The 144,179-nt window shown below is 53.5% G+C and overlaps 3 protein-coding genes across 3 annotated transcripts in view; 1 reads left to right on the top strand and 2 right to left on the bottom strand.

Moving 5' to 3' along the window:
- LOC138784251 (solute carrier family 52, riboflavin transporter, member 3-B-like) overlaps window positions 1-12,799 on the bottom strand; it is a 17,546-nt gene extending 4,747 nt beyond the window's left edge. Inside the window, exons 1-2 of the mRNA XM_069959764.1 lie at window positions 11,817-12,799; window positions 9,882-10,005 (exon numbers count right to left, since the gene is read on the bottom strand). Of these exons, the coding sequence (XP_069815865.1) occupies window positions 9,882-10,005; window positions 11,817-12,799 (1,107 nt within the window). The remainder of the gene's footprint in view (window positions 1-9,881; window positions 10,006-11,816) is intronic.
- Window positions 12,800-23,676: 10,877 nt separating this feature from the next.
- On the bottom strand, window positions 23,677-115,866 carry SLC52A2 (solute carrier family 52 member 2). The gene is given in 8 exon segments (XM_069956860.1): window positions 23,677-24,133; window positions 26,552-26,675; window positions 49,020-49,489; window positions 49,491-49,882; window positions 60,198-60,331; window positions 64,121-64,184; window positions 65,662-65,754; window positions 115,661-115,866. Coding segments are annotated over 5 exon segments (1,323 nt in total). The 5' UTR covers window positions 60,322-60,331; window positions 64,121-64,184; window positions 65,662-65,754; window positions 115,661-115,866; the 3' UTR covers window positions 23,677-23,920.
- On the top strand, window positions 115,735-126,505 carry FBXL6 (F-box and leucine rich repeat protein 6). Its single transcript, XM_069956861.1, has 10 exons — window positions 115,735-116,057; window positions 116,913-117,220; window positions 117,580-117,738; window positions 119,856-119,919; window positions 120,231-120,362; window positions 121,556-121,663; window positions 122,607-122,720; window positions 122,799-123,030; window positions 125,924-126,170; window positions 126,245-126,505. The coding sequence occupies exons 2-10, from the start codon at window positions 116,913-116,915 to the stop codon at window positions 126,399-126,401; spliced, it is 1,521 nt and encodes a 506-aa protein (XP_069812962.1). The 5' UTR covers window positions 115,735-116,057; the 3' UTR covers window positions 126,402-126,505.
- Window positions 126,506-144,179: the final 17,674 nt, after the last annotated feature.

The following is a 144,179-nucleotide window of genomic DNA, read 5'->3' as shown; positions in this document are numbered from 1 at the left end:
AAGGGTGGTCGGGAATATATCAGTAATAGGACACTGGCCCTATTACTGATATATTCCCCGACCACCCTTATCTAATAGGGCCAGTGTCCTATTACTGATATATTCCCCGACCACCCTTATGTAATAGGGCCAGTGTCCTATTACTGATATATTCCCCGACCACCCTTATGTAATAGGACACTGGCCCTATTACATAAGGGTGGTCGGGGAATATATCAGTAATAGGACACTGGCCCTATTACATAAGGGTGGTCGGGGAATATATCAGTAATAGGACACTGGCCCTATTACATAAGGGTGGTCGGGAATACATCAGTAATAGGACACTGGCCCTATTACATAAGGGTGGTCGGGGAATATATCAGTAATAGGACACTGGCCCTATTACATAAGGGTGGTTGGGGAATATAGCAGTAATAGGACACTGGCCCTATTACATAAGGGTGGTCGGGGAATATATCAGTAATATGTAATAGGGCCAGTGTCCTATAACTGATATATTCCCCGACCACCCTTATGTAATAGGGCCAGTGTCCTAAGGGTGGTCGGGGAATATATCAGTAATAGGACACTGGTCCTATTAGATAAGGGTGGTCGGGGAATATATCAGTAAAAGGACACTGGCCCTATTACATAAGGGTGGTCGGGAATATATCAGTAATAGGACACTGGTCCTATTAGATAAGGGTGGTCGGGGAATATATCAGTAAAAGGACACTGGCCCTATTAGACAAGGGTGGTCGGGGAATAGATCAGTAATAGGACACTGGCCCTAATATGGAGATATCATGTGTAATATAGAGGAGGAGGAGGAGACATAAGTAGTGTAGCTGTAACCTCTGTCCTCAGTGCCGGGTTTTCTCTCTGGAAGAAGATTGTGCGTTTCTTCAGTGTGCTATGGCTGCAGCTGTGTGTGTGTGTGTGTGTGTGTGTGTGTGCACGCTATGGCTTCAGCAGGCTGTGTGTGTGCTATAGTTGCAGCAGGCTGTGTGTATGTGTGTGGTATGGAGGCAGCAGGCTGTGTGTGTGTGTGCGCTATAGCTTCAGCAGGCTGTGTGTGTGTGCGCTATAGCTTCAGCAGGCTGTGTGTGTGTGTGTGCTATGGCTGCAGCAGGCTGTGTGTGTGAGCTATAGCTGCAGCATGCTGTGTGTGTGTGTGTAGTGTGTGTGCGCGCGCTATGGCTGCAGCAGGCTGTGTGTGCGCGCGCGCTATGGCTGTAGCAGGCTCTGTGTGTGCGCACTATGGCTGTAGCAGGCTCTGTGTGTGCGCACTATGGCTGCAGCAGGCTGTGTGTGTGCGCGCGCTATGGCTGCAGAAGGCTGTGTGTGTGTGTGCTATAGATGCAGCAAGCTGTGTGTGCTATCGCTGCAGCAGGCTGTGTGTGTGTGTGTGTACTATGGCTGCAGGAGACTTTGTGTGTGCGTGCTACGGCTGCAGCAGGCTGTGTGTGTGTGTGTGCGCTAAGGCTGCAGCAGGCTGTGTGTATGTGTGCTATGGCTGCAGCAGGCTGTGTATGTGTGCTATGGCTGCAGCAGGCTGTGTGTATGTGTGCTATGGCTGCAGCAGGCTGTGTGTATGTGTGCTATGGCTGCAGCAGGCTGTGTGCTATGGCTGCAGCAGGCTGTGTGTATGTGTGCTATGGCTGCAGCAGGCTGTGTGTATGTGTGCTATGGCTGCAGCAGGCTGTGTGTATGTGTGCTATGGCTGCAGCAGGCTGTGTGTGTGTGCGCTATGGCTGCAGCAGGCTGTGTGTATGTGCGCTATGGCTGCAGCAGGCTGTGTGTATGTGTGCTATGGCTGCAGCAGGCTGTGTGTATGTGTGCTATGGCTGCAGCAGGCTGTGTGTATGTGTGCTATGGCTGCATCAGGCTGTGTGTATGTGCGCTATAGCTGCAGCAGGCTGTGTGTATGTGTGTGTGCGCTATAGCTGCAGCAGGCTGTGTGTGTGCGCGCTATAGTTGCAGCAGGCTGTGTGTGTATGTGCTATGGCTGCAGCAGGCTGTGTGTGTATGTGCTATGACTGCAGCAGGCTGTGTGTGTGTGTGTGTGTGCTATGGCTGCAGCAGGCTGTGTGTATGTATGCTATGGCTGCAGCAGGCTGTGTGTGTGCTATGGCTGCAGCAGGCTGTGTGTGTGCTATGGCTGCAGCAGGCTGTGTGTGTGCTATGGCTGCAGCAGGCTGTGTGTGTGCTATGGCTGCAGCAGGCTGTGTGTATGTATGCTATGGCTGCAGCAGGCTGTGTGTGTGGTATGGCTGCAGCAGGCTGTGTGTGTGTACTATGGCTGCAGCAGGCTGTGTGTGTGCTATGGTTGCAGCAGGCTGTGTGTGTGTTCTATGGCTGCAGCAGGCTGTGTGTGTGCTATGGTTGCAGCAGGGTGTGTGTGTGTGCGCGCTAAGGCTGCTGCAGGCTGTGTGTATGTGCTATAGCTGCAGAAGGCTGTATGTATGTGTGTGCTAAGGCTGCAGCAGGCTGTGTATGTGTGTGCTATGGCTGCAGCAGGCTGTGTGTGTGTGCGCGTGCGCGCTATAGCTGCAGCAGGCTGTGTGTGTGCTATGGTGGCAACAGGCTGTATGTGTGTGTGTGTGTGTCAAGGCTGCAGCAGGCTGTGTGTAAGAGTGTGCTAAGGCTGCAGCAGGCTGTATGTGTGCTATGGTTGCAGCAGGCTGTGTGTATATGTGTGTGCTATGGCTGCAGCAGGCTGTGTGTTCTATGGCTGCAGCAAGCTGTGTGTGTGTGTTCTATGGCTGCAGCAGGCTGTGTGTGTGTGTGCTATGGCTGCAGCAGGCTGTGTGTGCGTATGTGCTATGGCTGCAGCAGGCTGTGTGTATATGTGTGCTATGGCTGCAGCAGGCTGTGTGAGAGTGTGTGTGTTCTATGGCTGCAGCAGGCTGTGTGTGTATGTGCTATGGCTGCAGCAGGCTGTGTGTGTATGTGCTATGGCTGCAGCAGGCTGTGTGTGTGCTATGGCTGCAGCAGGCTGTGTGTGTGCTCAATAGCTGCAGCAGGCTGTGTGTGTGCTATGGCTGCAACAGGCTGTGTGTATATGTGTGTGCTATGGCTGCAGCAGGCTGTGTGTGCGTGCTATGGCTGCAGCAGGCTGTGCGTGTGTGTGCGTGCTATGGCTGCAGCAGGCTGTGTGTGCATGCTATGGCTGCAGCAGGCTGTGTGTGCGTGCTATGGCTGCAGCAGGCTGTGTGTGCGTGCTATGGCTGCAGCAGGCTGTGTGTGCGTGCTATGGCTGCAGCAGGCTGTGCGTGTGTGTGCGTGCTATGGCTGCAGCAGGCTGTGTGTGCGTGCTATGGCTGCAGCAGGCTGTGTGTGCGTGCTATGGCTGCAGCAGGCTGTGTGTGCGTGCTATGGCTGCAGCAGGCTGTGCGTGTGTGTGCGTGCTATGGCTGCAGCAGGCTGTGTGTGTGTGCTATGGCTGCAGCAGGCTGTGTGTGCATGCTATGGCTGCAGCAGGCTGTGTGTGCGTGCTATGGCTGCAGCAGGCTGTGTGTGTGTGCTATGGCTGCAGCAGGCTGTGTGTGCATGCTATGGCTGCAGCAGGCTGTGTGTGCGTGCTATGGCTGCAGCAGGCTGTGTGTGTGTGCTATAGCTGCAGCAGGCTGTGTGTGTGTGTGTGTGTGTGCGTGCTATGGCTGCAGCAGGCTGTGTGTGTCTTAGGCAGAAATTAAAGGGGTATTTTGGGCATCAGAGAAAAATCCAGGGGGGACAGGGTATAGTATCATTTGATTGATAATGTGATTTCCCTTATTCCAACAGTGTCACAATTGGGGTTTATTGCCCCTGTGAGCTTTAGGCAGGACAAAAAGAAGAAAGTTGAACCTTAAAGGGGTTAACCAATGCTACAAAAACTTGGCCGCTTACTTTCAGAGACAACACTTGTCTCCATTTCAGATTCGGTTTGCAATTAAGCTCCATTCACTTCAATGGAACTGAGCAGCAAAACCCTGCCCAATCTGGAGAAAAGAGTGGTGCTGTCTATGGAAGAAAGTGGCCATGTTTTTGTAGCACTGGATAACCCATTTAAGCGTGCTGGGTGATAGGCCCTTATTAAAACCATCTTGTAAAAACTCCAAGATCTGGGGAACAGATGGATTAATGGGGTCTACTTTATGGAAGTCTGGAAGATCCTTCTAATTCTGGCGTAAGATCTATTAGTTGCCTCACTTCTCGAATGAGAAAGTGTACCCATGACCCTGGTAGAAAAGCCTTTGGCCTTCAATAGGGACTGGTTAGGTTCCAGGCCGTCAGATGAAGAGACCCCAGGTTCTGGCAGTGCTGTGTGCCCTGAGACACCAGGTTCTGTCAAGGTGGCAACCTCCAATATTTCCCTCGACTCATGGTCATGAGCGGAATAAGATTATTGGGATGACCGGGACTCTGTCCTGTCTGATCTTGATTAGGACCTTCGGAATCATGGCTACCGGCGGGAATATGTAGGCTAGGCTGTAATTCCAAGTGATGGACATGGCATTCACTATCTCCGGATTGTCGTCCTGGTAAAGCAAGCAAAACCGCGGTAGCTTCGCGTTTTGGCGTGTCGCCATGAGATCTGTCTCTGGTTGGCCCCATTTGGCAACAATCTGACTGAATATCACTGGGTTCAGAGACCATTCGCTCGGAGTTGTCAGATCTCGACTCAGTCGGTCTACCAGGACATTTAAAGTGCCCCAGATATGGAAGGCTGTAAGGTTGGAAAGATTGTAGGATCTTCCCTACTTCCTGGAGGAGGGGTCTGGACCAATGTTGTCTGTTCTTACCTTTACCGCCTGACCCTAAAAAAGTGTCAAGAAATGTTTGAGCGCATTGAATATGGCTCTTAACTCCAGCTCGTTGGAAGAGAGGATTGTTTCTGATGAGGACCACTTTCCCTGTACTATCCTTTGAGTTAGATGGGCTCCCCAGCCAAGGCCGGATGCGTCGGTGGTAAGAACTACCCAGTCTGGTTTCTCTATGTCTACTCCATCTCTTACGTTTGACCACCATCGCAGAGACTGCCTTATAGGCAGAGGGAGTCTGATCTTCCTGTCTAGGGCCATAGTTGATCTGTTCCAGCGCTGAAGTACTTCTGTCTGGAGAGCACTCATGTGAAACAATGCCCAAGGTACCGCTTCTGCTGTAGATGTTAGAAGTCCTATGACTTCCTCAGGGTCCTCAGAGAGACCTGGCGAGGAACTCTCAGAAAAGCGGTATCCTTCCAGAATTCTTGTTTTCCTTTCTGGAGTGAGGAACAATTTCATGTCCTGGGTGTTTATGACAAACCCCAGGTAAGTTTTCTTGATAGAGGGAGTCAAGTCTGACCAGCCAGCCTAGGTCGGAGAGAAGGTCAAAAGTCTGGGAGACGTTCTGGCTGAGAAGGTCTTGATTGGCCATCAACAGCCAGTGTTCCAGATAAGGGACCTTAATGCCCTGCAGTCTGAGAACCGTTACCACCGAAGCTATCACTTTGGCGAAGACGAATGGTGCTGATGAAATTCAGAATGGGAGGACTTTGAATTGGAGATGTAATATCCTTTTCCCTACATGGACTGCTATGCGAAGAACCTTCCTCTGATTGTGCAAGATTGGTATATGGAAGTAAGCGTCCTTTAGATCCAAGGATGCAAGAAAGTCTCCCCTGTTCAGGACGGATTTGACAGATTTTATCATGTTCTTCAGCATGTAACAGTTGAGAAACCTATATTATTATTCTTAGGGCTTCGGGACAAGGAATACAGGTGAGTATACTCCCTGCCCTATTTCTTCCACAGGAACCGGTTTTAGCACAGAAATCTTTGAGGTCCAGTATGGAGTTCGACATTATACTTTGCTTCTCTGGGGAAAGCCGCGATATAATCACGAACCTTTCTGGTGGCAGTGGCTCTAAGGATATGGCATATCCTCTCCTTATTATATTTAGGACCCAGGAGTCCCTGATCCACCTTTCCCAGGCAAATAATTTCCTAGGAAATGGGAGAGGCGACCTCCGACCGGAAGACTGGCGTGGCGTCAGAAGTCTTTCTTCTTTGGGGAAGATCTATTCCCCTTAGAAGCACCTCCACGTCTGGAGTATCCAGATCCGCTCCCTCTGACTCTATATTGGTATTGTCTGTCTCTCTGAGGAGACCTGTCCCGATATTTACGAAAGGAGGACTTCTTAGTGCAAGGCAAAGACTTGCTGTTGCGATCCGAGAGCTCCTCCATCATTATCCTGAGAACAGACAGCCCGGTATTCACAGGGAGGGAGGAGGGGCCACATTCTATTATGTCAATTGTGCCGCTGTGGACGTAAGGCAAGTCCTATTTAGCAGTACCCCCACAGTGCTCCCAATCCTGTGATGTTACAGCCCCACTCTGAAATGCCCGCTCAGCCAATCAGTGAGTGAGGCGGGGTACAGCTGTAGTCACTGACTGGCTGAGCAGGTAGTCTGTGTGTGGCTGTGATGATTTAGGAGCGTGGATGCTGACAGAGAGCTCATACATCTGGGACTATATGTGACCCTTCTATATCACTAGTTGTGAGTAGTTCAGGACATGGGGGTTGGAGACTGGCTGCATCCACTGCACACACAGGAGTAGCTGCTTTTTATCTTCTTCCCTCAGAAGTCGCCCCAGGATCATGCCGGACATTACACAGAAGCTGCCGAGCCCGATCTCCTGTACCCCAGTGTGATAATCCCCCGTATGTGACCGGCCAGTTATGGAGGAGCTGGGGTGTGGTAATAACTTCCCGGGGTGTGAGCGGCCAGTAATGGAGGAGCCGGAGTGTGATAACTCCCCCGGGGTGTGAGTGAGCGGCCAGTTATGGAGGAGCCGGAGTGTGATAATAACCCCCCGGGGTGTGAGCGGCCAGTTATGGAGGAGCCGGAGTGTGATAATAACCCCCCGGGGTGTGACCGGCCAGTTATGGAGGAGCCAGGGTGTGATAATAACCTCCCGAGGTGCGAGCGGCCAGTTATGGAGGAGCCGGAGTGTGATAATAACCCCCCGGGGTGTGAGCGGCCAGTTATGGAGGAGCCGGAGTGTGATAATAACTCCCCGGGGTGTGAGCGGCCAGTTATGGAGGAGCCGGAGTGTGATAATAACCCCCCGGGGTGTGAGCGGCCAGTTATGGAGGAGCCGGAGTGTGATAATAACTCCCTGGGGTGTGACCGGCCAGTTATGGAGGAGCCGGAGTGTGATAATAACCCCCCGGGGTGTGAGCGGCCAGTTATGGAGGAGCCGGAGTGTGATAATAACCCCCCGGGGTGTGAGCGACCAGTTATGGAGGAGCCGGACTGTGATAATAACCCCCCCCCCCCCCCCCCCGGGGTGTGACCGGCCAGTTATGGAGGAGCCGGAGTGTGATAATAACCCCCCGGGGTGTGACCGGCCAGTTATGGAGGAGCCGGAGTGTGATAATAACTCCCCGGGGTGTGAGCGGCCAGTTATGGAGGAGCCGGAGTGTGATAATAACTCCCCGGGGTGTGAGCGGCCAGTTATGGAGGAGCCGGAGTGTGATAATAACCCCCCGGGGTGTGACCGGCCAGTTATGGAGGAGCCGGAGTGTGATAATAACTCCCCGGGGTGTGAGCGGCCAGTTATGGAGGAGCCGGAGTGTGATAATAACACCCTGGGGTGTGAGCGTCCAGTTATGGAGGAGCCGGAGTGTGATAATAACTCCTCGGGGTGTGACCGGCCAGTTATGGAGGAGCCGGAGTGTGATAATAACTCCTCGGGGTGTGACTGGACAGTTATGGAGGAGCCGGAGTGTGAGCGGCCAGTTATGGAGGAGCTGGAATGTGATAATAACTCCCCGGGGTGTGACCGGCCAGTTATGGAGGAGCCGGAGTGTGATAATAACTCCCCGGGGTGTGACCGGGCAGTTATGGAGGAGCCGGAGTGTGATAATAACTCCCCAGGTGTGAGCGGCCACTTATGGAGGAGCCGGAGTGTGATAATAACTCCCCGGGGTGTGAGCGGCCAGTTATGGAGGAGCCAGAGTGTGATAATAACTCCCCGGGGTGTGAGCGGCCACTTATGGAGGAGCCGGAGTGTGATAATAACTCCCTGGGGTGAGCGGCCAGTTATGGAGGAGCCGGAGTGTGATAATAACCCCCCGGGGTGTGAGCGGCCACTTATGGAGGAGCCGGAGTGTGATAATAACTCCCCGGGTGTGAGCGGCCACTTATGGAGGAGCCGGAGTGTGATAATAACTCCCCGGGGTGTGAGCGGCCGGTTATGGAGGAGCCGGAGTGTAATAATAACTCCCCAGGGGGTTGGAGTCTCAGCTGCGGCTTACTGACTCCACAGCCCTGGTTATTTGCCCTTATTTATACGTTGTGGGAAGATAGCCATTGGGTATGTCTTTTACCTTCATTCTTGCTCCCGTTCCCAGCTTTCTCCTTGCAGCACCGATAATCCATAGATTATTAGAAGGGGCGGATTAGCGCACTGGGGGTGGGGCGGTGCTTACTGGAGACACCATTGCATCACCATACTTTCCTCTCAGCGCCTCGTGCACAGGTGGGAGCTATGAGCAGGTTGGAGTTGTCTGACCTCCTGACAGTTCACTTTGATTTCCAGCATGGTTTGTGGTTGTCACGGCCGCGGCGGCATCCCGTGTTCCGGGCCACCGCCGCGACCTCCTCCTGCCCCATGCAGCCGCCGGCGTCCCTGTGCAGGGACCCGGCGCTGCTGCTAGTTCGGCCCCTGGGGGGCGCCTCACCTCTCCTCCGCTCCTGTCTCCGTCTGTGCCGGCCGGCGCGCGCGTCCCCCCCGCCGAGGGCGCGCGCGCCGGCTGTCTCAGATTTAAAGGGCCAGTCCGCCCTTAATTGGTTAATTGCACCTATCTCTCCCTATAAATCCCAGCATGCCCTGTCCCTTGGGTTGGAGCCTCTACATGCTTCCCATAGCGTTTGGCCCAGCTCCCTAGTCCTTGTTCCTGATTCCTGTCCGCTACCTGGTCCCTAGTCCTTGTTCCTGATTCCTGTCCGCTACCTGGTCCCTAGTCCTTGTTCCTGATCCCTGTCCGCTACCTGGTCCCTACTCCTTGTTCCTGGTTCCTGCTTTCCCGTTATACTTTAGTTCCTGTGTTCATCCTGTCACCTGCGGTCACGCCTACAGACCTCTGCCAGCACCATCTCCTGCCTACTGCTCCTGCCACGCCTCGCCTGCCATCACTAGCAACCAAGCCAGGGGTAGCGACCTGGGGGTCGCCTGCCGCAGCAAGTCCATCCCGCGGGCTCTGGTGAAAACCATCGACCCCTTAGACTCCGCTCCCTGGTGAGGTTAGTGCCATCGCTGGTGACGGTCCAGTGGATCCACTAGTCCAGGCGTTACAGTGGTACTGTACTCAAAACCTACAGTGGTGTGTATAGCTGAGGCCGTTATTGGGGATGTGCGGGAGGTGAGAGATCAAGTGGCTGTGACACAGAACAATTATCATGCGAACATCATTGTTGGTCTTTTGCTGATAATCGGCCAATCTGTCCGTGTAATAAGAAATCTTTCAGTTACTTGGAGAAAAAACAACCACACTCTCTAGTGTGAATGATTAGTGACCGTATAACATTAAAAAGGACCATAACAGCACGTGCTGAATGTAACAACGTCAGAGTATAGTTTGCCACTATATCGCTAGTGATCAATCGGTTTGGCAGGTTCTTGCAGGATAATCATTCCGTGTAATAGGGCTTCTCTTGGGTAAGTAGTCATTTATGACGAATATCAGAAACGGGAGGTGTGAAATGACAATGAAGAGACGAGAGACAAGTCCATTACAGGCTGATATTCTGGCCAGTGAGTCAATGAGGTTACACAATACAGCGCGCGGGGATGGGGGCATCATGTTCTACTCAACAGAGAGGTCAATAAAAGGGAGGATGCTGACAACTAAGGGTTAAAATACTCACAATGAGGATACCTCCAGTGTTATTTCGAAGGAGAGGAGGACATGGACTGAACACTGCTATAACCATGATGTATGAGCCGATGCCGGAACCGATCACCATCAGACCCCCGACAGTCCGGAGACACCTACCGGATATCCAGAAATATTTACAGAAAAATGCTCTCCATTCAGGAAGTGTGCAGGAAAACCTGTGATGTGAGCAAAGCCGTATCTCCTGAACAATCATACATAACGTGTGCGAGAACCCTGGGATAGTACAGGCCGAACAATCCTAATGTGTGTGAGAACCCTGCGATGGTACAGGCCGTATCTCCTGAACAATCATACATAATGTGTGTGAGAACCCTGCGATGGTACAGGCCGTATCTCCTGAACAATCATACATAACGTGTGCGAGAACCCTGCGATGGTACAGGCCGTATCTCCTGAACAATCATACCTAATGTGTGTGAGAACCCTGCGATGGTACAGGCCGTATCTCCTGAACAATCATACATAATGTGTGCGAGAACCCTGGGATAGTACAGGCCGAACAATCCTAATGTGTGTGAGAACCCTGCGATGGTACAGGCCGTATCTCCTGAACAATCATACATAACGTGTGCGAGAACCCTAAGAAGGTACAGGCCGTATCTCCTGAACAATCATACATAACGTGTGCGAGAACCTTGCGATGGTACAGGCCGTATCTCCTGAACAATCATACCTAATGTGTGCGAGAACCTTGCGATGGTACAGGCCGTATCTCCTGAACAATCATACATAACGTGTGCGAGAACCCTGGGATAGTACAGGCCGAACAATCCTAATGTGTGTGAGAACCCTGCGATGGTACAGGCCGTATCTCCTGAACAATCATACATAATGTGTGCAAGAACCCTGCGATGGTACAGGCCGTATCTCCTGAACAATCATACCTAATGTGTGCGAGAACCTTGCGATGGTACAGGCAGTATCTCCTGAACAATCATACATAATGTGTGTGAGAACCCTGCGATGGTACAGGCCGTATCTCCTGAACAATCATACCTAGTGTGTGTGAGAACCCTGCGATGGTACAGGCCGTATCTCCTGAACAATCATACCTAATGTGTGTGAGAACCCTGCGATGGTACAGGCCGTATCTCCTGAACAATCATACATAACGTGTGCGAGAACATTGCGATGGTACAGGCCGTATCTCCTGGACAATAGTAATGTGTGTGAGAACCCTGCGATGGTACAGGCCGTATCTCCTGAACAATCATACCTAATGTGTGCGAGAACCCTGCGATGGTACAGGCCGTATCTCCTGGACAATCATACATAATGTGTGCGAGAACCCTGTGATAGTACAGGCCGAACAATCCTAATGTGTGCGAGAACCTTGCGATGGTACAGGCCGTATCACATGTGTACAGAGCCTATCACACAACTCAGTAATCTTGCGGCCATGGAAGCATGGATATGCATACATCTGTGCTGACGGTTTCCAGACCACACATGCAGTGCATACTTACCATCAGCACCTGGCTGCTGCTGTCACTACAGGCCCCACCCTCCTCCTTTAAAATGATTGACCAAATGAGGTGGTAGGGCAGCGGCCTGAAGACACATCGGCATCCAGAAGCCAACAGTGTGGATGGCAAGTATGCCCTTGTGTGATCTGGAAACTGTCAGCATGGATGTATGACCGCTATCAGCTGCACCTTTTCCCACTCTTTGGCTGATCGCTGTTACTTTTATATGGGTCAATTATAGGCCGAGCATTTCTAGCAACGCTCTTGGCCGATAATCAACTGGTGTAAGAGGCCCTTTAGCTGGCCTAGATACCTTTATCTTCAGCTTAGAAAAAGTATGTGAATGCAGGTCTGCAATTCCTGGATGGTGGATGCCTGGAGGCCACTTCCAGAAGATGTGGTTAATAATGTGAATCCCATCCATTATGTGCTCTTACCTGTCGGGTAGATACATAGCAATGCCACATGCTAATGGGTTTGCGATGGAAGCTAGTGTAGCAGCCAGGTGATAGACGCTTCCTCCATAGGGCATACAGGAGTACGTCTGGATGGACGGCAGCACTGCATTGGTCAGAGCATTCACCCAGGCTAGGGTGAGGTAGATAAAGACCTTCTCCCATGTTGAGTACTTTCCTATTTCTTTCTTTGCCTCTGCTATAGCTTCATCCTTGACCATCATTGGCTTCTGCTCAACTCCCTTCCCCGAAGATTCCTTCTTCATTCTCCTCTTCTGTGCTTCTGTCTCCTGGTGACTGTGTTCTTTAGGCATCTTGTGAAGGATGGTGAAGGCAACCAAACAGAGGCCCATCATACCTGCCAAAAACAGGAAGAATCCCCACGCAGGGAACCTGGCAGGCTGGTAAACCGATGTTAAGTTTCCAATGGTGTAGGATCCGTTTGGTTCAGTTGTGTTCATCGGTGCGCAGCTCACCACCCCCACACCTTGGGCCAAGGCTAGTAAAGCTGGCATCAGCCCACTAAGGCCCTCTCCAATGAAGTATGAGATCAGGTAATCTGGCCTGAAATGAGTCATATAAGGAAGAAAAGTGACTGAGGAGGTGCAGTCCACCAATGATAGGAAGAAAATGAGACACAGCAGAGCGGTACTTCTCTGTGATGAACCCACCCAGCTCGTCTCCTGCCAGAGGAAAGCCAGCAAGACGCAGGACACCACACCGACTGCCACAATAACAAATATCACAGGTCCCTCCCGGAGACGTCCGGGACAAAACCTATGAGTAAGTGTGACGGCAAGTGGCCCAACATTAGCAAACTGGATGAGCAGGGAAAGGTAGGAGGGAAGCTCCCAGCCTTCTGGAGTATAAGGCACCAACACAGGCAGCTCCACCCACACACCATTAATGGCAACCCAGGAGCCTAAGCCCAGCAAGGTGGAGAGAATATGCACGATGACCGCCATGATCCTGTAGGTTTAATCTCTAGCCATCAGATTGGAGATGGTTATACGGTTACTGTTGCTGTGATAGATCTGGGTATCATGGCATTGTTTCTGGGATACAGTCATTTGGAAGCAAAAGAAGTTTTTCCTTCTGTTATTTTTCTCCAAGATTTAGAGATTTGGTTTCCAAGCCCAGTCTACGAGAGATCTAATGTCCATGTCAAAGCTTCAGAGCTCAAGAGTCTAAAATGAAGAAAAAGCAGACAAAAGTCACAATCATAGAGGGCAACATGAATAACAGAGCAAAGTGAACATGACGAAAAACAAGAGACTGGGCACCTAACTCTTACAAGGAAAGACAACAGCACCGAGCAGCCACTATGGCAGAGCAAGAGACTGGGAGACAATGGATGAGCCGGCACCATGGCAGAGACAGAGACTGGGCACCTAACTCTTACAAGGAAAGACAACAGCACCAAGCAGCCACTATGGCAGAGCAAGAGACTGGGAGACAATGGATGAGCCGGCACCATCGCAGAGACAGAGACTGGGCACCTATCTCTTACAAGGAAAGACAACAGCACCGAGCAGGCACTATGGCAGAGCAAGAGACTGGGAGACAATGGATGAGCCGGCACCATGGCAGAAACAGAGACTGGGCACCTATCTCTTACAAGGAAAGACAACAGCACCGAGCAGCCACTATGGCAGAGCAAGAGACTGGGAGACAATGGATGAGCCGGCACCATGGCAGAGACAGAGACTGCGCACCTAACTCTTACAAGGAAAGACTACGGATAAGCCAGCATATTGACTGAGCTCTGAACTGACCAATATTTTTCTATTAAAGTGAATCTGTCATCCCCCGACAGTCTGCTGCCAGCTCGTTGGGTTGTCAGAGGGTGACAAATTAATTTTAAATTTAAAGCAATTCAGTAAAGGAAATGCACTTTTTAGACATTTTAGTATATTTTTATATCACACAGCGGTGTGCTGCACCCATCATTTCCTGATGCCTGCTATAAACTTAACCAAACCCAGGTCCAAATGACTCAACAATGAGGGAACATCACTCACCAACAAATCACCACAGCTGACATACTGGACGTTCCTCGTCACAGCTTTCTGGTGCCAGGAGCTCAGCGCTACAGGAGAACACGCCAGGAGCTCAGCGCTACAGGAGAACACGCCAGGAGCTCAGTGCTACAGGAGAACATGCCAGGAGCTCAGCGCTACAGGAGAACATGCCAGGAGCTCACCGCTACAGGAGAACATGCCAGGAGCTCACCACTACAGGAGAACACGCCAGGAGCTCACCGCTACAGGAGAACACACCAGGAGCTCAGCACTAGAGGAGAACACGCCAGGAGCTCAGCACTACAGGAGAACATGCCAGGAGCTCACCACTACAGGAGAGCATGCCAGGAGCTCAGCACTACAGGAGAACACGCCAGGAGCTCACCACTACAGGAGAACACGCCAGGAGCTCACCGCTACAGGAGAGCATGCCAGGAGCTCAGCACTACAGGAGAACATGCCAGGAGCTCAGCACTACAGGAGAACACGCCAGGAGCTCACCGCTACAGGAGAACACGCCAGGAGCTCACCGCTACAGGAGAACATGCCAGGAGCTCACCGCTACAGGAGAACACGCCAGGAGCTCAGCACTACAGGAGAACACGCCAGGAGCTCACCGCTACAGGAGAGCACGCCAGGAGCTTACCACTACAGGAGAACATGGAAGGAGCTCAGCACTACAGGAGAACATGCCAGGAGCTCAGCACTACAGGAGAACACGCCAGGAGCTCAGCACTACAGGAGAACATGCCAGGAGCTCAGCACTACAGGAGAACACGCCAGGAGCTCAGCACTACAGGAGAACACGCCAGGAGCTCACCACTACAGGAGAACATACCAGGAGCTCACCACTACAGGAGAACACACCAGGAGCTCAGCACTACAGGAGAACACGCCAGGAGCTCAGCACTACAGGAGAACACGCCAGGAGCTCACCACTACAGGAGAACACGCCAGGAGCTCACCACTACAGGAGAACACGCCAGGAGCTCACCGCTACAGGAGAACACGCCAGGAGCTCACCGCTACAGGAGAACACGCCAGGAGCTCACCGCTACAGGAGAACATGCCAGGAGCTCAGCGCTACAGGAGAACATGCCAGGAGCTCAGCGCTACAGGAGAACATGCCAGGAGCTCACCACTACAGGAGAACATGCCAGGAGCTCACCACTACAGGAGAACATGCCAGGAGCTCAGCACTACAGGAGAACATGCCAGGAGCTCAGCGCTACAGGAGAACATGCCAGGAGCTCAGCGCTACAGGAGAACACGCCAGGAGCTCACCACTACAGGAGAACACGCCAGGAGCTCAGCACTACAGGAGAACACGCCAGGAGCTCACCACTACAGGAGAACACGCCAGGAGCTCAGCGCTACAGGAGAACATGCCAGGAGCTCAGCACTACAGGAGAACACGCCAGGAGCTCACCACTACAGGAGAACACGCCAGGAGCTCAGCACTACAGGAGAACATGCCAGGAGCTCAGCACTACAGGAGAACATGCCAGGAGCTCAGCACTACAGGAGAACATGCCAGGAGCTCAGCGCTACAGGAGAACACGCCAGGAGCTCACCGCTACAGGAGAACACGCCAGGAGCTCACCGCTACAGGAGAACACGCCAGGAGCTCACCGCTACAGGAGAACACGCCAGGAGCTCAGCACTACAGGAGAACACGCCAGGAGCTCAGCACTACAGGAGAACATGCCAGGAGCTTACCACTACAGGAGAACACGCCAGGAGCTCAGCACTACAGGAGAACACGCCAGGAGCTCAGCACTACAGGAGAACACGCCAGGAGCTCAGCACTACAGGAGAACACGCCAGGAGCTCAGCACTACAGGAGAACACGCCAGGAGCTCACCACTACAGGAGAACACTCCAGGAGCTCACCACTACAGGAGAACACGCCAGGAGCTCAGCACTACAGGAGAACACGCCAGGAGCTCAGCGCTACAGGAGAACACGCCAGGAGCTCAGCACTACAGGAGAACACGCCAGGAGCTCAGCACTACAGGAGAACACGCCAGGAGCTCAGCACTACAGGAGAACATGCCAGGAGCTCAGCACTACAGGAGAACACGCCAGGAGCTCAGCACTACAGGAGAACACGCCAGGAGCTCAGCACTACAGGAGAACACGCCAGGAGCTCAGCACTACAGGAGAACACGCCAGGAGCTCAGCACTACAGGAGAACATGCCAGGAGCTCAGCGCTACAGGAGAACACGCCAGGAGCTCAGCACTACAGGAGAGTATGGAAGGAGATTAACCTGATTAATTGACATTCCTAGCCAGATTACACCTCAGTCAACGACTTCACCCTGTGGTGTTGCTAGTAACCCTGTAACTTCCACAAATACAATTATTGGACAGGAACGTGGTAAGACAGTAAGGGGCATGCTCTGTGATTGTACACCTACTGTGTATAATCTGATCCCATGTTATCTATATACTGGTGTCACCTACTGTGTATAATCTGATCCCATGTTATCTATATACTGGTGTCACCTACTGTGTATAATCTGATCCCATGTTATCTATATACTGGTGTCACCTACTGTGTATAATCTGATCCCATGTTATCTATATACTGGTGTCACCTGCTGTGTATAATCTGATCCCATGTTATCTATATACTGGTGTCACCTACTGTGTATAATCTGATCCCATGTTATCTATATACTGGTGTCACCTGCTGTGTATAATCTGATCCCATGTTATCTATATACTGGTGTCACCTGCTGTGTATAATCTGATCCCATGTTATCTATATACTGGTGTCACCTGCTGTATATAATCTGATCCCATGTTATCTATATACTGGTGTCACCTGCTGTGTATAATCTGATCCCATGTTATCTATATACTGGTGTCACCTACTGTGTATAATCTGATCCCATGTTATCTATATACTGGTGTCACCTACTGTGTATAATCTGATCCCATGTTATCTATATACTGGTGTCACCTACTGTGTATAATCTGATCCCATGTTATCTATATACTGGTGTCACCTGCTGTGTATAATCTGATCCCATGTTATCTATATACTGGTGTCACCTGCTGTGTATAATCTGATCCCATGTTATCTATATACTGGTGTCACCTGCTGTGTATAATCTGATCCCATTTTATCTATATACTGGTGTCACCTACTGTGTATAATCTGATCCCATGTTATCTATATACTGGTGTCACCTACTGTGTATAATCTGATCCCATGTTATCTATATACTGGTGTCACCTACTGTGTATAATCTGATCCCATGTTATCTATATACTGGTGTCACCTACTGTGTATAATCTGATCCCATGTTATCTATATACTGGGGTCACCTACTGTGTATAATCTGATCCCATGTTATCTATATACTGGTGTCACCTACTGTGTATAATCTGATCCCATGTTATTTATATACTGGGGTCACCTACTGTGTATAATCTGATCCCATGTTATCTATATACTGGGGTCACCTACTGTGTATAATCTGATAATACATAGGAAGTGACATCACCGCTCTCCAGATATCAGCTATATTATACAGCAGTGACATCACCGCTCTCCAGATATATTATACAGCAGTGACATCACCGCTCTCCAGATATCAGATATATTATACAGGAGGTGACATCACCGCTCTCCAGATATCAGCTATATTATACAGCAGTGACATCACCGCTCTCCAGATATCAGCTATATTATACAGCAGTGACATCACCGCTCTCCAGATATCAGATATATTATACAGCAGTGACATCACCGCTCTCCAGATATCAGATATATTATACAGCAGTGACATCACCGCTCTCCAGATATATTATACAGCAGTGACATCACCGCTCTCCAGATATCAGCTATATTATACAGCAGTGACATCACCGCTCTCCAGATATATTATACAGCAGTGACATCACCGCTCTCCAGATATCAGATATATTATACAGCAGTGACATCACTGCTCTCCAGATATCAGCTATATTATACAGGAGGTGACATCACCGCTCTCCAAATATCAGATATATTATACAGGAGGTGACATCACCGCTCTCCAGATATCAGATATATTATACAGGAGGTGACATCACCGCTCTCCAGATATCAGATATATTATACAGCAGTGACATCACCGCTCTCCAGATATCAGATATATTATACAGCAGTGACATCACCGCTCTCCAGATATATTATACAGCAGTGACATCACCGCTCTCCAGATATCAGATATATTATACAGCAGTGACATCACCGCTCTCCAGATATATTATACAGCAGTGACATCACCGCTCTCCAGATATCAGATATATTATACAGCAGTGACATCACTGCTCTCCAGATATATTATACAGCAGTGACATCACCGCTCTCCAGATATCAGATATATTATACAGCAGTGACATCACTGCTCTCCAGATATCAGCTATATTATACAGGAGGTGACATCACCGCTCTCCAAATATCAGATATATTATACAGGAGGTGACATCACCGCTCTCCAGATATCAGATATATTATACAGGAGGTGACATCACCGCTCTCCAGATATATTATACAGCAGTGACATCACCGCTCTCCAGATATATTATACAGCAGTGACATCACCGCTCTCCAGATATCAGCTATATTATACAGCAGTGACATCACCGCTCTCCAGATATATTATACAGTAGTGACATCACCGCTCTCCAGATATCAGATATATTATACAGCAGTGACATCACCGCTCTCCAGATATCAGCTATATTATACAGCAGTGACATCACCGCTCTCCAGATATATTATACAGCAGTGACATCACCGCTCTCCAGATATCAGCTATATTATACAGCAGTGACATCACCGCTCTCCAGATATCAGATATATTATACAGGAGGTGACATCACCGCTCTCCAGATATCAGCTATATTATACAGCAGTGACATCACCGCTCTCCAGATATCAGATATATTATACAGGAGGTGACATCACCGCTCTCCAGATATCAGATATATTATACAGCAGTGACATCACCGCTCTCCAGATATCAGATATATTATACAGGAGGTGACATCACCGCTCTCCAGATATCAGCTATATTATACAGCAGTGACATCACCGCTCTCCAGATATCAGATATATTATACAGGAGGTGACATCACCACTCTCCAGATATCAGCTATATTATACAGCAGTGACATCACCGCTCTCCAGATATCAGCTATATTATACAGCAGTGACATCACCGCTCTCCAGATATATTATACAGCAGTGACATCACCGCTCTCCAGATATCAGCTATATTATACAGCAGTGACATCACCGCTCTCCAGATATCAGCTATATTATACAGCAGTGACATCACCGCTCTCCAGATATCAGATATATTATACAGCAGTGACATCACCGCTCTCCAGATATCAGATATATTATACAGCAGTGACATCACCGCTCTCCAGATATATTATACAGCAGTGACATCACTGCTCTCCAGATATCAGCTATATTATACAGCAGTGACATCACCGCTCTCCAGATATCAGATATATTATACAGCAGTGACATCACCGCTCTCCAGATATCAGATATATTATACAGGAGGTGACATCACCGCTCTCCAAATATCAGATATATTATACAGGAGGTGACATCACCGCTCTCCAGATATCAGATATATTATACAGGAGGTGACATCACCGCTCTCCAGATATCAGATATATTATACAGGAGGTGACATCACCGCTCTCCAGATATCAGCTATATTATACAGCAGTGACATCACCGCTCTCCAGATATATTATACAGCAGTGACATCACCGCTCTCCAGATATATTATACAGCAGTGACATCACCGCTCTCCAGATATGAGATATATTATACAGCAGTGACATCACCGCTCTCCAGATATCAGCTATATTATACAGCAGTGACATCACCGCTCTCCAGATATCAGATATATTATACAGCAGTGACATCACCGCTCTCCAGATATCAGCTATATTATACAGCAGTGACATCACCGCTCTCCAGATATCAGCTATATTATACAGCAGTGACATCACCGCTCTCCAGATATATTATACAGCAGTGACATCACCGCTCTCCAGATATATTGTACAGCAGTGACATCACGGCTCTCTAGTTAGGACATCACATATAATTACAGGTTCTCTCTCCCTCCCACCATGGCACAGTCTCCACAGCAATAGTCCTCACTATGTGAGGGAGCACACAGCATGCCGTTCTGTGATCGGCTCCGCTACGCCAGTTCTACACACTCCTGGCTCCAGCTAGCGGGGTAGAGGGAGTAATATGGCACAGCAGTCCGTGCAGCCCTATACGGTCCTCCTGTATAATACATTGTGAGGTTACTCAGATGCTGCCTATAGCCCCTGATGAAGTCACTGGAACAGGTGAGTTGCTGAAACACGTAGGATCAGGTGACAGCATAGACTGGCCCAGTGAATTGGATAAGCATTGCTGGTGGTTGTTCTGTCACACATAGCCATGCAACATGGACGGACAAGGCTTTTCCCTCGGCTATAGGAGGGGTGTGTGGTTACGTTGTACCGACATTATGACTGTCCCCCTACTCGGATTTACTTAGGAGACCGCTCTCCTCTGTCAGCGGAATAATTCTCTGTGAAGAGGAGTCTGCTTATAATTGATGCCCTGAGCTTGTCATCCCTCCCACCACCCAGCCCTTATGTTACCTGTGGCCGCAGCAGCAGCGGTAGTCCCGGCTCTCAGCAGCAGTCCCGGCTTTATTGTACCCGCAGCAGTCCCAGCTCTCGGCAGCAGTCCCGGCTCTCGGCAGCAGTCCCGGCTTTATTGTACCCGCAGCAGTCCCGGCTTTATTGTACCCGCAGCAGTCCCGGCTCTCAGCAGCAGTCCCGGCTCTCAGCAGCAGTCCCGGCTTTATTGTACCCGCAGCAGTCCCGGCTTTATTGTACCCGCAGCAGTCCCGGCTCTCAGCAGCAGTCCCGGCTTTATTGTACCCGCAGCAGTCCCGGCTTTATTGTACCCGCAGCAGTCCCGGCTCTCGGCAGCAGTCCCGGCTTTTGGCAGCAGTCCCGGCTCTCGGCAGCAGTCCCGGCTCTCGGCAGCAGTCCCGGCTCTCGGCAGCAGTCCCGGCTCTCGGCAGCAGTCCCGGCTCTCGGCAGCAGTCCCGGCTCTCAGCAGCAGTCCCGGCTCTCAGCAGCAGTCCCGGCTCTCAGCAGCAGTCCCGGCTCTCAGCAGCAGTCCCGGCTCTCGGCAGCAGTCCCGGCTTTATTGTACCCGCAGCAGTCCCGGCTCTCAGCAGCAGTCCCGGCTCTCGGCAGCAGTCCCGGCTTTATTGTACCCGCAGCAGTCCCGGCTCTCGGCAGCAGTCCCGGCTTTATTGTACCCGCAGCAGTCCCGGCTCTCGGCAGCAGTCCCGGCTTTATTGTACCCGCAGCAGTCCCGGCTCTCGGCAGCAGTCCCGGCTCTCGGCAGCAGTCCCGGCTTTATTGTACCCGCAGCAGTCCCGGCTCTCGGCAGCAGTCCCGGCTCTCGGCAGCAGTCCCGGCTTTATTGTACCCGCAGCAGTCCCGGCTCCCAGCAGCAGTCCCGGCTCTCAGCAGCAGTCCCGGCTTTATTGTACCCGCAGCAGTCCCGGCTCTCGGCAGCAGTCCCGGCTCTCGGCAGCAGTCCCGGCTCTCGGCAGCAGTCCCGGCTCTCGGCAGCAGTCTCGGCTCTCGGCAGCAGTCCCGGCTCTCGGCAGCAGTCCCGGCTCTCAGCAGCAGTCCCGGCTCTCGGCAGCAGTCCCAGCTCTCGGCAGCAGTCCTTTTATCACTCAGCAGAGAGGTGGGACCTGGGGAGTGAGACGCCTTAGGAGACCGCCCCACTCATGAGACACTCCCTTCAGGAGAGACCTCTCCCTCCTCACACCTGCAGCGATGACTCAGCACTTCAGTTACACACACGGCCCCGGTCATTCAGGGTGAAGCCCTTAGGTCACTGTGACCGGGAGGAAGTCACCTAAAGGCTAACCGCTTCATTATAGATTGACAGCTGAGGAGGAGACGCCCCCTGACCCAAATACATGACAGAATAACAGCCACAACCACAGCACACCGGGGCATCACCTGCAACAACCACAGCACACCGGGGCATCACCAGCAACAACCACAGCACACCGGGGCATCACCAGCACCAACCACAGCACACCGGGGCATCACCAGCACCAACCACAGCACACCGGGGCATCACCAGCACCAACCACAGCACACCGGGGCATCACCAGCAACAACCACAGCACACCGGGGCATCACCAGCACCAACCACAGCACACCGGGGCATCACCTGCAACAACCACAGCACACCGGGGCATCACCAGCTACAACCACAACACACCGGGGCATCACCAGCAACAAGCTTAGCACACCGGGGCATCACCAGCTACAACTACAGCACACCGGGGCATCACCAGCCACAACCACAGCACACCGGGGCATCACCTGCAACAACCACAGCACACCGGGGCATCACCAGCCACAACCACAGCACACCGGGGCATCACCAGCAACAACCACAGCACACCGGGGCATCACCAGCTACAACCACAGCACACCGGGGCATCACCTGCAACAACCACAGCACACCGGGGCATCACCAGCTACAACCACAACACACCGGGGCATCACCAGCCACAACCACAGCACACCGGGGCATCACCTGCAACAAGCACAGCACACCGGGGCATCACCAGCAACAAGCACAGCACACCGGGGCATCACCAGCCACAACCACAGCACACCGGGACATCACCAGCAACAAGCACAGCACACCGGGACATCACCAGCTACAACCACAGCACACCGGGGCATCACCAGCTACAACCACAGCACACCGGGGCATCACCAGCTACAACCACAGCACACCGGGGCATCACCAGCAACAACCACAGCACACCGGGACATCACCAGCACCAACCACAGCACACCGGGGCATCACCAGCCACAACCACAGCACACCGGGACATCACCAGCTACAACCACAACACACCGGGACATCACCAGCTACAAGCACAGCACACCGGGGCATCACCAGCAACAAGCACAGCACACCGGGACATCACCAGCACCAACCACAGCACACCGGGGCATCACCAGCACCAACCACAACACACCGGGGCATCACCAGCTACAAGCACAGCACACCGGGGCATCACCAGCAACAACCACAGCACACCGGGACATCACCAGCTACAACCACAGCACACCGGGGCATCACCAGCCACAACCACAGCACACCGGGGCATCACCAGCCACAACCACAGCACACCGGGGCATCACCAGCAACAACCACAGCACACCGGGGCATCACCAGCCACAACCACAGCACACCGGGACATCACCAGCTACAACCACAGCACACCGGGGCATCACCAGCTACAAGCACAGCACACCGGGACATCACCAGCAACAAGCACAGCACACCGGGACATCACCAGCTACAAGCACAGCACACCGGGGCATCACCAGCAACAACCACAGCACACCGGGGCATCACCAGCTACAACCACAACACACCGGGACATCACCAGCACCAACCACAGCACACCGGGACATCACCAGCACCAACCACAGCACATCGGGGCATCACCAGCAACAACCACAGCACACCGGGGCATCACCAGCTACAACCACAACACACCGGGACACCACCAGCAACAAGCACAGCACACCGGGGCATCACCAGCCACAACCCACAGCACACCGGGGCATCACCAGCAACAACCACAGCACACCGGGACATCACACGCTGACTACACCTACGATGCTGCAGTCACATCCTCATCACAATGAACAACACCGACAACACTTTGTGGAAAAGTTGTATTTTGCTTCTATAAAAAGATCCTGAGAAAGAAGACACAAAACATGGAGTGCACAGTACAACCTCCTGACAGGGCAGGCACAGTACAACCTCCTGACGGGGCAGGCACAGTACAACCTCCTGACGGGGCAGGCACAGTACAACCTCCTGACGGGGCAGGCACAGTACAACCTCCTGACGGGGCAGGCACAGTACAACCTCCTGACGGGGCAGGTACAGTACAACCTCATCACAGGGCGCAGCTGTTTTCGCAGTCTCTGCCGCTCTGGAACAGGTGATAGACGCTGACCATGGGAAACATCACCAGCGCCCCCACCAAAGAACCGGCCTGGATGACAGCACCACACCACAGGAGGGCGCTATGCCCAGCTTCATGGAGCAGGCTGCCAATCACAACCTTCAGGTACGACAGGAGACCCAGGAAGAGCGACCAAGACATGACCTGCAAAGACACACCCCATGTTACACCAGAAAAACACCATATGGGTGGGTGGTTGGATGGATGGGGGGGATAGGCTGTATACAGGGTGGGTGGATAGGCTGTATACATGGTTGGTGGATATACTGTGTACAGGGTGGGCGGGTGGGGGGTAGGCTGGCTGTGTACAGGGTGGGCGGGTGGGGGGTAGGCTGGCTGTGTACAGGGTGGGCGGGTGGGGGGTAGGCTGGCTGTGTACAGGGTCGGCGGGTGGGGGGTAGGCTGGCTGTGTACAGGGTGGGCGGGTGGGGGGTAGGCTGGCTGTGTACAGGGTGGGGGGTAGGCTGGCTGTGTACAGGGTAGGCGGGTGGGGGGTAGGCTGGCTGTGTACAGGGTGGGCGGGTGGGGGGTAGGCTGGCTGTGTACAGGGTGGGCAGTAGGGTGGCTGTGTACAGGGTGGGTGGGCGGTAGGCTGGCTGTGTACAGGGTGGGCGGGTGGGCGGTAGGCTGGCTGTGTACAGGGTGGGCGGTAGGCTGGCTGTGTACAGGATGGGCGGGTGGGCGGTAGGCTGGCTGTGTACAGGATGGGCGGGTGGCGGGTAGGCTGGCTGTGTACAGGGTGGGCGGGTGGCGGTAGGCTGGCTGTGTACAGGGTGGGCGGGTGGCGGGTAGGCTGGCTGTGTACAGGATGGGCGGGTGGGCGGTAGGCTGGCTGTGTACAGGGTGGGCGGGTGGCGGTAGGCTGGCTGTGTACAGGGTGGGGGCTGTGTACAGGGTGGGCGGGTGGCGGGTAGGCTGGCTGTGTACAGGGTGGGCGGGTGGCGGGTAGGCTGGCTGTGTACAGGGTGGGCGGGTGGGCGGGTGGGGGAGTAGGCTGTGTACAGGGTGGGGGAGTAGGCTGTGTACAGGGTGGGGGAGTAGGCTGTGTACAGGGTGGGGGAGTAGGCTGTGTACAGGGTGGGGGAGTAGGCTGTGTACAGGGTGGGGGAGTAGGCTGTGTACAGGGTGGGGGAGTAGGCTGTGTACAGGGTGGGGGAGTAGGCTGTGTACAGGGGGGGTAGGCTGTGTACAGGGGGGGTAGGCTGTGTACAGGGTGGGCGGGTGGGGGAGTAGGCTGTGTACAGGGTGGGCGGGTAGGGGGAGTAGGCTGTGTACAGGGTGGGCGGGTGGGGGAGTAGGCTGTGTACAGGGTGGGCGGGTGGGGGAGTAGGCTGTGTACGGGGGGGTAGGCTGTGTACAGGGTGGGGGGGGGGGTAGGCTGTGTACAGGGTGGGGGGGGGAAGGCTGTGTACAGGGGGGGGGGGTGGATAGGCTGTGTACAGGGTGGGTGGATAGGCTGTGTACAGGGTGGGTGGATAGGCTGTCTATCCCCCACCCCTGTCTACAACCTATCCCCCACCCACCCTGTCTACAACCTATCCCCCACCCACCCTGTCTACAGCCTATCCCCCACCCTGTCTACAGCCTATCGTCCACCCACCCACCCTGTCTACAGCCTATCCCCCAACCCTGTATCCCCCACCCACCCTGTCTACAGCCTATCACCCACCCACCCACCCTGTCTACAGCCTATCACCCACCCACCCACCCTGTCTACAGCCTATCCCCCACCCACCCACCCTGTCTACAGCCTATCCCCCACCCACCCTCTCTACAGCCTATCCCCCCCCACCCACCCTGTCTACAGCCTATCCCCCCCACCCACCCTGTATACAGCCTACCCACCCTGTATAAAGCCTACCCACCCTTTACACAGCCTATCCACCCACCCACCCTTTACACAGCCTACCTAAACACCCACCCACCCTCCCACCCTTTACACAGCGTGCATAGGCTGTGTAAATTGTGGGTGGGTGGGTAGGCTTTATACAGGGTGGATAGGCTTTATACAGGGTGGGTGGGGGGGGAGGCTGTAGACAGGATTGGGGTGGGTGGGGGATAGGCTGTAGACAGGATTGGGGTGGGTGGGGGATAGGCTGTAGACAGGATTGGGGTGGGTGGGGGATAGGCTGTAGACAGGATTGGGGTGGGTGGGGGATAGGCTGTAGACAGGATTGGGGTGGGTGGGGGATAGGCTGTAGACAGGATTGGGGTGGGTGGGGGATAGGCTGTATACAGGATTGGGGTGGGTGGGGGATAGGCTGTAGACAGGATTGGGGTGGGGGGGGGGAGGCTGTAGACAGGATTGGGGTGGGTGGGGGATAGGCTGTAGACAGGATTGGGGTGGGTGGGGGATAGGCTGTAGACAGGATTGGGGTGGGGGGGGAGGCTGTAGACAGGATTGGGGTGGGTGGGGGATAGGCTGTAGACAGGATTGGGGTGGGTGGGGGATAGGCTGTAGACAGGATTGGGGTGGGTGGGGGATAGGCTGTAGACAGGATTGGGGTGGGTGTTTGGGTTCTCCATACAGACGGCAATGAGGGGGGTGGCAGCCATACTTACCACCAGCACTACACCCGCTGTGTTCTCCAACAAGGGCGGACAGGGGCTGAGAACGGCAAGGGCCATCAGGTACCCCCCAAACACAACGCCCACCGCCATGATCACCCCCAGGCCCAAACACGACCTGAAAGGGAAGAAGAGACATTACAGTGAGACATCCGAGACCACAAGGAGGGCACGAGACCACCCAACCTCAATGATATTACCAGCCGCCACTACCTCTCATCTATGGGGGGCCACCACCTCTCATCTATAGGGGGGCCACCACCTATCATCTATGGGAAGGGGGGCACCACCTCTCATCTATGGGAAGGGGGGGGCACCACCTCTCATCTAAGGGGGGGGCACCACCTCTCATCTATGGGGGGCCACCACCTCTCATCTATGGGGGGCCACCACCTCTCATCTATGGGAAGGGGGCCACAACCTCTCATCTAAGGGGGTTACCACCTCTCATCTAAGGGGGGCCACCACCTCTCATCTATGGGGGGCCACCACCTCATCTATGGGGGGGCCACCACCTCTCATCTATGGGGGGCACCACCTCTCATCTATGGGGGGGCCACCACCTCTCATCTATGGGGGGCACCACCTCTCATCTATGGGGGGGCCACCACCTCTCATCTATGGGGGGCACCACCTCTCATCTATGGGGGGGCACCACCTCTCATCTATGGGGGGCCACCACCTCTCATCTATGGGGGGGCACCACCTCTCATCTATGGGGGGGCACCACCTCTCATCTATGGGGGGCCACCACCTCTCATCTAAGGGAAGGGGGGCACCACCTTTCATCTATGGGGGGGCCACCACCTTTCATCTATGGGGGGGCCACCACCTCTCATCTGTGGGGGGGCACCACCTCATCTGTGGGGGGGGGCACCACCTCATCTGTGGGGGGGCACCACCTCTCATCTGTGGGGGGGCACCACCTCTCATCTGTGGGGGGGGCACCACCTCTCATCTGTGGGGGGGCACCACCTCTCATCTGTGGGGGGGCACCACCTCTCATCTGTGGGGGGGCACCACCTCTCATCTGTGGGGGGGCACCACCTCTCATCTGTGGGGGGGGGCACCACCTCTCATCTGTGGGGGGGCACCACCTCTCATCTGTGGGGGGGCACCACCTCTCATCTATGGGGGGCCACCACCTCTCATCTATGGGAAGGGGGGCACCACCTCTCATCTATGGGGGGCCACCACCTCTCATCTAAGGGAAGGGGGGCACCACCTCTCATCTATGGGGGGCCACCACCTCTCATCTAAGGGAAGGGGGGCACCACCTCTCATCTATGGGGGGCCACCACCTCTCATCTAAGGGAAGGGGGGCACCACCTTTCATCTATGGGGGGGCACCACCTCTCATCTGTGGGGGGGCACCACCTCTCATCTATGGGGGGCCACCACCTCTCATCTATGGGGGGCCACCACCTCTCATCTATGGGGGGCCATCACCTCTCATCTGTGGGGGGGCACCACCTCTCATCTGTGGGGGGGCACCACCTCTCATCTATGGGGGGCACCACCTTTCATCTATGGGGGGGCCACCACCTCTCATCTGTGGGGGGGCACCACCTCTCATCTGTGGGGGAGCACCACCTCTCATCTATGGGAAGCGGGGCACCACCTCTCATCTATGGGGGGCCACCACCTCTCATCTAAGGGAAGGGGGGCACCACCTCTCATCTATGGGGGCCACCACCTCATCTAAGGGAAGGGGGGCACCACCTCTCATCTATGGGGGGCCACCACCTCTCATCTAAGGGAAGGGGGGCACCACCTTTCATCTATGGGGGGGCACCACCTCTCATCTGTGGGGGGGCACCACCTCTCATCTATGGGGGGCCACCACCTCATCTATGGGGGGCCACCACCTCTCATCTAAGGGAAGAAGGCACCACCTCATCTATGGGGGGCCACCACCTCTCATCTATGGGAAGGGGGGCACCAGTGTGCACTGTGTACTGCGGAGTGACCATGACATGAGGTGGGGGTTGGGGCGAGACCACCGTGACCATCACAAGATTTTCCCTAAGCAAAGTATGTGCGGAATGTACAACAACAGAGTCACACGGGGAGCGGCGGATGGTCAGGAGCCCGGGGGGGTGGGGGGTGGGGGGGAATTATACCAGAGGGGAGGGGGGCCGCAGATACCCCGCTCCTCTCCTGACATCCTCTGTGCTGCTGGGACCCCGCTCCTCTCCTGACATCCTCTGTGCTGCTGGGACCCCGCTCCTCTCCTGACATCCTCTGTGCTGCTGGGACCCCGCTCCTCTCCTGACACCCTCTGTGCTGCTGGGACCCCGCTCCTCTCCTGACACCCTCTGTGCTGCTGGGACCCTGCTCCTCTCCTGACACCCTCTGTGCTGCTGGGACCCCGCTCCTCTCCTGACATCCTCTGTGCTGCTGGGGCCCGGCTCCTCTCCTGACATCCTCTGTGCTGCTGGGACCTCGCTCCTCTCCTGACATCCTCTGTGCTGCTGGGGCCCCGCTCCTCTCCTGACATCCTCTGTGCTGCTCCTCTCCTGACACTCTCTGTGCTGCTGGGACCCCGCTCCTCTCCTGTCATCCTCTGTGCTGCTCCTCTCCTGACACTCTCTGTGCTGCTGGGACCCCGCTCCTCTCCTGACATCCTCTGTGCTGCTCCTCTCCTGACACTCTCTGTGCTGCTGGGACCCCGCTCCTCTCCTGTCATCCTCTGTGCTGCTCCTCTCCTGACACTCTCTGTGCTGCTGGGACCCCGCTCCTCTCCTGACATCCTCTGTGCTGCTGGGACCCCACTCCTCTCCTGACATCCTCTGTGCTGCTGGGGCCCGGCTCCTCTCCTGACATCCTCTGTGCTGCTGGGGCCCGGCTCCTCTCCTGACATCCTCTGTGCTGCTCCTCTCCTGACATCATCTGTGCTGCTGGGACCCCGCTCCTCTCCTGACATCCTCTGTGCTGCTGGGGCCCGGCTCCTCTCCTGACATCCTCTGTGCTGCTGGGACCTCGCTCCTCTCCTGACATCCTCTGTGCTGCTGGGGCCCCGCTCCTCTCCTGACATCCTCTGTGCTGCTCCTCTCCTGACACTCTCTGTGCTGCTGGGACCCCGCTCCTCTCCTGTCATCCTCTGTGCTGCTCCTCTCCTGACACTCTCTGTGCTGCTGGGTCCCCGCTCCTCTCCTGTCATCCTCTGTGCTGCTCCTCTCCTGACACTCTCTGTGCTGCTGGGACCCCGCTCCTCTCCTGACATCCTCTGTGCTGCTGGGGCCCCGCTCCTCTCCTGACATCATCTGTGCTGCTCCTCTCCTGACACTCTCTGTGCTGCTGGGACCCCGCTCCTCTCCTGTCATCCTCTGTGCTGCTCCTCTCCTGACATCCTCTGTGCTGCTGGGGCCCGGCTCCTCTCCTGACATCCTCTGTGCTGCTGGGACCCCGCTCCTCTCCTGACATCCTCTGTGCTGCTGGGGCCCGGCTTCTCTCCTGACATCCTCTGTGCTGCTGGGACCCCGCTCCTCTCCTGTCATCCTCTGTGCTGCTCCTCTCCTGACATCCTCTGTGCTGCTCCTCTCCTGACACTCTCTGTGCTGCGTGGACCCCGCTCCTCTCCTGACACTCTCTGTGCTGCTGGGGCCCGGCTCCTCTCCTGACATCCTCTGTGCTGCTGGGGCCCGGCTCCTCTCCTGACATCCTCTGTGCTGCTCCTCTCCTGACATCATCTGTGCTGCTGGGACCCCGCTCCTCTCCTGTCATCCTCTGTGCTGCTCCTCTCCTGACATCCTCTGTGCTGCTGGGACCTCGCTCCTCTCCTGACATCCTCTGTGCTGCTGGGGCCCCGCTCCTCTCCTGACATCCTCTGTGCTGCTCCTCTCCTGACAGTCTCTGTGCTGCTGGGACCCCGCTCCTCTCCTGACATCCTCTGTGCTGCTCCTCTCCTGACACTCTCTGTGCTGCGTGGACCCCGCTCCTCTCCTGACATCCTCTGTGCTGCTGGGGCCCGGCTCCTCTCCTGACATCCTCTGTGCTGCTGGGACCCTCCATACAGGGTCTCCCAGTGTCCTCCCAGGGGCTTGTACTCTCTTCTATGAAGGACCTTGTAGGAGTCGGCACTTTGCTGGTAAAATAATTTCCGTTTATTGATAATTTTGATAAAAATTCATCACAAAAGTCCATAAAGTGGATGGAAATGTGAAGTGGAGACGGGGGGGGGGGGGGGGGGATGAGGGGGGAGTGGGGGAGGGGGGGGGCTTCTTGGCCTCATACACACTATCTAGGATTAACCCCTTAAGGACAGAGACAAATTTTATGAATATGACCAGTGTCACTTTATTCATTAATAACTCGGGATGCTTTTACCTATCCGGCTGATTCTGAGATTGTTTTCTCGTGACATATTGTACTTCACATTTCTGGTAAAATGGAGTCGATACTCATAACGAATCTTTATGAAAAACACCAAAATAACGTGAAAAATTGTGAAAAAATGCATTTTTCCAACTTTGAAACCTTTTCTGCTTATACAGAAAGTGGTTATACCACATAAATTATATATTAAATAGCATTAGCAACATGTCTACTTTATGTTGGCGGCATTTATTAAACGATCTTTAATTTTTTTTAGACAATAGGAAGCTTAAAACATTAGCAGCAATTTTCCAAATTTTCAGTAAAATTTCAAAATCAGATATTTTTAGGGACCTGTTCAGGTTTTAAGTGTATTTGAGGGGCCTGTATGTTAGAAAGCCCCACAAAGCACCCCATTTCAGAAACTGCACCCCCACACTCTGCAAAAGCATATCCAGAAAGTTTTTTAACCCTTTAGGGGAGTCACAGAAATAAAAGCGAAGTGTGTAAGAAATTTGAAAATTTTTATTTTCTGTGCAGAGATTTTATTGTAATCCAATATTTTTCATAATTATAAACTTATTACCAGAGAAATGCACCCCAATATTGATTGCCCCGTTTCTGCAGTTTATAGAAATACCCCATATGTGGCCCTATTGCGCTATTTGACGCAACCACAAGCCTCAGATATAAGGGAGCGCCTAGTGAATTTCAACGCCTCCGTTATATTTGGTCATTTCTGACTGTACCACTTCAGGTTGGCAGAGGCTCTGGGGTGCCAAAACCTAAAAAACACCCCTAAAGGGACACCATTTAGAAAACTACACCCCTCAAGGAATGTAACAAGGGGTGCGGTGAGGATCTGGACCCCACAGGTGCTTCACAGATTTTCCCAACAATATGGCATGAAAAAGGAAAATTCTATTTTTTTACACTAAAATGTTGTTCTAGCCTTCAATTTTTCATTTTCACAAGGGGATAAAAGAAAAAAAAGACACAAAATGTGTAGCGCAGTTTCTCCCGAGTACGGAAATACCCCACATGTGGCGATAAAGTGCCAAGCGGGCGCAGGACGAGCCTCCAAAGGGAAGGAGCGCCAATTGGCTTTTGGAAGCTGAATTTCACTGGAATGGATTTCAAGGGCCACGTCGCATTTACAGAGCCCTCGTGCTGCCAAGACACTGGAAACCCCCCACAAGTGACCCCATTCTGGAAACTACACCCCTCAAGGAATCTAACAAGGGGTGCAGTGAGCATATGGACCCCACTGGTGACGGGCACAAATGTGGAACAATGTGACGTGAAAGGGAAAATTTTCATTTTTTTCACTTTCACGGCACAAATGTGGCCGTCACCAGTGGGGTCCATATCCTCACTGCACCCCTTGTTAGATTCCCTGAGGGGTGCAGTTTCCAGAATGGGGTCACTTGTGGGGGGTTTACAGTGTTTTGGCAGCACAAGGGCTCTGTAAATGCGACATGGCGTTCATCATCCATTCTGGCCAAATCCAACCTCCAAAATCCAAATGGCGCTCCTTCCCTTCGGAGGCTTGCCCTGCGCCCACACGGCGCTTTATGTCCCCATGTGGGGTATTTACGGACTCGGGGTAAATTGCTCTACACATTTTGTGTTTTTTTTTCTCTTTTAACCCCTTGTGAAAATGAAAAATTTAAGGCTAAACCAACATTACAGTGTAAAAAATGTAATATTTCATTTTCACGCCACATTGTTCCACATTTGTGCCCGTCACCAGTGGGGTCCATATGCTCACTGCACCCCTTGTTACATTCCCTGAGGGGTGTAGTTTCCATAATGGGGTCACTTGTGGGGGGTTCAACTGTCTTGGCAACACAGGGGCCTTTTACATGAAACATGTCCCCTCGAAATCCATTCCAGCCAAATCCAGCCTCAAAAAACCAAATGGCGCTCCTTCCCTTCGGAGGCTTACCCTGCACCCGCCTGGCGCTTTATGTCCACATGTGGGGTATTTACGGACTCGGGGGAAATTGCTCTACACATTTAGTGTTTTTTTTTTATCTTTTAACCCCTTGTGAAAATGAAAAAATCAAGACAAGATCAATGATTTAGTGTAAAAATTAAACATTTTTTACACTAAATGTTGGTCTAGCTTTGATTTTTTTCCATTTCCACAAGGGGTTAAAAAAGAAAATAAACACAAAACGTGTAGGGTAATTTCCCCTGAGTACGAAAATACCCCACATGTGGATATAATGTGCCATATGGGCACAGGGCAAGCCACCAAAGGGACAGAGCGCCATTTAGAGGCTGGAATGGAGGATGGAGGCCATGTCGCAATTACAAAGCTCCTGTGCTGCCAGGACAGTAGAAACCCCCCACAAGTGACCCCATTCTGGAAACTACACCCCATAAGGAATCTAACGAGGGGTGCAGTGAGCATCTGGACCGCACTGGTGACGAGCACATAAGTGGAACATGTGCCATGAAAATAAAAAATAATTTTTTTTTATTTTTATGGCACAAATGTGCCCATCACCAGGGGGCCATATCCCCGCTGCCCCCCTTGTTAGATTCCTTATGGGGTGTAGTTTCCAGAATGGGGTCACTTGTAAGGGGTTTCTACTGTCCTGGCAGCACAGAGGCTTTGTAATTGCATCATGGCATCCTCTAATGGGAATGGCGGCCATACCTACTTAGCTGGGGAAAAGGGACAATTCTAATTTATTTGGGGGTATTAGGCCAATTATTAGTTTATAGGGTTGGAAATGACAGGTGTCCATCAAATTCAACCTGTGTTGATCCAGAGGAAGGCAAAAACCCCTCGTGAGGCAGACTACAGTAGCCTCATCACAGGGGAAAATTCCTTCCCGACTCCATATTGGCGATCAGAACAATCCCTGGATCAACGTGACCCCTGAAATAGGAATAAGGGACAGAATTTAGATAATGTAGAACCCCAGTGACGTGTGGTGCGCCTTGGAGCGATCCAGTATGCAGAGGCCGGGGGGATCAGGACAGGTGTCACACTGGTAAATGGTGTCCTTCCTGATCCCCCTGTTACCCCACACTCTGCACTTCTTCTGGGGTCTCCCGTTCTCCAGTGTGGGGGACGTCACCTGGAAAATGTTGTCCTGGTGCGATACGGGGTCCTTCATATCCAGAAGCGCTGGGTCCGCTCCATGGCTGCTAAATATTAGGGCTCTATTACTACTTCTGATATGTTCGGATCGTGCCGCAAGCTACAGGGCAGCGAGGGACCAGAAGAGGGGGTGCTGGTATAAAAGTTATCCCCGTACAGGTGGTGACCTTTATCCAGCAGTGGGAAGATCAGTTCCTGGACGATCTCCCCACTAACTCCGAGGATGGGGGGGGGGCATCTGGGGGCTGGATTCGGGTGTCCCTTCCTTCATACACTCTAAGGGTACGTGCACACTGCAGAATGGAGAAGGATAACCCTTTGTGCATTCCGCAGCTGGCACCCGCCGGTGGACTGATGGAGGTGCGCGTCTCCGATCGTGCCACACTCCATTCTATACACGGGCGGATTCCGCTCTCCGTCCAACGTGTTCATTCTTTGGACGGACGACGGAATACGCCCGTGCATAACATGGAGTCTATGACACGGGTGGAGACGCACGCCTGCATCAGTCCGCCGGCGGGTGCCAGCTGCGGAATGCACAAAGGGTTATCCTTCGCCATTCCGCAGTGTGCACCTACCCTAAATCTGTAAGTGTACCCTGAGGTACTCACAGAGTTTGTAGAATTTCACGCCATACCGTGATCTCTTATTGGGACGGTACTGGCGGAAAAGACGTGTCTGGGGGGCAGCGTGCACTACGCGTAAGCCACCAGAGATGTGACAGCAGTGAAGAGAGTACAAGCCTCCGGGATGACACTGGGGCCATCTTTATACGGGGATTAGTATATGGGGTATGTAAATGTGTAGTGTAAAACTTTATTCCATGTAATGTGGTGTGGTGTAGTGTTTTTTACGTGTTTTTTTGACAGTAAGAAAGAAGCTGCTGATAAATGCCGCACTTATGTGCGACACTTACCAGCAGACAGTGGCGGTAGGATATAGGGGGGAAAAAACGCCCCTACGCCAAAAAGGAGGAGTTGCTGATCAGTGGCGCACTTACATGCGATGCTGATCAGCACTCAGCGGCGTTAGGGCGCAAAAAAAGAAGAAAAACAAATTGGAAAAAAAAATAAAATAAAAAATCTTTTTAACCCAAAGCAACTGATCAGTGAATGATATTCACTGATCAGCCGCTAGGGGGCAGTAGAGCGACGCTGCCGGAGATTGCCGAGACCCGCCGAAGCCGAGGACCCGAGCGTTTCCGAAGATTTCAGACGCTGGACGACCGAATCCGGAAGTGAAGCGAAGAAGACGCGAGTACGGCGCGGACCGCAGATCTTCGCTCCGGACGCCCAGATCAGTTGAGTATGGTACACCTGCACCACACACACCTGTTCTGCACCCCTCAGCTACCTAGCTGAGGGGTGCAGAATCCGACATAACAGTTTTTTTTACAGTTTGATTGCCATGATGGGCCGGCCGGTACTGGCCGGCCTATCACGGCGATCGTGGGGGTGGCATCGGCGCCATCTTTCCCCAGTACACTAATGGCGATTGGTGCTATCTCGGACAGCACCAATCGCCATTGCTTTCCGGGTCACCGATGACCCGGAAAGCTGCTTTTAGCTGCTATATGCTGATCTGTATTGATCAGCATATAGCAGCGATCGTCGGCACGGGTGGGGTTAATCACCCCCCGAGCCGACGAGCACAGATGGCCTGCTATACATTATAGCAGGCCATCTTCCCCGACCGCTGTGTGTGAACACACAGCGATCGGGGAAACATCGGGCGTAAGTATACGCCCGTTTGCATCAAAGCCCACCCTGCGGGGGCGTATACTTACGCCCGATGTCGTTAAGGGGTTAAGGGCCAGAAGGCCAGAAACCCGTCGGCCTGTGTCCTCTATACATTTCCATCCACTTTATGGACTTTTGTGATTAATTTTTATCAAGATTATCAATAAACGGAAATTATTTTACCAGCAAAGTGCCGACTCCTACAAGGTCCTTCATTATCGTTTATTCTGGATACAAAGGTCCATTGGTCGTGCACTACCCAGGTGAGCCGATAACCTCTATCTGATTCTCTCTTCACTGCTGTCACATCTCTGGTGGCTTCCATACAGGGTCTTCCAGTGTCATCCCGGAGGCTTGTACTCTCTTCACTGCTGTCACATCTCTGGTGGCTTCCATACAGGGTCTTCCAGTGTCATCCCCGAGGCTTGTACTCTCTTCACTACTGTCACATCTCTGGTGGCTTCCATACAGGGTCTTCCAGTGTCATCCCGGAGGCTTGTACTCTCTTCACTGCTGTCACATCTCTGGTGGCTTCCATACAGGGTCTTCCAGTGTCATCCCGGAGGCTTCTACTCTCTTCACTGCTGTCACATCTCTGGTGGCTTCCATACAGGGTCTTCCAGTGTCATCCCGGAGGCTTGTACTCTCTTCACTGCTGTCACATCTCTGGTGGCTTCCATACAGGGTCTTCCAGTGTCATCCCGAAGGCTTGTAGTCTCTTCAATGCTGTCACATCTCTGATTGCTTCCATACAGGGTCTTCCAGTGTCATCCCGGAGGCTTCTACTCTCTTCACTGCTGTCACATCTCTGGTGGCTTCCATACATGGTCTTCCAGTGTCATCCCGGAGGCTTGTACTCTCTTCACTGCTGTCACATCTCTGGTGGCTTCCATACAGGGTCTTCCAGTGTCATCCCGAAGGCTTGTAGTCTCTTCAATGCTGTCACATCTCTGATTGCTTCCATACAGGGTCTTCCAGTGTCATCCCGGAGGCTTGTACTCTCTTCACTGCTGTCACATCTCTGGTGGTTTCCATGCAGGGTCTTCCAGTGTCATCCCGGAGGCTTGTACTCTCTTCACTGCTGTCACATCTCTGGTGGCTTCCATACAGGGTCTTCCAGTGTCATCCCGGAGGCTTGTACTCTCTTCACTGCTGTCACATCTCTGGTGGTTTCCATGCAGGGTCTTCCAGTGTCATCCCGGAGGCTTGTACTCTCTTCACTGCTGTCACATCTCTGGTGGCTTCCATACAGGGTCTTCCAGTGTCATCCCGGAGGCTTGTACTCTCTTCACTTCTGTCACATCTCTGGTGGTTTCCATACAGGGTCTTCCAGTGTCATCCCGGAGGCTTGTACTCTCTTCACTGCTGTCACATCTCTGGTGGCTTCCATACAGGGTCTTCCAGTGTCATCCCGGAGGCTTGTACTCTCTTCACTGCTGTCACATCTCTGGTGGCTTCCATACAGGGTCTTCCAGTGTCATCCCGGAGGCTTGTACTCTCTTCACTGCTGTCACATCTCTGGTGGCTTCCATACAGGGTCTTCCAGTGTCATCCTGGAGGCTTGTACTCTCTTCACTGCTGTCACATCTCTGGTGGCTTCCATACAGGGTCTTCCAGTGTCATCCTGGAGGCTTGTACTCTCTTCACTGCTGTCACATCTCTGGTGGCTTCCATACAGGGTCTTCCAGTGTTATCCCGGAGGCTTGTACTCTCTTCACTGCTGTCACATCTCTGGTGGCTTCCATACAGGGTCTTCCAGTGTCATCCCGGAGGCTTGTACTCTCTTCACTGCTGTCACATCTCTGTTGGCTTCCATACAGGGTCTTCCAGTGTCATCCCGGAGGCTTGTACTCTCTTCACTGCTGTCACATCTCTGGTGGCTTCCATACAGGGTCTTCCAGTGTCATCCCGGAGGCTTGTACTCTCTTCACTGCTGTCACATCTCTGGTGGTTTCCATGCAGGGTCTTCCAGTGTCATCCCGGAGACTTCTACTCTCTTCACTGCTGTCACATCTCTGGTGGTTTCCATACAGGGTCTTCCAGTGTCATCCCGGAGGCTTGTACTCTCTTCACTGCTGTCACATCTCTGGTGGCTTCCATACAGGGTCTGCCAGTGTCATCCCGGAGGCTTGTACTCTCTTCACTGCTGTCACATCTCTGGTGGCTTCCATACAGGGTCTTCCAGTGTCATCCTGGAGGCTTGTAGTCTCTTCAATGCTGTCACATCTCTAATTGCTTCCATACAGGGTCTTCCAGTGTCATCCCGGAGGCTTGTACTCTCTTCACTGCTGTCACATCTCTGGTGGCTTCCATACAGGGTCTTCCAGTGTCATCCTGGAGGCTTGTACTCTCTTCACTGCTGTCACATCTCTGGTGGCTTCCATACAGGGTCTTCCAGTGTCATCCCCGAGGCTTGTACTCTCTTCACTGCTGTCACATCTCTGGTGGCTTCCATACAGGGTCTTCCAGTGTCATCCTGGAGGCTTGTACTCTCTTCACTGCTGTCACATCTCTGGTGGCTTCCATACAGGGTCTTCCAGTGTCATCCTGGAGGCTTGTACTCTCTTCACTGCTGTCACATCTCTGGTGGCTTCCATACAGGGTCTTCCAGTGTCATCCTGGAGGCTTGTACTCTCTTCACTGCTGTCACATCTCTGGTGGCTTCCATACAGGGTCTTCCAGTGTCATCCCGGAGGCTTGTACTCTTTTCACTGCTGTCACATCTCTGGTGGCTTCCATACATGGGCCATCTTTATACGGGGATTAGTATATGGGGTATGTAAATGTGTAGTGTAAAACTTTATTCCATGTAATGTGGTGTAGTGTAGTGTTTTTTACGTGTTTTTTACGTACTCTCTTCACTGCTGTCACATTCCATACAGGGTCTTCCAGTGTCATCCTGGAGGCTTGTACTCTCTTCACTGCTGTCACATCTCTGGTGGCTTCCATACAGGGTCTTCCAGTGTCATCCTGGAGGCTTGTACTCTCTTCACTGCTGTCACATCTCTGGTGGCTTCCATACAGGGTCTTCCAGTGTCATCCCGGAGGCTTGTACTCTTTTCACTGCTGTCACATCTCTGGTGGCTTCCATACATGGGCCATCTTTATACGGGGATTAGTATATGGGGTATGTAAATGTGTAGTGTAAAACTTTATTCCATGTAATGTGGTGTAGTGTAGTGTTTTTTACGTGTTTTTTACGTACTCTCTTCACTGCTGTCACATTCCATACAGGGTCTTCCAGTGTCATCCTGGAGGCTTGTACTCTCTTCCCCTTACATGCAGGGTCTCTGAGGATGGGAGACATTTCACCCCTCAGTAGTTGTACCAGTCAGTGACCACTACTCTCTATACCCTCCATTGTTCAGATTAGGTCTCCTCCTCCTCGTCACCTCATTCTCCTACATTACCTTCTGATGGGGACGGCACCAGTGCTCACCAGAACAAGCTGTTTATACAGAGATTGTTCTCCTGGAGCCTCGCTGAACGTACAGGAGTCTGATCAGCTCCGAAAGCCACGGAGGCCACTCAGGATCCCAGCGCCTTCTCCCGAGATACCCGTACTGGATCCATCTGTGTTACATGGATTTAACATATAGGACAAGACACACACGTTTGTGTTCAGTCCATGATATACGGACCACAAGCTGGCTCTATATCATGGACTAAACTCTGACGGGATTCCCTGCACCATTGTTCTTTATGATGCTGTTAAAGCTTTCCGCTACTGTACTGACATGGCTGTGTAACACATTACACACCTCCTATCCACTAACCATACAGTGTTACACATTACACACCTCCTATCCTATCCACTAACCATACAGTGTTACACATTACACACCTCCTATCCACTAACCATACAGTGTTACACATTACACACCTACTATCCACTAACCATACAGTGTTACACATTACACACCTCCTATCCACTAACCATACAGTGTTACACATTACACACCTCCTATCCTATCCACTAACCATACAGTGTTACACATTACACACCTCCTATCCACTAACCATATAGTGTTACACATTACACACCTCCTATCCACTAACCATACAGTGTTACACACCTCCTATCCACTAACCATACAGTGTTACACATTACACACCTCCTATCCACTAACCATACAGTGTTACACATTACACACCTCCTATCCTATCCACTAACCATACAGTGTTACACATTACACACCTCCTATCCACTAACCATACAGTGTTACACATTACACACCTACTATCACTAACCATACAGTGTTACACATTACACACCTTCTATCCACTAACCATACAGTGTTACACATTACACACCTCCTATCCACTAACCATACAGTGTTACACATTACACACCTCCTATCCACTAACCATACAGTGTTACACATTACACACCTCCTATCCACTAACCATACAGTGTTACACATTACACACCTCCTATCCACTAACCATACAGTGTTACACATTACACACCTCCTATCCACTAACCATACAGTGTTACACATTACACACCTCCTATCCACTAACCATACAGTGTTACACATTACACACCTCCTATCCACTAACCATACAGTGTTACACATTACACATTACACACCTTCTATCTACTAACCATACAGTGTTACACATTACACACCTCCTATCCACTAACCATACAGTGTTACACATTACACACCTCCTATCCACTATAACCATACAGTGTTACACATTACACACCTCCTATCCACTAACCATACAGTGTTACACATTACACACCTCCTATCCACTAACCATACAGTGTTACACATTACGCACCTCCTATCCACTAACCATACAGTGTTACACATTACACACCTCCTATCCACTAACCATACAGTGTTACACATTACACACCTCCTATCCACTAACCATACAGTGTTACACATTACACACCTCCTATCCACTAACCATACAGTGTTACACATTACACACCTCCTATCCTATCCACTAACCATACAGTGTTACACATTACACACCTCCTATCCTATCCACTAACCATACAGTGTTACACATTACACACCTCCTATCCACTAACCATACAGTGTTACACATTACACACCTTCCTATCTAACTAACCATACGTGTTACACATTACACACCTCCTATCCACTAACCAGACAGTGTTACACATTACACACCTCCTATCCACTAACCATACAGTGTTACACATTACACCACCTCCTAGCCACTAACCATACAGTGATTACACATTACAACACCTCCTATCCACTAACCATACAGTGTTACACATTACACACCTCCTAGTCCACTAACCATACAGTGTTACACATTACACACCTCTATCCACTAACCATACAGTGTTACACATTACACACCCTCCTATCCACTAACCATACAGTGTTACACATTACACACCTCCTATCCACTAACCATACAGTGTTACACATTACACACCTCCTATCCACTAACCATACAGTGTTACACATTACACACCTTCTATCCACTAACCATACAGTGTTACACATTACACACCTCCTATCCTATCCACTAACCATACAGTGTTACACATTACACACCTCCTATCCACTAACCATACAGTGTTACACATTACACACCTCCTATCCACTAACCATAGTGTTACACATTACACACCTCCTATCCACTAACCATACAGTGTTACACATTACACACCTCCTATCCACTAACCATACAGTGTTACACATTACACACCTCCTATCCACTAACCATACAGTGTTACACATTACACACCTTCTATCCACTAACCATACAGTGTTACACATTACACACCTCCTATCCACTAACCATACAGTGTTACACATTACACACCTCCTATCCACTAACCATACAGTGTTACACATTACACACCTCCTATCCACTAACCATACAGTGTTACACATTACACACCTCCTATCCACTAACCATACAGTGTTACACATTACACACCTCCTATCCACTAACCATACAGTGTTACACATTACACACCACCTATCCACTAACCATACAGTGTTACACATTACACACCTCCTATCCACTATAACCATACAGTGTTACACATTACACACCTCCTATCCACTAACCATACAGTGTTACACATTACACACCTCCTATCCACTAACCATACAGTGTTAGACATTACACACCTCCTATCCACTAACCATAGTGTTACACATTACACACCTCCTATCCTATCCACTAACCATACAGTGTTACACATTACACACCTCCTATCCTATCCACTAACCATACAGTGTTACACATTACACACCTCCTATCCACTAACCATACAGTGTTACACATTACACACCTCCTATCCACTAACCATACAGTGTTACACATTACACACCTTCTATCTACTAACCATACAGTGTTACACATTACACACCTCCTATCCACTAACCATACAGTGTTACACATTACACACCTCCTATCCACTAACCATACAGTGTTACACATTACACACCTCCTATCCACTAACCATACAGTGTTACACATTACACACCTCCTATCCACTAACCATACAGTGTTACACATTACACACCTCCTATCCACTAACCATACAGTGTTACACATTACACACCTCCTATCCACTATAACCATACAGTGTTACACATTACACACCTTCTATCCACTAACCATACAGTGTTACACATTACACACCTCCTATCCTATCCACTAACCATACAGTGTTACACATTACACACCTCCTATCCACTAACCATACAGTGTTACACATTACACACCTCCTATTCCACTAACCATAGTGTTACACATTACACACCTCCTATCCACTAACCATACAGTGTACACATTACACACCTCCTATCCACTAACCATACAGTGTTACACATTACACACCTCCTATCCACTAACCCATACAGTGTTACACATTACACACTTCTATCCACTAACCATACAGTGTTACACATTACACACCTCCTATCCACTAACCATACAGTGTTACACATTACACACCTCCTATCCACTAACCATACAGTGTTACACATTACACACCTCCTATCCACTAACCATACAGTGTTACACATTACACACCTCCTATCCACTAACCATACAGTGTTACACATTACACACCTCCTATCCACTAACCATACAGTGTTACACATTACACACCTTCTATCTACTAACCATACAGTGTTACACATTACACACCACCTATCCACTAACCATACAGTGTTACACATTACACACCTCCTATCCACTATAACCATACAGTGTTACACATTACACACCTCCTATCCACTAACCATACAGTGTTACACATTACACACCTCCTATCCTATCCACTAACCATACAGTGTTACACATTACACACCTTCTATCCACTAACCATACAGTGTTACACATTACACACCTCCTATCCACTAACCATACAGTGTTACACATTACACACCTCCTATCCACTAACCATACAGTGTTACACATTACACACCTCCTATCCACTAACCATACAGTGTTACACATTACACACCTCCTATCCACTATAACCATAGTGTTACACATTAAACACCTCCTGTCCACTAACCATACAGTGTTACACATTACACACCTCCTATCCTATCCACTAACCATACAGTGTTACACATTACACACCTCCTATCCACTATAACCATAGTGTTACACATTACACACCTCCTGTCCACTAACCATACAGTGTTACACATTACACACCTCCTATCCACTAACCATACAGTGTTACACATTACACACCTCCTATCCACTAACCATAGTGTTACACATTACACACCTCCTATCCACTATAACCATACAGTGTTACACATTACACACCTCCTATCCACTATATGTGTAAAATTGTATGGTTAGTGGATGGGAGGTGTGTAATGTGTAACACTGTATGGTTAGTGGATAGGAGGTGTGTAACACTGTATGGTTAGTGGATAGGAGGTGTGTAATGTGTAACACTGTATGGTTATAGTGGATAGGAGGTGTGTAATGTGTAACACTGTATGGTTAGTGGATGGGAGGTGTGTAATGTGTAACGCTGTATGGTTATAGTGGATAGGAGGTGTGTAATCTGTAACACTATGGTTAGTGGATAGGAGGTGTGTAATGTGTAACACTGTATGGTTAGTGGATAGGAGGTGTGTAATGTGTAACACTATGGTTAGTGGATAGGAGGTGTGTAATGTGTAACACTGTATGGTTAGTGGATAGGATAGGAGGTGTGTAATGTGTAACACTGTATGGTTAGTGGATAGGAGGTGTGTAATGTGTAACACTGTATGGTTAGTGGAGAGTAGGTGTGTAATGTGTAACACTGTATGCAGTAGGCTCAGATGTAGATGTAGGGATGGTAGATGTAGATGATGATGTAGATGTTGAGATGGTAGATGTAGATGATGTAGATGATGATGTAGATGTAGGGATGGTAGATGATGTAGATGATGATGTAGATGTAGGGATGGTAGATGATGATGTAGGGATGGTAGATGTAGGTGATGATGTAGAAGTAGGGATGGTAGCTGTAGATGATGTAGATGTAGGGATGGTAGAAGTAGGGATGGTAGATGTAGATGATGTAGATGTAGGGATGGTAGATGTAGATGTAGGGATGGTAGATGTAGATGATGATGTAGATGTAGATGATGTAGATGTTGGGATGGTAGATGTAGGTGATGATGTAGATGTAGGGATGGTAGATGTAGGGATGGTAGATGTAGGGATGGTAGATGTAGAGGATGTAGATGTAGGGATGGTAGAAGTAGGGATGGTAGATGAAGGGATGGTAGATGTAGGGATGGTAGATGATGATGTAGATGTAGGGATGGTAGAAGTAGGGATGGTAGATGTAGGGATGGTAGATGTAGAGGATGTAGATGTAGGGATGGTAGAAGTAGGGATGGTAGATGAAGGGATGGTAGATGTAGGGATGGTAGATGTAGAGGATGTAGATGTAGGGATGGTAGAAGTAGGGATGGTAGATGAAGGGATGGTAGATGTAGGGATGGTAGATGATGATGTAGATGTAGGGATGGTAGAAGTAGGGATGGTAGATGTAGGGATGGTAGATGTAGAGGATGTAGATGTAGGGATGGTAGAAGTAGGGATGGTAGATGTAGGGATGGTAGATGTAGGGATGGTAGATGTAGATGATGTAGATGTAGGGATGGTAGAAGTAGGGATGGTAGATGTAGATGATGATGTAGATGTAGGGATGGTAGATGTAGATGTAGGGATGGTAGATGTAGGGATGTAGATGTAGGGATGGTAGATGTAGGGATGGTAGATGTAGGGATGGTAGATGTAGGGATGGTAGCTGTAGATGATGTAGATGTAGGGATGGTAGATGTAGGGATGGTAGATGTAGGGATGGTAGATGTAGATGTAGGGATGGTAGATGTAGATGTAGGGATGGTAGCTGTAGATGATGTAGATGATGATGTAGATGTAGGGATGGTAGATGTAGGGATGGTAGATGTAGGGATGGTAGATGTAGATGATGTAGATGTAGGGATGGTAGAAGTAGGGATGGTAGATGTAGGGATGGTAGATGTAGATGATGATGTAGATGTAGGGATGGTAGATGTAGGGATGGTAGATGTAGATGATGATGTAGATGTAGGGATGGTAGATGTAGATGTAGGGATGGTAGATGTAGGGATGTAGATGTAGGGATGGTAGCTGTAGATGATGTAGATGTAGGGATGGTAGATGTAGGGATGGTAGATGTAGATGTAGGGATGTAGATGTAGGGATGGTAGATGTAGGGATGGTAGATGTAGGGATGGTAGATGTAGGGATGTAGATGTAGGGATGGTAGCTGTAGATGATGTAGATGTAGGGATGGTAGATGTAGGGATGTAGATGTAGGGATGGTAGATGTAGGGATGTAGATGTAGGGATGGTAGCTGTAGATGATGTAGATGTAGGGATGGTAGAAGTAGGGATGGTAGATGTAGATGATGATGTAGATGTAGGGATGGTAGATGTAGGGATGGTAGATGTAGGGATGTAGATGTAGGGATGGTAGATGTAGATGTAGGGATGGTAGATGTAGGGATGTAGATGTAGGGATGGTAGATGTAGATGTAGGGATGGTAGATGTAGATGTAGGGATGGTAGATGTAGATGTAGGGATGGTAGATGTAGATGTAGGGATGGTAGCTGTAGATGATGTAGATGATGATGTAGATGTAGGGATGGTAGATGTAGGGATGGTAGATGTAGGGATGGTAGATGTAGATGATGTAGATGTAGGGATGGTAGAAGTAGGGATGGTAGATGTAGGGATGGTAGATGTAGATGAGGTAGATGTAGGGATGGTAGAAGTAGGGATGGTAGATGTAGGGATGGTAGATGTAGATGATGATGTAGATGTAGGGATGGTAGATGTAGATGTAGGGATGGTAGATGTAGGGATGTAGATGTAGGGATGGTAGATGTAGGGATGGTAGATGTAGGGATGTAGATGTAGGGATGTAGATGTAGGGATGGTAGCTGTAGATGATGTAGATGTAGGGATGGTAGATGTAGGGATGTAGATGTAGGGATGGTAGATGTAGGGATGTAGATGTAGGGATGGTAGATGTAGATGTAGGGATGGTAGATGTAGATGTAGGGATGGTAGCTGTAGATGATGTAGATGTAGGGATGGTAGAAGTAGGGATGTAGATGTAGGGATGGTAGATGTAGGGATGTAGATGTAGGGATGGTAGCTGTAGATGATGTAGATGTAGGGATGGTAGCTGTAGATGATGTAGATGATTATGTAGATGTTGGGATGGTAGATGTAGGTGATGATGTAGATGTTTGGATGGTAGATGTAGACGATGATGTAGATGTAGGGATGTAGATGTAGGGATAGTAGCTGTAGATGATGTAGATGATTATGTAGAGGTTGGGATGGTAGATGTAGGGATGGTGGCTGTAGATGATGATGTAGATGTAGGGATGGTAGATGTAGATGATGATGTAGATGTTGGGATGGTAGATGTAGATGTTGGGATGGTAGATATAGATGATGATGTGGATGTTGGGATGGTAGATGTAGGGATGGTGGCTGTAGATGATGATGTAAATTTTAGGATGGTAGATGTAGATGATGATTTAGATGTTGGGATGGTAGATGTAGGGATGGTGGCTGTAGATGATGATGTAAATTTTAGGATGGTAGATGTAGATGATGATGTGGATGTTGGGATGGCAGATATAGATGATGATGTGGATGTTGGGATGGTAGATGTAGGGATGGTGGCTGTAGATGATGATGTAAATTTTAGGATGGTAGATGTAGATGATGATGTAGATGTTGGGATGGTAGATGTAGATGTAGGGATGGCAGATGTAGATGATGATGTGGATGTTGGGATGGAAGATGTAGATGTTGGGATGGTAGATATAGATGATGATGTGGATGTTGGGATGGTAGATGTAGGGATGGTGGCTGTAGATGATGATGTAAATTTTAGGATGGTAGATGTAGGGATGGCAGATATAGATGATGATGTGGATGTTGGGATGGTAGATGTAGGGATGGTGGCTGTAGATGATGATGTAAATTTTAGGATGGTAGATGTAGATGATGATGTGGATGTTGGGATGGCAGATATAGATGATGATGTGGATGTTGGGATGGTAGATGTAGGGATGGTGGCTGTAGATGATGATGTAAATTTTAGGATGGTAGATGTAGATGATGATTTAGATGTTGGGATGGTAGATGTAGGGATGGTAGCTGTAGATGATGATGTAGATGTTGGGATGGTAGATGTAGATGTTGGGATGGTAGATTTAGATGATGATGTAGATGTTGGGATGGTAGATGTAGGGATGGTGACTGTAGATGATGATGTAAATTTTAGGATGGTAGATGTAGGGATGGTGGCTGTAGATGATGATGTAGATGTAGGGATGGTAGATGTAGATGATGATGTAGATGTTGGGATGGTAGATGTAGATGTTGGGATGGTAGATATAGATGATGATGTGGATGTTGGGATGGTAGATGTAGGGATGGTGGCTGTAGATGATGATGTAAATTTTAGGATGGTAGATGTAGATGATGATTTAGATGTTGGGATGGTAGATGTAGGGATGGTGGCTGTAGATGATGATGTAAATTTTAGGATGGTAGATGTAGATGATGATTTAGATGTTGGGAGGGTAGATGTAGGGATGGTGGCTGTAGATGATGATGTAGATGTTGGGATGGTAGATGTAGATGTTGGGATGGTAGATTTAGATGATGATGTAGATGTTGGGATGGTAGATGTAGGGATGGTGACTGTAGATGATGATGTAAATTTTAGGATGGTAGATGTAGATGATGATTTAGATGTTGGGATAGTTGATCCCTCTGTAAGCAGTAAATGTGATAGAGAGAGGGGGGAGGGGATACCATCTTGTGTGTGCAGTGTATGGATACATAATGGCGGCAAGTCCTCAGAAATAACAAAGTAAAGATGTAGGTAAATTTTATCAATTAGTGCTGACACCCAGCCTGTTTATCATATGTATAGTGAGGTAGTCACAGCCCCACCCCCTGGATGACATCACTGATGTATATCATCACTCTAACCATACAGGAGAGGTAGTCACAGCCCCGCCCCCTTGATGACATCACTGATGTATATCATCACTCTAACCATACAGGAGAGGTAGTCACAGCCCCGCCCCCTTGATGACATCACTAATATATATCATCACTCTGACCATACATGAGGTAGTCACAGCCCCGCCCCCTGGATGACATCATTGATATATAATATCACTCTGACCATACATGAGGTAGTCACAGCCCCGCCCCCTGGATGACATCACTGATATATATATCATCACTCTGACCATACATGAAAGGTAGTCACAGTCCCGCCCCCTGGATGACATCACTGATATATATCATCACTCTGACAATACATGAGGTAGTCACGGCCCCGCCCCCTGGATGACATCATTGATATATACTATCACTCTGACCATACATGAGGTAGTCACAGCCCCGCCCCCTGGATGACATCACTGATATATATCATCACTCTGACCAAACATGAAAGGTAGTCACAGCCCCGCCCCCTGGATGACATCACTGATATATATAATCCCACTGACAATACATGAGAGGTAGTCACGGCCCCGCCCCCTGGATGACATCTTTGATATATAATATCATCACTCTGACCATACATGAGAGGTAGTCACAGCCCCACCCCCTGGATGACATCATTGATATATAATATCACTGACCATACATGAGGTAGTCACAGCCCCCCCCCTGGATGACATCACTGATATAACAGCCCCTCCCCTGCTCTCTTACCTGCACAGCACACACATGGCGATGAAGCAGGCAGCCGGGTTGGCGATGTTGCTGAGGACGACAGACAGGTGATAGGCGTCGGCTCCGTACGGCAGGCAGCTGTAGGTCTGTACAGACGGGAGGACGCCATTGGTCAGGGCATTGGACAGTCCCAGCAGTACCAGCAGGTAGATATTGCGGGGGGTCCAGAAGGTTTGCACCACCACCATGGCTGCGTCTTGTGACTTCTCCTGCTCCGGAGTCCTCAGGGGGTAGGAGTCCTCTGAGACGTTAGCATCCTGGGGGAGGCCTGGAGACGCCAGCTCCTGCTCCGGCTCCTGCTGGACTCTCCTCCGCCACAATATCAGCAAGGCAAAGGAGAGGGCCGAGACCAGGAGGAGGCAGAAGAGGCCCCAGAAGTAAGAGGAGGCCGAGAAGTTCTCCTGCAGGTAGTGGGGGCGCAGTGCCGTTCCCGGAGGAGGTGGTATTCCTGCACTCCAGCCGCCCCACCCCCTGCCCCAGCGCCAGCACACAGGGGAAGAGGGCGCTGAGGCCCTGGCCGATGAAGAAGCTGCGCACATACTGCTGCGGGAAGCTGTACATGAAGGGCAGGAAGGTGACATTGGAGGTGCAGCAGCCCAGCGCCAGCAGGAAGGCCAGGAGCAGGTACGGCACAGCGTGATCCTCACCCGCCACCGGAACACGCCGCCCCCAGAAGAGCGCCAGGAAGACCGACGACAGCAGGCTCAGCGCCTGGATGCAGCGGATCAGCCACACCTCCGAGACACCGCCCGGCCGACAGAAGCGGTGCGCAAGGGTCACCGCCAACGGCCCAACGTTACCAAAGGCAATCAGCACCGTCAGGTATGCCGGAAGGTTCCATCCTGCAGAGAGACAAGAGCACAGGTTAAGAACAGTGAGCGCAGCTCCGGAAGATGGGACATATCACAACAGTGAGCGCAGCTCCGGAGGATGAGACATAACACAACAGTGAGCGCAGCTCCGGAGGATGAGACATAACACAACAGTGAGCGCAGCTCCGGAGGATGAGACATAACACAACAGTGAGCGCAGCTCCGGAGGATGAGACATAACACAACAGTGAGCGCAGCTCCGGAGGATGAGACATAACACAACAGTGAGCGCAGCTCCGGAGGATGAGACATAACACAACAGTGAGTGCAGCTCTGGAGAATGAGACATAACACAACAGTGAGCGCAGCTCCGGAGGATGAGATGTTTCACAACAGTGAGCGCAGCTCCGGAGGATGAGACATAACACAACAGTGAGCGCAGCTCTGGAGAATGAGACATAACACAACAGTGAGCGCAGCTCCGGAGGATGAGATGTTTCACAACAGTGAGCGCAGCTCCGGAGGATGAGATGTTGCACAACAGTGAGCGCAGCTCCGGAGGATGGGACATAACAGACCAGTGAGTGCAGCTCTGGAGGATGAGACAGGATGTAACAGCAGAATAGTGAGTGCAGCTCTGGAGGATGAGACATGATGTAACAGCAGAATAGTGAGTGCAGCTCTGGAGGATGAGACAGGAGGTAACAGCAGAATAGTGAGTGCAGCTCCGGAGGATGAGACATGATGTAACAGCAGAATAGTGAGTGCAGCTCTGGAGGATGAGACCTGATGTAACAGCAGAATAGTGAGTGCAGCTCTGGAGGATGAGACATGATGTAACAGCAGAATAGTGAGTGCAGCTCTGGAGGATGAGACAGGATGTAACAGCAGAATAGTGAGTGCAGCTCTGGAGGATGAGACATGATGTAACAGCAGAATAGTGAGTGCAGCTCTGGAGGAGGAGACATGATGTAACAGCAGAATAGTGAGTGCAGCTCTGGAGGATGAGACAGGATGTAACAGCAGAATAGTGAGTGCAGCTCTGGAGGAGGAGACATGATGTAACAGCAGAATAGTGAGTGCAGCTCTGGAGGATGAGACAGGATGTAACAGCAGAATAGTGAGTGCAGCTCTGGAGGAGGAGACATGATGTAACAGCAGCATAGTGAGTGCAGCTGTGGAGGATGATAAGACATGATGTAACAGCAGAATAGTGAGTGCAGCTCTGGAGGGTGAGACAGGATGTAACAGCAGAATAGTGAGTGCAGCTCTGGAGGATGAGACATGATGTAACAGCAGAATAATGAGTGCAGCTCCGGAGGATGAGACATGATGTATCAGCAGAATAGTGAGTGCAGCTCTGGAGGATGAGACAGGATGTAACAGCAGAATAGTGAGTGCAGCTCTGGAGGATGAGACATGATGTAACAGCAGAACAGTGAGCGCAGCTCTGGAGGAGGAGACATGATGTAACAGCAGCATAGTGAGTGCAGCTGTGGAGGATGATAAGACATGATGTAACAGCAGAATAGTGAGTGCAGCTCTGGAGGGTGAGACAGGATGTAACAGCAGAATAGTGAGTGCAGCTCTGGAGGGGAGGGGGCGCCCAACATTAATAAAGCACACTCCCTGGCTCCCAGGTTCCACCTCACACCCGGACAGGGCAGTTTATAGGTTCTGTCGCCCCCTCCCTGGAAAACCCCTTTTAAAGGTCCAATAAATCCAGAGCAGAGTCCAGCAGCCCGGTACAGGGAGCTGAGATGCGGGTAGCTGTGCTGCTGTTGGGGGGAGGGGCAGCCAATCTTTGGGGGCGGCACACTCCCCTCAGTCAGAGCTCCCCACACCATACACACTGCCATCAGGAGCTGCATACACTACACACTGCTACATACCTCCCTACACACATACACACTGCTACATACCTCCCTACACACATACACACTGCTACATACCTCCCTACACACATACACACTGTTACATACCTCCCTACACACATACACACTGCTACATACCTCCCTAAACACATACACACTGCTACATACCTCCCTAAACACATACACACTGCTACATACCTCCCTAAACACATACACACTGCTACATACCTCCCTAAACACATACACACTGCTACACACATACCTACACACATACACACTGCTACATACCTACCTACACACATACACACTGCTACATACCTCCCTAAACACATACACACTGCTACATACCTCCCTAAACACATACACACTGCTACATACCTCCCTAAACACATACACACTGCTACACACATACCTACACACATACACACTGCTACATACCTACCTACACACTGCCATCAGGAGCTGCATATACTACACACTGCTACATACCTACATAAACACTGCTACATACCTACACACTGCTACATACCTACCTACACACTGCCATCAGGAGCTGCATATACTACACACTGCTACATACCTACCTACACACATACACACTACTACATACTTACACACAGCCACACACACAAACACACTGCCATCAGGAGCTGCGTATACTACACACTGCTACATACATACCTACACACACACACACTGCTACATACCTACCTACACACATACACACTGCTACATACCTGCCTACACACACACTGCTACATACCTACCTACACACTGCCATCAGGAGCTGCATACACTACACACTGCTACATACCTACCTACACACTGCCATCAGGAGCTGCATACACTACACACTGCTACATACCTACCTACACACTGCTACATACATACATACACACTTACACACTGCTACATACATACCTACACACATACACACTGCTACATACCTGCCTACACACATACACACTGCTACATACCTCCCTACACACATACACACTGCTACATACCTCCCTACACACATACACACTGCTACATACCTCCCTACACACATACACACTGCTACATACCTCCCTACACACATACACACTGCTACATACATACCTACACACATACACACTGCTACATACCTACCTACACACTGCCATCAGGAGCTGTGTATACTACACACTGCTACATACATACCTACACACATACTCACTGCTACATACCTACCTACACACATACACACTGCTACATACCTACCTACACACTGCCATCAGGAGCTGCATACACTACACACCGCTACATACATACCTACACACATACACACTGCTACATACCTGCCTACACACATACACACTGCTACATACCTCCCTACACACATACACACTGCTACATACCTACCTACACACTGCCATCAGGAGCTGCATACACTACACACCGCTACATACATACCTACACACATACACACTGCTACATACCTACCTACACACATACACACTGCTACATACCTCCCTAAACACATACACACTGCTACATACCTCCCTAAACACATACACACTGCTACACACATACCTACACACTGCTACATACCTACCTACACACTGCCATCAGAAGCTGCATATACTACACACTGCTACATACTTACCTACACACATACACACTGCTACATACTTACACACAGCCACACACACAAACACACCGCCATCAGGAGCTGCGTATACTACACACTGCTACAGACATACCTACACACTGCTACATACCTTCCTACACACTGCCATCAGAAGCTGCATATACTACACACTGCTACATACTTACCTACACACATACACACTGCTAACTACCTACCTACACACACACTGCTACATACCTACCTACACACTGCCATCAGGAGCTGCATACACTACACACTGCTACATACATACCTACACACACACACACACTGCTACATGCCTGCCTACACACACACTGCTACATACCTACCTACACACTGCCATCAGGAGCTGCATACACTACACACTGCTACATACATACCTACACACATACACACTGCTACATACATACCTACACACATACACACTGCTACATACCTCCCTACACACATACACACTGCTACATACCTCCCTACACACATACACACTGCTACATACCTACCTACACACATACACACTGCTACATACCAACCTACACACTGCCATCAGGAGCTGCATACACTACACACCGCTACATACATACCTACACACATACACACTGCTACATACCTACCTACACACATACACACTGCTACATACCAACCTACACACTGCCATCAGGAGCTGCATACACTACACACCGCTACATACATACCTACACACATACACACTGCTACATACCTGCCTACACACATACACACTGCTACATACCTACCTACACACATACACACTGCTACATACCAACCTACACACTGCCATCAGGAGCTGCATACACTACACACCGCTACATACATACCTACACACATACACACTGCTACATACCTGCCTACACACATACACACTGCTACATACCTCCCTACACACATACACAATGCAACATAACTACCTACACACTGCCATCAGGAGCTGCATACACTACACACCGCTACATACATACCTACACATACACACTGCTACATACCTACACACTGCTACATACCTACCTACACACTGCCATCAGGAGCTGCATATACTACACACTGCTACATACCTACCTACACACATACACACTACTACATACTTACACACAGCCACACACACAAACACACTGCCATCAGGAGCTGCGTATACTACACACTGCTACATACATACCTACACACACACACACACTGCTACATACCTACCTACACACATACACACTGCTACATACCTGCCTACACACACACTGCTACATACCTACCTACACACTGCCATCAAGAGCTGCATACACTGCACACTGCTACATACATACCTACACACATACACACTGCTACATACCTGCCTACACACACACTGCTACATACCTACCTACACACTGCCATCAGGAGCTGCATACACTACACACTGCTACATACCTACCTACACACTGCCATCAGGAGCTGCATACACTACTACATACCTACCTACACACTTACACACTGCTACATACATACCTACACACTTACACACTGCTACATACATACCTACACACATACACACTGCTACATACCTGCCTACACACATACACACTGCTACATACCTCCCTACACACATACACACTGCTACATACCTCCCTACACACATACACACTGCTACATACATACCTACACACATACACACTGCTACATACCTACCTACACACTGCCATCAGGAGCTGTGTATACTACACACTGCTACATACATACCTACACACATACTCACTGCTACATACCTACCTACACACATACACACTGCTACATACCTACCTACACACTGCTACATACCTCCCTACAAACATACACACTGCTACATACCTCCCTACACACATACACACTGCTACATACCTACCTACACACTGCCATCAGGAGCTGCATACACTACACACCGCTACATACATACCTACACACATACACACTGCTACATACCTACCTACACACATACACACTGCTACATACCTCCCTAAACACATACACACTGCTACACACATACCTACACACTGCTACATACCTACCTACACACTGCCATCAGAAGCTGCATATACTACACACTGCTACATACTTACCTACACACATACACACTGCTACATACTTACACACAGCCACACACACAAACACACTGCCATCCGGAGCTGCGTATACTACACACTGCTACACACATACCTACACACTGCTACATACCTACCTACACACTGCCATCAGAAGCTGCATATACTACACACTGCTACATACTTACCTACACACATACACACTGCTACATACTTACACACAGCCACACACACAAACACACTGCCATCAGGAGCTGCGTATACTACACACTGCTACATACATACCTACACACATACACACTGCTACATACCTACCTACACACACACTGCTACATACCTACCTACACACTGCCATCAGGAGCTGCATACACTACACACTGCTACATACATACCTACACACACACACACTGCTACATGCCTGCCTACACACACACTGCTACATACCTACCTACACACTGCCATCAGGAGCTGCATACACTACACACTGCTACATACATACCTACACACATACACACTGCTACATACATACCTACACACATACACACTGCTACATACCTCCCTACACACATACACACTGCTACATACCTCCCTACACACATACACACTGCTACATACCTACCTACACACATACACACTGCTACATACCTACCTACACACTGCCATCAGGAGCTGCATACACTACACACCGCTACATACATACCTACACACATACACACTGCTACATACCTACCTACACACATACACACTGCTACATACCTCCCTAAACACATACACACTGCTACACACATACCTACACACTGCTACATACCTACCTACACACTGCCATCAGAAGCTGCATATACTACACACTGCTACATACTTACCTACACACATACACACTGCTACATACTTACACACAGCCACACACACAAACACACTGCCATCCGGAGCTGCGTATACTACACACTGCTACACACATACCTACACACTGCTACATACCTACCTACACACTGCCATCAGAAGCTGCATATACTACACACTGCTACATACTTACCTACACACATACACACTGCTACATACTTACACACAGCCACACACACAAACACACTGCCATCAGGAGCTGCGTATACTACACACTGCTACATACATACCTACACACATACACACTGCTACATACCTACCTACACACACACTGCTACATACCTACCTACACACTGCCATCAGGAGCTGCATACACTACACACTGCTACATACATACCTACACACACACACACTGCTACATGCCTGCCTACACACACACTGCTACATACCTACCTACACACTGCCATCAGGAGCTGCATACACTACACACTGCTACATACATACCTACACACATACACACTGCTACATACATACCTACACACATACACACTGCTACATACCTCCCTACACACATACACACTGCTACATACCTCCCTACACACATACACACTGCTACATACCTACCTACACACATACACACTGCTACATACCTACCTACACACTGCCATCAGGAGCTGCATACACTACACACCGCTACATACATACCTACACACATACACACTGCTACATACCTGCCTACACACATACACACTGATACATACCTCCCTACACACATACACAATGCTACATACCTACCTACACACATACACAATGCTACATACCTACCTACACACTGCCATCAGGAGCTGCATACACTACACACCGCTACATACATACCTACACACATACACACTGCTACATACCTGCCTACACACATACACACTGCTACATACCTACCTACACACATACACACTGCTACATACCTACCTACACACTGCCATCAGGAGCTGCATACACTATACACCGCTACATACATACCTACACACATACAAACTGCTACATACATACCTACACACATACACACTGCTACACACCTTACACACATACACACTGCTACATACCTCCCTACACACATACACACTGCTACATACCTCCCTACACACATACACACCTCCCTAAACACATACACACTGCTACACACATACCTACACACATACACACTGCTACATACCTACCTACACACTGCCATCAGGAGCTGCATATACTACACACTGCTACATACCTACCTACACACTGCTACATACTTACACACAGCCACACACACAAATGCACTGCCATCAGGAGCTGCGTATACTACACACTGCTACATACATACCTACACACATACACACTGCTACATACCTACCTACACACATACACACTGCTACATACCTACCTACATACACACTGCTACATACATACCTACACACATACACACTGCTACATACCTGCCTACACACATACACACTGCTACATACCTACCTACACACTGCCATCAGGAGCTGCATATACTACACACTGCTACATACATACCTACACACATACACACTGCTACATACCTGCCTACACACATACACACAGCTACATACCTACCTACACACTGCCATCAGGAGCTGCATACACTACACACTGCTACATACATACCTACACACATACACACTGCTACACACCTGCCTACACACATACACACAGCTACATACCTACCTACACACTGCCATCAGGAGCTGCATACACTACACACTGCTACATACATACCTACACACATACACACTGCTACATACCTGCCTACACACATACACACTGCTACAAACCTCCCTACACACATACACACTGCTACATACCTCCCTAAACACATACACACTGCTACATACCTCCCTACACACATACACACTGCTACATACCTCCCTACACACATACACACTGCTACGTACCTCCCTAAACACATACACACTGCTAAACACATACCTACACACATACACACTGCTACATACCTACCTACACACTGCCATCAGGAGCTGCATATACTACACACTGCTACATACCGACATACACACTGCTACATACTTACACAGCCACACACACAAACACACTGCCATCAGGAGCTGCATATACTACACACTGCTACACACCTACTTACACACATACACACTGCTACATACCTGCCTACACACATACACACTGGTACATACCTCCCTAAACACATACACACTGCTACACACATACCTACACACACATACACACTGCTACATACCTACCTACACACTGCCATCAGGAGCTGCATATACTACACACTGCTACATACATACACACACACACTGCTATATACCTACACTGCTAAATACTCTCATACACACACACACTGACACACACATACACACACTGCTATATACCTACACTGCTAAATACTCTCATACACACACACACACACTGACACACACATACACACACTGCAGCCAATCTGTAACACTCACTCGCCCACCAACACTTACAGCTCCCCACATCATACACACTGCAATCATGAGCTGCATATATACATACCTACACACACACACACACACACCTGTATACCTACACTGCTACATACTCTCACACACACACAGCTATATACCTACACACCCTGCTATATACCTACACACACACACCTGTATACCTACACTGCTACATACTCTCACACACACACACAGCTATATACCTACACACCCTGCTATATACCTACACACACACACCTGTATACCTAGACACACTGCTATATACCTACACACACACTTGTATACCTACGCTGCTACATACTCTCACACACACACAGCTATATACCTACATACACTGCTATATACCTACACACACACTGCTATATACCAACACACACACTGCTATATACCTACATACACAGCTATATACCTACATACACACTGCTATATACCTACACATACACACACAGCTATATACCTACACACAGACAGCTATATACCTACACACACATAGCTATATACCTACACACACACTGCTATATACCTACACACACTGCTATATACCTACACATACACACACAGCTATATACCCACACACACAGCTATATACCTACACACACAGCTATATACCTACACACACTGCTATATACCTACACACACTGCTATATACCTACACACACTGCTATATACCTACACATACACACACTGCTATATACCTACACACACAGCTATATACCTACACACACTGCTATATACCTACACATACACACACAGCTATATACCTACACACACAGCTATATACCTACACATACACACACAGCTATATACCTACACACACAGCTATATACCTACACACACTGCTATATACCTACACACACACAGCTATATACCCACACACACAGCTATATACCTACACACACAGCTATATACCTACACACACTGCTTTATACCTACACACACTGCTATATACCTACACACACAGCTATATACCTACACACACTGCTATATACCTACACACACAGCTATATACCTACACACACTGCTATATACCTACACACACTGCTATATACCTACACACACTGCTATATACCTACACACACTGATATATACCTACACACACTGCTATATACCTACACACACTGCTATATACCTACACATACACACACTGCTATATACCTACACACACAGCTATATACCTACACACACTGCTATATACCTACACATACACACACAGCTATATACCTACACACACTGCTATATACCTACACACACTGCTATATACCTACACACACTGCTATATACCTACACACACACACACACTGCTATATACCCACACACACAGCTATATACCTACACACACACACACACTGCTATATACCTACACACACACACACACACACTGCTATATACCTACACACACGCTGCTGCACATGGCTCCGCGGGGGAGGGGCTCACCTTCTGGAAGTTCTTTTACTACAACAGGAAGCTCCACCCACAAGGAGTTCACCGACACCCAGGAACCCATCCCAAACAGGGCAACAAGAAGGTGAGTGAGGAGCGAGCGGCCCGTCACCTCCATGGTCTCCGCTCTGCAAGAGAAGACTGTGACAATCCGGTGTACAGAGCGGCCATCACCCCCATGGACAATGCCCCCCCCAGCTGTGCTGCACCCCCCTCCTCTCCCCCTGATGACTGCACCCCCCTCCTCCCCCCCTGATGACTGCACCCCCGACTCTGCACCCCCCTCCTCTCCCCCCGATGACTCTGCACCCCCCTCCTCTCCCCCTGATGACTGCACCCCCTCCTCTCCCCCTGATGACTGCACCCCCATCCTCCCCCCCGATGACTCTGCACCCCCATGCTCCCCCCCGATGACTCTGCACCCCCTACTCTCCTCCCGATGACTCTGCACCCCCATCCCCCCCCGATGACTCTGCACCCCCCTCCTCTCCCCCTGATTACTCTGCACCCCCATCCTTCCCCTCCGATGACTCTGCACCGCCATCCTCCCCCCCAATGACTCTGCACCGCCATCCTCCCCCCCCCCAATGACTCTGCACCCCCATCCTCCCCCCCAATGACTCTGCACCCCCATCCTCCCCCCCAATGACCTCTGCACCCCCATCCTCCCCCCCAATGACTCTGCACCCCCATCCTCCCCCCCAATGACTCTGCACCCCCATCCTCCCCCCCAATGACTCTGCACCCCCATCCTCCCCCCCAATGACTCTGCACCCCCATCCTCCCCCCAATGACTCTGCACCCCATCCTCCCCCCCCAATGACTCTGCACCCCCATCCTCCCCCCCAATGACTCTGCACCCCCATCCCCCCCCCAATGACTCTGCACCCCCATCCTCCCCCCCCAATGACTCTGCACCCCCATCCTCCCCCCCAATGACTCTGCACCCCCATCCTCCCCCCGATGACTCTGCACCCCCTACTCCTCCCGATGACTCTGCACCCCATCCTCCCCCCGATGACTCTGCACCCCCATCCTCCCCCGATGACTCTGCACCCCCATCCTCCCCCCCGATGACTCTGCACCCCCATCCTCCCCCCCCGATGACTCTGCACCCCCATCCTCCCCCCGATGACTCTGCACCCCCATCCTCCCCCCCGATGACTCTGCACCCCCCTCCTCTCCCCCGATGACTCTGCACCCCCATCCTCCCCCCCCCGATGACTCTGCACCCCAATCCTCCCCCCCGATGACTCTGCACCCCCTCCTCTCCCCCTGATGACTCTGCACCCCCATCCTCCTCCCCCCCGATGACTCTGCACCCCCCTCATCTCCCCCTGATGACTCTGCACCCCCATCCTCCCCCCCGATGACTCTGCACCCCCTACTCCTCCCGATCACTCTGCACCCCCTCCTCTCCCCCTGATGACTCTGCACCCCCATCCTCCCCCCCGATGACTCTGCAACCCCCTACTCCTCCCGATGACTCTGCACCCCCATCCTCCCCCCGATGACTCTGCACCCCCTCCTCTCCCCTGATGACTCTGCACCCCCATCCTCCTCCCCCCCGATGACATTGCACCCCCATCCTCCCCCCCGATAACTCTGCACCCCCATCCCCCCATCCTCCTCCCCCCCGATGACATTGCACCCCCATCCTACCCCCCCCCCGATGACTCTGCACCCCCTCCTCCCCCCCTGATGACTCTGCACCCCCATCCTCTCCCCGATGACTCTGCACCCCCTCCTCCCCCGATGACTCTGCACACCCCTCCTCTCCCCGATGACTCTGCACACCCCTCCTCTCCCCCTGATGACTCTGCACACCCCTCCTCTCCCCCTGATGACTGTACACCCCCATCCTCTCCCTGATGACTCTGCACCCCCTCCTCCCCCTGATGACTCTGCACCCCCTCCTCCCCCCGATGACTCTGCACCCCCTCCTCCCCCCGATGACTCTGCACCCCCTCCTCTCCACCTGATGACTCTGCACCCCCTCCTCCCCCCGATGACTCTGCACCCCCATCCTCCCCTCCTGATGACTCTGCACCCCCCTCCTCCCCCCCTGATGACTCTGCACCCCCATCCTCCCCCCCTGATGACTCTGCACCCCCATCCTCCTCCCCCCTGAAGACTCTGCATCCCCCTCCTCCCCCCCGATGACTCTGCACCCCCATCCTCCTCCCCCCCTGATGACTCTGCATCCCCCTCCTCCCCCCCGATGACTCTGCACCCCCCTCCTCTCCCCCTGATGACTCTGCACCCCCCTCCTCTCCCCCTGATGACTCTGCACCCCCCTCCTCTCCCCCTGATGACTCTGCACCCCCCTCCTCTCCCCCTGATGACTCTGCACCCCCTCCTCCCCCCCCTGATGACTCTGCACCCCCCTCCTCTCCCCCTGATGACTCTGCACCCCCCTCCTCTACCCCTGATGACTCTGCACCCCCCTCCTCTCCCCCTGATGACTCTGCACCCCCCTGATGACTCTGCATCCCCCTCCTCTCCCCATGATGACTCTGCACCCCCCTCCTCCCCCCCTGATGACTCTGCACCCCCTCCTCTCCCCCTGATGACTCTACACCCCCATCCTCCCCCCCTGATGACTGTACACCCCCATCCTCTCCCTGATGACTCTGCACCCCCCTCCTCCCCCCGATGACTCTGCACCCCCATCCTCCCCTCCTGATGACTCTGCACCCCCCTCCTCCCCCCCCTGATGACTCTGCACCCCCATCCTCCTCCCCCCCTGATGACTCTGCACCCCCCTCCTCCCCCCCTGATGACTCTGCACCCCCATCCTCCTCCCCCCCTGATGACTCTGCATTCCCCTCCTCCCCCCCTGATGACTCTGCATCCCCCTCCTCCCCCCCTGATGACTCTGCACCCCCATCCTCCTCCCCCCCTGATGACTCTGCATCCCCCTCCTCCCCCCGATGACTCTGCACACCCCTCCTCTCCCTGATGACTCTGCACACCCCTCCTCTCCCCCTGATGACTCTGCACACCCCTCCTCTCCCCCTGATGACTGTACACCCCCATCCTCTCCCTGATGACTCTGCACCCCCTCCTCCCCCCGATGACTCTGCATCCCCCTCCTCCCCCCCTGATGACTCTGCACCCCCATCCTCCTCCCCCCCTGATGACTCTGCACCCCCCTCCTCTCCCCCTGATGACTCTGCACCCCCCTCCTCTCCCCCTGATGACTCTGCACCCCCCTCCTCTCCCCCTGATGACTCTGCACCCCCTCCTCCCCCCCTGATGACTCTGCACCCCCCTCCTCTCCCCCTGATGACTCTGCACCCCCCTCCTCTACCCCTGATGACTCTGCACCCCCCTCCTCTCCCCCTGATGACTCTGCACGCCCCTGATAACTCTGCATCCCCCTCCTCTCCCCATGATGACTCTGCACCCCCCTCCTCTCCCCCTGATGACTCTGCACCCCCCCTCCTCCCCCCCTGATGACTCTGCACCCCCTCCTCTCCCCCTGATGACTCTACACCCCCATCCTCCCCCCCTGATGACTGTACACCCCCATCCTCTCCCTGATGACTCTGCACCCCCTCCTCCCCCCGATGACTCTGCACCCCCTCCTCTCCCCCTGATGACTCTGCACCCCCTCCTCCCCCCCGATGACTCTGCACCCCCTCCTCCCCCCCGATGACTCTGCACCCCCTCCTCCCCCCCGATGACTCTGCACACCCCTCCTCTCCCCGATGACTCTGCACACCCCTCCTCTCCCCCTGATGACTCTGCACCCCCTACTCCTCCCGATGACTCTGCATCCCCCTCCTCCCCCCCCTGATGACTCTGCACCCCCATCCTCCTCCCCCCCTGATGACTCTGCACCCCCCTCCTCTCCCCCTGATGACTCTGCACCCCCCTCCTCTCCCCCTGATGACTCTGCACCCCCTCTGTACCTGCTCGGTGATGAGAGGTTTGCGCTCGTCCTTCCTCACTTCCTCCAGTGACCAGGACAGAAATCTGCAGGAAAGTCACAGAGAGGATGAGAACAATGGAGGGAAGTCAGGATGTCTGTGGGGGAGGGGGGGACCCCCAAATCTATCCTGCGCTGCTGGGGAAGGTGCAATAGGGAAGGAGAAGCGCTCACCCCCCGACACGTGCAGACTCAGCCCGACAGATCATCCGTGTGTCCTAGAGAGGGGAGAGGCCCCCACACTCCTCTGTCTCCTCCTCCTCCAGAGGCAGCTCCTCCCTCTGCGGGGTCACACTCACCTCTAAAGGGGCAGCTCCTCCCCCTGAGGGGTCACACTCACCTCTATAGGGGCGGCTGCGGTGTGGGGTGTACAGGGGCGGCTCCTCCCCCTGCGGGGTCACTCTCACCTCTACAGGGGCAGCTCCTCCCCCTGAGGGGTCACACTCACCTCTATAGGGGCGGCTGCGGTGTGGGGTGTACAGGGGCGGCTCCTCCCCCTGCGGGGTCACTCTCACCTCTACAGGGGCGGCTCCTCCCCCTGCGGGGTAACACTCACCTCTATAGGGGCAGCTGCGGTGTGGGGTGTACAGGGGCGGCTCCTCCCCCTGCGGGGTCACTCTCACCTCTACAGGGGCGGCTCCTCCCCCTGCGGGGTAACACTCACCTCTATAGGGGCGGCTGCGGTGTGGGGTGTACAGGGGCGGCTCCTCCCCCTGCAGGGTCACTCTCACCTCTACAGGGGCGGCTCCTCCCCCTGCGGGGTAACACTCACCTCTATAGGGGCAGCTGCGGTGTGGGGTGTACAGGGGCGGCTCCTCCCCCTGCGGGGTCACTCTCACCTCTATAGGGGCGGCTGCGGTGTGGGGTGTACAGGGGCGGCTCCTCCCCCTGCGGGGTCACTCTCACCTCTATAGGGGCGGCTGCGGTGTGGGGTGTACAGGGGCGGCTCCTCCCCCTGCGGGGTCACTCTCACCTCTAGAGGGGCGGCTCCTCCCCCTGCGGGGTAACACTCACCTCTATAGGGGCGGCTGCGGTGTGGGGTGTACAGGGGCGGCTCCTCCCCCTGCGGGGTCACTCTCACCTCTAGAGGGGCGGCTCCTCCCCCTGCGGGGTAACACTCACCTCTATAGGGGCAGCTGCGGTGTGGGGTGTACAGGGGCGGCTCCTCCCCCTGCGGGGTCACTCTCACCTCTATAGGGGCGGCTGCGGTGTGGGGTGTACAGGGGCGGCTCCTCCCCCTGCGGGGTCACTCTCACCTCTATAGGGGCGGCTGCGGTGTGGGGTGTACAGGGGCGGCTCCTCCCCCTGCGGGGTCACTCTCACCTCTACAGGGGCGGCTGCGGTGTGGGGTGTACAGGGGCGTCTCCTCCCTCTGCGGGGTCACTCTCACCTCTATAGGGGCGGCTGCGGTGTGGGGTGTACAGGGGCGGCTCCTCCCCCTGCAGGGTCACTCTCACCTCTATAGGGGCGGCTGCGGTGTGGGGTGTACAGGGGAGGCTCCTCCCTCTGCGGGGTCACACTCACCTCTATAGGGGCGGCTGCGGGGTGTGGATGCTGCTGCGGCTGTTGCTGCCGTTCGCTCCTCTCATCTCTCAGGATGTAACACAAAGTTCACACCTAAGGAGATAAGAGAGTCATTATGTAAATGAGCCGCATTAACCCCGCGCATCCTGGATAACTGAAGAGTCAGGATGGGAAGGAGCAGAGACCTACGGGACCGACCAACCGCACCAACACACAGACAGACAGAGACCTACGGGACCGACCATCCGCACCAACACACAGACAGACAGAGACCTCCGGGACCGACCAACCGCACCAACACACAGACAGACAGAGACCTCCGGGACCAACCAACCGCACCAACACACAGACAGACAGAGACCTCTGGGACCGACCAACCGCACCAACACACAGACAGACAGAGACCTCCGGGACCGACCAACCACACCAACACACAGACAGAGACCTCCGGGACCGACCAACCGCACCAACACACAGACAGAGACCTCCGGGACCGACCAAGCGCACCAACACACAGACAGACAGAGACCTCCGGGACCAGACAGAGACCTCCGGGACCGACCAACCGCACCAACACACAGACAGAGACCTCCGGGACCGACCAACCGCACCAACACACAGACAGAGACCTCCGGGACCGACCAACCGCACCAACACACAGACAGAGACCTCCGGGACCGACCAACCGCACCAACACACAGACAGACAGAGACCTCTGGGACCGACCAACCGCACCAACACACAGACAGACAGAGACCTCTGGGACCGACCAACCGCATCAACACACAGACAGACAGAGACCTCTGGGACCGAGCAACCGCACCAACACACAGACAGACAGAGACCTCCGGGACCGACCAACCGCACCAACACACAGACAGACAGAGACCTCTGGGACCGACCAACCGCACCAACACACAGACAGACAGAGACCTCCGGGACCGACCAACCGCATCAACACACAGACAGACAGAGACCTCCGGGACCGACCAACCGCACCAACACACAGACAGACAGAGACCTCTGGGACCGACCAACCGCACCAACACACAGACAGACAGAGACCTCCGGGACCGACCAACCGCACCAACACACAGACAGACAGAGACCTCCGGGACCGACCAACCGCACCAACACACAGACAGACAGAGACCTCTGGGACCGACCAACCGCATCAACACACAGACAGAGACCTCCGGGACCGACCAACCGCACCAACACACAGACAGACAGAGACCTCCGGGACCTACCAACCGCACCAACACACAGACAGAGACCTCTGGGACCAGACAGAGACCCCCGGGACCGACCAACCGCACCAACACACAGACAGAGACCTCCAGAACCGACCAACCGCACTAACACTCAGACAGAGACCTCTGGGACCGACCAACCGCACCAACACACAGACAGAGACCTCCGGGACCGACCAACCGCACCAACACACAGACAGACAGAGACCTCCGGGACCGACCAACCACACCAACACACAGACAGACAGAGACCTCCGGGACCGACCAACCGCACCAACACACAGACAGAGACCTCTGGGACCAGACAGAGACCTCCGGGACCGACCAACCGCACCAACACACAGACAGAGACCTCTGGGACCAGACAGAGACCTCCGGGACCGACCAACCACACTAACACAGAGACAGAGACCTCCAGGACCAGACAGACCTACGGGACCGACCAACCACACCAACACACAGACAGAGACCTCCGGGACCAGACAGAGACCTACGAGACCGACCAACCGCACCAACACACAGACAGAGACCTCCGGGACCAGACAAAGACCTCCGGGACTGACCAACTGCCCCAACACACAGACAGAGACCTCCGGGACCGACCAACCGCACCAATACACAGACAGAGACCTCCGGGACCTACAAACCGCACCAACACACAGACAGAGACCTCCGGGACCGACCAACCGCATCAACACACAGACAGAGACCTCCGGGACCGACCAACCGCACCAACACACAGACAGAGACCTCTGGGACGAGACACAGACCTCCAGGACCGACCATCCGCACCAACACACAGACAGACAGAGACCTCCGGGACCGACCAACCGCACCAACACACAGACAGACAGAGACCTCGGGGACCGACCAACCACACCAACACACAGACAGAGACCTCCGGGACCGACCAACCGCACCAACACACAGAAAAAGACCTCCGGGACCGACCAACCGCACCAACACACAGACAGAGACCTCCGGGACCAGACAGAGACATCCGGGACCGACCAACCGCACCAACACACAGACAGAGACCTCCGGGACCAGTCAGAGACATCCGGGACCGACCAACCGCACCAACACACAGACAGAGACATCCGGAGCCAACCAACCGCACCAACACACAGACAGAGACCTCCGGGACCAGACAGAGACCTCCAGGACCGACCAACCGCACCAACACACAGACAGACAGAGACCTCCGGGACCGACCAACCGCACCAACACAGACAGACAGAGACCTCCGGGACCGACCAACCGCACCAACACACAGACAGACAGAGACCTCCGGGACCGACCAACCGCACCAACACACAGACAGACAGAGACCTCCGGGACCGACCAACCGCACCAACACACAGACAGACAGAGACCTCCGGGACCGACCAACCGCACCAACACACAGACAGACAGAGACCTCGGGGACCGACCAACCGCACCAACACACAGACAGACAGAGACCTCTGGGACCGACCAACCGCACCAACACACAGACAGAGACCTCCGGGACCGACCAACCGCACCAACACACAGAAAAAGACCTCCGGGACCGACCAACCGCACCAACACACAGACAGAGACCTCCAGGACCGACCAACCGCACCAACACACAGACAGAGACCTCCGGGACCGACCAACCGCACCAACACACAGAAAAAGACCTCCGGGACCGACCAACCGCACCAACACACAGACAGAGACCTCCGGGACCAGACAGAGACATCCGGGACCGACCAACCGCACCAACACACAGACAGAGACCTCCAGGACCGACCAACCGCACCAACACACAGAAAGAAACCTCCGGGATCGACCAAAAGCACCAACACACAGAGACCTCCGGGACCGACCAACCGCACCAACACACAGAAAGAGACCTCCGGGACCGACCAACCGCACCAACACACAGACAGAGACATCCGGGACCAACCAACCGCACCAACACACAAACAGAGACCTCCGGGACCAGACAGAGACCTCCAGGACCGACCAACCGCACCAACACACAGACAGACAGAGACCTCCGGGACCGACCAACCGCACCAACACAGACAGACAGAGACCTCCGGGACCGACCAACCGCACCAACACAGACAGACAGAGACCTCCGGGACCGACCAACCGCACCAACACACAGACAGAGACCTCCGGGACCGACCAACCGCACCAACACACAGACAGACAGAGACCTCCGGGACCGACCAACCGCACCAACACACAGACAGAGACCTCCGGGACCGACCAACCGCACCAACACACTGACAGAGACCTCCGGGACCAGACAGAGACCTCCGGGACCAACCAACCGCACCAACACACAGACAGAGACCTCAGGAACCAGACAGAGACCTCCGGGACCGACCAACCGCACCAACACACAGACAGAGACCTCCGGGACCGACCAACCGCACCAACACACAGACAGACAGAGACCTCCGGGACCGACCAACCGCACCAACACACAGACAGACAGAGACATCCGGGACCGACCAACTGACCAACACACAGACAGACAGAGACCTCCGGGACCGACCAACCGCACCAACACACAGACAGACAGAGACCTCCGGGACCGACCAAGCGCACCAACACACAGACAGACAGAGACCTCCGGGACCGACCAACCACACTAACACAGAGACAGAGACCTCCAGGACCAGACAGACCTACGGGACCGACCAACCACACCAACACACAGACAGAGACCTCCGGGACCAGACAGAGACCTACGAGACCGACCAACCGCACCAACACACAGACAGAGACCTCCGGGACCAGACAAAGACCTCCGGGACTGACCAACTGCCCCAACACACAGACAGAGACCTCCGGGACCGACCAACCGCACCAATACACAGACAGAGACCTCCGGGACCTACAAACCGCACCAACACACAGACAGAGACCTCCGGGACCGACCAACCGCATCAACACACAGACAGAGACCTCCGGGACCGACCAACCGCACCAACACACAGACAGAGACCTCTGGGACGAGACACAGACCTCCAGGACCGACCAACCGCACCAACACACAGACAGAGACCTCTGGGACCAGACAGAGACCTCCGGGACCGACCAACCGCACCAACACACAGACAGAGACCTCCAGAACCGAACAACCGCACCAACACTCAGACAGAGACTCTGGGACCGACCAACCGCACCAACACACAGACAGAGACCTCCGGGACCGACCAACCGCACCAACACACAGACAGACAGAGACCTCCGGGACCGACCAACCGCACCAACACACAGACAGACAGAGACCTCCGGGACCGACCAACCGCACCAACACACAGACAGAGACCTCTGGGACCAGACACAGACCTCAGGGACCGACCAACCGCACCAACACACAGACAGAGACCTCTGGGACCAGACAGAGACCTCCGGGACCGACCAACGGCACCATAACACAGACAGAGACTTCCAGAACCGACCAACCGCACCAACACTCAGACAGAGACCTCTGGGACCGACCAACCGCACCAACACACAGACAGAGCCCTCCGGAACCGACCAACCGCACCAACACACAGACAGACAGAGACCTCCGGGACCGACCAACCGCACCAACACACAGACAGAGACCTCCGGGACCAACCAACCGCACCAACAAACAGACAGAGACCTCCGGGACCAGACAGAGACCTCCGGAACCGACCAACCGCACAAACACACAGACAGAGACCTCCGGGACCAGACAGAGACCTCCGGAACCGACCAACCGCACCAACACACAGACAGAGACCTCCGGGACCAGACAGAGACCTCCGGGACCAACCAATCGCACCAACAAACAGATAGAGACCTCCGGGACCAACCAACAGCACCAACACACAGACAGAGACCTCCGGAACCGACCAAGCGCACCAACACACAGACAGAGACCTCCGGGACCGACCATCCGCACCAACACACAGACAGACAGAGACCTCCGGGACTGACCAACCGCACCAACACACAGACAGAGACCTCCGGGACCGACCATCCGCACCAACACACAGACAGACAGAGACCTCCGGGACCGACCATCCGCACCAACAAACAGACAGAAAGAGACCTCCGGGACCACACAGAGACCTCCGGGACCAACCAACCGCACCAACACACAGACAGACAGAGACCTCCGGGACCGACCAACCACACTAACACAGTGACAGAGACCTCCAGGACCAGACAGAGACCTCCGGGACCGACCAACCGCACCAACACACAGACAGAGACCTCCGGGACCAGACAGAGACCTACGAGACCGACCAACCGCACCAACAGACAGACAGAGACCTCCGGGACCAGACAGAGACCTCCGGGACTGACCAACTGCACCAACACACAAACAGAGACCTCCGGGACTGACCAACCGCACAAACACACAGACAGACAGAGACCTCCAGGACCAGACAGAGACCTCCGGGACTGACCAACCGCACCAACACACAGACAGAGACCTCCGGGACCGACCAACCGCACCAACACACAGACAGAGACATCCGGGACCAGACAGAGACCTCCGGGACTGACCAACTGCACCAACACACAGACAGAGACCTTTGGGACCAACCAACCGCACCAACACACAGACAGAGACCTCCGGGACCGACCAATCGCACCAACACACAGACAGACAGAGACCTCCGGGACCGACCAACCGCACCAACACACAGACAGACAGAGACCTCCGGGACCGACCAACCGCACCAACACACAGACAGAGACCTCTGGGACCAGACACAGACCTCAGGGACCGACCAAACGCACCAACACACAGACAGAGACCTCTGGGACCAGACAGAGACCTCCGGGACCGACCAACAGCACCAAAACACAGACAGAGACTTCCAGAACCGACCAACCGCACCAACACTCAGACAGAGACCTCTGGGACCGACCAACCGCACCAACACACAGACAGATCCCTCCGGAACTGACCAACCGCACCAACACACAGACAGACAGAGACCTCCGGGACCGACCAACCGCACCAACAAACAGACAGAGACCTCCGGGACCAACCAACCGCACCAAAAAACAGACAGAGACCTCCGGGACCAGACAGAGACCTCCGGAACCGACCAACCGCACAAACACACAGACAGAGACCTCCGGGACCAGACAGAGACCTCCGGGACCAACTAACCGCACCAACAAACAGATAGAGACCTCCGGGACCAACCAACCGCACCAACACACAGACAGAGACCTCCGGAACCGACCAAGCGCACCAACACACAGACAGAGACCTCCGGGACTGACCAACCGCACCAACACACAGACAGAGACCTCCGGGACCGACCATCCGCACCAACACACAGACAGACAGAGACCTCCGGGACCGACCAACCGCACCAACAAACAGACAGAGACCTCCGGGACCAACCAACCGCACCAAAAAACAGACAGAGACCTCCGGGACCAGACAGAGACCTCCGGAACCGACCAACCGCACCAACACACAGACAGAGACCTCCGGGACCAGACAGAGACCTCCGGGACCAACTAACCGCACCAACAAACAGATAGAGACCTCCGGGACCAACCAACCGCACCAACACACAGACAGAGACCTCCGGAACCGACCAAGCGCACCAACACACAGACAGAGACCTCCGGGACTGACCAACCGCACCAACACACAGACAGAGACCTCCGGGACCGACCATCCGCACCAACACACAGACAGACAGAGACCTCCGGGACCGACCATCCGCACCAACAAACAGACAGACAGAGACCTCCGGGACCACACAGAGACCTCCGGGACCAACCAACCGCACCAACACACAGACAGACAGAGACCTCCGGGACCGACCAACCACACTAACACAGAGACAGAGACCTCCAGGACCAGACAGAGACCTCCGGGACCGACCAACCGCACCAACACACAGACAGAGACCTCCGGGACCAGACAGAGACCTACGAGACCGACCAACCGCACCAACACACAGACAGAGACCTCCGGGACCAGACAGAGACCTCCGGGACTGACCAACTGCACCAACACACAAACAGAGACCTCCGGGACTGACCAACCGCACAAACACACAGACAGACAGAGACCTCCAGGACCGACCAACCGCACCAACACACAGACAGACAGAGACCTCCGGGACTGACCAACCGCACCAACACACAGACAGAGACCTCCAGAACCGACCAACCGCACCAACACACAGACAGAGACATCCGGGACCAGACAGAGACCTCCGGGACTGACCAACTGCACCAACACACAGACAGAGACCTTCGGGACCAACCAACCGCACCAACACACAGACAGAGACCTCTGGAACCAGACAGAGACCTCCGGGACCGACCAACCGCACCAACACGCAGACAGAGACCTCCAGAGCCAACCAACTGCACCAACACTCAGACAGAGACCTCTGGGACCGACTAACCGCACCAACACACAGACAGAGACCTCTGGGACCGACCAACCACACCAACACACAGACAAACAGAGACCTCCGGGACCGACCAACCGCACCAACACACAGACAGAGACCTCCGGGACCAGACAGAGACCTCCGGGACCAACCAACCGCACCAACAAACAGACAGAGACCTCCGGGACCAGACAGAGACCTCCGGGACTGACCAACCGCACAAACACACAGACAGACAGAGACCTCCGGGACCAGACAGAGACCTCCGGGACTGACCAACCGCACCAACACACAGACAGAGACCTCCGGGACCGACCAACCGCACCAACACACAGACAGAGACCTCCGGGACCGACCAACCACACCAACACACAGACAGAGACCTCCGGGACCAGACAGAGACCTCCGGGACTGACCAACTGCACCAACACACAGACAGAGACCTTCGGGACCAACCGCACCAACACACAGACCACCGGGACCGACCAACCATACCAACACACAGACTGAGACCTCCGGGACCAGACAGAGACCTCCGGGACCAACCAACCGCACCAACACACAGACAGAGACCTCTGGAACCAGACAGAGACCTCCGGGACCGACCAACCGCACCAACACACAGACAGAGACCTCCGGGACCGACCAACCGCACCAATACACAGACAGAGACCTCCGGGACCTACAAACCGCACCAACACACAGACAGAGACCTCCGGGACCGACCAATCGCACCAACACACAGACAGAGACCTCTGGGACCAGACACAGACCTCCAGGACCGACCAACTGCACCAACACACAGACAGAGACGTCTGGGACCAGACAGAGACCTCCGGGACCGACCAACCGCACCAACACACAGACAGAGACCTCCAGAACCGACCAACCGCACCAACACTCAGACAGAGACCTCTGGGACCGACCAACCGCACCAACACACAGACAGACAGAGACCTCCGGGACCGACCAACCGCACCAACACACAGACAGACAGAGACCTCCGGGACCGACTAACCGCACCAACACACAGACAGAGACCTCCGGGACCAGACAGAGACCTCCGGGAAAAACCAACCGCACCAACAAACAGACAGAGACCTTCGGAACCGACCAACCGCACCAACACACAGACGGAGACCTCCGGAACCAGACAGAGACCTCCGGAACCGACCAACCGCACCAACACACAAACAGAGACCTCGGGGACCGACCAACAGCACCAACACATAGACAGAGACCTCCGGGACCGACCAACCGCACCAACACACAGAAAGAGACCTCCGGGACCGACCAACCGCACCAACACACAGACAGAGACCTCCGGGACCAGACAGAGACATCCGGGACCAACCAACCGCACCAACACACAGACAGAGACCTCCGGGACCAGACAGAGACCTCCGGGACCGACCAACCGCACCAACACACAGACAGACAGAGACCTCCGGGACCGACCAACCGCACCAACACAGACAGACAGAGACCTCCGGGACCAACCAACCGCACCAACACACAGACAGAGACCTCCGGGACCGACCAACCGCACCAACACACAGACAGACAGAGACCTCCGGGACCGACCAACCGCACCAACACACAGACAGAGACCTCCGGGACCAGACAGAGACCTCCGGGACCAACCAACCGCACCAACACACAGACAGAGACCTCAGGAACCAGACAGAGACCTCCGGGACCGACCAACTGCACCAACACACAGACAGACAGAGACCTTCGGGACCGACCAACCGCACCAACACACAGACAGACAGAGACCTCCGGGACAGACCAACCGCACCAACACACAGACAGACAGAGACCTCCGGGACCGACCAACCGCACCAACACACAGACAGACAGAGACCTCCGGGTCCGACCAACCGCACCAACACACAGACAGAGACCTCCGGGACCAGACAGAGACCTCCGGGACCGACCAACCGCACCAACACACAGACAGAGACCTCCGGGACCGACCATCCGCACCAACACACAGACAGAGACCTCCGGGACCGACCAACCACACTAACACAGAGACAGAGACCTCCAGGACCAGACAGACCTCCGGGATCGACCAACCGCACCAACACACAGACAGAGACCTCCGGGACCAGACAAAGACCTCCGGGACTGACCAACTGCACCAACACACAGACAGAGACCTCCGGGACCTACAAACCGCACCAACACACAGACAGAGACCTCCGGGACCGACCAACCGCATCAACACACAGACAGAGACCTCCGGGACCGACCAACCGCACCAACACACAGACAGAGACCTCCGGGACCGACCATCCGCACCAACACACAGACAGAGACCTCCAGGACCGACCAACCACACCAACACACAGACAGACAGAGACCTCCGGGACCAGACAGAGATCTCCGGGACCGACCAACCGCACCAACACACAGACAGACAGAGACCTCCGGGACCGACCAACCACACTAACACAGAGACAGAGACCTCCAGGACCAGACAGACCTCCGGGATCGACCAACCGCACCAACACACAGACAGAGACCTCCGGGACTGACCAACTGCACCAACACACAGACAGAGACCTCCTGGACAAGACAGAGACCTCCGGGACCGACCAACCGAACCAATACACAGACAGAGACCTCCGGGACCTACAAACCGCACCAACACTCAGACAGAGACCTCCGGGACCGACCAACCGCATCAACACACAGACAGAGACCTCCGGGACCGACCAACCGCACCAACACACAGACAGAGACCTCTGGGACCAGACACAGACCTCCAGGACCGACCAACCGCACCAACACACAGACAGAGACCGCTGGGACCAGACACAGACCTCCAGGACCGACCAACCGCACCAACACACAGACAGAGACCTCTGGGACAAGACAGAGACCTCCGGGACCGACCAACCGCACCAACACACAGACAGAGACCACCAGAACCGACCAACCGCGCCAACACTCAGACAGAGACTCTGGGACCGACCAACCGCACCAACACACAAACAGAGATCTCCGGGACCGACCAACCGCACCAACACACAGACAGACAGAGACCTCCGGGACCGACCAACCGCACCAACACACAGACAGACAGAGACCTCCGGGATCGACCAACCGCACCAACACACAGACAGAGACCTCTGGGATCAGACACAGACCTCCGGGACCGACCAACCGCACCAACACACAGACAGAGACCTCTGGGACCAGACAGAGACCTCCGGGACCGACCAACCGCACCAACACACAGACAGAGACCTCCAGAACCGACATACCGCACCAACACTCAGACAGAGACCTCTGGGACCGACCAACCGCACCAACACACAGACAGAGACCTCCGGGACCGACCAACCGCACCAACACAAAGACAGACAGAGACCTCCGGGACCGAGCAACGGCACCAACACACAGACAGAGACCTCCGGGACCAGACAGAGACCTCCGGGACCAACCAACCGCAGCAACAAACAGACAGAGACCTCCGGGACCAGACAGAGACCTCCGGAACCGACCAACCGCACCAACACACAGACAGAGACCTCCGGGACCAGACAGAGACCTCCGGGACCAACCAACCGCACCAACAAACAGATAGAGACCTCCAGGACCAACCAACCGCACCAACACACAGACAGAGACCTCCGTGACCGACCATCCGCACCAACACACAGACAGACAGAGACCTCCCTGACCGACCATCCGCACCAACACACAGACAGACAGAGACCTCCTGGACCGACCAACCACACTAACACAGAGACAGAGACCTCCAGGACCAGACAGAGACCTCCGGGACCGACCAACCGCACCAACACAGACAGACAGAGACCTCCGGGACCAGACAGAGACCTCCGGGACCAACCAACCGCACCAACACACAGACAGAGACCTCCGGGACTGACCAACCGCACCAACACACAGACAGAGACCTCCGGGACCGACCATCCGCACCAACACACAGACAGACAGAGACCTCCGGGACCGACCATCCGCACCAACACACAGACAGACAGAGACCTCCGGGACCACACAGAGACCTCCGGGACCAACCAACCGCACCAACACACAGACAGACAGAGACCTCCTGGACCGACCAACCACACTAACACAGAGACAGAGACCTCCAGGACCAGACAGAAACCTCCGGGACCGACCAACCGCACCAACACACAGACAGAGACCTCCGGGACCAGACAGAGACCTACGAGACCGACCAACCGCACCTACACACAGACAGAGACCTCCGGGACCAGACAGAGACCTCCGGGACTGACCAACTGCACCAACACACAGACAGAGACATCCGGGACCAGACAGAGACCTCCGGGACTGACCAACCGCACAAACACACAGACAGACAGAGACCTCCGAGACCAGACAGAGACCTCCGGGACTGACCAACTGCACCAACACACAGACAGAGACCTCCGGGACCAGACAGAGACCTCCGGGACCAACCAACCGCACCAACACACAGACAGAGACCTCTGGAACCAGAAAGAGACCTCCGGGACCGACCAGCCGCACCAACACACAGACAGAGACCTCCTGGACAAGACAGAGACCTCCGGGACCGACCAACCGCACCAATACACAGACAGAGACCTCCGGGACCTACAAACCGCACCAACACACAGACAGAGACCTCCGGGACCGGCCAACCGCACCAACACACAGACAGAGACCTCCGGGACCAGACAGAGACCTCCGGGACTGACCAACTGCACCAACACACAGACAGAGACCTCCGGGACCAGACAGAGACCTCCGGGACTGACCAACCACACAAACACACAGACAGACAGAGACCTCCGGGACCAGACAGGGACCTCCGGGACTGACCAACCGCACCATCACACAGACAGAGACCTCCGGGACCGACCAACCGCACCAACACACAGACAGAGACCTCTGGGACCAGACAGAGACCTCCGGGACTGACCAACTGCACCAACACACAGACAGAGACCTTCGGGACCAACCAACCGCACCAACACACAGACACACAGACCACCGGGACCGACCAACCGCACCAACACACAGACAGAGACCTCTGGGACCAGACACAGACCTCCGGGACTGACCAACCGCACCAATACACAGACAGAGACCTCCAGAACCGACCAACAGCGCCAACACTCAGACAGAGACTTTGGGACCGACCAACCGCACCAACACACAAACAGACACCTCCGGGACCGACCAACCGCACCAACACACAGACAGACAGAGACCTCCGGGACCAACCAACCGCACCAACACACAGACAGACAGAGACCTCCGGGACCGACCAACCGCGCCAACACACAGACAAAGACCTCTGGGACCAGACACAGACCTCCGGGACCGACCAACCGCACCAACACACAGACAGAGACCTCTGGGACCAGACAGAGACCTCCGGGACCGACCAACCGCACCAACACACAGACAGAGACCTCCAGAACCGACCAACCGCACCAACACTCAGACAGAGACCTCTGGGACCGACCAACCGCACCAACACACAGACAGAGACCTCCGGGACCGACCAACCGCACCAACACACAGACAGAGACCTCCGGGACCAGACAGAGACCTCCGGAACCGACCAACCGCACCAACACACAAACAGAGACCTCCGGGACCAGACAGAGACCTCCGGGACCGACCAACCGCACCAACACACAGACAGAGACCTCCAGAACCGACCAACCGCACCAACACTCAGACAGAGACCTCCGGGACCGACCAACCGCACCAACACACAGACAGACAGAGACCTCAGGGACCGACCAACCGCACCAACACACAGACAGAGACCTCCAGGACCAGACAGAGACCTCCGGGACCAACCAACCGCACCAACAAACAGACAGAGACCTCCGGGACCAGACAGAGACCTCCGGAACCGACCAACCGCACCAACACACAGACAGAGACCTCCGGGACCAACCAACCGCACCAACAAACAGATAGAGACCTCCGGGACCAACCAACCGCACCAACACACAGACAGAGACCTCCGGGACCGACCAACCGCACCAACACTCAGACAGAGACCTCCGGGACCGACCAACCGCACCAACACACAGACAGAGACCTCCGGGACCGACCAACCGCACCAACACACAGACAGAGACCTCCGGGACCAGACAGAGACCTCCGGAACCGACCAACCGCACCAACACACAGACAGAGACCTCCGGGACCAGACAGAGACCTCCGGGATCGACCAACCGCACCAACACACAGACAGAGACCTCCAGAACCGACCAACCGCACCAACACTCAGACAGAGACCTCCGGGACCGACCAACCGCACCAACACACAGACAGACAGAGACCTCAGGGACCGACCAACCGCACCAACACACAGACAGAGACCTCCGGGACCAGACAGAGACCTCCGGGACCAACCAACCGCACCAACAAACAGACAGAGACCTCCGGGACCAGACAGAGACCTCCGGAACCGACCAACCGCACCAACACACAGACAGAGACCTCCGGGACCAACCAACCGCACCAACAAACAGATAGAGACCTCCGGGACCAACCAACCGCACCAACACACAGACAGAGACCTCCGGAACCGACCAACCGCAGCAACACACAGACAGAGACCTCCGGGACTGACCAACCGCACCAAAACACAGACAGAGACCTCCGGGACCGACCATCCGCACCAACACACAGACAGACAGAGACCTCCGGGACCGACCATCCGCACCAACACACAGACAGACAGAGACCTCCGGGACCACACAGAGACCTCCGGGACAAACCAACCGCACCAACACACAGACAGACAGAGACCTCCTGGACCGACCAACCACACTAACACAGAGACAGAGACCTCCGGGACCAGACAGAGACCTCCGGGACCGACCAACCGCACCAACACACAGACAGAGACCTCCGGGACCAGACAGAGACGTACGAGACCGACCAACCGCACCAACACACAGACAGAGACCTCCGGGACCAGACAGAGACCTCCGGGACTGACCAACTGCACCAACACACAGACAGAGACCTCCGGGACCAGACAGAGACCTCCGGGACTGACCAACCGCACAAACACACAGACAGACAGAGACCTCCGGGACCAGACAGAGACCTCCGGGACTGACCAACTGCACCAACACACAGACAGAGACCTCCGGGACCAGACAGAGACCTCCGGGACCAACCAACCGCACCAACACACAGACAGAGACCTCTGGAACCAGAAAGAGACCTCCGGGACCGACCAACCGCACCAATACACAGACAGAGACCTCCGGGACCGACAAACCGCACCAACACACAGACAGAGACCTCCGGGACCGACCAACCGCACCAACACACAGACAGAGACCTCCGGGACCAGACAGAGACCTCCGGGACTGACCAACTGCACCAACACACAGACAGAGACCTCCGGGACCAGACAGAGACCTCCGGGACTGACCAACCGCACAAACACAGACAGACAGAGACCTCCGGGACTGACCAACCGCACCATCACACAGACAGAGACCTCCGGGACCGACCAACCGCACCAACACACAGACAGAGACCTCCGGGAACAGACAGAGACCTCCGGGACTGACCAACTGCACCAACACACAGACAGAGACCTTCGGGACCAACCAACCGCACCAACACACAGACACACAGACCACCGGGACCGACCAACCGCACCAACACACAGACAGAGACCTCCGGGAACAGACAGAGACCTCCGGGACCAACCAACCGCACCAACACACAGACAAAGACCTCTGGAACCAGACAGAGACCTCCGGGACCGACCAACCGCACCAACACACAGACAGAGACCTCCTGGACAAGACAGAGACCTCCGGGACCGACCAACCGCACCAACACACAGACAGAGACCTCCGGGACTGACCAACCGCACCAAAACACAGACAGAGACCTCCGGGACCGACCATCCGCACCAACACACAGACAGACAGAGACCTCCGGGACCGACCATCCGCACCAACACACAGACAGACAGAGACCTCCGGGACCACACAGAGACCTCCGGGACAAACCAACCGCACCAACACACAGACAGACAGAGACCTCCTGGACCGACCAACCACACTAACACAGAGACAGAGACCTCCGGGACCAGACAGAGACCTCCGGGACCGACCAACCGCACCAACACACAGACAGAGACCTCCGGGACCAGACAGAGACCTACGAGACCGACCAACCGCACCAACACACAGACAGAGACCTCCGGGACCAGACAGAGACCTCCGGGACTGACCAACTGCACCAACACACAGACAGAGACCTCCGGGACCAGACAGAGACCTCCGGGACTGACCAACCGCACAAACACACAGACAGACAGAGACCTCCGGGACCAGACAGAGACCTCCGGGACTGACCAACTGCACCAACACACAGACAGAGACCTCCGGGACCAGACAGAGACCTCCGGGACCAACCAACCGCACCAACACACAGACAGAGACCTCTGGAACCAGAAAGAGACCTCCGGGACCGACCATCCGCACCAACACACAGACAGACAGAGACCTCCGGGACCGACCATCCGCACCAACACACAGACAGACAGAGACCTCCGGGACCACACAGAGACCTCCGGGACAAACCAACCGCACCAACACACAGACAGACAGAGACCTCCTGGACCGACCAACCACACTAACACAGAGACAGAGACCTCCGGGACCAGACAGAGACCTCCGGGACCGACCAACCGCACCAACACACAGACAGAGACCTCCGGGACCAGACAGAGACCTACGAGACCGACCAACCGCACCAACACACAGACAGAGACCTCCGGGACCAGACAGAGACCTCCGGGACTGACCAACTGCACCAACACACAGACAGAGACCTCCGGGACCAGACAGAGACCTCCGGGACTGACCAACCGCACAAACACACAGACAGACAGAGACCTCCGGGACCAGACAGAGACCTCCGGGACTGACCAACTGCACCAACACACAGACAGAGACCTCCGGGACCAGACAGAGACCTCCGGGACCGACCAACCGCACCAACACACAGACAGAGACCTCTGGAACCAGAAAGAGACCTCCGGGACCGACCAACCGCACCAATACACAGACAGAGACCTCCGGGACCGACAAACCGCACCAACACACAGACAGAGACCTCCGGGACCGACCAACCGCACCAACACACAGACAGAGACCTCCGGGACCAGACAGAGACCTCCGGGACTGACCAACTGCACCAACACACAGACAGAGACCTCCGGGACCAGACAGAGACCTCCGGGACTGACCAACCGCACAAACACAGACAGACAGAGACCTCCGGGACTGACCAACCGCACCATCACACAGACAGAGACCTCCGGGACCGACCAACCGCACCAACACACAGACAGAGACCTCCGGGACCAGACAGAGACCTCCGGGACTGACCAACTGCACCAACACACAGACAGAGACCTTCGGGACCAACCAACCGCACCAACACACAGACACACAGACCACCGGGACCGACCAACCGCACCAACACACAGACAGAGACCTCCGGGAACAGACAGAGACCTCCGGGACCAACCAACCGCACCAACACACAGACAAAGACCTCTGGAACCAGACAGAGACCTCCGGGACCGACCAACCGCACCAACACACAGACAGAGACCTCCTGGACAAGACAGAGACCTCCGGGACCGACCAACCGCACCAACACACAGACAGAGACCTCCGGGACCAACCAACCGCACCAACACACAGACAGAGACCTCCGGGACCAGACAGAGACCTCCGGGACCGACCAACTGCACCAACACACAAACAGAGACCTCCGGGACCAGACAGAGACCTCCGGGACTGACCAACCGCACAAACACACAGACAGACAGAGACCTCCGGGACCAGACAGAGACCTCCGGGACTGACCAACCGCACCAATACACAGACAGAGACCTCCGGGACCTGCAATTCGCACCAACACACAGACAGAGACCTCCGGGACCGACCAACCGCACCAACACACAGACAGAGACCTCCGGGACCGACATACTGCACCAACACACAGACAGAGACCTCCGGGACCAGACAGAGACCTCCGGGACTGACCAACCGCACAAACACACAGACAGACAGAGACCTCCGGGACCAGACAGAGACCTCCGGGACTGACCAACCGCACCATCACACAGACAGAGACCTCCGGGACCGACCAACCGCACCAACACACAGACAGAGACCTCCGGGACCAGACAGAGACCTCCGGGACTGACCAACTGCACCAACACACAGACAGAGACCTCCGGGACCTACAAACCGCACCAACACACAGACAGAGACCTCCGGGACTGACCAATCGCACCAACACACAGACAGAGACCTCTGGGACCAGACACAGACCTCCAGGACCGACCAACTGCACCAACACACAGACAGAGACCTCTGGGACCAGACAGAGACCTCCGGGACCGACCAACCGCACCAACACACAGACAGAGACCTCCAGAACCGACCAACCGCACCAACACTCAGACAGAGACCTCTGGGACCGACCAACCGCACCAACACACAGACAGACAGAGACCTCCGGGACCGACCAACCGCACCAACACACAGACAGACAGAGACCTCCGGGACCGACCAACCGCACCAACAAACAGACAGAGACCTCCGGGACCAGACAGAGACCTCCGGGACCAACCAACCGCACCAACAAACAGACAGAGACCTCCGGGACTAGACAGAGACCTCTGGGACCAACCAACCGCACCAACACACAGACAGAGACCTCCGGAACCGACCAACCGTACCAACACACAGACGGAGACCTCCGGAACCAGACAGAGACCTCCGGAACCGACCAACCGCACCAACACACAGACAGAGACCTCGGGGACCGACCAACCGCACCAACACACAGACAGAGACCTCCGGGACCGACCAACCGCACCAACACACAGAAAGAGACCTCCGGGACCGACCAACCGCACCAACACACAGACAGAGACCTCCGGGACCAGACAGAGACATCCGGGACCAACCAACCGCACCAACACACAGACAGAGACCTCCGGGACCAGACAGAGACCTCCGGGACCGACCAACCGCACCTACACACAGACAGACAGAGACCTCCGGGACCGACCAACCGCACCAACACACAGACAGAGACCTCCGGGACCAACCAACCGCACCAACACACAGACAGAGACCTCCGGGACCGACCAACCGCACCAACACACAGACAGACAGAGACCTCCGGGACCGACCAACCGGCACCAACACACAGACAGAGACCTCCGGGACCACACAGAGACCTCCGGGACCGACCAACCGCACCAACACACAGACAGAGACCTCCGGGACCAGACAGAGACCTCCGGGACCAACCAACCGCACCAACACACAGACAGAGACCTCAGGAACCAGACAGAGACCTCCGGGACCGACCAACTGCACCAACACACAGACAGACAGAGACCTCCGGGACCGACCAACCGCACCAACACACAGACAGACAGAGACCTCCGGGACCGACCAACCGCACCAACACACAGACAGACAGAGACCTCCGGGATCGACCAACCACACCAACACACAGACAGACAGAGACCTCCGGGACCGACCAACCGCACCAACACACAGACAGACAGAGACCTCCGGGACCGACCAACCGCACCAACACACAGACAGACAGAGACCTCCGGGACCGACCAACCGCACCAACACACAGACAGACAGAGACCTCCGGGTCCGACAAACCGCACCAACACACAGACAGAGACCTCCGGGACCAGACAGAGACCTCCGGGACCGACCAACCGCACCAACACACAGACAGAGACCTCCGGGACCGACCATCCGCACCAACACACAGACAGAGACCTCCAGGACCGACCAACCACACCAACACACAGACAGACAGAGACCTCCGGGACCAGACAGAGACCTCCGGGACCGACAAACCGCACCAACACACAGACAGACAGAGACCTCCGGGACCGACCAACCACACTAACACAGAGACAGAGACCTCCAGGACCAGACAGACCTCCGGGATCGACAAACCGCACCAACACACAGACAGAGACCTCCGGGACCAGACAAAGACCTCCGGGACTGACCAACTGCACCAACACACAGACAGAGACCTCCGGGACCGACCAACCGCATCAACACACAGACAGAGACCTCCGGGACCGACCAACCGCACCAACACACAGACAGAGACCTCCGGGACCGACCATCCGCACCAACACACAGGCAGAGACCTCCAGGACCGACCAACCACACCAACACACAGACAGACAGAGACCTCCGGGACCAGACAGAGATCTCCGGGACCGACCAACCGCACCAACACACAGACAGACAGAGACCTCCGGGACCGACCAACCACACTAACACAGAGACAGAGACCTCCAGGACCAGACAGACCTCCGGGATCGACCAACCGCACCAACACACAGACAGAGACCTCCGGGACCAGACAAAGACCTCCGGGACTGACCAACTGCACCAACACACAGACAGAGACCTCCTGGACAAGACAGAGACCTCCGGGACCGACCAACCGAACCAATACACAGACAGAGACCTCCGGGACCGACCAACCGCACCAACACACAGACAGAGACCTCCGGGACCGACCAACCGCATCAACACACAGACAGAGACCTCCGGGACCGACCAACCGCACCAACACACAGACAGAGACCTCTGGGACCAGACACAGACCTCCAGGACCGACCAACCGCACCAACACACAGACAGAGACCTCTGGGACCAGACACAGACCTCCAGGACCGCCCAACTACACCAACACACAGACAGAGACCTCTGGGACAAGACAGAGACCTCCGGGACCGACCAACCGCACCAACACACAGACAGAGACCACCAGAACCGACCAACCGCGCCAACACTCAGACAGAGACTCTGGGACCGACCAACCGCACCAACACACAAACAGAGATCTCCGGGACCGACCAACCACACTAACACAGAGACAGAGACCTCCAGGACCAGACAGACCTCCGGGATCGACCAACCGCACCAACACACAGACAGAGACCTCCGGGACCAGACAAAGACCTCCGGGACTGACCAACTGCACCAACACACAGACAGAGACCTCCTGGACAAGACAGAGACCTCCGGGACCGACCAACCGAACCAATACACAGACAGAGACCTCCGGGACCTACAAACCGCACCAACACTCAGACAGAGACCTCCGGGACCGACCAACCGCATCAACACACAGACAGAGACCTCCGGGACCGACCAACCGCACCAACACACAGACAGAGACCTCTGGGACCAGACACAGACCTCCAGGACCGACCAACCGCACCAACACACAGACAGAGACCTCTGGGACCAGACACAGACCTCCAGGACCGCCCAACTACACCAACACACAGACAGAGACCTCTGGGACAAGACAGAGACCTCCGGGACCGACCAACCGCACCAACACACAGACAGAGACCACCAGAACCGACCAACCGCGCCAACACTCAGACAGAGACTCTGGGACCGACCAACCGCACCAACACACAAACAGAGATCTCCGGGACCGACCAACCGCACCAACACACAGACAGACAGAGACCTCCGGGACCGACCAACCGCACCAACACACAGACAGACAGAGACCTCCGGGACCGACCAACAGCACCAACACACAGACAGACAGAGACCTCCGGGACCGACCAACCGCACCAACACACAGACAGAGACCTCTGGGATCAGACACAGACCTCCGGGACCGACCAACCGCACCAACACACAGACAGAGACCTCTGGGACCAGACAGAGACCTCCGGGACCGACCAAACGCACCAACACACAGACAGAGACCTCCAGAACCGACCAACCGCACCAACACTCAGACAGAGACCTCTGGGACCGACCAACCGCACCAACACACAGACAGAGACCTCCGGGACCGACCAACCGCACCAACACACAGACAGACAGAGACCTCCGGGACCGAGCAACCGCACCAACACACAGACAGAGACCTCCGGGACTGACCAACCGCACCAACACACAGACAGAGACCTCCGGGACTGACCAACCGCACCAACAAACAGACAGAGACCTCCGGGACCGACCATCCGCACCAACACACAGACAGACAGAGACCTCCGGGACCGACCATCCGCACCAACACACAGACAGACAGAGACCTCCGGGACCACACAGAGACCTCCGGGACCAACCAACCGCACCAACACACAGACAGACAGAGACCTCCTGGACCGACCAACCACACTAACACAGAGACAGAGACCTCCAGGACCAGACAGAAACCTCCGGGACCGACCAACCGCACCAACACACAGACAGAGACCTCCGGGACCAGACAGAGACCTACGAGACCGACCAACCGCACCAACACACAGACAGAGACCTCCGGGACCAGACAGAGACCTCCGGGACTGACCAACTGCACCAACACACAGACAGAGACCTCCGGGACCAGACAGAGACCTCCGGGACTGACCAACCGCACAAACACACAGACAGACAGAGACCTCCGAGACCAGACAGAGACCTCCGGGACTGACCAACTGCACCAACACACAGACAGAGACCTCCGGGACCAGACAGAGACCTCCGGGACCAACCAACCGCACCAACACACAGACAGAGACCTCTGGAACCAGAAAGAGACCTCCGGGACCGACCAACCGTACCAACACACAGACAGAGACCTCCTGGACAAGACAGAGACCTCCGGGACCGACCAACCGCACCAATACACAGACAGAGACCTCCGGGACCTACAAACCGCACCAACACACAGACAGAGACCTCCGGGACCGGCCAACCGCACCAACACACAGACAGAGACCTCCGGGACCAGACAGAGACCTCCGGGACTGACCAACTGCACCAACACACAGACAGAGACCTCCGGGACCAGACAGAGACCTCCGGGACTGACCAACCACACAAACACACAGACAGACAGAGACCTCCGGGACCAGACAGGGACCTCCGGGACTGACCAACCGCACCATCACACAGACAGAGACCTCCGGGACCGACCAACCGCACCAACACACAGACAGAGACCTCTGGGACCAGACAGAGACCTCCGGGACTGACCAACCGCACCAACACACAGACAGAGACCTTCGGGACCAACCAACCGCACCAACACACAGACACACAGACCACCGGGACCGACCAACCGCACCAACACACAGACAGAGACCTCTGGGACCAGACACAGACCTCCGGGACTGACCAACCGCACCAATACACAGACAGAGACCTCCAGAACCGACCAACAGCGCCAACACTCAGACAGAGACCTCCGGGACCGACCAACCGCACCAACACACAGACAGACAGAGACCTCCGGGACCAACCAACCGCACCAACACACAGACAGACAGAGACCTCCGGGACCGACCAACCGCGCCAACACACAGACAAAGACCTCTGGGACCAGACACAGACCTCCGGGACCGACCAACCGCACCAACACACAGACAGAGACCTCCAGAACCGACCAACCGCACCAACACTCAGACAGAGACCTCTGGGACCGACCAACCGCACCAACACACAGACAGAGACCTCCGGGACCGACCAACCGCACCAACACACAGACAGAGACCTCCGGGACCAGACAGAGACCTCCGGAACCGACCAACCGCACCAACACACAGACAGAGACCTCCGGGACCAGACAGAGACCTCCGGGACCGACCAACCGCACCAACACACAGACAGAGACCTCCAGAACCGACCAACCACACCAACACTCAGACAGAGACCTCCGGGACCGACCAACCGCACCAACACACAGACAGACAGAGACCTCAGGGACCGACCAACCGCACCAACACACAGACAGAGACCTCCGGGACCAGACAGAGACCTCCGGGACCAACCAACCGCACCAACAAACAGACAGAGACCTCCGGGACCAGACAGAGACCTCCGGAACCGACCAACCGCACCAACACACAGACAGAGACCTCCGGGACCAACCAACCGCACCAACAAACAGATAGAGACCTCCGGGACCAACCAACCGCACCAACACACAGACAGAGACCTCCGGGACCGACCAACCGCACCAACACACAGACAGAGACCTCCGGGACCGACCAACCGCACCAACACACAGACAGAGACCTCCGGGACCGACCAACCGCACCAACACACAGACAGAGACCTCCGGGACCAGACAGAGACCTCCGGAACCGACCAACCGCACCAACACACAGACAGAGACCTCCGGGACCAGACAGAGACCTCCGGGACCGACCAACCGCACCAACACACAGACAGAGACCTCCAGAACCGACCAACCGCACCAACACTCAGACAGAGACCTCCGGGACCGACCAACCGCACCAACACACAGACAGACAGAGACCTCAGGGACCGACCAACCGCACCAACACACAGACAGAGACCTCCGGGACCAGACAGAGACCTCCGGGACCAACCAACCGCACCAACAAACAGACAGAGACCTCCGGGACCAGACAGAGACCTCCGGAACCGACCAACCGCACCAACACACAGACAGAGACCTCCGGGACCAACCAACCGCACCAACACACAGACAGAGACCTCCAGAACCGACCAACCGCACCAACACTCAGACAGAGACCTCTGGGACCGACCAACCGCACCAACACACAGACAGAGACCTCCGGGACCGACCAACCGCACCAACACACAGACAGAGACCTCCTGGACCAGACAGAGACCTCCGGAACCGACCAACCGCACCAACACACAGACAGAGACCTCCGGGACCAGACAGAGACCTCCGGGACCGACCAACCGCACCAACACACAGACAGAGACCTCCAGAACCGACCAACCGCACCAACACTCAGACAGAGACCTCCGGGACCGACCAACCGCACCAACACACAGACAGACAGAGACCTCAGGGACCGACCAACCGCACCAACACACAGACAGAGACCTCCGGGACCAGACAGAGACCTCCGGGACCAACCAACCGCACCAACAAACAGACAGAGACCTCCGGGACCAGACAGAGACCTCCGGAACCGACCAACCGCACCAACACACAGACAGAGACCTCCGGGACCAACCAACCGCACCAACAAACAGATAGAGACCTCCGGGACCAACCAACCGCACCAACACACAGACAGAGACCTCCGGGACCGACCAACCGCACCAACACTCAGACAGAGACCTCTGGGACCGACCAACCGCACCAACACACAGACAGAGACCTCCGGGACCGACCAACCGCACCAACACACAGACAGAGACCTCCGGGACCAGACAGAGACCTCCGGAACCGACCAACCGCACCAACACACAGACAGAGACCTCCGGGACCAGACAGAGACCTCCGGGACCGACCAACCGCACCAACACACAGACAGAGACCTCCAGAACCGACCAACCGCACCAACACTCAGACAGAGACCTCCGGGACCGACCAACCGCACCAACACACAGACAGACAGAGACCTCCGGGACCGACCAACCGCACCAACACACAGACAGAGACCTCCGGGACCAGACAGAGACCTCCGGGACCAACCAACCGCACCAACAAACAGACAGAGACCTCCGGGACCAGACAGAGACCTCCGGAACCGACCAACCGCACCAACACACAGACAGAGACCTCCGGGACCAACCAACCGCACCAACAAACAGATAGAGACCTCCGGGACCAACCAACCGCACCAACACACAGACAGAGACCTCCGGAACCGACCAACCGCACCAACACACAGACAGAGACCTCCGGGACTGACCAACCGCACCAACACACAGACAGAGACCTCCGGGACCGACCATCCGCACCAACACACAGACAGACAGAGACCTCCGGGACCGACCATCCGCACCAACACACAGACAGACAGAGACCTCCGGGACCACACAGAGACCTCCGGGACAAACCAACCGCACCAACACACAGACAGACAGAGACCTCCTGGACCGACCAACCACACTAACACAGAGACAGAGACCTCCGGGACCAGACAGAGACCTCCGGGACCGACCAACCGCACCAACACACAGACAGAGACCTCCGGGACCAGACCGAGACCTACGAGACCGACCAACCGCACCAACACACAGACAGAGACCTCCGGGACCAGACAGAGACCTCCGGGACTGACCAACTGCACCAACACACAGACAGAGACCTCCGGGACCAGACAGAGACCTCCGGGACTGACCAACCGCACAAACACACAGACAGACAGAGACCTCCGGGACCAGACAGAGACCTCCGGGACTGACCAACTGCACCAACACACAGACAGAGACCTCCGGGACCAGACAGAGACCTCCGGGACCAACCAACCGCACCAACACACAGACAGAGACCTCTGGAACCAGAAAGAGACCTCCGGGACCGACCAACCGCACCAACACACAGACAGAGACCTCCGGGACCGACCAACCGCACCAACACACAGACAGAGACCTCCGGGACCGACCAACCGCACCAACACACAGACAGAGACCTCCGGGACCAGACAGAGACCTCCGGGACTGACCAACTGCACCAACACACAGACAGAGACCTCCGGGACCAGACAGAGACCTCCGGGACTGACCAACCGCACAAACACAGACAGACAGAGACCTCCGGGACTGACCAACCGCACCATCACACAGACAGAGACCTCCGGGACCAACCAACCGCACCAACACACAGACAGAGACCTCCGGGACCAGACAGAGACCTCCGGGACTGACCAACTGCACCAACACACAGACAGAGACCTTCGGGACCAACCAACCGCACCAACACACAGACACACAGACCACCGGGACCGACCAACCGCACCAACACACAGACAGAGACCTCCGGGAACAGACAGAGACCTCCGGGACCAACCAACCGCACCAACACACAGACAAAGACCTCTGGAACCAGACAGAGACCTCCGGGACCGACCAACCGCACCAACACACAGACAGAGACCTCCTGGACAAGACAGAGACCTCCGGGACCGACCAACCGCACCAACACACAGACAGAGACCTCCGGGACCAACCATCCGCACCAACACACAGACAGAGACCTCCGGGACCAGACAGAGACCTCCGGGACCGACCAACTGCACCAACACACAGACAGAGACCTCCGGGACCAGACAGAGACCTCCGGGACTGACCAACCGCACAAACACACAGACAGACAGAGACCTCCGGGACCAGACAGAGACCTCCGGGACTGACCAACCGCACCAATACACAGACAGAGACCTCCGGGACCTGCAATTCGCACCAACACACAGACAGAGACCTCCGGGACCGACCAACCGCACCAACACACAGACAGAGACCTCCGGGACCAGACAGAGACCTCCGGGACCGACATACTGCACCAACACACAGACAGAGACCTCCGGGACCAGACAGAGACCTCCGGGACTGACCAACCGCACAAACACACAGACAGACAGAGACCTCCGGGACCAGACAGAGACCTCCGGGACTGACCAACCGCACCAACACACAGACAGAGACCTCCGGGACCGACCAACCGCACCAACACACAGACAGAGACCTCCGGGACCAGACAGAGACCTCCGGGACTGACCAACTGCACCAACACACAGACAGAGACCTCCGGGACCTACAAACCGCACCAACACACAGACAGAGACCTCCGGGACTGACCAATCGCACCAACACACAGACAGAGACCTCTGGGACCAGACACAGACCTCCAGGACCGACCAACTGCACCAACACACAGACAGAGACCTCTGGGACCAGACAGAGACCTCCGGGACCGACCAACCGCACCAACACACAGACAGAGACCTCCAGAACCGACCAACCGCACCAACACTCAGACAGAGACCTCCGGGACCGACCAACCGCACCAACACACAGACAGACAGAGACCTCCGGGACCGACCAACCGCACCAACACACAGACAGACAGAGACCTCCGGGACCGACCAACCGCACCAACAAACAGACAGAGACCTCCGGGACCAGACAGAGACCTCCGGGACCAACCAACCGCACCAACAAACAGACAGAGACCTCCGGGACTAGACAGAGACCTCTGGGACCAACCAACCGCACCAACACACAGACAGAGACCTCCGGAACCGACCAACCGCACCAACACACAGACGGAGACCTCCGGAACCAGACAGAGACCTCCGGAACCGACCAACCGCACCAACACACAGACAGAGACCTCGGGGACCGACCAACCGCACCAACACACAGACAGAGACCTCCGGGACCGACCAACCGCACCAACACACAGAAAGAGACCTCCGGGACCGACCAACCGCACCAACACACAGACAGAGACCTCCGGGACCAGACAGAGACATCCGGGACCAACCAACCGCACCAACACACAGACAGAGACCTCCGGGACCAGACAGAGACCTCCGGGACCGACCAACCGCACCTACACACAGACAGACAGAGACCTCCGGGACCGACCAACCGCACCAACACACAGACAGAGACCTCCGGGACCAACCAACCGCACCAACACACAGACAGAGACCTCCGGGACCGACCAACCGCACCAACACACAGACAGACAGAGACCTCCGGGACCGACCAACCGGCACCAACACACAGACAGAGACCTCCGGGACCACACAGAGACCTCCGGGACCGACCAACCGCACCAACACACAAACAGAGACCTCCGGGACCAGACAGAGACCTCCGGGACCAACCAACCGCACCAACACACAGACAGAGACCTCAGGAACCAGACAGAGACCTCCGGGACCGACCAACTGCACCAACACACAGACAGACAGAGACCTCCGGGACCGACCAACCGCACCAACACACAGACAGACAGAGACCTCCGGGACCGACCAACCGCACCAACACACAGACAGACAGAGACCTCCGGGATCGACCAACCGCACCAACACACAGACAGACAGAGACCTCCGGGACCGACCAACCGCACCAACACACAGACAGACAGAGACCTCCGGGACCGACCAACCGCACCAACACACAGACAGACAGAGACCTCCGGGACCGACCAACCGCACCAACACACAGACAGACAGAGACCTCCGGGTCCGACCAACCGCACCAACACACAGACAGAGACCTCCGGGACCAGACAGAGACCTCCGGGACCGACCAACCGCACCAACACACAGACAGAGACCTCCGGGACCGACCATCCGCACCAACACACAGACAGAGACCTCCAGGACCGACCAACCACACCAACACACAGACAGACAGAGACCTCCGGGACCAGACAGAGACCTCCGGGACCGACAAACCGCACCAACACACAGACAGACAGAGACCTCCGGGACCGACCAACCACACTAACACAGAGACAGAGACCTCCAGGACCAGACAGACCTCCGGGATCGACCAACCGCACCAACACACAGACAGAGACCTCCGGGACCAGACAAAGACCTCCGGGACTGACCAACTGCACCAACACACAGACAGAGACCTCCGGGACCGACCAACCGCATCAACACACAGACAGAGACCTCCGGGACCGAACAACCGCACCAACACACAGACAGAGACCTCCGGGACCGACCATCCGCACCAACACACAGGCAGAGACCTCCAGGACCGACCAACCACACCAACACACAGACAGACAGAGACCTCCGGGACCAGACAGAGATCTCCGGGACCGACCAACCGCACCAACACACAGACAGACAGAGACCTCCGGGACCGACCAACCACACTAACACAGAGACAGAGACCTCCAGGACCAGACAGACCTCCGGGATCGACCAACCGCACCAACACACAGACAGAGACCTCCGGGACCAGACAAAGACCTCCGGGACTGACCAACTGCACCAACACACAGACAGAGACCTCCTGGACAAGACAGAGACCTCCGGGACCGACCAACCGAACCAATACACAGACAGAGACCTCCGGGACCTACAAACCGCACCAACACTCAGACAGAGACCTCCGGGACCGACCAACCGCATCAACACACAGACAGAGACCTCCGGGACCGACCAACCGCACCAACACACAGACAGAGACCTCTGGGACCAGACACAGACCTCCAGGACCGACCAACCGCACCAACACACAGACAGAGACCTCTGGGACCAGACACAGACCTCCAGGACCGCCCAACTACACCAACACACAGACAGAGACCTCTGGGACAAGACAGAGACCTCCGGGACCGACCAACCGCACCAACACACAGACAGAGACCACCAGAACCGACCAACCGCGCCAACACTCAGACAGAGACTCTGGGACCGACCAACCGCACCAACACACAAACAGAGATCTCCGGGACCGACCAACCGCACCAACACACAGACAGACAGAGACCTCCGGGACCGACCAACCGCACCAACACACAGACAGACAGAGACCTCCGGGACCGACCAACCGCACCAACACACAGACAGACAGAGACCTCCGGGACCGACCAACCGCACCAACACACAGACAGAGACCTCTGGGATCAGACACAGACCTCCGGGACCGACCAACCGCACCAACACACAGACAGAGACCTCTGGGACCAGACAGAGACCTCCGGGACCGACCAAACGCACCAACACACAGACAGAGACCTCCAGAACCGACCAACCGCACCAACACTCAGACAGAGACCTCTGGGACCGACCAACCGCACCAACACACAGACAGAGACCTCCGGGACCGACCAACCGCACCAACACACAGACAGACAGAGACCTCCGGGACCGAGCAACCGCACCAACACACAGACAGAGACCTCCGGGACCAGACAGAGACCTCCGGAACCGACCAACCGCACCAACACACAGACAGAGACCTCCGGGACCAGACAGAGACCTCCGGGACCAACCAACCGCACCAACAAACAGATAGAGACCTCCAGGACCAACCAACCTCACCAACACACAGACAGAGACCTCCGGGACCGACCATCCGCACCAACACACAGACAGACAGAGACCTCCGGGACCGACCATCCGCACCAACACACAGACAGACAGAGACCTCCGGGACCACACAGAGACCTCCGGGACCAACCAACCGCACCAACACACAGACAGACAGAGACCTCCTGGACCGACCAACCGCACCAACACTCAGACAGAGACCTCTGGGACCGACCAACCGCACCAACACACAGACAGACAGAGACCTCCGGGACCGACCAACCGCACCAACACACAGACAGACAGAGACCTCCGGGACCGACCAACCGCACCAACAAACAGACACAGACCTCCGGGACCAGACAGAGACCTCCGGGACCAACCAACCGCACCAACAAACAGACAGAGACCTCCGGGACTAGACAGAGACCTCTGGGACCAACCAACCGCACCAACACACAGACAGAGACCTCCGGAACCGACCAACCGCACCAACACACAGACGGAGACCTCCGGAACCAGACAGAGACCTCCGGAACCGACCAACCGCACCAACACACAGACAGAGACCTCGGGGACCGACCAACCGCACCAACACACAGACAGAGACCTCCGGGACCGACCAACCGCACCAACACACAGAAAGAGACCGCCGGGACCGACCAACCGCACCAACACACAGACAGAGACCTCCGGGACCAGACAGAGACATCCGGGACCAACCAACCGCACCAACACACAGACAGAGACCTCCGGGACCAGACAGAGACCTCCGGGACCGACCAACCGCACCAACACACAGACAGACAGAGACCTCCGGGACCGACCAACCGCACCAACACAGACAGACAGAGACCTCCGGGACCAACCAACCGCACCAACACACAGACAGAGACCTCCGGGACCGACCAACCGCACCAACACACAGACAGACAGAGACCTCCGGGACCGACCAACCGGCACCAACACACAGACAGAGACCTCCGGGACCACACAGAGACCTCCGGGACCGACCAACCGCACCAACACACAGACAGAGACCTCCGGGACCAGACAGAGACCTCCGGGACCAACCAACCGCACCAACACACAGACAGAGACCTCAGGAACCAGACAGAGACCTCCGGGACCGACCAACCGCACCAACACACAGACAGACAGAGACCTCCGGGACCGACCAACCGCACCAACACACAGACAGACAGAGACCTCCGGGACCGACCAACCGCACCAACACACAGACAGACAGAGACCTCCGGGATCGACCAACCGCACCAACACACAGACAGACAGAGACCTCCGGGACCGACCAACCGCACCAACACACAGACAGACAGAGACCTCCGGGTCCGACCAACCGCACCAACACACAGACAGAGACCTCCGGGACCAGACAGAGACCTCCGGGACCGACCAACCGCACCAACACACAGACAGAGACCTCCGGGACCGACCATCCGCACCAACACACAGACAGAGACCTCCAGGACCGACCAACCACACCAACACACAGACAGACAGAGACCTCCGGGACCAGACAGAGACCTCCGGGACCGACAAACCGCACCAACACACAGACAGACAGAGACTTCCGGGACCGACCAACCGCACCCACAAACAGACAGACAGAGACCTCCGGGACCGACCAACCGCACCAACACACAGACAGAGACCTCTGGGACCAGACAAAGACCTCCGGGACTGACCAACTGCACCAACACACAGACAGAGACCTCCAGGACCAGACAGACCTCCGGGATCGACCAACCGCACCAACACACAGACAGAGACCTCCGGGACCAGACAAAGACCTCCGGGACTGACCAACTGCACCAACACACAGACAGAGACCTCCGGGACCGACCAACCGCATCAACACACAGACAGAGACCTCCGGGACCGACCAACCGCACCAACACACAGACAGAGACCTCCGGGACCGACCATCCGCACCAACACACAGGCAGAGACCTCCAGGACCGACCAACCACACCAACACACAGACAGACAGAGACCTCCGGGACCAGACAGAGACCTCCGGGACCGACCAACCGCACCAACACACAGACAGACAGAGACCTCCGGGACCGACCAACCACACTAACACAGAGACAGAGACCTCCAGGACCAGACAGACCTCCGGGATCGACCAACCGCACCAACACACATACAGAGACCTCCTGGACAAGACAGAGACCTCCGGGACCGACCAACCGAACCAATACACAGACAGAGACCTCCGGGACCTACAAACCGCACCAACACTCAGACAGAGACCTCCGGGACCGACCAACCGCATCAACACACAGACAGAGACCTCCGGGACCGACCAACCGCACCAACACACAGACAGAGACCTCTGGGACCAGACACAGACCTCCAGGACCGACCAACCGCACCAACACACAGACAGAGACCTCTGGGACCAGACACAGACCTCCAGGACCGCCCAACTACACCAACACACAGACAGAGACCTCTGGGACAAGACAGAGACCTCCGGGACCGACCAACCGCACCAACACACAGACAGAGACCACCAGAACCGACCAACCGCGCCAACACTCAGACAGAGACTCTAGGACCGACCAACCGCACCAACACACAAACAGAGATCTCCGGGACCGACCAACACACAGACAGACAGAGACCTCCGGGACCGACCAACCGCACCAACACACAGACAGACAGAGACCTCCGGGACCGACCAACCGCACCAACACACAGACAGACAGAGACCTCCGGGACCGACCAACCGCACCAACACACAGACAAAGACCTCTGGGATCAGACACAGACCTCCGGGACCGACCAACCGCACCAACACACAGACAGAGACCTCTGGGACCAGACAGAGACCTCCGGGACCGACCAAACGCACCAACACACAGACAGAGACCTCCAGAACCGACCAACCGCACCAACACTCAGACAGAGACCTCTGGGACCGATTAACCGCACCAACACACAGACAGAGACCTCCGGGACCGACCAACCGCACCAACACACAGACAGACAGAGACCTCCGGGACCGAGCAACCGCACCAACACACAGACAGAGACCTCCGGGACCAGACAGAGACCTCCGGAACCGACCAACCGCACCAACACACAGACAGAGACCTCCGGGACCAACCAACCGCACCAACAAACAGATAGAGACCTCCAGGACCAACCAACCTCACCAACACACAGACAGAGACCTCCGGGACCGACCATCCGCACCAACACACAGACAGACAGAGACCTCCGGGACCGACCAACCACACTAACACAGAGACAGAGACCTCCAGGACCAGACAGAGACCTCCGGGACCGACCAACCGCACCAACACAGACAGACAGAGACCTCCGGGACCAGACAGAGACCTCCGGGACCACACAGAGACCTCCGGGACCAACCAACCGCACCAACACACAGACAGACAGAGACCTCCTGGACCGACCAACCACACTAACACAGAGACAGAGACCTCCAGGACCAGACAGAGACCTCCGGGACCGACCAACCGCACCAACACAGACAGACAGAGACCTCCGGGACCAGACAGAGACCTCCGGGACCAACCAACCGCACCAACACACAGACAGAGACCTCCGGGACTGACCAACCGCACCAACACACAGACAGAGACCTCCGGGACCGACCATCCGCACCAACACAAAGACAGACAGAGACCTCCGGGACCGACCATCCGTACCAACACACAGACAGACAGAGACCTCCGGGACCACACAGAGACCTCCGGGACCAACCAACCGCACCAACACACAGACAGACAGAGACCTCCTGGACCGACCAACCACACTAACACAGAGACAGAGACCTCCAGGACCAGACAGAGACCTCCGGGACCGACCAACCGCACCAACACACAGACAGAGACCTCCGGGACCAGACAGAGACCTACGAGACCGACCAACCGCACCAACACACAGACAGAGACCTCCGGGACCAGACAGAGACCTCCGGGACTGACCAACTGCACCAACACACAGACAGAGACCTCCGGGACCAGACAGAGACCTCCGGGACTGACCAACCGCACAAACACACAGACAGACAGAGACCTCCGGGACCAGACAGAGACCTCCGGGACTGACCAACTGCACCAACACACAGACAGAGACCTCCGGGACCAGACAGAGACCTCCGGGACCAACCAACCGCACCAACACACAGACAGAGACCTCTGGAACCAATAAGAGACCTCCGGGACCTACAAACCGCACCAACACACAGACAGAGACCTCCGGGACCGACCAACCGCACCAACACACAGACAGAGATCTCCGGGACCAGACAGAGACCTCCGGGACTGACCAACTGCACCAACACACAGACAGAGACCTCCGGGACCAGACAGAGACCTCCGGGACTGACCAACCGCACAAACACATAGACAGACAGAGACCTCCGGGACTGACCAACCGCACCATCACACAGACAGAGACCTCCGGGACCGACCAACCGCACCAACACACAGACAGAGACCTCCGGAACCAGACAGAGACCTCCGGGACTGACCAACTGCACCAACACACAGACAGAGACCTTCGGGACCAACCAACCGCACCAACACACAGACACACAGACCACCGGGACCGACCAACCGCACCAACACACAGACAGAGACCTCCGGGAACAGACAGAGACCTCCGGGACCAACCAACAGCACCAACACACAGACAAAGACCTCTGGAACCAGACAGGGACCTCCAGAACCGACCAACCGCACCAACACACAGACAGAGACCTCCTGGACAAGACAGAGACCTCCGGGACCGACCAACCGCACCAATACACAGACAGAGACCTCCGGGACCTACAATTCGCACCAACACACAGACAGAGACCTCCGGGACCGACCAACCGCACCAACACACAGACAGAGACCTCCGGGACCAGACAGAGACCTCCGGGACTGACCAACTGCACCAACACACAGACAGAGACCTCCGGGACTGACCAACCGCAGAAACACACAGACAGACAGAGACCTCCGGGACCAGACAGAGACCTCCGGGACTGACCAACCGCACCATCACACAGACAGAGACCTCCTGGACTGACCAACCGCACCAACACACAGACAGAGACCTCCGGGACCAGACAGAGACCTCCGGGACTGACCAACTGCCCCAACACACAGACAGAGACCTTCAGGACCAACCAACCGCACCAACACACAGACACACAGACCACTGGGACCGACCAATCGCACCAACACACAGACAGAGACCTCCGGGACCAGACAGAGACCTCCGGGACCGACCAACCGCACCAACACACAGACAGAGACCTCTGGAACCAGACAGAGACCTCCGGGACCGACCAACCGCACCAACACACAGACAGAGACCTCCTGGACAAGACAGAGACCTCCGGGACAGACCAACCGCACCAATACACAGACAGAGACCTCCGGGACCTACAAACCGCACCAACACACAGACAGAGACCTCCGGGACCGACCAACCGCACCAACACACAGACAGAGACCTCTGGGACCAGACACAGACCTCCAGGACCGACCAACTGCACCAACACACAGACAGAGACCTCTGGGACCAGACAGAGACCTCCGGGACCGACCAACCGCACCAACACACAGACAGAGACCTCCGGGACCGACCAACCGCACCAACACACAGACAGAGACCTCCAGAACCGACCACCCGCACCAACACACAGACAGACAGAGACCTCCGGGACCGACCAACCACACCAACACACAGACAGACAGAGACCTCCGGGACCGACCAACCGCACCAACACACAGACAGACAGAGACCTCCGGGACCGACCAACCGCACCAACACACAGACAGACAGAGACCTCCGGGACCGACCAACCGCACCAACACACAGACAGACAGAGACCTCCGGGACCGACCAACCGCACCAACACACAGACAGACAGAGACCTCCGGGTCCGACCAACCACACCAACACACAGACAGAGACCTTCGGGACCAGACAGAGACCTCCGGGACCGACCAACCGCACCAACACACAGACAGAGACCTCCGGGACCAGACAGAGACCTCCGGGACCGACCAACCGCAACAACACACAGACAGAGACCTCAGGAACCAGACAGAGACCTCCGGGACCGACCAACTGCACAAACACACAGACAGACAGAGACCTCCGGGACCGACCAACCGCACCAACACACAGACAGACAGAGACCTCCGGGACCGACCAACCGCACCAACACACAGACAGACAGAGACCTCCGGGACCGACCAACCGCACCAACACACAGACAGACAGAGACCTCCGGGACCGACCAACCGCACCAACACACAGACAGACAGAGACCTCCGGGTCCGACCAACCGCACCAACACACAGACAGAGACCTCCGGGACCAGACAGAGACCTCTGGGACCGACCAACGGCACCAACACACAGACAGAGACCTCCGGGACCGACCAACCGCACCAACACACAGACAGAGACCTCCGGGACCGACCATCCGCACCAACACACAGACAGAGACCTCCGGGACCGACCATCCGCACCAACACACAGACAGAGACCTCCGGGACCGACCAACCGCACCAACACACAGACAGAGACCTCCGGGACCGACCAACCGCACCAATACACAGACAGAGACCTCCGGGACCGACCAACCGCACCAACACACAGACAGAGACCTCCGGGACCGACCATCCGCACCAACACACAGACAGAGACCTCCAGGACCGACCAACCACACCAACACACAGACAGAGACCTCCGGGACCAGACAGAGACCTCCGGGACAAACCAACCGCACCAACACACAGACAGACAGAGACCTCCGGGACCGACCAACCACACTAACACAGAGACAGAGACCTCCAGGACCAGACAGACCTCCGAGACCGACCAACCGCACCAACACACAGACAGAGACCTCCGGGACTAACCAACTGCACCAACACACAGACAGAGACCTCCTGGACAAGACAGAGACCTCCGGGACCGACCAACCGCACCAATACACAGACAGAGACCTCCGGGACCTACAAACCGCACCAACACACAGACAGAGACCTCCGGCACCGACCAACAGCACCAACACACAGACAGAGACCTCTGGGACCAGACACAGACCTCCAGGACCGACCAACCGCACTAACACACAGACAGAGACCTCTGGGACAAGACAGAGACCTCCGGGACCGACCAACCGCACCAACACACAGACAGAGACCTCCAGAACCGACCAACCGCGCCAACACTCAGACAGAGACTCTGGGACCGACCAACTGCACCAACACACAGACAGAGACCTCCGGGACCGACCAACCGCACCAACACACAGACAGACAGAGACCTCCGGGACCGACCAACCGCACCCACAAACAGACAGACAGAGACCTCAAGGACCGACCAACCGCACCAACACACAGACAGAGACCTCTGGGACCAGACACAGACCTCCGGGACCGACCAACCGCACCAACACACAGACAGAGACCTCTGACACCAGACAGAGACCTCCGGGACCGACCAGCCGCACCAACACACAGACAGAGACCTCCGGGACCGACCAACCGCACCAACACACAGACAGAGACCTCCGGGACCAGACAGAGACCTCCGGGACCGACCAACCGCACCAACACACAGACAGAGACCTCCGGGACCGACCAACCGCACCAACACACAGACAGAGACCTCCGGGACCGACCAACCGCACCAACACACAGACAGAGACCTCCGGGACAGGCCAACCGCACCAACACACAGACAGAGACCTCCGGGACCGACCAACCGCACCAACACACAGACAGACCGAGACCTCCGGGACCGACCAACCGCACCAACACACAGACAGACCGAGACCTCCGGGACCTACCAACCGCACCAACACACAAACAGAGACCTCCGGGACCGACCAATCGCACCAACACACAGACAGACAGAGACCTCCAAGACCGACCAACCGCACCAACACACAGACAGACAGAGACCTCCGGGACCAACCAACCGCACCAACACACAGACAGAGACCTCCGGGACCAGACAGAGACCTCCGGGACCGACCAACCGCACCAACACACAGACAGAGACCTCCGGGACCAGACAGAGACCTCCGGGACCGACCAACCGCACCAACACACAGACAGACTGAGACTTCCGGGACCGACCAACCGCACCAACACACAGACAGACAGAGACCTCCGGGACCGACCAACCGCACCAACACACAGACAGACAGAGACCTCCGGGACCGACCAACCGCACCAACACACAGACAGACAGAGACCTCCGGGACCGACCAACCGCACCAACACACAGACAGACAGAGACCTCCGGGACCGACCAACCGCACCAACACACAGACAGACAGAGACCTCTGGGACCGACCAACCGCACCAACACACAGACAGACAGAGACCTCCGGGACCGACCAACCGCACCAACACACAGACAGACAGAGACCTCCGGGACCGACCAACCGCACCAACACACAGACAGACAGAGACCTCCGGGACCGACCAACCGCACCAACACACAGACAGACAGAGACCTCCGGGACCGACCAACCGCACCAACACACAGACAGAGACCTCCGGGACCGACCAACCGCACCAACACACAGACAGACAGAGACCTCCGGGACCGACCATCCGCACCAACACACAGACAGACAGAGACCTCCGGGACAGGCCAACAGCACCAACACACAGACAGAGACCTCCGGGACCGACCAACCGCACCAACACACAGACAGACAGAGACCTCCGGGACCGACCAACCGCACCAACACAGAGACAGACAGAGACCTCCGGGACCGACCAACCGCACCAACACACAGACAGACAGAGACCTCCGGGACCTACCAACCGCACCAACACACAAACAGAGACCTCCGGGACCGACCAATCGCACCAACACACAGACAGACAGATACCTCCGGGACCGACCAACCGCACCAACACACAGACAGACAGAGACCTCCAGGACCGACTAACCGCACCAACACACAGACAGACAGAGACCTCCGGGACCGACCAACCGCACCAACACACAGACAGACAGAGACCTCCGGGACCAGACAGAGACCTCCGATACCGACCAACCGCACCAACACACAGACAGAGACCTCCGAGACCGACCAACCGCACCAACACACAGACAGAGACCTCCGAGACCGACCAACCGCACCAACACACAGACAGAGACCTCCGGGACCGACCAACCGCACCAACACACAGACAGAGACCTCCCGGACTGACCAACCGCACCAACACACAGACAGTGACCTCCGGGACCGACCAACCACACCAACACACAGACAGAGACCTCCGGGACCGACCAACCGCACCAACACACAGACAGACAGAGACCTCCGGGACCGACCAACCGCACCAACACACAGACAGAGACCTCCGGGACCAGACAGAGACCTCCGGGACCGACCAACCGCACCAACACAAAGACAGAGACCTCCGGGACCAGACAGAGACCTCCGGGACCGACCAACCGCACCAACACACAGACAGACAGAGACCTCCGGGACCGACCAACCGCACCAACACACAGACAGAAAGAGACCTCCGAGACCGACCAACCGCACCAACACACAGACAGACAGAGACCTCTGGGACCGACCAACCGCACCAACACACAGACAGACAGAGACCTCCGGGACCGACCAACCGCACCAACACACAGACAGACAGAGACCTCCGGGACCGACCAACCGCACCAACACACAGACAGACAGAGACCTCCGGGACCGACCAACCGCACCAACACACAGACAGACAGAGACCTCTGGGACCGACCAACCGCACCAACACACAGACAGACAGAGACCTCCGGGACCGAACAACCGCGCCAACACACAGACAGACAGAGACTTCCGGGACCGACCTACCGCACCAACACACAGACAGACAGAGACCTCCGGGACCGACCAACCGCACCAACACACAGACAGAGACCTCCGGGACCAGACAGAGACCTCCGGGACCGACCAACCGCACCAACACACAGACAGAGACCTCCGGGACCAGACAGAGACCTCCGGGACCGACCAACCGCACCAACACACAGACAGAGACCTCCGGGACCGACCAACTGCACCAACACACAGACAGACAGAGACCTCCGGGACCGACCAACCGCACCAACACACAGACAGACAGAGACCTCCGGGACCGACCAACCGCACCAACACACAGACAGACAGAGACCTCCGGGACCGACCAACCGCACCAACACACAGACAGACAGAGACCTCCGGGTCCGACCAACCGCACCAACACACAGACAAAGACCTTCGGGACCAGACAGAGACCTCCGGGACCGACCAACCGCACCAACACACAGACAGAGACCTCCGGGACCAGACAGAGACCTCCGGGACCGACCAACCGCAACAACACACAGACAGAGACCTCAGGAACCAGACAGAGACCTCCGGGACCGACCAACTGCACCAACACACAGACAGACAGAGACCTCCGGGACCGACCAACCGCACCAACACACAGACAGACAGAGACCTCCGGGACCGACCAACCGCACCAACACACAGACAGACAGAGACCTCCGGGTCCGACCAACCACACCAACACACAGACAGAGACCTCCGGGACCAGACAGAGACCTCCGGGACCGACCAACCGCACCAACACACAGACAGAGACCTCCGGGACCGACCAACCGCACCAACACACAGACAGAGACCTCCGGGACCGACCAACCGCACCAACACACAGACAGAGACCTCCGGGACCGACCATCCGCACCAACACACAGACAGAGACCTCCGGGACCGACCAACCGCACCAACACACAGACAGAGACCTCCGGGACCGACCAACCGCACCAACACACAGACAGAGACCTCCGGGACCGACCAACCGCACCAACACACAGACAGAGACCTCCGGGACCGACCATCCGCACCAACACACAGACAGAGACCTCCAGGACCGACCAACCACACCAACACACAGACAGACAGAGACCTCCGGGACCGACCAACCACACCAACACACAGACAGACAGAGACCTCCGGGACCGACCAACCACACTAACAAAGAGACAGAGACCTCCAGGACCAGACAGACCTCCGGGACTGACCAACCGCACCAACACACAGACAGAGACCTCCGGGACCAGACAGAGACCTACGAGACCGACCAACCGCACCAACACACAGACAGAGACCTCCGGGACCAGACAAAGACCTCCGGGACCGACCAACCGCACCAACACACAGACAGAGACCTCCGGGACCGACCAACCGCACCAACACACAGACAGAGACCTCCGGGACCGACCAACCGCACCAACACACAGACAGAGACCTCCGGGACCGACCATCCGCACCAACACACAGACAGAGACCTCCAGGACCGACCAACCACACCAACACACAGACAGACAGAGACCTCCGGGACCGACCAACCGCACCAACACACACCTCCGGGACCGACCAACCACACTAACACAGAGACAGAGACCTCCAGGACCAGACAGACCTCCGGGACTGACCAACCGCACCAACACACAGACAGAGACCTCCGGGACCAGACAAAGACCTCCGGGACTGACCAACTGCACCAACACACAGACAGAGACCTCCTGGACAAGACAGAGACCTCCGGGACCGACCAACCGCACCAATACACAGACAGAGACCTCCGGGACCTACAAACCGCACCAACACACAGACAGAGACCTCAGGGACCGACCAACCGCACCAACACACAGACAGAGACCTCTGGGACCAGAAACAGACCTCCAGGACCGACCAACCGCACCAACACACAGACAGAGACCTCTGGGACCAGACACAGACCTCCAGGACCGACCAACCGCACCAACACACAGACAGAGACCTCTGGGACAAGACAGAGACCTCCGGGACCGACCAACCGCACCAACACACAGACAGAGACCTCCAGAACCGACCAACCGCGCCAACACTCAGACAGAGACTCTGGGACTGACCAACCGCACCAACACACAGACAGAGACCTCCGGGACCGACCAACCGCACCAACACACAGACAGAGACCTCTGGGACCAGACACAGACCTCCGGGACCGACCAACCGCACCAACACACAGACAGAGACCTCTGACACCAGACAGAGACCTCCGGGACCGACCAGCCGCACCAACACACAGACAGAGACCTCCAGAACCGACCAACCGCACCAACACACAGACAGAGACTTCCAGAACCGACCAACCGCACCAACACTCAGACAGAGACCTCTGGGACCGACCAACCGCATCAACACACAGACAGAGACCTCCGGGACCGACCAACCGCACCAACACACAGACAGACAGAGACCTCCGGAACCAACCAACCGCACCAACACACAGACAGAGACCTCCGGGACCAGACAGAGACCTCCGGGACTGACCAACCGCACCAACACACAGACAGAGACCTCCGGGACCGACCAACCGCACCAACACACAGACAGACAGAGACCTCCGGGACCGACCATCCGCACCAACACACAGACAGAGACCTCCAGGACCAGACAGAGACCTCCGGGACCGACCAACCGCACCAACACACAGACAGAGACCTCCGGGACCAGACAGAGACCTACGAGACCGACCAACCGCACCAACACACAGACAGAGACCTCCGGGACCAGACAGAGACCTCCGGGACTGACCAACTACACCAACACACAGACAGAGACCTCCGGGACCAGACAGAGACCTCCGGGACTAACCAACCGCACAAACACACAGACAGAGACCTCTGAAACCAGACAGAGACCTCCGGGACCGACCAACCGCACCAACACACAGACAGAGACCTCCGGGACCTACAAACCGCACCAACACACAGACAGAGACCTCCGGGACCGACCAACCGCACCAACACACAGACCGAGACCTCCGGGACCAGACAGAGACCTCCGGGACTGACCAACTGCACCAACACACAGACCGAGACCTCCGGGACCAGACAGAGACCTCCGGGACTCACCAACTGCACCAACACACAGACAGAGACCTTCGGGACCAACCAACCGCACCAACACACAGACACACAGACCACCAGAACCGACCAACCGCACCAACACACAGACAGAGACCTCTGGGACCGACCAACCGCACCAACACACAGACAGAGACCTCCGGGACCGACCAACCACACCAACACACAGACAGAGACCTCCAGGACCAGACAGAGACCTCCGGAACCGACCAACTGCACCAACACACAGACAGAGACCTCCGGAACCGACCAACCGCACCAACACACAGACAGAGACCTCCGGGACCGACGAACCGAGACCGCGCACACAGACACACACAGACCTCTGGGACCGCGCGCACACACACACACACACACACACACAGACAGACCTCTGGGACCGCGCGCGAAAACACAAACACACATGCACAGACCTCTAGAACCGCACACACACATCCACCAACCTCTGGGACTGCGCGTGCGCACACACACACACACACACACACACACACACACACACAGCAGTATATAGATATGCAGGGGCAGTATATAGATATACAGGTATATGCTGGCAGTATATAGTTATACAGGTATATGGGGGCAGTATATAGATATATACAGGTATATGCGGGTAGTATATAGATATACAGGTATATGGGGGCAGTATATAGATATATACAGGTATATGGGGGCAGTATATAGATATATACAGGTATATGAGGGCAGTATATATACAGGTATATGGGGGCAGTATATAGATATACAGGTATATGGGGCAATATATAGATATATACAGGTATATGGGGGCAGTATATATACAGGTATATGGGGGCAGTATATATACAGGTATATGGGGGCAGTATATAGATATATACAGGTATATGGGGGCAATATATAGATATATACAGGTATATGGGGGCAGTATATAGATATACAGGTATATGGGGCAGTATATAGATATATACAGGTATATGAGGGCAGTATATATATACAGGTATATGGGGGCAGTATATAGATATACAGGTATATGAGGGCAGTATATAGATATATACAGGTATATGAGGGCAGTATATATACAGGTATATGGGGGCAGTATATAGATATATACAGGTATATGGGGGGCAGTATATAGATATATACAGGTATATGGGGGCAGTATATAGATATATACAGGTATATGGGGGCAGTATATAGATATACAGGTATATGAGGGCAGTATATAGATATATACAGGTATATGAGGGCAGTATATATACAGGTATATGGGGGCAATATATATACAGGTATATTGGGGCAGTATATAGATATATACAGGTATATGGGGGCAGTATATAGATATATACAGGTATATGGAGGCAGTATATATACAGGTATATGGGGGCAGTATATAGATATATACAGGTATATGGGGGCAATATATAGATATATACAGGTATATGGGGGCAGTATATAGATATATACAGGTATATGGGGGCAGTATATAGTTATACAGGTATATGGGGGCAGTATATAGATATATACAGGTATATGGGGGCAGTATATATACAGGTATATGGGGGCAGTATATATACAGGTATATGGGGGCAGTATATAGATATACAGGTATATGGGGGCAGTATATAGATATATACAGGTATATGAGGGTAGTATATATACAGGTATATGGGGGGAGTATATAGATATATACAGGTATATGAGGGCAGTATATATACAGGTATATGGGGGCAGTATATAGATATATACAGGTATCTGGGGGCAGTATATATACAGGTATCTGGGGGCAGTATATATACAGGTATATGGGGGCAGTATATATACAGGTATATGGGGGCAGTATATAGGTATATAAAGGTATCTGGGGGCAGTATATATACAGGTATATGGGGGCAGTATATAGATATATACAGGTATCTGGGGGCAGTATATAGATATACAGTGAGTCCAAGAAGTATTTGATCCCTTGCTGATTTTCTTTGTTTGCCCACTAATAAAGACACGATCCTTCAGCACTTTTAATGGTAGATATATTCTTACATGGAGAGACAGAATATCAAGAAAAAAATCCAGAATATAATTTTAAAGAAAATATTTTAATTAATTTGTATTTCAATGAGGAAAATAAGTATTTGATCCCTCTTGCCAAACACACTCAATACTTAGTGGCAAAGCCTTTGTTTGCCAGCCCAGCGGTGAGAGGTTTGTTGTAGTTCACCACAAGTTTAGCGCACACACCAGGGGGAATCTTGGCCCACTCTTCTTTGCAGATTCTCTCTAAATCCTGAAGGTTGGTGGGCTGTCGCTTGGCAACTCTGACCTTCAGCTCCCTCCATAGATTTTCCATCGGATTGAGGTCTGGCGACTGGCTGGGCCACTCCATGACCTTAATGTGATTTTTCTTGAGCCAATCCTTTGTTGCCTTTGCTGTATGTTTAGGGTCGTTATCATGTTGGAAGACCCAACCACGGCCCATTTTCAGAACCCTGGCAGAGGGGAGGAGGTTGTCCCTCAGGATTATGCGGTACATGGCTCCATCCATCTTCCCAGTGATGCGGTGAGGTGGCCCTGTACCCTTGGCAGAGAAACACCCCCAAAACATTATGCTTCCACCTCCATGCTTGACGGTGGGCACAGTGTTCTTGGGGTCATAGGCAGCATTTGTCTTCCTCCACACATGGCGGGTGGAGTTGAGGCCAAAAAGTTCAATTTTAATCTCATCTGACCACAAAACCTTCTCCCAATAACTTGGTTCATCTTTCCAATGATCATTGGCATACTTGAGGCGCGCCTCCACATGTGCTCTCTTCAGCAGGGGCACCTTCTCTCCACATGTGCTCTCTTCAGCAGGGGTACCTTCTCTCCACATGTGCTCTCTTCAGCAGGGGTACCTTCTCTCCACATGTGCTCTCTTCAGCAGGGGCACCTTCTCTCCACATGTGCTCTCTTCAGCAGGGGTACCTTCTCTCCACATGTGCTCTCTTCAGCAGGGGCACCTTCTCTCCACATGTGCTCTCTTCAGCAGGGGAACCTTCTCTCCACATGTGCTCTCTTCAGCAGGGGTACCTTCTCTCCACATGTGCTCTCTTCAGCAGGGGCACCTTCTCTCCACATGTGCTCTCTTCAGCAGGGGCGCCTTCTCTCCACATGTGCTCTCTTCAGCAGGGGCGCCTTCTCTCCACATGTGCTCTCTTCAGCAGGGGCACCTTCTCTCCACATGTGCTCTCTTCAGCAGGGGCACCTTCTCTCCACATGTGCTCTCTTCAGCAGGGGCACCTTCTCTCCACATGTGCTCTCTTCAGCAGGGGCACCTTTCGGGCACTGCAGGATGTGAATCCATTGTTGCGCAAAGTGTTGCCGATTGTTTCCTTGCAAACTGTGGTCCCAGTTGCCTGCAGGTCATTCGCTAACTCCTGCCGAGTGGTTGCAGGACGATTTCTGACTGTTCTCAGCATCATTGCCACCCCACCAGGCGAAATCTTCTTTGGAGCATCGGGCCGAGGTCTGTTGATTGTCATGTTATACTCTTTAAACTTTCTGATAATTGCACCAATAGTTGTTACTTTCACATACAACACCTTACTAATCTTTTTGTAGCCCATTCCAGCTTTGTGAAGGTCAACAATTCTGACTCTGAGGTCCTGTGACAGCTCTTTGGTTTTACCCATGTTGGAGACTTGGAATCTGTGTGATCTGTCTGATTCTGTGGACAGTTGTTTTTCACACAAGTGATTAGTAAGAACAGGCGGCTTCAGGTCAGGTAACAAGTGTATTGGGAGTGTCTAACTGGTCTGTAAAAGCCAGAACTGCTAATGAATACTAAGGGATCAAATACTTATTTCACTCCATGAAATACAAAACAATTAATATATATTCCTTAGATTTATTTTCTGGATTTTCTTTTTAATATTCTGTCTCTCCATGTAAGAATACATCTACCATTAAAAGTATAGAATGATCATGTCTTTATTAGTGGGCAAACAAAGAAAATCAGCAAGGGATCAAATACTTCTTGGACTCACTGTATACAGGTTTATGGGGGCAGTATATAGATATATACAGGTTTATGGGGGCAGTATATAGATATATACAGGTTTATGGGGGCAGTATATATACAGGTATATGGGGGCAGTATATAGATATATACAGGTTTATGGGGGCAGTATATATACAGGTATATGGGGGCAGTATATAGATATACAGGTATATGGGGCAGTATATAGATATATACAGGTATATGGGGGCAGTATATAGATATATACAGGTATATGGGGGCAGTATATAGATATATACAGGTATATGGGGGCAATATATAGATATATACAGATATATGGGGGCAGTATATATACAGGTATCTGGGGGAAGTATATAGATATACAGGTATATGGGGCAGTATATAGATATATACAGGTTTATGGGGGCAGTATATAGATATATACAGGTATATGGGGGCAGTATATAGATATACAGGTATATGAGGGCAGTATATAGATATATACAGGTATATGAGGGCAGTATATATACAGGTTTATGGGGGCAGTATATATACAGGTATATGGGGGCAGTATATAGATATACAGGTATATGGGGCAGTATATAGATATATACAGGTTTATGGGGGCAGTATATAGATATATACAGGTATATGGGGGCAGTATATTGATATATACAGGTATATGGGGGCAGTATATATACAGGTATATGGGGGCAGTATATATACAGGTATCTGGGGGCAGTATATATACAGGTATATGGGGGCAATATATAGATATATACAGGTATATGGGGGCAGTATATAGATATATACAGGTATATGAGGGCAGTATATATACAGGTATATGGGGGCAGTATATATACAGGTATATGGGGGCAGTATATATACAGGTATATGGGGGCAGTATATAGATATACAGGTATATGGGGCAGTATATAGATATATACAGGTATATGGGGGCAGTATATAGATATATACAGGTATATGGGGGCAGTATATTGATATATACAGGTATATGGGGCAGTATATATACAGGTATCTGGGGGCAGTATATATACAGGTATCTGGGGGCAGTATATAGATATACAGGTATCTGGGGGCAGTATATATACAGGTATCTGGGGGCAGTATATATACAGGTATATGAGGGCAGTATATATACAGGTATATGGGGGCAGTATATAGATATACAGGTATATGGGGGCAGTATATATACAGGTATATGGGGGCAGTATATATACAGGTATATGGGGGCAGTATATAGAGATATATATATATATATATATAGGTATATGCGGACAGTATATAGATATATACAGGTATATGGGGGCAGTATATATACAGGTATATGGGGGCAGTATATATACAGGTATATGGGGGCAGTATATAGATATATACAGGTATATGGGGGCAGTATATAGATATATACAGGTATCTGGGGGCAGTATATTGATATATACAGGTATATGGGGGCAGTATATATACAGGTATCTGGGGGCAGTATATATACAGGTATATGGGGGCAGTATATATACAGGTATATGGGGCAGTATATAGATATACAGGTATCTGGGGGCAGTATATATACAGGTATCTGGGGGCAGTATATATACAGGTATATGGGGGCAGTATATATACAGGTATATGGGGGCAGTATATATACAGGTATATGGGGGCAATATATAGATATATACAGGTATATGGGGGCAGTATATATACAGGTATATGGGGGCAGTATATATACAGGTATATGGGGGCAGTATATATACAGGTAAATGGGGGCAGTATATATACAGGTATATGGGGGCAGTATATATACAGGTATATGGGGGCAGTATATAGATATATACAGGTATATGGGGGCAGTATATATACAGGTATATGGGGGCAGTATATAGATATACAGGTATATGGGGGCAGTATATATACAGGTATATGGGGGCAGTATATAGATATATACAGGTATATGGGGGCAGTATATATACAGGTATATGGGGGCAGTATATATACAGGTATATGGGGGCAGTATATAGATATATACAGGTATCTGGGGGCAGTATATATACAGGTATCTGGGGGCAGTATATATACAGGTATATGGGGGCAGTATATAGATATATACAGGTATATGGGGGCAGTATATAGATATATATATAGGTATATGCGGACAGTATATAGATATATACAGGTATATGGGGGCAGTATATATACAGGTATATGGGGGCAGTATATAGATATACAGGTATATGAGGGCAGTATATATACAGGTATATGGGGGCAGTATATATACAGGTATATGGGGGCAGTATATAGATATATACAGGTATATGGGGGCAGTATATATACAGGTATATGGGGGCAGTATATATACAGGTATATGGGGGCAGTATATATACAGGTATATGGGGGCAGTATATAGATATATACAGGTATATGGCGCCGGTATATATGTGTATGGAGCCGCGGCTGGGCTCTTGCCCTGTGACGTCACTAGGTACAGCTGTATACAGAAGGCTATATATACATACAGGGCGCAGGGTGACGTCTCCCGGCGGCGGTCACGTGTCCTCGCGCGTCCCTCTCTTTGTGTCCCTCAGCTCCGGACTCCCGCGCTCCCCACGTGCTTCCGCTATCACATGACCCCGCTGTGCGTTGGCTCTTTGGCTGGCTCCGCCCCTTAAGTGTTTCCTATTGGCAGAAGAGATCGCGGCTGTGATGTCAATGTTTCTGCTCCGGGTGCACGGGTGTCTGGGGCCCCGCCCCCACCCATCACCCATCACCCATCACCCATCACCCCTCACCCCCACCGCCCGCTCCGGGGGTACCAAGAGTTCAATCCCAATCAGCTGTGTGTATCTTCCCTGACCCCGCCCACAAAGCTGGGCCCGGCCCCGCCCACATACTGAGGTACGAGAGCGAGAGACGGTAAGTGTGGGGGTGAGCAGCCGTGACCTGTCCCCACAGCAGCACAGAGGATGTCCCCCTGCCCCCACAGCAGCACAGAGGATGTCCCCCTGCCCCCACAGCAGCACAGAGGATGTCCCCCTGCCCCCACAGCAGCACAGAGGATGTCCCCCTGCCCCCACAGCAGCACAGAGGATGTCCCCCTGTCCCCACAGCAGCACAGAGGATGTCCCCCTGCCCCCACAGCAGCACAGAGGATGTCCCCCTGTCCCCACAGCAGCACAGAGGATGTCCCCCTGTCCCCACAGCAGCACAGAGGATGTCCCCCTGTCCCCACAGCAGCACAGAGGATGTCCCCCTGTCCCCACAGCAGCACAGAGGATGTCCCCCTGCCCCCACAGCAGCACAGAGGATGTCCCCCTGCCCCCACAGCAGCACACAGGGTGTCCCCACAGCAGCACAGAGGATGTCCCCCTGTCCCCACAGCAGCACACAGGGTGTCCCCACAGCAGCACAGAGGATGTCCCCCTGTCCCCACAGCAGCACAGAGGATGTCCCCCTGCCCCCACAGCAGCACAGAGGATGTCCCCCGGCCCCCACAGCAGCACACAGGGTGTCCCCACAGCAGCACAGAGGATGTCCCCCTGTCCCCACAGCAGCACACAGGGTGTCCCCACAGCAGCACAGAGGATGTCCCCCTGTCCCCACAGCAGCACACAGGGTGTCCCCACAGCAGCACAGAGGATGTCCCCCTGTCCCCACAGCAGCACACAGGGTGTCCCCACAGCAGCACAGAAGATGTCCTGTCCCCACAGCAGCACAGAGGATGTTTTGGTAACCTGTAGGTGTCGCTCACCTCTGCTCTCTTCCGCACAGATGGCCTCGGGCAGCTCTCGGGGACGCCGTACGGGGTTAGGAGCCAAGAGAACGTGTAAGAAGCGTCATCCGCAGCGCGCAGCGGGAGGAGACTACTACATCCAGCACACAGACAAGGACATGGTGCTCCTCATCCCCAGCGAGCTGCAGGAAAGCGTCACTGTGGTGAAGAGAGTGCGGCGATCTGAGGGGGTCAGCCTCCCCATCACCACAGACTGCGGCTGGGGCAGCCTCATGCCTCACGAGATCATCTACAGGGTCTTCCAGCTGGTGGTGGACAGCGAGGGGGCAGTGCCCGCCCTGTGCAGGTGAGTCTCTTACCTGCTGACAGCTATGGGAGAGTGTAGTGGGCGTGCTCTGTGACCTGTGCAGGGAGGGGAGCTGTGACGTCACCTGCTGACTGCTATGGGAGAGTGTAGTGGGCATGCTTTGTGACCTGTGCAGGGAGGGGAGCTGTGACATCACCTGCTGACTGCTATGGGAGAGTGTAGTGGGCACGCTCTGTGCATTGAGAAGAGCTGTGACACCACCTGCTGACTGCTATGGGAGAGTGTAGTGGGCACGCTCTGTGCATTGAGAAGAGCTGTGACACCACCTGCTGACTGCTATGGGAGAGTGTAGTGGGCACGCTCTGTGACCTGTTCTTACCTGTCATGTTTATTACCAGGCTGGCGCAGGTGTGTCGTCTGTGGCGTCAGGTGGCCTCCAGTCCGGACCTGTGGCTGCGGGTGTCTGTCAGCCGGTGCTGGATTGTCCCAACCAAGACCGATCCCCCCAATATCCAGAACAAGGTGAAGAGGACAATAGAGAGCGTAATCCGAGAGAGGTAATACGTGTGTGTATGTGTATATTATATGTATACGGTATAATGGTATAGTGTGTGGGGTATATATATATACAGGGTATAATGGTATAGTGTGTGGGGTATATATATATATATATATATATATATATATATATATATATATATATATATATATATATATATATATATATATATATATATATATATATATACAGGGTATAATGGTATAGTGTGTGGGGTATATATATATATAGGGTATAATGGTATAGTGTGTGGGGTATATATATATACAGGGTATAATGGTATAGTGTGTGGGGTATATATATATACAGGGTATAATGGTATAGTGTGTGGGGTATATATATATATATATATACAGGGTATAATGGTATAGTGTGTGGGGTATATATATATATAGGGTATAATGGTATAGTGTGTGGGGTATATATATATATATAGGGTATAATGGTATAGTGTGTGGGGTATATATATATACAGGGTATAATGGTATAGTGTGTGGGGTATATATATAATATATATATATATACAGGGTATAATGGTATAGTGTGTGGGGTATATATATATATATATATATATACAGGGTATAATGGTATAGTGTGTGGGGTATATATATATATATATATATATACAGGGTATAATGGTATAGTGTGTGGGGTATATATATAATATATATATATATATACACAGGGTATAATGGTATAGTGTGTGGGGTATATATATATATACAGGGTATAATGGTATAGTATGTGTGTGTATATATACATACACTCAGCGGCCACTTTATTAGGTACACCATGCTAGTAACGGGTTGGACCCCCTTTTGCCCTCAGAACTGCCCCAATTCTTGGTGGCATAGATACAACAAGGTGCTGGAAGCTTCCTCAGAGATTTTGGTCCATAGTGACATGATGACATCACACAGTTGCCGCAGATTTGTCGGCTGCACATCCATGATGCCAATCTCCCGTTCCACCACATCCCAAAGATGCTCTATTGGATTGAGATCTGGTGACTGTGGAGGCCATTGGAGTACAGTGACCTCATTGTCATGTTCAAGAAACCAGTCTGAGATGATTCTAGCTTTATGACATGGCGCATTATCCTGCTGAAAGTCGCCATCAGATGTTGGGTCCATTGTGGTCATAAAGGGATGGACATGGTCAGCAACAATACTCAGGTAGGCTGTGGCGTTGCAACGATGCTCAATTGGTACCAAGGGGCCCAAAGAGTGCCAAGAAAATATTCCCCACACCATGACACCACCACCAGCCTGAACCGCTGATACAAGGCAGGATGGATCCATGCTTTCATGTTGTTGTCGCCAAATTCTGACCCTACCATCCGAATGTCGCAGCAGAAATCGAGACTCATCAGACCAGGCAACGTTTTTCCAATCTTCTACTGTCCAATTTCGATGAGCTTGTGCAAATTGTAGCCTCAGTTTCCTGTTCTTAGCTGAGCGGAGTGGCCCCCGGTGTGGTCTTCTGCTGCTGTAGCCCATCTGCCTCAGAGTTGGCCGTACTGTGCGGTCAGAGATGCTCTTCTGCCTACCTTGGCTGTAACGGTTGGCTATTTGAGTCACTGTTGCCTTTCTATCAGCTGGAACCAGTCTGCCCATTCTCCTCTGACCTCTGGCATCAACAAGGCATTTCCGCCCACAGAACGGCCGCTCACTGGATGGTTTTTCTTTTTCGGACTATTCTCTGTAAACCCTAGAGATGGTTGTGCGTGAAAATCCCAGTAGATCAGCAGTTTCTGAAATACTCAGACCAGCCCTTCTGGCACCAACAACCATGCCACGTTCAAAGGCCCATACGTTCTTCCCCATACTGATGCTCGGTTTGAACTGCAGGAGATTGTCTTGACCATGTCTACATGCCTAAATGCACTGAGTTGCCGCCATGTGATTGGCTGATTAGAAATTAAGTGGTAACGTGCAGTTGGACAGGTGTACCTAATAAAGTGGCCGGTGAGTGTGTATATAAATATATATATATATATATATACACACAGGGTATAATGGTATAGTATATGGGGTATATATATATATATACATACAGGTGTATATAGCACTCTCACAGCAGCACAGAGGATGTCCTGCTTCTTCTCCCTTTCAGGCTCTCTCAGGTTGGTGACTTCTCTCTCCATCACTGGAACAATCACATCCCATTTGTCCTCCAGGTAACGTCCTGCCCAACGGCCGCTCTCTACTCTATCACACTGCACTCTATTCTGGGTGTCTGTCCCCTCTACACTTCTCTCTCTCTCTCTCTCTCTCTCTCTCTCTCTCTCTGTCTCCCTCTCTTTCTCTTGAGCACTCTCTCTCTCTCTCTCTCTCTCTCTCTCTCTCTCTGGGGGTCTGTCTCTCTCTCTGGGGGTCTGTCTCTCTCTCTGGGGGTTTGTCTCTCTCTCTGGGGGTTTGTCTCTCTCTCTGGGGGTCTGTCTCTCACTCTGGGGGTCTGTCTCTCACTCTGGGGGTCTGTCTCTTGCAGTTGCTGGCCTCCTCCTGCCCTCTGCTGTCCTCTCTGACGCTCTCTCACTGCAGTAAGGTGACAGTCAGCGCTCTGGAATCTTTGGGTGACCGCTGCCCCCATCTGACCTCCCTCAATCTGCAGAACTGTCAGGTAGGTAAGGGAGGAGACGCTCATATAGGTGGGGGAGGAGACGCTCAGATAGGTGGGGAGAGGGGAGGAGATGATCAGGTAGGTGGGGGAGGGGATGCACAGGTAGGTGGGGGGGGAGGGGACGCTCAGGTAGGTGGTGGGAGTGGACGCTTAGGTAGGGGGAGGGGATGCTCAGGTAGGTAGGGGGGAGGGGACACTCAGGTAGGTAGGGGGAGGGGACGCTCAGGTAGGTAGGGGGAGGGGACGCTCAGGTAGGTAGGGGACGCTCAGGTAGGTAGGGGGGAGGGGACGCTCAGGTAGGTAGAGGGGAGGGGACGCTCAGGTAGGTAGGGGACGCTCAGGTAGGTAGGGGGAGGGGACGCTCAGGTAGGTGGGGGGGTAGTGGACGCTTAGGTAGGTGGTGGGAGTGGGTGCTTAGGTAGGGAGGGGACGCTCAGGTAGGTGGGGGGAGTGGACGCTTAGGTAGGTGGCGGGAGTGGGTGCTTAGGTAGGGAGGGGACGCTCAGGTAGGTAGGGAGAGGGGACGCTCAGGTAGGTGAGGGAGGGGACGCTCAGGTAGGTTAGAAGGAGGGAAGGGGACACTCAAGTAGCTGGGGGAAGGGACGTACAGGTGGGGGGGAGACACTCAAGTAGGTGGAAAGGAGGGGAGGAGACTCAGGTGGGGGAGGGGACGCTCAGGTAGGTGGGAAGGAGGGGCGGAGACGCTCAGGTAGGTGGGGGGAGGGGACGCTCAGGTAGGTGGGAAGGAGGGGCGGAGATGCTCAGGTAGGTGGGAAGGAGGGGCGGAGACGCTCAGGTGGGGGGAGGGGACGGTCAGGTAGGTGGGGGGAGGGGACGCTCAGGTAAGTGGGAAAGAGGGGCGGAGATGCTCAGGTAGGTGGGAAGGAGGGGAGGGGACGCTCAGGTAGGTGGGGGGAGGGGACGCTCAGGTAGGTGGGAAGGAGGGGCGGAGATGCTCAGGTAGGTGGGAAGGAGGGGCGGAGACGCTCAGGTAGGTGGGGGGAGGGGACGCTCAGGTAGGTGGGGGAGGGGACGCTCAGGTAGGCGGGGGGAGGGGACGCTCAGGTAGGCGGGGGGAGGGGACGCTCAGGTAGGCGGGGGGAGGGGACGCTCAGGTAGGCGGGGGGAGGGGACGCTCAGGTAGGCGGGGGAGGGGACGCACAGGTGACATGTGGCGGCTCGTGTCTCACCAGGTGGATGTTAATGCCGTGTCGCGCTTCCTGGAAATCCGTGGTGCCGATCTCCGCTGCCTTTACCTGTCCTTCAGCTGCCAGACCAATAACATCATCAGCCTGCTCGCGGTGAGAGCCCGCCCCATCCATCCCTCCCTCCCACCCATCCTCCTTCTGTGGCCCCCGGAAACCATCCCTCTCATCCTCCTCCTGTGGCCCCCGGAAACCATAACTCTCATCCTCCTCCTGTGGCCCCCGGAAACCATAACTCTCATCCTCCTCCTGTGGCCCCAGGGAACCTTCCCTCCCATCCTCCTCCTGTGGCCCCTGGCCCTTCAATCCTCCTCCTGTGGCCCCTGGCCCTTCAATCCTCCTCCTGTAGCCCCTGGCTTTCCTATCCTCCTCTTGTGGCCCCTGGCCCTCCCATCCTCCTCCTGTGGCCCCTGTCCCCCCATCATCCTCCTGTGGCCACTGGCCCTCCTTTCCTCCTCCTGTGTCCCCTGGCTTTCCTATTCTCCTCCTGTGGCCCCTGGCCCTCCTTTCCTCCTCCTGTGGCCCCTGGCTTTCCTATCCTCCTCCTGTGGCCCCTGGCCTTCCCATCCTCCTCCTGTGGCCCCTGGCCTTCCCATCCTCCTCCTGTGGCCCCTGGCTTTTCCTTCCTCCTGTGGCCCCTGGCTTTCCTATCCTCCTCCTGTGGCCCCTGGCCTTCCCATCCTCCTCCTGTGGCCCCTGGCTTTTCCTTCCTCCTGTGGCCCCTGGCTTTCCTATCCTCCTCCTGTGGCCCCTGGCTTTCCTATCCTCCTCCTGTGGCCCCTGGCCCTCCCATCCTCCTCCTGTGGCCCCTGGCCTTCCCATCCTCCTCCTGTGGCCCCTGGCTTTTCCTTCCTCCTGTGGCCCCTGGCTTTCCTATCCTCTTCCTGTGGCCCCTGGCTTTCCCATCCTCCTCCTGTGGCCCCTGATGCTCCCATCCTCCTCCTGTGGCCCCTGATGCTCCCATCCTCCTCCTGTGGCCCCTGATGCTCCCATCCTCCTCCTGTGGCCCCTGTAGTCTGATCTCTGTATGCTGTCACAGAGGGGCTCCTGCCCTGAGCTGAGGCTCCTGGAGGTGAACAGAGGGATGCAGGAGCGGATGAGGGAGGTGCACGTCTCTGCCGAGGGGCTCCAGACATCCTGCCCAAAGCTGGAGGTAAGTGAGTGGGGGGCCCGGGGTACCCCGAGATCCCTCCCCCCACCCTGGACTCTCCTCACCTCTTTGTCCTCTCAGGTGCTGCGACTGCTGAATGTCGTCTTCTCTGTGAAGTCCAAGACGCCCTCGTACCCTGAGACTCCGGGCTTCACCTGCCTCCAGGAGCTCTGCCTGGCCACCTCCTCCTTCTCCCTCATCACTGACGGTGTCTGCAAGAGACTGCTGCGAGACTGCACCCAGCTGAGAGTGTTGGACCTGCGTGGCTGCTACAAGGTGACCCCAGAGGGCATCTGTGACCTGCCGTGTACAGGTGAGGGGCCCGTCTATTACATGTGGCCTGCCGTGTACAGGTGAGGGGCCCGTCTATTACATGTGGCCTGCCGTGTACAGGTGAGGGGCCCGTCTATTACATGTGACCTGCCGTGTACAGGTGAGGGGCCCGTCTATTACATGTGACCTGCCGTGTACAGGTGAGGGGCCCGTCTATTACATGTGACCTGCCGTGTACAGGTGAGGGGCCCGTCTATTATATGTGACCTGCCGTGTACAGGTGAGGGGCCCGTCTATTATATGTGACTGCCGTGTACAGGTGAGGGGCCCGTCTATTACATGTGGCCTGCCGTGTACAGGTGAGGGGCCCGTCTATTACATGTGACCTGCCGTGTACAGGTGAGGGGCCCGTCTATTACATGTGGCCTGCCGTGTACAGGTGAGGGGCCCGTCTATTATATGTGACCTGCCGTGTACAGGTGAGGGGCCCGTCTATTATATGTGACTGCCGTGTACAGGTGAGGGGCTTCTCTATTATATGTGACCTGCCGTGTACAGGTGAGGGGCCCGTCTATTACATGTGGCCTGCCGTGTACAGGTGAGGGGCTTCTCTATTACATGTGACCTGCCGTGTACAGGTGAGGGGTTTCTCTATTACATGTGACCTGCCGTGTACAGGTGAGGGGCTTCTCTATTACATGTGACCTGCCGTGTACAGGTGAGGGGCTTCTCTATTGTATGTGACCGGCCGTGTACAGGTGAGGGGCTTCTCTATTGTATGTGACCTGCCGTGTACAGGTGAGGGGTTACTCTATTACATGTGACCGGCCGTGTACAGGTGAGGGGCTTCTCTATTACATGTGACCTGCCGTGTACAGGTGAGGGGCTTCTCTATTACATGTGACCTGCCGTGTACAGGTGAGGGGTTACTCTATTACATGTGACCTGCCGTGTACAGGTGAGGGGTTTCTCTATTACATGTGACCTGCCGTGTACAGGTGAGGGGCTTCTCTATTACATGTGACCTGCCGTGTACAGGTGAGGGGCTTCTCTATTACATGTGACCCGCTGTGTACAGGTGAGGGGCCCGTCTATTATATGTGACTGCCGTGTACAGGTGAGGGGCTTCTCTATTACATGTGGCCTGCCGTGTACAGGTGAGGGGCTTCTCTATTGTATGTGACTGGCCGTGTACAGGTGAGGGACTTCTCTATTACATGTGACCTGCCGTGTACAGGTGAGGGGCTTCTCTATTGTATGTGACCTGCCGTGTACAGGTGAGGGGTTTCTCTATTGTATGTGACCTGCCCTGTACAGGTGAGGGGCTTCTCTATTGTATGTGACCTGCCGTGTACAGGTGAGGGGCCCGTCTATTATATGTGACCTGCCGTGTACAGGTGAGGGGCTTCTCTATTACATGTGACCTGCCCTGTACGGGTGTGGGGCTTCTCTAGTATAAGTGATCTGCCGTGTACGGGTGTGGGGCTTCTCTATTACATGTGACCGGCCGTGTACAGGTGAGGGGCTTCTCTATTACATGTGACCGGCCGTGTACAGGTGAGGGGCTTCTCTATTGTATGTGACCTGCCGTGTACAGGTGAGGGGCTTCTCTATTACATGTGACCTGCCGTGTACAGGTGAGGGGCTTCTCTATTGTATGTGACTGGCCGTGTACAGGTGAGGGGTTTCTCTATTACATGTGACCGGCCGTGTACAGGTGAGGGGTTTCTCTATTACATGTGACCTGCCGTGTACAGGTGAGGGGTTTCTCTATTACATGTGACCTGCCGTGTACAGGTGAGGGGCTTCTCTATTGTATGTGACTGGCCGTGTACAGGTGAGGGGTTTCTCTATTACATGTGACCTGCCGTGTACAGGTGAGGGGTTACTCTATTACATGTGACCTGCCCTGTACGGGTGTGGGGCTTCTCTAGTATAAGTGATCTGCCGTGTACGGGTGTGGGGCTTCTCTAGTATAAGTGATCTGCCGTGTACAGGTGAGGGGCCCGTCTATTATATGTGACCTGCCGTGTACAGGTGAGGGGCCCGTCTATTACATGTGGCCTGCCGTGTACAGGTGAGGGACTTCTCTATTACATGTGACCTGCCGTGTACAGGTGAGGGGTTTCTCTATTACATGTGACCGGCCGTGTACAGGTGAGGGGTTTCTCTATTACATGTGACCTGCCGTGTACAGGTGAGGGGCTTCTCTATTACATGTGACCGGCCGTGTACAGGTGAGGGGCTTCTCTATTACATGTGACCTGCCGTGTACAGGTGAGGGGTTTCTCTATTACATGTGACCGGCCGTGTACAGGTGAGGGGTTTCTCTATTACATGTGACCGGCCGTGTACAGGTGAGGGGTTACTCTATTACATGTGACCTGCCCTGTACGGGTGTGGGGCTTCTCTATTACATGTGACCTGCCGTGTACAGGTGAGGGGTTTCTCTATTACATGTGACCTGCCGTGTACAGGTGAGGGGCCCGTCTATTATATGTGACTGCCGTGTACAGGTGAGGGGTTTCTCTATTACATGTGACCGGCCGTGTACAGGGGAGGGGTTTCTCTATTACATGTGACCGGCCGTGTACAGGTGAGGGACTTCTCTATTACATGTGACCTGCCGTGTACAGGTGAGGGGTTTCTCTATTACATGTGACCGGCCGTGTACAGGTGAGGGGTTTCTCTATTACATGTGACCTGCCGTGTACAGGTGAGGGGTTTCTCTATTACATGTGACCTGCCCTGTACGGGTGTGGGGCTTCTCTAGTATAAGTGATCTGCCGTGTACAGATGCACATCGTGTGTCCCCCCCTTCCCCCTTGTTCTATACTAATAGAGGGTGGTTGCTTCCTTTGGACTCCTGTAATGGAGGATGGTCCAGGTGGAAGCAGTGTTCATAGTCCATCATCTTTGTTCTGTGCTTACAGATGTGGAGCGCCTCTACCTGGGCATGTACTGCAGTGACGCCACAGTGAAGCCCACTCTGCCCTCTACCGGCTGTGCCCTACTGACTAGACGATGGTGCCACAGTCTTCAGGAACTGGATCTGACTGGGCAGAACTTCACTGAGTGTGACCTGAGCCAGGCACTGGGTATCCTCTCTGGAGCTGGAAGCAATGAAACGCTACAGTCCCTCAACCTCACAGGCACCAAAGTCCATGCGGCCGCTGTCAGGTGCTGACCGCTGTGTTATATTACATGTAGCGGGGCTGTGTCTGAATTCGGTGCTTACACTGTTCTATTTGCAGGGACCTGCTGTTAAGCTGCCGGGCCCTGACACACCTGGATCTCACCTCATGTCGGAACATCCCCCGAGGCCTGAGGTGCGTGTACCGTGGCCTGGAGGACGTCTGCCAATGTCTGAAAACCTTAACCAGCAGGATGGTGGAGGAGAGCAGGGACTGACCACCACAGGGGGCGCCACCATCACTCTCACTACTGTTTACACCAAAGGTATTACTCATTGAGAATGCATTTTCTATGAATAAATTTTGTTCTGTTTCCTACAATGTCTCATGCTGTTAGTATGAAAGAACGGGAACCAATGACTGGTCCACCATTCCTGTGTTACTGTGGGGTGATAATGGAGGTCTGCCGACCTGTGACCCCAGAACGTTGCAGAAAATCCAGGGATTGGACCTCCCCTATGTGGAGATCAAACCTGTGACCTTGGAATCTGTCCTAGAATCCAGTGATCTGACCTCCCTTGTATGACTATCAGACCTGTGACCTCGGAGACATATTATTTAAGGAGATATCAGAGGATGAGTTGGGACATAAGAGTAAGGAGTATATCAGAGAATATGCTGGGATATCGGAGAACGTGAGGTGAATATAAAATTTGTGGAGCTATCCGAGGATGTTAGGATATGGGGAGATCAGAGAATATGAGGGGATATCAGACGATATGGTGAGATATCAAAGGACTGTACCACCACTAGCCATGACGTAAGCTGCACCATGGAGCATGGAGCCGCTGGCCTTCCCCAGTGCCCAACACAGGGCGGGACGGACTTGCTGCAGCAGGCAATCTCCTGGTCATAACCCCTGGCTTGGCTCGCTAGTGGCTGCGGACAAGGTGCAGCTGGAGACAGGTAGGCAAGCAGGCTGAACCACCACAGGACTCACAACTGGAACTGGGATAGCAGTCACAGGCAGGAACTACAGTTGGAAGCAGGAACAGCAGGAGCTAGCAACATCTGGAATCACATCTGCTACTTACTTATGGGAAGCATTTAGAGGCTCCAACAGAGGGGTCAAGAAGGTGCAGGAATTTATAAGGGAGGACCAGGGTGCGTTAACAAATCAGGGACGTATTGTCACTTTAAATGCGCAAAAGCCGGTGTGCACCCTAGGCTTTTGCCAAAGCCAAAGCAAGACAGACCAGGAGTGAGGATGGTTGAGGCGTCTGGAGAGGCTGAAGCTACGACAGCACACAACCAGCAGGGAGAGCAGGTGTAGCCGCGGCCCGGAGCATGTGATGCCGCCGCAGCCCTAACAGTACCCCCCTCCCCCTCTTTCTTGCCTGCAGAGATTTCCTGATGAGATCACGGTCCAGGATGTTGGCTTCGGGTTCCCTGGATCTCTCTTATGGGCTGAAACCAGTTGACCAAGAAGAACCATCTCCCTCTGACCATCTTCATAGCCAGGATTTCCTTGACTGTGCAGATATCAGATGATACTGATTGCATTGGCTTCAGGAGGGAGATGTGAAAGGAGTTCGGGATCCGCCTAGGCAGACACAGTTTATAATCAACTGGGTTGATACCATGAATGGACCAAGGAACTGTGGGCCCAACTTATAGCTTGGGATGTTTAATCATACATATTTGGCAGACAACCAAACCTTGTCACCAGTGGAGAAGGTTACAGCAGGCCTCCTCTTGTCAGCCTGGATCTTCATTTGATCGGAGGTATGCACCAGGGATTGGCGATTGTCTGTTCCCAAATGGTCGCAAAGTCTTTTACCAACACCTTCTCGGCAGGTACCTCGGAAGATGTCTGCAGAGGCCATGGAGGATGAGGATGTTGCCCGTAAATGATGAAGAATTAAGATTTGCCAGTGGAGCTTGAGTCCAGATGGTTATAGGAGAACTCTGCCCAGAGAAGAAAACTAGTCCAGTTGTCCTGGTGCGCTAAAACAAAATGACAAAGATAATTCTCCAGGACCTAGCTGTCCCTCTCTATCTGTCCGTTGGTCTCAGGATAATAAGCCAATTAGAAGTCCAATTTCATTTGGAGCTGTCAACAGAGAGCTTGCCAAAACTTGGAAACAAATTGAGGTCCTCTGTTGGAGACAGTGTTGAGGCAAACTATGCAAATGGAAGACATGTTAAAGGAAAAGGCTGGCCAGCCGAGGTGCAGAAGGTAGACAGCGAAGAAGCAAAAAATAGGACATCTTTAAAAAACTGATTGGGACCACACAGATGACAGTGTTACCTGCAGAAGGAGGAAGTTCTGTAACAAAGTCCATGGCAATGTATGTCCGGGGCGATCTGGTATGGGCAGAGGCTGGAGAAGACCATCTGGCCTCGGACGAGAAGACTTGTTTTGGGCACAGATGGAGCAAGAGGCCACAAAGTCCTTGACATCCCTGTAAAGACTGGGCCACCAGTAGTGTCAAGAGATTAGTTGTCCAGTCTTCTGGACGCCAGGATTTTCAGTGACCTTCTCCGCTCACTCTGCATAGTTTTGCCTCTTTATAAACCACTGGTCAGACCACACATGGTATATACTGTGTACAGCAGCGGGCACCGGTATATAAGAAGGACACAGCTGAACTGGAGCTGGTGCAGAGGAGGGCAACAAAGGTCATTAAGGGAATGGGTGGGTTACAGGACCAGGACAGGTTATCACGCTTGGGGTTATTTACGCTAGAAAAAAGACGTCTTAGGGGCGATCTGATCCCAATGTAGAAATATATGAATGGACAGTACAGAGATCTTTGTAGGGGTCTCCTTACTCCTAGGTCTGTAACCTGACAAGGGGGCGTCCTCTACGTCTAGAGGAAAGAAGATTTTATCATCAGCATCGACGCAGGTTATTTACTGTACGAGCAGTAAGACTGTGGAACTTTCTGCCACATGATGTTGTCATGGCCGATTCATTATATAAGTACAGGGGAGGCCTGGATGCTTTTCTTGAACAAAATATTAAAAGTTATGGGCATTAGATTTCCAGTGATACACTGATCCGGGGATTGTTCTGATCGCCAGTGGAGTCGGGAGGGAGTTTTCTCCCTGTGATGGGGCAATTGTCATCTGCCTCATAGGGGTTTTTGCCTTCCCCTGGATTACCACAGTAAGGTTGAACCTGATGGATCCTTATCTTCTTTCAACCTTAATAACTATGTTACTATGGACAGAAATGGATGATGAAGTTGAACTGGAAGAAGAGGCACCACCTGGTCTGCCTGGGATTAAGTTGCTGGGACATCTGGAGGTAGAGAAGGTTCTTGTGGTCCATGAAAGTGTTGATTAAATCTTTTGCACCCTCCAGGAGATGATGCCACTCTTCCAGAGCCAGTAGCTCTCAATCTCTAATGGTAAAGTTCCTCTCTGTTAGAGAGAGAGTCTTTGCGAAAAAGCCACACCTTTGGTCCTCCTTGAAGAGTCTTTTTGGGTGAGGATGACTCTGGCTCCCACAGAAGAGGCATCCACCTCCAATGAGAATGGCCCGGCGGGATCTGGACGAGATAGAACAGGGCCTGAAGCAAAGGCAGAGCTTAGCTCGGAGCCACCAAGGTGAAAAAATGGATAATTAATTGCAGATAAGATCTGTGAGCTGACGGCCATTATGTCTGGAGATTATTTGGACCTAGTTGCTGTAACAGAGACTTCGTTCAAAGATGATTGGGAAATGGCCATACCGTGATATATTTTGTACAGGAAAGACAGAGCAGAGAGAAGGGGAGGCAGGGTATACAATATACAGGAAAGAGCAGAGAGAAGGGGAGGGGGGTATACAATATACAGGAAAGAGAGCAGAGAGAAGGGGAGGGGGGTATACAATATACAGGAAAGAGAGCAGAGAGAAGGGGAGGGGGGTATACAATATACAGGAAAGAGAGCAGAGAGAAGGGGAGGGGGGTATACAATATACAGGAAAGAGAAGGGGAGGGGGGTATACAATATACAGGAAAGAGAGAAGGGGGAGGGGTGTATACAATATACAGGAAAAAGAGCAGAGAGAAGGGGAGGGGGGGTATACAATATACAGGAAAGATAGAGCAGAGAGGAGGGGAGGAGGGGTATACAATATACAGGAAAGAGCAGAGAGAAGGGGAGGGGGGGTATACAATATACAGGAAAGAGAGCAGAGAGAAGGGGAGGGGGGTATACAATATACAGGAAAGAGAGAGCAGAGAGAAGGGGAGGGGGGTATACAATATACAGGAAAGACAGAGCAGAGAGAAGGGGAGGCAGGGTATACAATATACAGGAAAGAGAGAGCAGAGAGAAGGGGAGGGGGGTATACAATATGCAGGAAAGAGAGAGCAGAGAGAAGGGGAGGAGGGGTATACAATATACAGGAAAGAGAGCAGAGAGAAGGGGAGGGGGGTATACAATATACAGGAAAGAGAGATGGGGAGGAGGGGTATACAATATACAGGAAAGAGAGCAGAGAGAAGGGGAGGGGTGTATACAATATACAGGAAAGAGAGCAGAGAGAAGGGGAGGGGAAGTATACAATATACAGGAAAGAGAAGGGGAGGGGGGTATATAATATACAGGAAAGAGAGCAGAGAAAAGGAGAGGGGGGTATACAATATACAGGAAAGAGAGCAGAGAGAAGGGGAGGGGGGTATACAATATACAGGAAAGAGAAGGGGAGGGGGGTATATAATATACAGGAAAGAGAGCAGAGAGAAGGAGGGGTATACAATATACAGGAAACACAGAGCAGAGAGAAGGGGAGGGGGGTATACAATATACAGGAAAGAGAACAGAGAGAAGGGGAGGGGGGGTATACAATATACAGGAAAGAGAGCAGAGAGGAGGGGAGGGGGGGTATACAATATACAGGAAAGAGAGAAGGGGAGGGGGGTATACAATATACAGGAAAGAGAGCAGAGAGAAAGGGAGGGGGGTATACAATATACAGGAAAGAGAGCAGAGAGAAGGGGATGAGGGGTATACAATATACAGGAAAGAGCAGAGAGAAGGGGAGGCGGGGTATATAGTATACAGGAAAGAGAGCAGAGAGAAGGGGAGGGGGGGGTATACAATATACAGGAAAGAGAGCAGAGAGAAGGGGAGGGGGGGTATACAATATACAGGAAAGAGAGCAGAGAGAAGGGGATGGGGGTATACAATATACAGGAAAGAGAGCAGAGAGAAGGGGAGGGGGGGTATACAATATACAGGAAAGAGAGCAGAGAGAAGGGGATGGGGGTATACAATATACAGGAAAGAGAGCAGAGAGAAGGGGAGGGGGGGTATACAATATACAGGAAAGAGAGCAGAGAGAAGGGGAGGGGGGGTATACAATATACAGGAAAGAGAGAGCAGAGAGAAGGGGAGGGGGGGTATGCAATATACAGGAAAGAGAGCAGAGAGAAGGGGAGGGGGGTATACAATATACAGGAAAGAGAGCAGAGAGAAGGGGAGGCGGGGTATACAATATACAGGAAAGAGCAGAGAGAAGGGGAGGGGGGTATACAATATACAGGAAAGAGAAGGGGAGGGGGGGTATACAATATACAGGAAAGAGAGCAGAGAGAAGGGGAGGAGGGGTATACAATATACAGGAAAGAGAGCAGAGGGAAGGTGAGGGGGGGTATACAATATACAGGAAAGAGAGAGCAGAGAGGAGGGGAGGCGGGGTATACAATATACAGGAAAGAGAGAGCAGAGAGAAGGGGAGGAGGGGTATACAATATACAGGAAAGAGAGCAGAGAGAAGGGGAGGCGGGGTATACAATATACAGGAAAGAGAGCAGAGAGGAGGGGAGGCGGGGTATACAATATACAGGAAAGAGAGAGCAGAGAGAAGGGGGGGGGGGGTATACAATATACAGGAAAGAGAGAAGAGGAGGGGGGGTATACAATATACAGGAAAGAGAAGGGGAGGGGGGTATATAATATACAGGAAAGAGAGCAGAGAGAAGGGGAGGGGTATACAATATACAGGAAAGAGAAGGGGAGGGGGGTATACAATATACAGGAAAGAGAGAAGGGGGAGGGGTGTATACAATATACAGGAAAGAGAGCAGAGAGAAGGGGAGGGGGGTATACAATATACAGGAAAGAGAGAGCAGAGAGAAGGGGAGGGGGGTATACAATATACAGGAAAGAGAGAAGGGGGAGGGGTGTATACAATATACAGGAAAGAGAGCAGAGAGAAGGGGAGGCAGGGTATACAATATACAGGAAAGAGCAGAGAGAAGGGGAGGGGGGGTATACAATATACAGGAAAGAGAGCAGAGAGAAGGGGAGGCAGGGTATACAATATACAGGAAAGAGAGAGCAGAGAGGAGGGGAGGCGGGGTATACAATATACAGGAAAGAGAGCAGAGAGAAGGGGAGGCAGGGTATACAATATACAGGAAAGAGAAGGGGAGGCAGGGTATACAATATACAGGAAAGAGAGAGAGAAGGGGAGGGGGGTATACAATATACAGGAAAGAGAGAGCAGAGAGAAGGGGAGGGGGGTATACAATATACAGGAAAGAGAGAGCAGAGAGAAGGGGAGGGGGGTATACAATATACAGGAAAGAGAGAAGGGGGAGGGGTGTATACAATATACAGGAAAGAGAGCAGAGAGAAGGGGAGGCAGGGTATACAATATACAGGAAAGAGTGCAGAGAGAAGGGGAGGAGGGGTATATAGTATACAGGAAAGAGAGCAGAGAGAAGGGGTATACAATATACAGGAAAGAGAGGAGAGAGAAGGGGAGGGGGGTATACAATATACAGGAAAGAGAGCAGAGAGAAGGGGAGGGGGGTATATAGTATACAGGAAAGAGAGGAGAGAGAAGGGGTATACAATATACAGGAAAGAGAGCAGAGAGAAGGGGAGGAGGGGTATACAATATACAGGAAAGAGAGAAGGGGAGGGGGGGGGGTATACAATATACAGGAAAGAGAGCAGAGAGAAGGGGAGGAGGGGTATACAATATACAGGAAAGAGAGAAGGGGAGGGGGGGGGTATACAATATACAGGAAAGAGAGCAGAGAGAAGGGGAGGAGGGGTATACAATATACAGGAAAGAGAGAAGGGGAGGGGGGTATACAATATACAGGAAAGAGAGCAGAGAGAAGGGGAGGGGGGGTATACAATATACAGGAAAGAGAGCAGAGAGAAGGGGAGGGGGGTATACAATATACAGGAAAGAGAGCAGAGAGAAGGGGAGGAGGGGTATACAATATACAGGAAAGAGAGAGCAGAGAGAAGGGGAGGCAGGGTATACAATATACAGGAAAGAGAGAAGGGGATGAGGGGTATACAATATACAGGAAAGAGAGCAGAGAGAAGGGGTGGGGGGGTATACAATATACAGGAAAGAGAGCAGAGAGAAGGGGAGGGGGGGGGTATACAATATACAGGAAAGAGAGAGCAGAGAGGAGGGGTATACAATATACAGGAAAGAGCAGAGAGAAGGGGAGGCAGGGTATACAATATACAGGAAAGAGAGAGCAGAGAGGAGGGGTATACAATATACAGGAAAGAGAGCAGAGAGAAGGGGAGGAGGGGTATACAATATACAGGAAAGAGAGCAGAGAGAAGGGGAGGCGGGGTATACAATATACAGGAAAGAGAGAGCGGAGAGAAGGGGAGGGGGGTATACAATATACAGGAAAGAGAGCAGAGAGAAGGGGAGGGGGGGGGTATACAATATACAGGAAAGAGAGCAGAGAGAAGGGGAGGGGGTATACAATATACAGGAAAGAGAGAAGGGGAGGGGGGGTATACAATATACAGGAAAGAGAGAGCAGAGAGAAGGGGAGGGGGTATACAATATACAGAAAAGAGAGCAGAGAGAAGGGGAGGCGGGGTATACAATATACAGGAAAGAGAGCAGAGAGAAGGGGAGGGGGGTATACAATATACAGGAAAGAGAGAGCAGAGGGGAGGGGGGTATACAATATACAGGAAAGAGAGCAGAGAGGAGGGGAGGGGGGGTATACAATATACAGGAAAGAGAGAAGGGGAGGGGGGGTATACAATATACAGGAAAGAGAGCAGAGAGAAAGGGAGGGGGGGTATACAATATACAGGAAAGAGAGCAGAGAGAAAGGGAGGGGGGTATACAATATACAGGAAAGAGAGCAGAGAGGAGGGGAGGGGGGGTATACAATATACAGGAAAGAGCAGAGAGAAGGGGAGGCGGGGTATATAGTATACAGGAAAGAGAGCAGAGAGAAGGGGATGAGGGGTAAACAATATACAGGAAAGAGCAGAGAGAAGGGGAGGCGGGGTATATAGTATACAGGAAAGAGAGCAGAGAGAAGGGGATGAGGGGTATACAATATACAGGAAAGAGAGCAGAGAGAAGGGGAGGGGGGGTATACAATATACAGGAAAGAGAGCAGAGAGAAGGGGAGGGGGGGTATACAATATACAGGAAAGAGCAGAGAGAAGGGGAGGAGGGGTATACAATATACAGGAAAGAGAAGGGGAGGTGGGGTATACAATATACAGAAAAGAGCAGAGAGAAGGGGAGGCGGGGTATACAATATACAGGAAAGAGAGCAGAGAGAAGGGGAGGCGGGGTATATAGTATACAGGAAAGAGAGCAGAGAGAAGGGGATGAGGGGTATACAATATACAGGAAAGAGAGCAGAGAGAAGGGGAGGGGGGGTATGCAATATACAGGAAAGAGAGCAGAGAGAAGGGGAGGGGGGTATACAATATACAGGAAAGAGAGCAGAGAGAAGGGGAGGCGGGGTATACAATATACAGGAAAGAGAGCAGAGAGAAGGGGAGGCGGGGTATACAATATACAGGAAAGAGAGCAGAGAAGGGGAGGAGGGGTATACAATATACAGGAAAGAGAGCAGAGAGAAGGGGAGGGGGGTATACAATATACAGGAAAGAGAAGGGGAGGGGGGGGTATACAATATACAGGAAAGAGAGAGCAGAGAGGAGGGGAGGGGGGTATACAATATACAGGAAAGAGAGAGCAGAGAGAAGGGGAGGCAGGGTATACAATATACAGGAAAGAGAGCAGAGAAGGGGAGGAGGGGTATACAATATACAGGAAAGAGAGCAGAGAGAAGGGGAGGCGGGGTATACAATATACAGGAAAGAGAGAGCAGAGAGGAGGGGAGGCGGGGTATACAATATACAGAAAAGAGAGAGCAGAGAGAAGGGGAGGGGGGTATACAATATACAGGAAAGAGCAGAGAGAAGGGGAGGGGGGTATACAATATACAGGAAAGAGAGAAGAGGAGGGGGGGTATACAATATACAGGAAAGAGAGAGCAGAGGGGGGTATACAATATACAGGAAAGAGAGAACAGAGAGAAGGGGAGGCAGGGTATACAATATACAGGAAAGAGAGCAGAGAGAAGGGGAGGAGGGGTATACAATATACAGGAAAGAGAGCAGAGAGAAGGGGAGGGGGGTATACAATATACAGGAAAGAGAGCAGAGAGAAGGGGAGGAGGGGTATACAATATACAGGAAAGAGAGCAGAGAGAAGGGGAGGGGGGTATACAATATACAGGAAAGAGAGCAGAGAGATGTGGAGGGGGGGTATGCAATATACAGGAAAGAGAGCAGAGAGAAGGGGAGGAGGGGTATACAATATACAGGAAAGAGAAGGGGAGGGGGGGTATACAATATACAGGAAAGAGAGCAGAGAGAAGGGGAGGCGGGGTATATAGTATACAGGAAAGAGAGCAGAGAGAAGGGGATGAGGGGTATACAATATACAGGAAAGAGAGCAGAGAGAAGGGGAGGCGGGGTATACAATATACAGGAAAGAGAGAGCAGAGAGATGGGGAGGGGGGGTATGCAATATACAGGAAAGAGAGCAGAGAGAAGGGGAGGAGGGGTATGCAATATACAGGAAAGAGAGCAGAGAGAAGGGGAGGGGGGGTATGCAATATACAGGAAAGAGAGCAGAGAGAAGGGGAGGCAGGGTATACAATATACAGGAAAGAGAGCAGAGAAGGGGAGGGGGGGTATACAATATACAGGAAAGAGAGCAGAGAGAAGCGGAGGGGGGTATACAATATACAGGAAAGAGAGAAGGGGAGGGGGGTATACAATATACAGGAAAGAGAGAGCAGAGAGAAGGGGAGGGGGGTATACAATATACAGGAAAGAGAGAGAGCAGAGAGAAGGGGAGGGGGGGTATACAATATACAGGAAAGAGAGCAGAGAGAAGGGGAGGCAGGGTATACAATATACAGGAAAGAGAAGGGGAGGCAGGGTATACAATATACAGGAAAGAGCAGAGAGAAGGGGAGGGGGGTATACAATATACAGGAAAGAGAGAAGGGGAGGAGGGGTATACAATATACAGGAAAGAGAGAGCAGAGAGAAGGGGAGGCAGGGTATACAATATACAGGAAAGAGAGGAGAGAGAAGGGTAGGGGGGGTATACAATATACAGGAAAGAGAGCAGAGAGAATGGGAGGGGGGGTATACAATATACAGGAAAGAGAGGAGATAGAAGGGGAGGGGGGTATACAATATACAGGAAAGAGAGCAGAGAGAAGGGGAGGAGGGGTATACAATATACAGGAAAGAGAAGGGGAGGCGGGGTATACAATATACAGGAAAGAGAGCAGAGAGAAGGGGAGGGGGGTATACAATATACAGGAAAGAGAGCAGAGAGAAGGGGAGGGGGGTATACAATATACAGGAAAGAGGAGAGAGAAGGGGAGGCAGGGTATACAATATACAGGAAAGAGAGAGCAGAGAGAAGGGGAGGGGGGGTATACAATATACAGGAAAGAGAGCAGAGAGAAGGGGAGGGGGGTATACAATATACAGGAAAGAGAGCAGAGAGAAGGGGAGGGGGGGTATACAATATACAGGAAAGAGAGAAGGGGAGGAGGGGTATACAATATACAGGAGAGAGAGCAGAGAGAAGGGGAGGGAGGTATACAATATACAGGAAAGAGAGAGCAGAGAGAAGGGGAGGAGGGGTATACAATATACAGGAAAGAGAGAGAGCAGAGAGAAAGGGAGGGGGGTATACAATATACAGGAAAGAGAGCAGAGAGAAGGGGAGGGGGGGTATACAATATACAGGAAAGAGAACAGAGAGAAGGGGAGGGGGGTATACAATATACAGGAAAGAGAGAGCAGAGAGAAGGGGAGGGGGGGTATACAATATACAGGAAAGAGAGAGCAGAGAGAAGGGGAGGGGGGTATACAATATACAGGAAAGAGAGCAGAGAGGAGGGGTATACAATATACAGGAAAGAGAGAGCAGAGAGAAGGGGAGGAGGGGTATACAATATACAGGAAAGAGAGCAGAGAGAAGGGGAGGGGGGGTATACAATATACAGGAAAGAAAGGAGAGAGAAGGGGTGGGGGGGTATACAATATACAGGAAAGAGAGAGCAGAGAGAAGGGGAGGGGGGGTATACAACATACAGGAAAGAAAGGAGAGAGAAGGGGAGGGGGGTATACAATATACAGGAAAGAGAGAGAAGGGGAGGGGGGGAATACAATATACAGGAAAGAGCAGAGAGAAGGGGAGGGGGGTATACAATATACAGGAAACACAGAGCAGAGAGAAGGGGACGAGGGGTATACAATATACAGGAAAGAGAGAAGGAGAGGTGGGGGTATACAATATACAGGAAAGAGAGCAGAGAGAAGGGGGAGGGGTGTATACAATATATAGGAAAGAGAGGAGAGAGAAGGGGAGGGGGGTATACAATATACAGGAAAAAGAGCAGAGAGAAGGGGAGGGGGGGTATTCAATATACAGGAAAGAGAGCAGAGAGAAGGGGAGGAGGGGTATACAATATACAGGAAAGAGAGCAGAGAGAAGGGGAGGGGGGGTATACAATATACAGGAAAGAGAGCAGAGAGAAGGGGAGGGGGGGTATACAATATACAGGAAAGAGAGAGCAGAGAGAAGGGGAGGAGGGGTATACAATATACAGGAAAGAGAGCAGAGAGAAGGGGAGGGGGTATACAATATACAGGAAAGAGGAGAGAGAAGGGGAGGGGGGGTATACAATATACAGGAAAGAGCAGAGAGAAGGGGAGGGGGGGTATACAATATACAGGAAAGAGAGCAGAGAGAAGGGGAGGCGGGGTATATAGTATACAGGAAAGAGAGAGCAGAGAGAAGGGGAGGGGGGTATACAATATACAGGAAAGAGAGCAGAGAGAAGGGGAGGAGGGGTATACAATATACAGGAAAGAGCAGAGAGAAGGGGAGGGGGGGGTATACAATATACAGGAAAGAGAGAAGGGGAGGGGGTATACAATATACAGGAAAGAGAGCAGAGAGAAGGGGAGGGGGGTATACAATATACAGGAAAGAGAGCAGAGAGAAGGGGAGGAGGGGTATACAATATACAGGAGAGAGAGCAGAGAAGGGGAGGAGGGTTATACAATATACAGGAAAGAGCAGAGAGAAGGGGAGGAGGGGTATACAATATACAGGAAAGAGAAGAGAGAATGGGAGGAGGGGTATACAATATACAGGAAAGAAAGCAGAGAGAAGGGGAGGGGGGTATACAATATACTGGAAAGAGAGCAGAGAGAAGGGGAGGCGGGTTATACAATATACAGGAAAGAAAGGAGAGAGAAGGGGAGGGGGGGAATACAATATACAGGAAAGAGCAGAGAGAAGGGGAGGGGGGGAATACAATATACAGGAAAGAGAAGAGAGAAGGGGAGGAGGGGTATACAATATACAGGAAAGAGCAGAGAGAAGGGGAGGAGGGGTATACAATATACAGGAAACACAGAGGAGAGGGGAGGGGAGGGGGGGTATACAATATACAGGAAAGAGAGAGCAGAGAGAAGGGGAGGGGGGTATACAATATACAGGAAAGAGAGAGCAGAGAGAAGGGGAGGCAGGGTATACAATATACAGGAAAGAGCAGAGAGAAGGGGAGGGGGGTATACAATATACAGGAAAGAGCAGAGAGAAGGGGAGGGGGGGGTATACAATATACAGGAAAGAGAGAAGGGGAGGAGGGGTATACAATATACAGGAAAGAGAGAGCAGAGAGAAGGGGAGGGGGGTATACAATATACAGGAAAGAGAGCAGACAGAAGGGGAGGGGGGTATACAATATACAGGAAAGAGAGAGCAGAGAGAAGGGGTATGCAATATACAGGAAAGAGAGCAGAGAGAAGGGGAGAAGGGGTATACAATATACAGGAAAGAGAGAGCAGAGAGAAGGGGAGGAGGGTTATACAATATACAGGAAAGAGAGCAGAGAGAAGGGGAGGGGGGTATACAATATACAGGAAAGAGAGAGCAGAGAGAAGGGGAGGGGGGAATACAATATACAGGAAAGAGAGCAGAGAGAAGGGGAGGAGGGGTATACAATATACAGGAAAGAGCAGAGAGAAGGGGAGGGGGGTATACAATATACAGGAAAGTGCGCAGAGAGAAGGGGAGGAGGGGTATACAATATACAGGAAGGGGAGGGGGGTATACAATATACAGGAAAGAGAGAGCAGAGAGAAGGGGACGGGGGTATACAATATACAGGAATGATTTAGCAGAGAGAAGGGGAGGGGGGGTATACAATGTACAGGAAGGGGAGGGGGGTATACAATATACAGGAAAGAGAGAGCAGAGAGAAGGGGACGGGGGTATACAATATACAGGAAAGAGCAGAGAGAAGGGGAGGGGGGGTATACAATGTACAGGAAAGAGCAGAGAGAAAGGGAGGCGGGGTATATAGTATACAGGAAAGAGAAGGGGAGGCGGGGTATACAATATACAGGAAAGAGAGCAGAGAGGAGGGGAGGGGGGTATACAATATACAGGAAAGAGAGCAGAGAGAAGGGGAGGGGGGGTATACAATATACAGGAAAGAGAGAAGGGGAGGCGGGGTATACAATATACAGGAAAGAGAGAAGGGGAGGGGGGGTATACAATATACAGGAAAGACAGAGCAGAGAGAAGGGAAGGCGGGGTATACAATATACAGGAAAGAGAGAGCAGAGAGAAGGGGAGGGGGGTATACAATATACAGGAAAGAGAGCAGAGAGAAGGGGAGGGGGGTATACAATATACAGGAAAGAGAGAGCAGAGAGAGGGGGACGGGGGTATACAATATACAGGAAAGAGAGCAGAGAGAAGGGAAGGGGGGTATACAATATACAGGAAAGAGAGAAGGGGAGGAGGGGTATACAATATACAGGAAAGAGCAGAGAGAAGGGGAGGGGGGTATACAATATACAGGAAAGAGAGCAGAGAGAAGGGGAGGGGGGGTATACAGGAAACACAGAGCAGAGAGAAGGGGAGGGGGGGTATACAATATACAGGAAAGAGAGAGCAGAGAGAAGGGGAGGGGGGGGTATACAATATACAGGAAAGAGAGAGCAGAGAGAAGGGGAGGGGGGTATACAATATACAGGAAAGAAAGAGCAGAGAGAAGGGGAGGGGGGTATACAATATACAGGAAAGAGCAGAGAAAGAAGGGAAGGGGGGGTATACAATATACAGGAAAGAGCAGAGAGAAGGGGAGGGGGGTATACAATATACAGGAAAGACAGATCAGAGAGAAGGGGAGGGGGGTATACAATATACAGGAAAGAGAGCAGAGAGAAGGGGAGGGGGGTATACAATATACAGGAAAGAGAGCAGAGAGAAGGGGAGGGGGGTATACAATATACAGGAAAGAGAGAAGGGGAGGGGGGGTATACAATATACAGGAAAGAGAGCAGAGAGAAGGGGAGGCAGGGTATACAATATACAGGAAAGAGAGCAGAGAGAAGGGGAGGGGGGTATACAATATACAGGAAAGAGAGCAGAGAGAAGGGGGGGGGTATACAATATACAGGAAAGAGAGCAGAGAGAAGGGGAGGGGGGTATACAATATACAGGAAAGAGAGAAGGGGAGGGGGGGTATACAATATACAGGAAAGAGAGCAGAGAGAAGGGGAGGCAGGGTATACAATATACAGGAAAGAGAGAAGGGGAGGGGGGGTATACAATATACAGGAAAGAAAGAGCAGAGAGAAGGGGAGGGGGGTATACAATATACAGGAAAGAGCAGAGAAAGAAGGGAAGGGGGGGGTATACAATATACAGGAAAGAGCAGAGAGAAGGGGAGGGGGGTATACAATATACAGGAAAGACAGATCAGAGAGAAGGGGAGGGGGGTATACAATATACAGGAAAGAGAGCAGAGAGAAGGGGAGGGGGGTATACAATATACAGGAAAGAGAGCAGAGAGAAGGGGAGGGGGGTATACAATATACAGGAAAGAGAGAAGGGGAGGGGGGGTATACAATATACAGGAAAGAGAGCAGAGAGAAGGGGAGGCAGGGTATACAATATACAGGAAAGAGAGCAGAGAGAAGGGGAGGGGGGTATACAATATACAGGAAAGAGAGCAGAGAGAAGGGGGGGGTATACAATATACAGGAAAGAGAGCAGAGAGAAGGGGAGGGGGGTATACAATATACAGGAAAGAGAGAAGGGGAGGGGGGGTATACAATATACAGGAAAGAGAGCAGAGAGAAGGGGAGGCAGGGTATACAATATACAGGAAAGAGAGCAGAGAGAAGGGGAGGGGGGTATACAATATACAGGAAAGAGAGCAGAGAGAAGGGGGGGGGAATACAATATACAGGAAAGAGCAGAGAGAAGGGGAGGGGGGGTATACAATATACAGGAAAGAGAGGAGAGAGAAGGGGAGGGGGGTATATAGTATACAGGAAAGAGAGGAGAGAGAAGGGGAGGCGGGGTATACAATATACAGGAAAGAGAGAGCAGAGAGAAGGGGAGGGGGTATATAGTATACAGGAGAGAGAGGAGAGAAGGGGAGGCGGGGTATACAATATACAGGAAAGAGAGGAGAGAGAAGGGGAGGAGGGGTATACAATATACAGGAAAGAGAGGAGAGAGAAGGGGAGGAGGGGTATACAATATACAGGAAAGAGAGAAGGGGAGGAGGGGTATACAATATACAGGAAAGAGAGGAGAGAGAAGGGGAGGAGGGGTATACAATATACAGGAAAGAGAGCAGAGAGAAGGGGAGGAGGGGTATACAATATACAGGAAAGAGAGAAGGGGAGGAGGGGTATACAATATACAGGAAAGAGAGAAGGGGAGGGGGGGTATACAATATACAGGAAAGAGAGCAGAGAGAATGGGAGGGGGGGTATACAATATACAGGAAAGAGAGCAGAGGGAATGGGAGGGGGGGTATACAATATACAGGAAAGAGAGCAGAGAGAAGGGGAGGAGGGGTATACAATATACAGGAAAGAGAGCAGAGAGAAGGAGAGAGGGTATACAATATACAGGAAAGAGCAGAGCAGAGAGAAGGGTAGGGGGGTATACAATATGCAGGAAAGAGAGCAGAAAGAAGGGGAGGGGGGTATACAATATACAGGAAAGAGAGAAGGGGAGGGGGGGTATACAATATACAGGAAAGACAGCAGAGAGAAGGGGAGGGGGGGTATACAATATACAGGAAAGAGCAGAGAGAAGGGGTGAAGGGGTGTATACAATATATAGGAAAGAGAGCAGAGGGGAGGGGGGGTATACAATAAACAGGAAAGACAGAGAGAAGGGGAGGGGGGGTATACAATATACAGGAAAGAGAGAAGGGGAGGAGGGGTATACAATATACAGGAAAGAGCAGAGAGAAGGGGAGGGGGGTATACAATATACAGGAAAGAGAGAGCGGAGAGAAGGGGAGGAGGGGTATACAATATACAGGAAAGACAGCAGAGAGAAGGGGAGGGGGGTATACAATATACAGGAAAGAGAGAGCAGAGAGAAGCGAGGGGGGTATATAGTATACAGGAAAGAGAGAAGGGGAGGAGGGGTATACAATATACAGGAAAGAGGAGAGAGAAGGGGAGGGGGGTATAAAATATACAGGAAAGAGAGAGCGGGGAGAAGGGGAGGGGGGTATACAATATACAGGAAAGAGAGAGCAGAGAGAAGGGGAGGGGGGTATACAATATACAGGAAAGAGAGCAGAAAGAAGGGGAGGGGGGTATACAATATACAGGAAAGAGAGGAGAGAGAAGGGGAGGGGAGTATACAATATACAGGAAAGAGAACAGAGAGAAGGGGAGGGGGGGTATACAATATACAGGAAAGAGAGAAGGGGAGGGGGGGTATACAATATACAGGAAAGAGAGAGAAGGGGAGGGGGGTATACAATATACAGGAAAGAGCAGAGAGAAGGGGAGGGGGGTATACAATATACAGGAAAGAGAGCAGAGAGAAGGGGAGGGGGGGTATACAATATACAGGAAAGACAGATCAGAGAGAAGGGGAGGAGGGGTATACAATATACAGGAAAGAGAGATCAGAGAGAAGGGGAGGAGGGTATACAATATACAGGAAAGAGAGAAGGGGAGGGGGGTATACAATATACAGGAAAGAGAGCAGAGAGAAGGGGAGGGGGGGTATACAATATACAGGAAAGAGAGATCAGAGAGAAGGGGAGGGGGGGTATACAATATACAGGAAAGAGAGATCAGAGAGAAGGGGAGGGGGGTATACAATATACGGTAAAGAGAGCAGAGAGAAGGGGAGGGGGTATACAATATACAGGAAAGAGCAGAGAGAAGGGGAGGGGGGTATACAATATACAGGAAAGAGCAGAGAGAAGGGTAGGGGGGGTATACAATATACAGGAAAGAGCAGAGAGAAGGGGAGGGGGGGGGTATACAATATACAGGAAAGAGAGCAGAGAGAAGGGGAGGAGGGGTATACAATATACAGGAAAGAGAGCAGAGGGGAGGGGGGTATACAATATACAGGAAAGAGAGCAGAGGGAAGGGGAGGGGGGTATACAATATACAGGAAAGAGAGCAGAGAGAAGGGGAGGGGGGTATACAATATACAGGAAAGAGAGCAGAGAGAAGGGGAGGGGGGTATACAATATACAGGAAAGAGAGCAGAGAGAAGGGGATGAGGGGTATACAATATACAGGAAAGACAGATCAGAGAGAAGGGGAGGGGGGTATACAATATACAGGAAAGAGAGAAGGGGAGGGGGGTATACAATATACAGGAAAGAGAGAGCAGAGAGAAGGGGAGGGGGGTATACAA

This window comes from Dendropsophus ebraccatus, chromosome 2 (assembly GCF_027789765.1).
Source record: "Dendropsophus ebraccatus isolate aDenEbr1 chromosome 2, aDenEbr1.pat, whole genome shotgun sequence".
NCBI classification, from domain to species: Eukaryota; Metazoa; Chordata; class Amphibia; order Anura; family Hylidae; genus Dendropsophus; species Dendropsophus ebraccatus.
This window is presented reverse-complemented; position numbering and strand designations above follow the sequence as displayed.

What these genes read in the sequence shown, in the direction of transcription:
- FBXL6 (XM_069956861.1), top strand. Translation starts at nt 116,913, where the DNA reads ATGGCCTCGGGCAGCTCTCGGGGACGCCGTACGGGGTTAGGAGCCAAG. An exon ending in ACATCATCAGCCTGCTCGCG is followed by an intron (nt 121,664 to 122,606) that starts GTGAGAGCCCGC and finishes ATGCTGTCACAG; the next exon opens with AGGGGCTCCTGCCCTGAGCT. An exon ending in GTCCATGCGGCCGCTGTCAG is followed by an intron (nt 126,171 to 126,244) that starts GTGCTGACCGCT and finishes TTCTATTTGCAG; the next exon opens with GGACCTGCTGTTAAGCTGCC.